The sequence below is a fragment of the Urocampus carinirostris genome, chromosome 7 (genome assembly GCF_059441175.1).
Source record: "Urocampus carinirostris isolate Australia breed hairy pipefish chromosome 7, RoL_Ucar_1.0, whole genome shotgun sequence".
Lineage (NCBI taxonomy): Eukaryota > Metazoa > Chordata > Actinopteri > Syngnathiformes > Syngnathidae > Urocampus > Urocampus carinirostris.
Window position 1 is genome coordinate 36,531,862 of NC_142355.1, and position 115,731 is coordinate 36,647,592.

The 115,731-nt window shown below is 41.5% G+C and overlaps 6 protein-coding genes, 1 long non-coding RNA gene and 1 pseudogene across 10 annotated transcripts in view; 4 read left to right on the forward strand and 4 right to left on the reverse strand.

Annotated features, from left to right (window-relative positions):
- The first annotated feature begins 1,078 nt into the window (after positions 1-1,078).
- LOC148363203 (5-hydroxyisourate hydrolase-like) lies at positions 1,079-7,912 on the forward strand. Its single transcript, XM_088340786.1, has 4 exons — positions 1,079-1,106; positions 3,352-3,494; positions 4,908-5,043; positions 5,962-7,912. Exons 2-4 carry the CDS (start codon positions 3,364-3,366, stop codon positions 6,049-6,051), a joined length of 357 nt encoding a protein of 118 aa, XP_088196912.1. The 5' UTR covers positions 1,079-1,106; positions 3,352-3,363; the 3' UTR covers positions 6,052-7,912.
- Positions 7,913-9,527: 1,615 nt separating this feature from the next.
- On the reverse strand, positions 9,528-23,704 carry LOC148363204 (mitochondrial inner membrane m-AAA protease component AFG3L1-like). Its single transcript, XM_088340785.1, has 15 exons — positions 23,439-23,704; positions 21,627-21,711; positions 19,210-19,313; positions 18,989-19,138; positions 18,856-18,927; positions 17,606-18,001; positions 17,395-17,532; positions 16,007-16,160; positions 13,477-13,584; positions 13,280-13,405; positions 13,105-13,215; positions 11,236-11,351; positions 10,960-11,160; positions 10,698-10,892; positions 9,528-9,882 (listed from the first exon to the last, which is right to left on the reverse strand). The coding sequence occupies exons 1-15, from the start codon at positions 23,568-23,570 to the stop codon at positions 9,670-9,672; spliced, it is 2,301 nt and encodes a 766-aa protein (XP_088196911.1). The 5' UTR covers positions 23,571-23,704; the 3' UTR covers positions 9,528-9,669.
- Positions 21,756-23,232, reverse strand: LOC148363205 (26S proteasome complex subunit SEM1 pseudogene; annotated as a pseudogene).
- A 223-nt stretch (positions 23,705-23,927) lies between the features above and the next one.
- LOC148363206 (uncharacterized) lies at positions 23,928-29,471 on the forward strand. Its single transcript, XR_015850966.1, has 2 exons — positions 23,928-24,011; positions 29,138-29,471. It is a non-coding gene; the product is annotated as an uncharacterized LOC148363206 (long non-coding RNA).
- Positions 29,472-29,962: 491 nt separating this feature from the next.
- LOC148363207 (voltage-dependent calcium channel subunit alpha-2/delta-4-like) lies at positions 29,963-76,667 on the reverse strand. Of its 4 annotated transcripts, XM_088340787.1 has the most exons (40): positions 76,320-76,667; positions 76,035-76,116; positions 74,532-74,648; positions 72,892-72,951; positions 72,664-72,826; positions 71,852-71,983; positions 69,253-69,313; positions 67,874-68,024; positions 67,727-67,801; positions 66,609-66,698; positions 66,417-66,530; positions 66,272-66,350; positions 63,631-63,764; positions 63,497-63,514; positions 63,317-63,394; positions 62,508-62,588; positions 62,273-62,347; positions 61,041-61,127; positions 60,890-60,961; positions 59,587-59,648; positions 59,231-59,298; positions 59,099-59,144; positions 55,588-55,685; positions 55,429-55,519; positions 55,270-55,362; positions 55,075-55,196; positions 50,896-50,964; positions 46,503-46,564; positions 45,234-45,248; positions 45,097-45,141; positions 44,131-44,193; positions 42,128-42,198; positions 39,258-39,336; positions 39,085-39,137; positions 37,069-37,124; positions 35,772-35,792; positions 35,586-35,703; positions 33,296-33,416; positions 31,935-32,012; positions 29,963-30,509 (listed from the first exon to the last, which is right to left on the reverse strand). In XM_088340787.1, the coding sequence occupies exons 1-40, from the start codon at positions 76,406-76,408 to the stop codon at positions 30,408-30,410; spliced, it is 3,291 nt and encodes a 1,096-aa protein (XP_088196913.1). In that variant the 5' UTR covers positions 76,409-76,667; the 3' UTR covers positions 29,963-30,407. The 4 variants fall into 4 exon arrangements, with proteins under 4 accessions (XP_088196913.1, XP_088196915.1, XP_088196916.1 ...); XM_088340789.1 differs by lacking the exon at positions 63,497-63,514; XM_088340790.1 differs by lacking the exon at positions 35,772-35,792.
- Positions 46,754-50,448, forward strand: LOC148363208 (leucine-rich repeat and transmembrane domain-containing protein 2-like). The gene is made up of 4 exons (XM_088340792.1): positions 46,754-46,977; positions 48,061-48,131; positions 48,250-48,885; positions 49,402-50,448. Exons 2-4 carry the CDS (start codon positions 48,089-48,091, stop codon positions 49,878-49,880), a joined length of 1,158 nt encoding a protein of 385 aa, XP_088196918.1. The 5' UTR covers positions 46,754-46,977; positions 48,061-48,088; the 3' UTR covers positions 49,881-50,448.
- Positions 76,668-85,856: 9,189 nt separating the features above from the next.
- Positions 85,857-90,657, reverse strand: LOC148363209 (snaclec alboaggregin-A subunit beta'-like). The gene is made up of 5 exons (XM_088340632.1): positions 90,564-90,657; positions 89,236-89,321; positions 89,027-89,155; positions 85,991-86,093; positions 85,857-85,933 (listed from the first exon to the last, which is right to left on the reverse strand). Exons 1-5 carry the CDS (start codon positions 90,655-90,657, stop codon positions 85,857-85,859), a joined length of 489 nt encoding a protein of 162 aa, XP_088196758.1.
- A 20,791-nt stretch (positions 90,658-111,448) lies between these two features.
- The window catches only part of myod1 (myogenic differentiation 1), a 7,531-nt gene continuing 3,248 nt past the window's right edge, over positions 111,449-115,731 (forward strand). The window contains exon 1 of the mRNA XM_088340821.1: positions 111,449-112,039. Coding sequence (XP_088196947.1) covers positions 111,497-112,039 — 543 coding nt within the window. The 5' untranslated portion in view covers positions 111,449-111,496. The remainder of the gene's footprint in view (positions 112,040-115,731) is intronic.

The following is a 115,731-nucleotide window of genomic DNA, read 5'->3' on the forward strand; positions in this document are numbered from 1 at the left end:
TGCTTTAGGAAGTCTTGACTTGAAAAGCGCTATTTAAATGCAGATCATTTCATTTCATTTTTCTCTCTCTCATCTACTACGAGAGTGTTTTCTTTACCAAGTGGCCCCTGATCTCAAATGAGTTTGACACTTCTAATCTAAGTTCTTTCCCAGTATTATGTGCATTTTCCTTTATTTTTTACCCTCTGTACAAGAATTGTTATACGGCGTACAAAATTTGGAATGATCAATTATTGTATAAAATACTGGAAAAACATGATTACCAATATGCATCACCTGTGCCAGCTCCTTTGGCGCCAACTGCCTCGGCCTCTGATTGGCTCTCTGTCCCTATTTAAACCCACTCCTGTCCGTCCGCTTTTATCAGTCCGTCTGCAAACCTCAGTTTACATTAGGCAAGCTTTTTTTTGACCCTGACTCCCACCTGTTTTTGCTCGTCTGTCCCCGGCTTCGACCCGTTTTTGATCCTGACCACGTCTACTCTCCCGTGCCGGCTTTCGACCTCTTTTTGTCCCCGACCACGTCTACACTCCTTTCCTGGCTTACGACTCGCTTACGACCCCGACCACGTCTCTGCTCTCCTGTCCCGCCACGGAAGATCCACTTCCGCGTTCAGAGCGACCCGCTTCCCGTATCCAGCAACCACCAGATCGTGGGCGCAACCCTTCCTCTTTCTTCCAATAAAACCTGTGAGAAACGCAACGCAAGTGGGTCCTGTCTCCGTTCTGGTCTTGTCAAAACATCAAAATTTACAAGTAATCCCAATCATTTATTTAGGTATCACAAAGGCAAGACAAGTAAATGAATAAAGAAATCAAGTAGAAATAGGCAAGAGGATCGATATATATATATATAAGATGAAATCATCCTTTATTTGTCACACAATGGGGAAATTTATTATGTTCCAATTTTTTTTTTCTTGGTAGAAGAGGGAAAAACATTTAAGGATGGCAAAAGTCCTGCTTATTTGATTGTCCTTAAAACGTAGGGCTGGCTTGTTTGCATAGTTGTTTTTTGTTTGTTTTGGTAATGATGAAAAGACGTCGACTTTTGACCTTGTTTGCCTTGTGGTCTGGCAGCCACAAAAGAGGAGCAGTCGGCAGCAGGTAAACACGCTCTATTTCTTACCTCTACGCTTTTATTCTTAATTTCAAATTCGTCCTACAGGCAAGAAAAAAAATAACCATGAGCCGATATTTGCAAACACAATGAAAAGTGTATTTTCTTTTAATTTTTAGCGTATTATACACTATAAATGATATGGAAACAAATATGGAAGCCCAATAGCTTTTTAGTAGTCTTCAGTGTTACTAGAATATAATATAAATATTTGGCACATAAGATAACACTTTTTCCCCAGTATCGAGTTCCTTCGCTCTTCAGTGCTAGATAGATAGACTTTATTCATCCCCGTAGGGAAATTCACACTTCCAGCAGTATCCTTGTGTTGAAAAATAAAACAATAAAATAAAAGATATAGAATACAAAAATACTCAATATAACATGTTGATATAGAGTATTTCAATAGTGCTACGGAAAATACACACTGTAATAAGAATAGGGTAATATACAAATGTGGGGGTGGGGTTTAATGTGGGCTTTTACTGCCCCGGTTGGAGTTAAAGAGCCTCATGGCATGAGGAAGAAATGATCTCCGTCCGTCTAATACTAATACTATTACCAGTAGTATTTTGATACATAAAATATCCTTCCCAAAAATGTAGTACATTGTGCGGAAAATGTGACTTTATAACATGCATCAAAACCTCAGCCAATTGCTCCCCTTAATTATTGCAATCACCCTTACTAGGCGATCGTAAACCTGAGAAACATAACACATATTCACTTAAAGCAAAACAAAACTTTTTTCAGCGTAATATATTTATATTTCTTTTTTAAATGATCAAAAAACGAAGGAAATACAGAGAGCACATAAATTGGCAGAGATGCTCTTCTGTAACAAATCTATTGGCAATGATATTTTTAATAAATAGGATTTCCTCCAAAACAAATATGGTATAGTTTTCTAAAATTATATATAGAAAGCACATCAAATGATGGAATTAAAAAATCTTTGTCTTTTTTTTGTTTTGAATCGGCAGTTTTTAAGATTCCTTCTTGGACTTAATCATTGTTGTCACCGATTTTTTTTTTCATTCCTCCTTAACACTAACTTTCTTGGGAACCATTATTATAGTCAAAAGGCAATAAAACCCTAAATCACAACAAAATGAAATGTCCCTCTCAAACATAATCGCACGAACAAGAAGAAATCAGCAGTATTAATGAGCCTGACTTGTTTGATGCCCTAACCCTCTAACGTAAGCATCTTATTTTATGTTTTTAAATTCAGTACAGTCATTTGTTACATATTTATCCTGGAGTGCCACCTCAAATCTCATTGTAAACAATGCCCCTTACGTTGTTATCCATGACATTAGAGATGGGCTGCGTCGTTTGAGGTGTTTTTACAAAATTGAAATGTAAATAATTTCGCTATTAACTATGTGTTAACAATGCACAACTGAGTTTAAAGGGACCTCATGCTTTATTTTACACTGCACCCATCTACTTTTGTCTTTTATCAAAGCTGTTCGGGGCGGAACACATTAAGTAGAAGGAATGGTGGCCCACCCTGGTCATCATGGAAGGGGGATTATCACTTGTGAGGCCCCCTCGCAAGGTTTCTTTTTTCCTCACGCTGAGGTTTTGAGTTTTTCCTTGCCCGCATGTTGGTTTAAGATCAGGTAATAGTGTAATTGTAATCCTCTGCAGTCCTTTGAGACATTTTTGTGATTAAGGGCTATATAAATAAATGTGACTTGACTTGGGTGATTAAAGTGCTGGGGAGTGATGTCATAATCATTCCCGCGTTTTTTGTTTTAGTTTCTATTTGTTAGTGTATTATTAAAAAACGCCTAACGCCAACCCGAACCCCCATAAAAGTTTATTCGACTGCATGTAAGAAATGCACGTACTTGCATGCGCATCGTGAACGATGCTGAGGCCGCATTGATGTGAGCCAGAAAATGGCGGCAGCGAGTTTCAAATTCCATACAGCAACCTGAAGATTTACTTCGACTTGATCGTTAATGTCATCGTTAACCACTTTTCCTTCCCCTTATCACAAACTTTCTTGGGACGCTTTACCTTAGACAAAAAAGGAAATAAAACACTTTAAGTGACGATAAAACGAGATATAGTCCCTCTCAAACATGTTTATCCTTGAGTTCCACATCAAATCTCTTTGTAAATAACGCTCATTACGTAATTATCGATGGCATTAAAGAAAAATGTATTCCAAAGGAAAAAATAAGTAAAACATTATGATTTCTTTGTTTTGCACTGCAGGAATTAATTGCGATGGCCTGGGACCGCAGCCCGCTTACCACTCACGTGATGAATACAACAGAAGGCGTCCCGGCGTCACGTGTTGCCCTCAGCCTGCATCGCTTGGATTCGCAGCTCAAGCTGTGGAACATGCTCAGTGTGGGGTAAGCCATAATAGCGCCAACTAGTGGCATGTAAAGGAAAGTTTTCCCTCACTGGCGGCTGTTTCACATTGTTGTGCCAAAATTTTGGGGAGTAGCTAAATTGTACAAACAATCATTTCCGTAAATTTTCTGATAATGTTTTATCAATTTTTTAACATTCGTCTCTGGTACCGTGAATAAAAATAGTTGCTGATGAGAGCACCCAAACTTTATTTTTTTTTTTTTGTAAATTTCAATGCATGGATTTAAGTATCAGCACACTCCAAACGGCCAAAAGCAAAAATCTTGATTATGGTAAAAAAAAATAATAATAATAATTTCTAACGAACAGTGTGTTTATAATGTATCACCACCTGAGGTCGCTGTAGCTCATGTTGGAGCTGGAGTATGTGTGAAAGCAACAAGGAGCGACCTTGAAAGCGAGCACTTAGAGCAGCTGAAAGGAACCAATAGCTGAAGTTAGTCAGACCTGGTGTATGTGGCTAATTTTAGAGCAGAGATCGCCAACCCTTTAGAAGTGGAGAGCTACTTTTTGTTTGTGATTAGAGTTTAGTGCAAAGGGCTACCAGTTAAATTTGCAATTTCGTGAATAAGTTTACCATCTTATTACAATGTTATTACCAGGTGGTAATTATTATAGGTTAAAATAGGCTACCACTAAACCATCATGTTAGTTAAAGATCACATTTCCTAGAAAATCACAATGGCTCAATTTATCTTCAGAACCCATCCACGCGCTACTCAGGTGGCTGGCACCTCCTTGGAGACCCCTGCTTTAGCAACTAGCAGGAGAAGCTAGTAAAAAGGCCAGTGAGAACTGGCTAGAGCAAAGAAAATAGGTCAAGCGTCGGACCCTAAATTATGGAACTAGATAGCTAGCATTATGAGAGACTAGAGAAGGAAACAGTGGGGAAAAGTGCCTAAATCACGGCATCAAGAGCCGTTGCTTGCATGAGCCGCTGTTGAGGGCAAGTGACTCTGTAGGATTAAGCAGGAGCAGCTCGCAAATATGAATAGCCGCGAGCAATAGTTGGCAGCCAAGTGGCTAATGGAAGTGGCTAGTGAAGAAAAATGTGAAAAAAAGCTGAGGAAGTTTAAATTAGGAGACTCCGGGGCCCATGACATTAGGAGCTCAGGTGTGTGCCGCAAGTGGCAGTTCAAATTACAACCGGGCCTGGCTACGTTAGCAAAACGGTCACTAACCACTAAGGGTGACTAAACATTACTGACTGGGACTTTAAAGAACTACATTAAGCAAAATTATTCAGCATCACAACAGCGACATTTTACTTGGGAAGAGAACTTTCTTTTTTGCAATGTGCTCACTAGATTTTTTGCAACGTGGCTTTGAGAGCAAGTGTGTCAGCTTAAAAAGAACGCCATTATTTAAAGAGTTCAAAATTGTCATGCTAGGACGACAGACGAGGACGGCCGGTGCCCGGGTCTCATCAGCCAGGAGGCCTTCTTGCCAGGAATGTACAAGTTGCGCTTCGAGACCGGCCCCTACTGGACCCGGCTGGGACGGGAGTCTTTCTATCCCTACGCTGAGGTACACTTCATTTTATATTATCATTACAGTTGACCCAGGGATATGTCATTAATCCCTTCTGACGTGAGGCTCGAAAAGAGAACTTGTCGTATAGCAGGGGAGTAGAAACCTATGCTCATCAGGTATTGCGTTCTGAACACAAGGTACTCATAATAAAACATGGACATAGTAAAATTGTATATAATAAATTCTATTTATGTGTAATGCAAGATGGGGAAAAATAAAATTGTATTTTAATTCTGGTGTGACGTGACTTGAGCTAATAAACCGGAGTAACGGGTGGATGCAAATGGTGGCGGAGAAAACGCCAGCAGATTAAAAACTGATTCTAAAATTTCTTCTGTCAAAGACTGCACAAACTGCGCAAGGTTTTTAATTTATCTGTTTTTGTGTACACAAAATAAAATTGGCGTTGATGTTGTACAGTGGGCAAAATGCTGTAAAGAGGGTCTTCCACACCGCAAAGATAAAACATCATAAGGTAGTGTCCCCGTATTCTCTACTGTATTATTCTCAACAAAGCTTTGGAGGATGTCTTCAAGGTCAAACATACTGTATTTTTCCTGTATATTGCCCAACTCTAACTTTTGATGAATAAAAGTACAAAAAAGTGCGCTTTCAACACAATAAATACGGTAAATATTAGTGCTGCGCGATTAACTGAAATCAAATCGAAAATGCGTTTTTTTAAATTGGTTCCATGTTTGAGAGCCTTGTGTGAGCAGACAGCAACCACAACAAAGCTCCCCAAAAGAGGGCGCTGTTGCTTAAGGTGTCAATATGATTAACCCTCGTGTTGTATTCATTCGAAGGACTGTTTTTGTACAGCTTACATGGAATAGTGGATACAAACATTTCATTTTCTACTGTTGAAGCCAATCTAGGAAAAGTCCTAAATTACCATTTTCTGTGCTGCAGGTGGTGTTCAACATCAGCGACGCTACGCAAAATATTCATCTGCCTCTACTCATGAGCCGATTCTCCTACAGTACATATGTGGAAGGCTAATATACCAGGGGTGGGAACCCTTTTGACTCAAATAGCCATGAAAATAAAATATTCATATTTATTTAGAGATCTACAATATATATTTTAAGAGAAAAATCTACAAAACCACAAAACCTGCTAAGTCTTTAGCACATTTTATTTAAGTGTTACGTTCTATGATAAAAATCTATGAGATAAACTAAAGAAAAATCCAGAAAACACTATGCATGATTTATAACGATTTATTTTTGTGATACAGCTGCAAATAAGTGTTTGAACGCCTCTGTATCATCTAGAATACTGACCCTAAAAAGACCTGTTAGTCCGCCCATTAGAAGTCCACATGCACTCCATGTATCATCATGAATCAGATGCACGTGTTTGAGATCCTTAGCTTCATAAAGACACCTGTCCACCCCATACGATCAATAAGACTTGAACTTGAAAGATGGCGAAGACCACAGAGCTGTCCAAATACACCAGAGACAAAATTGTACCAACTCCACAAGGCTGGAAAGGGCCATGGAGCAATTGCCGAGCAGTTTGGTGGAAAAAGGTCCACTGTTGGAACAATCATTAGAAAATGGAAAAAGCTAAAAATGATGGTTAATCTCAATCAGAGTGGAGCCCCATGCAAGATATCACCTCGAGGGGTCTCAATGATTCTAAGAAAGGTGAGGAATCAGCCCGGAACAACCCAACAGGAGTTGGTCAATGACCTAAAAAGAGCTGGGACCACCGTTTCCAAGGTTACTGTAGGAAATACACTAAGACATCATGATTTGAAATCATGCATGGCACGAAAGGGTCCCCTGCTTAAACCAGCACATGTCAAGGCCCGTCTTAAGTTTGCGTATCACCATTTGGATGATACAGAGGAGTCACAGGAGAAGGTTTTGTGGTCAGATGAGACCAAAATAGAACTTTTTGGTCATAATTCCACTAAGCGTGTTTGAAGGAAGAAGAATGAAGAGTACAGTCCAAAGAACACCATCCCTAGTGTGAAGCATGGGGGTGGTAGCATCATGCTTTGGGGGTGTTTTTCTGTCCATGGGACAGGACGAGTGCATTGCATTAAAGGGAGGATGACTGGGGCAGTGTATCATGACTGTTAGAGAAACAATCTCTTTCCCTCAGTCAGAGCATTAAAGATGGGTCGTGACAACCCGAAGCACACAGCCAGGAAAACCAAGGAGGTTCTAGCATGGCCCAGCCGGTCTCCAGACCTGAACCCAAATCGATAATCTTTGGAGGGAGCGCAAACTCCATGATTCTCAGCGACAGCCCAGAAACCTAACTGATCTAGAGAACATCTGTGTGGCGGAGTGGGCCAAAATCCCTCCTGCAGTGTGTGCAAACCTGGTGAAAAACTACAGGAAACAACTAATAGCAAACAAAGGCTACTGTACCAAACATACATTTTATCAGGTGTTCAAATACTTATTTGCACCTATATCACATAGTTAAAAAAAATCATGCATTGTGATTTCTGGATTTTTCTTTTTAGTTTATCTCTCACAGTGGACATACACCTTGTGGACTTTTTATCAGCTCAAATTAAGCATTGAAAGTGCCAAATGTTGTTAAATACATGTGACCATGACTTCAATAATTTACCGAAAACTATGAACACATTACAAAGATACAGATTTACAATGTATTTATTTCATGTCCCTTAAAGTCCGATTTATAATCAGATACACCCAAGAGTTGTTTACCTTGTCTTGCTTTTTTGTGTTTATATTCATCTTTCAAGACGACTGTTTTCTTCATTCGCTAACATTTTCTCTGGTACTGTGAATAATAACTGCGAGATTATGAGATAAAATCGAATGTGTGTTACACTTTAATAAATACAGTACTCCTGCACGTGTGAACTACACTGATTTTAAGTCAATTTCACTACCTAAAACGCCTGATTCACTCTGGGAAATCTCACAATACTCCCTGCCTGACCCCAAACTCAGATCGATACTATTTATATAAGTCAGCCTTTTTCATTTAAAATCTGTGAATTTCTCCTAAAAGTGAGAGATGTTCATGCCTGGCTATATGTGCATAGATCTGCCCGACCCTACCGCTCACCGAATCGCTCTGGGTCTTTGGCTGGCATTTTTTGGTGTTCACAGTTTGTTCTGTGGGTTTTCATCACAAAGTGTCTCAACAGTGAACATAGATTGTTTTTTGAACTCCTATATAAAGCAGTGTTTTCACTGGGTCACAGGCATAAATTACAGATTTAAATTCCCCCTATGTTCCTGTCCGGAGCCTTCGCTCTGAAAATGCTGGTCTACTGGTGATCCCAAGAGCCAAGAAGTGATCCGCAGGTTCAAGAGCGTTCTCCATTCGGGCCCTGGTGCTGTGGAATGCTCCTCCCCCTGAGATTCGATCTGCAACCTCAGTGGAAATGTTTAAATCTAGGCTTAAAACACACTTCTATTCTATAGCATATGAATAAACTGTATTTTATGTTGACAATAGCTGTGTATTATTTGTTATTGCAACATCCATTGCAAGGTGATTACCTCATGTGCGCCCTTCTCAAGGTTTCTTAATTCTCCTCATGTTGAGGTTTTTGAGTTTTTCCTTGCCCTCATGTAGGTTTTAGATCAGGGGATGCTGTCATAATGGTCTGTAGTTTGCAATAATCTGTGCAGCCCTCGGAGACTCCTTGTGATTAAGGGTGTCACAAATAAACATGACTTGACTTTACCATGGCAAAATATTGTCAAAGAGTGTCATTTAAACTCAACTGTAGATAGTGATAAATCCCTAAATAGGCGAGGAGACACCTGTCATTTTATACCACAGAATCAAGTTGAATTTCACAATGTCAAGCATGGATGAACGCAGATCAGTAGAGAATATTAGATATAAATTGTATCATCTTGAGGACAAAGCCACAAAAGGGAAGGGTTTTGGATTTCATTAAAAAACAGTAATAATATTAATGGAAGTCATTTTGGTTTTGCCAGACATTTTTATTGGAACATATTTCATTTTTTCTGGTTTTAAGTGCACAATCCTTTCAATTTGAGGAGTACATTTTTTTCCTCGATTTGGGTCGCAGCCTGTATTTAGGGTGGAACTGTGGTTCCTCAAATAAGACCAAGAATTCCTTGGAGATGTTTAGCCAAAACTGTTGGTAAAACACCGTGAGTGTAAACTGTAATTTAATATTTCCTCTATATATTTTGGACTAAACCATTGGTTAACCCTGTTGCTCTGGCTTTGCCTGGACTAAAATTGTACAATCCTAGTGAAGATCACTTTAACTTTGAGCCAGAAGTACTCATAAATAGATCGATAAGTTCCAGACCCCTGGTATATACACACCCTCCCACACACATTGAGCGCCTCACTCAATGTTCACTATTACGACGCTCCTGAGTGAAAAAGCCCTTCTAGCTGAATGGCATCAAAGCCGGAAGGTAGGGAGAGCTGCAACGTCCACCAAAATCTAGACCGGCCCTTTTCAATATAACCACAGCAACAACTCAATTTGCAGCATTCTTTTTATGAACAAAAAAAATCACTGAATAAATAAATGGATGGATGGATGTCACCTTCAAGTTTGGTAGCCTTGAAAAGCAGAATCCAACCGGCTTGTCGGTACATAAATACGAAAAACATGTCTGGCTAGGCAGCCTGCTGCTGGTCCCGCGCATCTTGGTCGGACCGAGGCTGGTTCCAGTCCCTGAGACCGTCAGGCAGGCTGGTGTCTTCGTCCAGGCTGCCGGTGCCCTCCACAAACTCCTCGTAGGTGGACTTCTCCTGGAATGGCCGCGGGCCCAGCAGCTCCAGCATGTCTGCCTTGACCAGGACTTCCTTCTCCAGGAGCCGCTTACCCACCTAAAGACACGAGTAGGGGATAAAGCAGGGATCGGCAACCTTTTTGAAGCTGAGAGCTACATTTTTGATTATGATTAGCTCGGAAGATTTACCCATTTCATATGTATTTCAGTAATAGCAACTCATCATGTTATCACTACGTTATTAAAAGCTGATTCTCAGTGGAAATTTTTAAATCTAGGCTTAAAACACACTTCTATTTTATAGCATATGAAAAAGCTGCACTCGCACATTTAAGAAAGAAACTCAACTTTTTTCTTTTACAAGCAGCACCTGATTTTAACCTGCAGGCTCAAATGGACAAAAAAATAAACTCATTCACAACCATTTCTTACCATTTGCCATGTGTGCAAGGGTTGGGAGAGCTTACTATTGGTTGCATTGTTCAGCAACAGGCTGTTGTGATTGTTATGGCTTCTGAATTTAACACATCGTATTGGAAGCCATCGTTTAAAATGTAGTAAAAAAGTAGCTTCTTGTAGATCGGAATTTAGGGTTTTATGTAAACACCAGGTAGCCATTATTGAAAGTAGAGATAAAACGGGCTCAGTCAAACAAAGCACCAGCCAGGAATAAGGGATTTATATTAATTATACGCTAGTTCAAGAAAAGAATCGATCATGATTCTAAAGGACGATGATTATGTTTTTGATTTCTCATGTTAGTTTCAGATTTCCTAGAAAATCAGAGCGTCCCATCCAATAGAGAGCCATTTTCAGAACTGGTCCGCAGGCTATTCAGGTGTTCTTGGGGAGACCACATTGGTGACCCCTAGCAAAGTTCCTTTCGACCCACGGAGCAGTCCGGAGACGTACCAAGTCCACTAGGTCCTTCTTTTCTTGGACTAGCTGGAGGGTGCGCTGGTAAGCCTGTTCCACCAGCGCCCGAACTTCGTCGTCGATGAGCTGGGCCGTGGCCTCGCTGTACGGTTTCTCCAGGAGCGTCTCACCCTGCCGTGGCAGCTCGAAGGACACTTGGCCCACTTTGTCGCTCATGCCGAACTGGACCACCTACCGGCCCCCGGAGACAGCTTGAGAACCCGGCTGCTAATTAGTGCCTGCTAGCTCGGCAGTTTACCTGCGCGTAGGCCGACTGCGTTACTTTCTTGAGGTCGTCCTGCGCGCCGGTGGTGATGCGGCCGAAGAAGACGCTCTCGGCCACACGTCCCCCCAGCATCATGCACATGCGGTCAAAGAGCTGCTCGCGGCTGTACAGGTACTGTTCGCGTGGGAGGTACTGCGCATAGCCCAGGCCCTTCCCGCGGGGGATAATGGACACCTGAGGGGGGCAGAGTCACAACCAGGCGTGTCAGTGAGTTAACAGAAACCCTCACCTCCATCTCAGCATCCCCACCTTGAGCAGTGGGTCAGCGTGCTGCAGGAACCAGCCAACGATAGCGTGGCCCGCCTCGTGGTAGGCCACAGTCTTCTTTTCGATGGGCTGCAGCACTTGTGTCTTCTTCTCCAGGCCTGGAACACCAAAAGGAACATCCCAGGTCAAACTTGTGGTATAAAAAACGCTCGACCAGCGTTTCTCATCTGGTGAGTTGTAACCCAAAAAGTGATATGGCAAAATAACACTAAAAAAATAAATAACTCAGGGTCGAGTACACAGTAAACGGCAATAATGCCCTCTCTGCCCGCCCACTTATGACAACAATCACACCCACCGACTAACAATAACTCTACTAATTTACATCATCACCATTTTCTCCACCTTTCTGCCTAGAGAGTAATGATGACCACCGGACACGACTGCACTTTAACATTAACTTAGGCTGCTGTTAAGTTTTTTATGGTAAACCATGTCCACACTTTTAATGTTTATCTAGCTATCTATCTACCATGGTCATATCCCTCGGGAGGGGTGACCGACAGCAAGACAAACACATACAAAAACACAGAAAATAAAAAAGGGAAAAAGTAGCAAAAACACACACAAAAATATTTGTACCATGGCCAACCCAAATGCCCAAACAAGTTAAGCAATAGATATCCTGTGGCGAGGGGCCCTCCCCTCTGGGAAGTGTGAGAATTCTCCCACCGTTGTCCGCTGCGTGTCGTAAGAGGCAACTAAAGTGGAGGGAGCAAGGGGACTGGGGGTCCTCTCCTCGCTATCTCTACTCCCTAAGAGACAGCAAGGCAAAGAAAGGGGGGGGGTACCGAAAGGTCTCGCAAACCCTAAGTTATAGGTCGCGGGGCACACAGGGACAGACAATTCATTTCGCATTCACACAATTAACCTAACATGCATGTCTTTGGAATGTGGGAAGACCCACGCAAGCACGGGGAGAACATGCAAACTCCACACAGGAGGTTCAATCTCAAGACCTCAGAAATGTGCCGCAAACACGCTAACCACTGCGCCGCCATATATATATATATATATATATATATATATTATACATATACATATATATAAAAAGCTCAGTATTATTAATCCACGCTTACATTTTTATGTTATCATCTCGGTGGCCTTGGGGGTAGGGCGCCCGCTCCGAGACTGGGAGGTTGCTGGTTCAAGCCTCGGCCGAGTCATACCCAAGACTTACAACATTGGTACTCATTGCCTCCCTGCTTGGCGCTCGGCATTAGGGGGTTTGGTCACCTAATGACTCCCAACACATAGGTTGGCTTGAGCGAGAGGGCTGGGAATCCCCTCCTCTGTATCAATCTCCCAGAAAGAGTCAGGAATGTGTTCTCGACTCTAGCCACCTCCCACTAGGGGGATATGGCTGCGTTATATATGTATATATACACACATATACATTTCATGTTTGTGACCATCAAGTCTGTCAAAATGGCTGAAGCTGAAGTATTTTAGATTTCATTAAAAATGCAACTAATACAGCATTAAAGGAAATGTTATTACTCGAAGTTGTTAGGGTTTTGCTGGTCTATTTAGAAGTAGAATTTTTTTTTCTTGATTTGGTCACGGCTTCAAATTAGATTTGGGTGGTGGGTCCTGAGTCAGACCAGTTGAGAATCACTGTGCTAGACCGTAAGACTTTGGGTGAAGGTTGGGCAGCTCTGGTCCAGGTTTTCTATTTCTCCCTTTCTCCCTCCCTCAACACAGCACACTCCCGAAAAATGTTAAAAATGAGAATAAAGGAAGGATGCAAGACAAATAGGGCAACAAAATACTGAAGAGGTAAAAAGAGGTAAAATTTAAAAAAACAAAAAAAATAAATAAATCAAGTGGCATTGTGCCGGCCAGCCTGACCTCCGATAACTCTGTCGATGGCATGCTCGAAGTCCTTGTGGCGGACGTGCGGGTGCAAGTGTCGGGCCGCGATCAGCGCCGCCTCATTGCAGACGTTGGCAATATCGGCCCCTGCAAAGCCACACGTTATCATCGGGATGAGGAGACGTGGTCACGCATGACTTCGGTGACGTGCCGGTAAATCCTGGCGTGGCGGCTGCCATTTTCCTAGCCAATGTGTCTTTGTCCACCTCGGGGTCTAACTTGATGGGGCGCAGGTGGACTCGAAAAATGGATGCCCGCCCCTTGATATCGGGAGGACCTGGGGGGATCAGAGTCATGATCAGCCAGAAACGAAGGAGAAAGAACAGAGAGCTAGAACTGATCAGTCACCAATGTAGATCTGCCTGTCGAAGCGCCCAGGCCTCATGAGGGCTGGGTCCAAGACGTCAGGTCGGTTGGTCCCGGCCAGGACAACTACATTAGTAGCGGTGTTGAAGCCTGAGAACAGAAGGAGAAGATGGAATTGTTAAGCTCCACACATACCAGGCACCACTTGCACGCGACACAACTCCCCATCAGCATTATGCTTCTGGCGTCAGCTGTGCGCAGGTACTTTTGGGAGGAAAACAGCACGGCGCAAATGGCGTCCAGTATCAAACATTTTGGCGCTGAGCTGCAAAATTCCTCAAGTGTGCGGAGGACAATGGAAAACGGCACTTTGAAGCATGCGCTCTGAATACAAAACACCACAGTGACGTCTTCAAACGTCGTTTCCTTTAATCGTCAAGGAACGATGACAAGCGAATGCAATTTGGTCCATTACCACGGAAACCACTAATCAAAACATCACTGGCGCTGTCATATATTTGGCTCACATTTTACAAGACGCAGCCCTATTCTTCACCCACCTATACTTTCTGCGCTTTACATACTTACTGTATGTGCTCATGTTTGTAAGTGTTATCTGACTACGTGTTAGTCACTATTTTGATCTTAAAATAAGTGATCTAGCAAACATGGAAAAAGGATTAACATGGCGTCAAGAGTGCGGGGTAACTTTTTGCAGAAAAACGGCACAGTTTCAATGCATAGAGTATAAAACATGCTTGACAAAATTCTTTAAGTGTGTGGGGAACAGTGGAAAATAGCAGATTGACGCACACACTCTAAATGCAAAACACCGCAGTAACATCTTCAAACGTAGTTTCCTTTATTCTTCGAGGAACAATGACAAGCAAATACAACTTGTTTCATTACTACGGAAACCAGGATTGGGTTTGCTTTCTTAAACTGAAAAGAAAAGCCCTCCAGTTTTGTTTTACTTTTGTATAATGACAATTGACCAATATAATATGAATAATGACCAAATATTTAACTGCAATTAGGTTTCGTATGTTTTAGGGATGGGCAGGGCACCCGTATGATGCGGCAGGGGTAAACCAGTGAAAGCTGTCGGGCCCTGCTGTTGAAAAGAAGAATGAGTTGTGCCACCCTGACCCGAGTGACACGGCCACTTTTTTGTGTCCCGTTTCATCTGGAGGGACGAAAGCATGACCGACTTGGCTATCGAGGTGCTTCACTTGTTTGGGCATTTGGGTTGGCTATGGTCCAAAAATGTTTGTGTGTATTTTTTGCTATTTTTTTCCCCTTTTTTTTTTCTTTGTTATTGTATTTGTTTGTCTTGCTGTCTGTCGCCCCTCTCAAGGGATATGACATGGGTAGATAGATAGATATGCATGTTATTATTTGTAGATCCACAAATGTTATTTTGTGACAGTCACGAACACTCAGTCGGTAATGATGTAATCTCGAAGTAAGTTTAACCCTTTGAGGGTTTTTTGAATGTGCGACGCTGCTTAGTGGATTTTCACTTTTTGCGGGTGAATCTGGGCCCCATTAACTCAAAAACAGCCGGTCCTCTGTCCTGTATTCATAATTGTTATCTAACTACAGTGGAACCTCGGTTTTCGAACGCCTCTCAGTTCGAACAAATCGGAGTCCGACCAAAAATTGAGAAATTCTTGCTTCGCTGTTCGGTCAAAAAAATCGGAGTTCGAACGCCGGTAATGCTTGAGTGCGTACGCTAGGGCGCGATGCTGAGCGGCGTACGGGTGTTTTAGCCCCTTATTATGCCTCCGAAGAAAGTTAGAGCAAGCAGCAAAGTTGCTACAGGTGAAAAAACAAAAGTAGTGCGTACAACTATTGCATTTAAGAAAGAAATAATAGCCAAATATGAAAGAGGTGTGCGAGCGCCTTCTGCAGACCACCACAAAGGTAAGAAATCCTATTCATAAGATTACGATAACGCGAACGTACGATTAGCCTGGGTTAGCTTTAAGTTTACGCTAAACATTCAGGGTGTTGGAACAGAGCCCAACATTGAGGGTGTTGGAACGGAGCTCCCTTTCCAATGAACCGCTCACCACTTGTTGTGGAGACCCGGGTGCTAAATGACTTGTAAACGACCTGATTTTTTTATTTTTACACGTTCATGTTATCGTAATCTTTCGTATGGGAGATTACGATAACGCGAACGTACGATTAGCCTGGGTTAGCTTTATGTTTACGTTAAACATTCAAGGTAAACATTCAGGGTGTTGGAACGGATTAAAACGATTGACATTATATCTAATGGGAAAAATGATTTCCGTTATCGAACAAATCGGTTTTCGAACAGGGTTCTGGAACGGATTATAGTCGAGAACAGAGGTTCCACTGTATATGGTAATCGCTAATTTGAACGGTAACATAATTGGAAAATACGTGAAGTAAAAAACTGCACCGCTGAAAACGGCTTCAAGTGTGCGGGGGCACGGCGCCTTGGCTTTCTGCAGCCAAAAGTTGTGAAGCCAAATTCCCCACGCAGTTGGCGTCAGGTTTCTGCCGGGCTTTAGATTCCTTGCTCCTTGCTACCACTGACCGTCCATCTCCACCAGGAGCTGGTTGAGCGTGTTCTCCTGCTCGCTCTGGCCACCAAAGTTGCCGCCGCCTCGTTTACGGCCCACGGCGTCAATCTCGTCGATGAAGAGGATGCAAGGGGCGTTCTTCCTCGCCATGGCGAACATGTCCCGTACCTGTCAGTAAACAAAGTTTGAACGTGCGCCTTGTGAACGCCAGAAATTGGAAACGCATACCGGTCGGTGCATTGTCAGTTAATATTTCTCGCTGACCACAATTGCATACAAACGGAGACAATCGGGATTGAATCCAGATAGGATAGAGAAGGAACCAATAGGGACATATAGATGAGGTCGATAAGGGAATAGGTTTTATCTGATTATCACATTATTTTTAATCACAGTACAAGAAACAAATGCGAGAAAAATGATGAAACGGAAATTGATGAAAAAAAAAAATCAGTGCAAAATTTTGTTTCACTTTTTCTGAGCTCAAACTAAGCATTGTAAGTGACGTTCGCTACGTGTGACCATCTTTTTATTTCTATCTTTCAAGAAGAAGTTACTTCCCACAATGCTTTTCACTTCATTCAATTCAGAATGTCGTGTGGCCCGTCAGCAACATAATACTATATTTCAGTGGTCCCCAACCTTTTCTGTACCATGGACTGGTTTAATGCCCCAATGATAACAATACTGTGTCTAAAAATACTGCAAATATGAAAATGCTTTTGTGTCCTCTGTACCCCTAGTGGTTTAGTGGATAAGATCCGGCGCTCTCCCTGCAGCGATCCTGGTCCGTTTCCCCATTGAATTCAATTTTTGCAATCGTGATCAGCGATATACTTTTACTGATCAATCAATAAGACAAATATCATACTTACTTAATTTAGTGCATCCTTACCCCTTACAGACTGAGATTATTTCTTCCGCACGCCATGATGCTCTTTAACTCCACCCGGGGGAGTTAAAGCCACATTAAACCCCACCCTCACTTCTGCATATTACCCATTTTTATTACAGTGTGTATTTTCTGTAGCGCTATTTAAAAACTCTATATGAACACGTTATATTGGGTATTTTTGTATTCTATATCTTTCATTTCATTTTGTTTTTCAACACAAGGGTACTGCTGCAAGTGTGAATTTCCCTACGGGGATGAATAAAGTATCTAGCTATCTAAATGTATGAGCAATACAGAATACTGCAAATTATACAGTATAAGAAAAAAAAAACATTTTTTGGGGGTGCGCATTATAGTGCAGAAAATACAGTATATTACCAAACGTGTGCAATGATTGGTAAATTGAAAATATCGCAGAATATGACCAAATAGCTCGATTACTGATTTCTAATCAAAAATTAGGGGTGCGTGTTGTACACGAAAAAATAAGCCTCCCCCTGCACTCACCCTGGCGGGGCCAACGCCAACAAACATCTCCAGGAACTCAGAACCGTTGACGGTGATGAAGGGGACGTCGGCCTCTCCGGCGGTAGCTTTAGCCAGCAGAGTCTTGCCGGTACCAGGTGGTCCAGACAGCACGGCGCCCTAGCCGAGCACACGGATCGGTTCAGCGTGCCGTTGTAGGCAATCGGCAGCGTCCCGGTATCGGGTGGGAAACCTTAGGGATCTTGGCGCCTAGGTCCTGGTACTGCTGTGGGTTCTTGAGGAAATTGACAAACTCCATGATCTCTAGCTTGGCCTCCTCGCAGCCCGCCACATCCTTGAACTGCACGTCGATGTGGTCCTTCATCATCTTGGCGGTGGACTCGCTCATGCTGAAGGGCCCGCCCCTGCCGCCGCCGGGCCCCATTCCCATGGGCCCCCGGCGCAGCCCGAAGAGCAGGAAGCCGATGAGCAACAATGTGGGGGTCATGCTCATCAGGAAGGAGCCGTCGCTCTCTGTGCTGTAGACCACGGCGGGCCGGCGCGACATCTCCGTGCCCAGCTCCAAGTGGGCCGTCTCCAGGTTCCGCTCCAGCGTGTCCACGCTGCCGATGTTGAACCAAACGTAGCTCTGTGCACATTTCCCATTGAATGTAAATATAAATCTGCATTTCTATAGAGCTTTTTAAGTCAATGAAGACCTCTCAAAGCGCTTTACAATGCGTTTCACACTTTTACCTTTTACACACTAACCGTTAGCAGCGTCAGCCATGCAAGGCAACCAACTACCTGCTATCAGAGGCTGTTCATTACCCACCAATAATGTACACAGTGAAGCCTTGTTTGTTGCGGTGGTTACGTTATAAAAACCCAATTTGGCATATATGTGTACATATTAAACCACACCGCTATTGACACTGTCACAATCCTGCACCCATGTTGTTTTTTGTGACTCTCTATTGTCCTCCTACCTAGTATTCCTTCCCCTTGGTTCCTTGCTAGTTCCTTCTAAAATGAGCTTAATGATCTTCCAATTGAACAATCTGTCCGCCGAATTTTCTGCAGTTGAGAGTTGCGTTGCCATTAGACTTAGACTCATCATGAATATTAATTAATTTAGGAACAATAATCCGTCATTCAGGTCCGTAGAGAGGCTGCAAAGATAAATACTTGTTATGGGGAGGAAAGGGAAAAAAGGAGCAAAATAGAAAATGAAAGGATAGTAAAGGTAGTTTAAGGACAGGAAAAGAAGAAAAAAGGAAAAGAGAAGAAATGAAAATAAAAGAGAAAGAAACAAAAAAGTGAAAAGAAACAGACTAGCAAAGAGAACAAGTAAAGATGGCAAAGATAAAAAGGAAAAACAAGAAGAGGATAACAAAAACGGGAAAAGATATTGTTTAACGATTATTCCATATTTTATTGTATTTGTTTCTAAAACAAGTCCATTATTCAAATTTTTGTGACCTGAAGAACGCGCAAACTTACCCCTTGAGCTTCGGCGCCCGGCACCAGAATGACGCGCACATACTGCTTGTTGACCACCTCCAGGCGATCCACCTAAACGCAAACCGGTCAAAGGTGGTACCCGGTTTAAAGCGCAGCAGCTGCGGCACCTTACCACGCCGCGGCCCAGGTAGCCATGCACAAATTCTTTCCAGCTGATCTCGCGGCCTCTGTCGCGGAAGTACAAGTAAAGCAACGTGGAGGTGGCGCCGGCCGCCGCGATAGCCAGGTAGCGGAAGTCCTTCTCGTCCCACGGGAAGTCGCCCTTTAACAAACAGGAAGTGTCGCAACGTGGACGGGAAGTCCAAATGTTGTGACGGATTTGATGAAGCCAACCTTCTGCATTCGAGTCCACCAATCTTTTTTCCCACCCGCTCCTCCTCTCTTGCCGCCTCCTGCCCGTCCTCCTCGTCCTCCTCCAGCTCCTTCTCCTTTTCCATCTGGAAAACACAAAAATTAATGTGAATCGGGGGAGTCCAACTCAATTAAACTCAGGGGCACATGGTAGAACAAACACTCTTAAGGTAGGCCGGACTTTTTTTAAAAAACAAAAGAAAAGAGTGAGAGAGAAAAGGAAATAACGAAACAAAGAGAAAGAGAGAGTACAATTAGAAAGAGATAGAAAAAGAGAATGTGAGACATCGAGAGAAAAACAGGAGAAGAGAGAGAGAGAAAGAAAAACTCGGAGGGGAGAGAAAGAAAGAGAGAAAGAGAAAAACTGGAGGAGAGAGAGAGAGAGAGAGAGAGAGAGAGAGAGAGAGAGAGATGGGGTGAGAGAGATAGAAGGCAAGACAAAGAGAAAGACAAACATGAGAGAAAAAAATAAAGAAAGTGACAGCGAGAAAGAAGAGAGGGAAGAGAGAAGAAAGGAGCAGGAGAGAAAGAGAGAAGAAAGAAGGAGGAGAGCCAGAGAGAGAGAGAGAGAGAGAGAGGAGATGTAAATGCATCCTTGCATCTAATGCTTTTACGTTATTATTAAGGATGCACCGAATCCGCGCCGAATTTTCGGCACCAATAATTTGCTGCAGAAAATGACCAAATGTGCATTTTCAGTTACGGTCAAATGGAAAAATAAACCCAAGAAAAATCTAGCGAACGAAGATCACGACTTAGGTGAGCCGAACTTATCAATGTTGTTTTTTTTACTCGAGGGTGGAATTATTTTTATTATTTTTCTGGGCGCTCTCCTGCCAAGCTTTGACCAAAAAGACATTTTCTCAAAAGTTGTATCCCTCTGCCTTCACATTTATGTTAGCTTCCAGCCAGACTTGGGCTAATGTTACTAACACTATGGAACCAGCTGACATCCACTACATAGCATCATCTCCAAACAGAAGAGCAGCTTCAGCGACAGACTGCTGTCACAGTCTTGTTTCAAGGACAGACTTAGGAGATCATTTCTTCCTCATGCCATGAGGCTCTTTAACTCCACCCGGGGAGTAAAAGCCCAGATTAAACCCCACCCCCACATTTGCATATTACCCTACTTTCATTACAGTGTGTATTTTCAGTAGCACTATTTAAATACTCTATATCGACACGTTATATTGGGTATTTTTGTATTCCATATGTTTTATTTTATTATTTTATTTTTCAACACAAGGATGCTGCTGGAAGTGTGAATTTCCCTACGGGGATGAATAAAGTATCCATCTATTTATCTATCTCCTCTTTAGCCGTTTTAATTCGTAAACACAAACTTTTTACTTTGTGTGTGACATTCAATTTATTCAACCCCAAAGATTTTGTAAGCTACTAGCCAGACTTTGGCTAATGTTTACGTACATGCCAACGCAACATAAAGATTGTGCAGCTACTAAACTATTTACTTTTCATTATAACCATTTTATACTGAATGTCGCGTGAGCTTACACGTGTCACTTGCAATTTGTATTCCTTTTACATTTAAAAGCACTTACATGCTTTTTGTTTAATAAGAATTAAATGAAAGTATTTAAAAAATGTATATTCCTCACCTTTTGAACAAAAGTTTTATCATATTTTTTTTTCAGCGTTCTTTTTTTAATTCGTTTACAGCACTTTGTGTTTAGGGCTTTATAAATAAAGTTGCATTAAAAATCAACAGCTTCATTACAAAGATGTGAGACAAAGAGAGGGTGGAAAACAGAGAAATAGAGAAAGAGAGAGAAAGGAAGTGGGAACAAATAGAGTAAACTGCAAAAGAGAGAAAACAAAAAAGAAACAGGAAGATATTGAGAAAAAGAGAAGAAAAATGAGAGGAAAAGGGAGAGAAACCGAAATAGAAAAAGACACAGAGCAAATGAGAGATTAAGAGTAGGAAAGAGAGAGAAGAGAAAAAAGGAGTGCGAGAAGAGAAGATAAAGAGGCAAATAGAGAAAGAAAAATAGAGAAAGGGTAAGAGGAAATGGAAAAGGGACCGAGAGGCAAAGAAAGGGGGAGGGGAAAAGAGAAAAAAGTGAAAAAGTAGTTTGCAATAATCTGTGCTATGTGCAGCCTTATGAGACTCCTTGTGATAAAGGGCTATACAAATAAACATGACTTGACTTGTTCTTTTTTAATTTGTGTACAGCACTTTCTTGTCTTTAGGGCTTTATAGATAAAGTTGCGTTGAAAATCCGCAGCTAATAAATAATATGCTAGTTATTTATTATTTTATACTATGCCGCTTTACCTAGCTAGAGCCAAAATATATGTTTGTTGATCATCATGCTGTCTAGGTAATCCTGTTCCTTTTTTGTACATCCATTGTTATATATTCAAGTGTGTTTTACCTTTAGGCTCACTGGAATAAAGACGGCGATGAGACAACCAGAAGGTGCGCGTGGACACAAAGTCATGGCCAGTCGGACGTGCAGACTGAAAAGAAAAGAGAATTCACTTTTGACCATGCAATACGTTAATAATAAAATGTTTTATGAGTTCTTCCAGTCCAGACATTAGTCACATTCTTGTTTTTGGTAGCATCCTTGATCACATTTTTGAGTGCCTGAGCCATGCAAACTTGGAACACGGTTTTCTTTTCTAGCCATTCTCTGGCTGCTATTGTTATGATTAGCTCTCCCGCTTCTGTCTCCAACTTCATCCTTCAGAGACACTTGCTTTTTGCAAATGTCACAAAGTCTCGAAAACACTTACACTTGTATCCACCGTTTCCCTATCTAGCCACTCATGTTAGCTACTTGGCGGCAGGCTGCGGCTTGCTGCTATTGTTAGCGCCACCACGTAAATAAAGCCTGGTTCATTCTTCAGAGTCGCTCGCAGTGAGTTGGGTTTGTGACGCTTGAAAATCTAAAAAACATTTACAGGCCTATTCAATACCTTCTAGCTGCTAAGGTCAGCCACTTATACCAGCTTTGACCAACTCCGTCTAGTCGCTCCTTATAGCCACTCTGGTTGATTCCAGCTAGCTTGGTCGTTTGTTGTTGCTGGTGTGGATTAAGAACAGCTTTCATGTCTTGTCACTGCCTGAGAGTAATCCTAAATTGCTGGTGGTGGTCTACTAGTGATCCCAAGAGCCAAGAAGAAATCCGCAGGTGCGAGAGCGCTATGAATTCAAGCCCCAGTGCTGTGGAATGCTCTGCCATCTAAGATTTGATCCGCAACCTTATTGGTTAGTGTTTAAATCGAGACATTTTCCTCATGCTGGAGTTTTTGAGTATTCCTTGCCCTCATGTATGTTTTAGATCAGGGTATGGTGTAATGGTAGTCTGTACAGTCCTTTGAGACTTCTTGTTATTAGGGGTTTAGAAATAAACATGACTTGACTTATTTACAACATATTAATGGCGTAGGCTTTCATGCTTCCGTACCGTTTCTTCTTCGAATACACTCGTTTCGGTTACTTTCTAAGCTACAGCGACTTCGAGAGGTGGGTACACGCTGTCATTTTAACAAAGTCGTTGAAAGGCGTTGTTGGCTTTACATAGTTGATTCGGCTTGATGCAAATTTTTTGTATTCTGAAAGCATTTTACTTCTGTCAAATATTATTACAAAATAAAACAAAACAAAATACAGAAACTTCTTCCTTCCCCTTTAAGGTCAGACTAATAGTCACACAGCAATGTCCATTTTATTCAAATTTCATCAGCCGCTACGACGTTTCCATCTTGTAGCCATGCTTTTCCAGCTCCGCTCTCAACTGATTGGAGAAATCATCCTCGACGTTGTCGTCGTCCCAGTTGTCTTCCCAAACATGAGTATCTTCATCCTCGTCCTGTCCCGTCCAATCTTCAGCGGGGAATTCTTCAAACTCATCGTCCTCTTCGAGCAGACCAAGATCGACTGTTTTTTGTCTGACATGTTGACGGTTTAGATTCTTCAGCGGCTTCACAATGATTGTTTTAAACTAATGCTATATGGACGTTTATTCTGCACATACAAGGAAATATATGATGAAAAATGTTCTGTTTTGTGACGTCAACACTTTGTAGCGTTGTTGAATTAGTTTTTAGTGAACTTCTAAAATCGAATGTAAACCGACCCTGTCTAGTCTCTTTTTATGGAGTTGGTGAAGTTGATTTTCGGAATTATTTTTTTCTTTATGGAATTTTAAAATGAAAAGAACAGAATAAATCAAAATTACCGGCACGGCGAAGCGCGCGTATCCGCCAAAGAAACGCAATCGTGCGGCAGCAGCGTCAAGGCGAGTGGCAAGCGGAGCCCAGCAGCGTTGAGGTCGAGCGGCCGCCGAAAGGAGCCTCCATAGCTGCCACATAGTCCCGGTTCCAACCGAACGAACCAGGGTACGAAAAATGACACTTATCTAAGAAAATTCGTCTTCGTTACCTCATCGTCGTCCAGGAGGAGAAACGTCAAATGTCAAACGAAAACATATAAAGACCCAAAAGACGACTTCCTGTAGCGCCTGACGCCAATAGGAAAATGAAAAAATAAAAATACATAAAATATTACATTTGAATGCCTGTTTACTCAAATACAATGAATATAAAATATATTTCGTTCTTTAATTGTACATTTATATTTTAGTTAGACTCTATCGTGTCTCAATTTACACTAGGCAACTAAATAGAAGCAAGAGGACCTAATTGCAGATCGTCTTTGTGATTGGTGGAAAGAAAGAATGTCACAACCAGAGGACGTGATAAATCATTATGCAATTGTTTTGTTGTTTGCACCCATGAAGTATAGTAAAAAGGTAACTTTAGACATTGTTTCCAGTCAGCGCCATTTAGGAGCACTGTTTTCAAAATGCTGCAAGTTGTGTTAATCACGTGTTTAAGATCAGGTGATCGATCATGATAGCGACATTGGTTACGTGCAACATTTTTGCGACTGTTAAGGCGAAAAAAAAAATCTGCGGATACATCAACTAACATCAAGAATGAAAACGACATGCGAAATAATACACGTTAAAAAAAAAAAAAGAATGTTGATGAAAAAGATACTCTAGAAAAGTAATTTTGCTATTGCGCGTTCACTGTTGTTGGTAAATGCCAAGGTAACAGACTTCATGTCCTGTTTCTGCTTGTCCTTATATTTTGGGACCAGGTGACAATTGGATGTAAAAATGGCAATTATTGACAAACTGATCCTCTAGAAGGGCTTCAGAAACGTCTGCAGAGCGTCGTTTTCCGCCATTTGCAGGGATCAGAATTTTCAGCGGATCCGCGGATTTCCGCTGTTTTTGAACCCCAAAGGTCATTCCCGTAAATCGTCTAAATTCGATGAGAAAATATTTTGGGGGGGTGAGGTATGATACGTGACTGTTTCGTCACCCCAAGTTAGCATTTAGAGTTTTAGACCATTGGTCGATAGGTTCGCTGATAACCAATCAGCGGAGCTTTTGTTCAGAGCATTGGCTTTCTCAAACATGGCGCTCCTTCCGGTCTTTTCAAACGGTGAAATGAGTGTTTGAAAAATTTAATATGAAAATACCAAGAAAAGAAGACGAGGCTTTTGTCTCCGAGATTGATAAAGGAATCGAGAATAAATTTAAGTGGTCATGGCTGGAGAAGACTGTCACAGTAAACGTTAAAATCGGCGCAAAGATCGAGGAAGTTACAGAAACTTTGAGCCAGTTCATCGCAAAGTGTGATGTTCCAGGGAAAGCAAAGTGTCTATACTGTGTCGATCTGATCAATTATGGTACGCGAGGTTGTGTGGCACGGATCGATCATGCTAAAATGAACAAGCACAAAGCAAAAATAGCTTGCCGGCGATCAAATTATGCACTCGGATCCGCATTTAAAATCGGCAGTGAAACTAACAGTAACACCACCGGTTCAACATTATTGGCCGTTCCAAATCCTTCCACTTCAAATACTAGCAGCAGTCAACCACTGGTTCCCCTGTGTGACAGAAAATCCCAATCTGAGGTATTTATAAATCTATTTATTTATGAAATGATTTTATCTTTTGTGTTTATACAATATTTAGAACAGGATAAACAAAATTTTAAATTTGTTATAAACATGATTAAAATAAATTATTTTGTATCATCATGATCATGTTCAATATTACAAATGCTTTTAATGTCAATATATTATTATTTTTTTAATTTATATATATATATACCGGTATATATATACATATATATATATATATATATATATATATATATATATATATATACTGGACTGTCTCAGAAAATTAGAATATTGTGATAAAGTTCTTTATTTTCTGTAATGGAATTAAAAAAACAAAAATGTCATACATTCTGGATTCATTACACATCAACTGAACTATTTCAAGCCTTTTATTATTTTAATATTGCTGAATTTGGCTTACAGCTTAAGAAAACTCAAAAATCCTATCTCAAAATATTAGAATATCATGAAAAAGTATACAAGTAGGCTATTCAACTAATCACCTGAATCATCTAATTAACTCGAAACACCTTGCGAGGGTTTCCTGAGCCTTAAAAACACTCAGCTTGGTTCAGTAAACTAAATCACAAATATGGGGAAGACTGCTGATCTGACTGCTGTCCAGAGGACCATCATTGATACCCTCCATCAGGAGGGTAAGACACAAAAAGAAATTTCTCAAAGAGCAGGCTGTTCACAGAGTGCAGTTTCAAAGCATATCCACAAAAAGTCTGTTGGAAGGGAAAAATGTGGCCGGAAACGCTGCACAACCAAGAGAGATGACCGCAGCCTTAACAAAATTGTGAAGAAGAGCCGCTTCCAGAATTTGAGGGAGCTTCAAAGACAGTGGGCTGAAGCTGGAGTCCAGGTATCAAAAGCCACAGTTCACAGACGTGTCCGGGAAATGGGCTACAATAGCCGTATTCCCATGGTCAAGCCACTTCTGAACTCAAGACAACGGAAGAAGCGTCTGACTTGGGCTATGGAGAAGAAGCACTGGACAGTTGCAGAGTGGTCCAAAGTCCTCTTTTCAGACGAAAGCAAGTTTTGCATTTCATTTGGAAGTCAAGGTGCCAGAGTCTGGAGAAAGGCTGGAGAGGAGCAAAATCCAAGTTGCTTGAAATCCAGTGTGAAGTTCCCACAGTCAGCAATGGTTTGGGGAGCCATGTCAGCTGCTGGTGTTGGTCCACTGTGTTTCATCAAGTCCAGAGTAAATGCAACTGTGTACCAAGAGATTTTAGAGCACTACATGCTTCCATCTGCTGAAAAGCTCTATGGAGATGAGTATTTCATTTTCCAGCATGATCTGGCACCTGCCCACAGTGCCAAAACCACCAGTAACTGGTGCACTGACCATGGCATCACTGTCCTTGATTGGCCTGCTAATTCCCCTGACCTGAACCCCATCGAGAATTTGTGGGGTATAGTTAAGAAGAAGATGAAAGACACCAGACCTACAAATGCAAATGAGCTGAAGGCCGCTATCGAAGCATCCTGGGCATCAATAACACCTCAGCAATGCCACAGGCTGATTGCCTCCATGCCACGCCGGATTGATGCAGTAATCCGTGCAAAAGGATTCCCAACCGAGTACTGAGTGCATCAATGGAGATTTTCAAATGTTTGATTTAGTTTTGCTGTTATAAAATTATTTTTTTTACTTGGTCTGAGGAAGTATTCTAATATTTTGAGATAGGATTTTTGAGTTTTTTTCAGCTGTAAGCCAAAATCAGCAATATTCAAATAATAAAAGGCTTGAAATAGTTCAGTTGATGTGTAATAAATCCAGAATGTATAACATTTTTGTTTTTTTAATTGCATTACAGAAAATAAAGAACTTTATCACAGTATTCTAATTTTCTGAGACAGTCCAGTATAAAATACATGGTTTCTGTTTTGTTGGATTTAATTCATTCTAGTGCAATTTTCACATAGCAAATAAGATAAATGCTGTTGGCTTAAGGGGGGCTTTGCCCCCCTGAGCCCCCCACCGGGCTCCGCCCTGGACCTGGCCGGGGCCTACGGCCCCTGGACCCTGGCTATTTCAGCTGAAAATGAAAATCTCCATTCTGATCCCTGCATTTGTTTGCAGTATCCCCTTATTAAGCGAAAATAAACCACACAAACAGAACGTTGCAACTGTTTCATCACAGCAAAACAGACTATGTAGAATCAAAACAACGATAATTTGAGTAAGACAACTTTAATTGATTTACCAAGTAAACAACACGAACCCTTAAAAAAGAATGCAGGAAATGGGAGAGAAAATGGCGCGCTACCAAGCTTGAGGTTTTCCATAAAACCTGGTGTGACAGCTTGTTAAAGTATAAAGCGGCCCTTGCCTCTGCAAAATCGGCCTACCTTTCGAAGGTGATTGCATCTCAAAAGAACAACCCCAAAGCCCTTTTTGACACTGTAGCATCCCTTACAAGGCAACAGACTATCGCAGATAGTTCGACACACTCTGCTCAGGACTTAATGGTCTTCTTCACTAAGAAGATTCAATGCATACAGGAAGAAATTGCAAAAGATATTGTTAGTACCACACGTATTAAAGGACTGAAATTTACAGATGCACGACAGGGTGGCTGCCCTGGGAAAATGGCCGGTTTTAGTGAACTGTCACTTGATGATCTCAAACAAGTGGTGAATGCGGCCAAACCGACAACTTGCCAGTTCGACCCGCTCCCAGGTTCACTTATTAAAAGTCTTTTTAGCGTCCTTGGGCCTTCAGTTCTAAATATTATAAATACATCACTCTCCTCAGGTGTAGTTCCAGCAGCTTTTAAGTCCGCCGTTATTAAACCCACACTGAAACAACCCAACCTTGATCCAGAAATATTAAGTAATTACAGACCTGTGTCAAACCTACCTTTCCTCTCTAAAGTACTCGAAAAAGTAGTGGCACAGCAGCTGAATGCGTTCATATCCGAGAATAACCTTTTTGAATCCATGCAATCAGGATTCAGGGCTAACCACTCTACTGAGACAGTTCTGATCAAGGTAACAAATGATCTCCTAATGTCAATGGATTCTGGCGCTTCATCACTTTTGCTGCTGCTGGATCTTAGTGCTGCTTTTGACACAGTGCGCCACAATATCCTACTAGAACGGTTGGAAAAATGGATTGGTCTCTCAGGAACCGTCCTCTCGTGGTTCAGATCCTACCTCTCAGATAGGACGCACTGTGTTAAATATGGTGAAACGACATCTGAGCCCTTTAATGTTACCTGCGGTGTTCCGCAGGGTTCAGTGCTCGGCCCCCTACTTTTCAACATTTACATGCTTCCATTAGGTGATATTATTCGCAAGTACAATATCAGCTTCCACTGCTACGCAGACGACACTCAACTATATCTTCCGTTGGAGGAATCTTCCACACTAAACTGTGGAAATTTGGAGGCCTGTCTCACTGAGATAAAAGAGTGGATGTCACTCAATTTCTTGCGTCTTAACTCTGAAAAGACCGAAATGTTAGTCATTGGTCCTTCTAAATGCCGTGACTTATTCTCAAAAACTGCTGTGAACATTGACAAATGTCACATCACACAGAGTGACTCAGTTAAAAATTTAGGTGTCATATTTGACCCTGATCTATCCTTTGAGATGCATGTAAAGCAAATTACTAGAACTGCCTTCTTCCATCTTCGCAACATTGCTAAAATCCGTTCAATACTGTCTCAGTCTGATGCGGAAACAATAATTCATGCATTTGTTACCTCCCGTCTCGATTACTGTAATGCACTACTCTCCGGTCTCCCGAAGTCCAGAATCAAGTCTCTTCAGCTAGTACAAAATGCCGCAGCGAGGCTTTTAACTAGGACAAAAAAGTACGATCACATAACACCGATTTTGGCTAACCTGCATTGGCTCCCAGTTAGCCAAAGATGTGACTTCAAAGTTCTCTTAGTATTGTACAAAATCATACATGGACTTGCTCCCTCTTATCTTTCAGATCTGATCTGCCACTATGTCCCGGTCCGAAGCCTACGATCTGAGAGTGCTGGTCTTCTGATGACCCCGAGAGCAAAGAAGTCTTCTGCTGGTTCGAGAGCGTTCTCCATCCGGGCACCGGTGCTGTGGAATGCTCTTCCCCCTGAGATCCGATCTGCAACCTCAGTGGAAATGTTTAAATCTAAACTTAAAACTCACTTCTACTCCATTGCATACGAAAAACCTACTCCTCTTGTCGGTTGAAAATAGTTTGTGTAATATAGTGTAACAATCTGTGAAGCCCTTTGAGACTCTTCGTGATTTAGGGCTATACAAATAAAAATGACTTGACTTGACTTGACTTACAATTCTTTCAGCATCTTTCTAAGTTCTTCCCCCACTTGCAGTAAATGTAGTGTTTCCTACTACAGTATATGTAGCAGGGTATTTAAAAAGAAAATGTGCATATAAAAATTGTTATACAATTTGAAAGGATCAAAAAACACATACAATACGGAGGAAACGTATATGTTGAACTTGACAGTGACTCAATAGTGATGCATGGCAAAAGTGGGTCGGAAGCCCTACAGAAGGAATTTGGACACAATGGTTGGAGATGAAGAAAGATTTCCTTGACTCAGGTCAAGTACTTTGGAAGGAGATTGTATCATTAGCCAAATGATGTCAACGTTATGTCAAAATGATGACACCGACATACCCACCCAACAGTGAACTCCAAGGGAGGGAAGGTTTGCTACCCAGTGGCCACATTACGCACCTTTTGGATTTATAGGTGTCACATATGAAAATACTCATTAGGAATGTAAATATGAAGTAAAAAACGTGATAACACACATTTATGTATTTATTCAAAGCATTTGGCTTAGATTCACGATTCAAGAAACATTGTTTGGCTCAAAAGAATATTTTACAAACTCCAAACTACTGTTTAGATTCAAGAAAATAAAACTGTTTGATAACTTATATTACAAAGAACTTTTCCCCCTAAATCTCTGTAAAAACAGTTCATACAAGAGTTGTATTTGTTTTATTTACAAATCCATCGTTTCCATTCAAAAAGTTCTGTAGGACGAAAAAGGGAATTCCCTTCGCCTTGTTCTCATCCAAATGTCACACTTATGGAAATGCAAGAGGAAAAAAGTTTCATTGTGAAAATCAACAGGAAGCTCCTCTTCTGATGTCCTAACACCAGTCCTTCCCTATTATGATCTTCCCATGAATCTGTTTCCGGCTTCAGGTCCGACCACCGCCTCCTGATTGGCTGGTTACTATTAGGTCACAAATAGCCGTTTCCCTGAAAGAAGCACGGAAGTGCAAAAAAGGTTGATGGACAGGGAGATGGCGCTGGCTCCTCCACAATCCTTGGCGTTTTCCTGAGGCAGAAAAAAGGAGAGGCCTTAAAGTACGTAATAATTCAACACTAAAGGTCGTTGTAGCTTAGAATGGATCTGAGTGTGTGCATTTAAAGAAGACACGTTACGGAATACAGAAAAACAACTGAGTGAGCATGAATACCAACCATGAAAAGTTGTTTTAATGCCCATGGACTACAACAAAAGACAGAGCAAGCTGGATACACCCGGAGCGGCTGAAAAGAGCGAGCAGCTGGAGTTGGTCAGGGCTGATCTAAGCGGTTAACTTTAGTGCCTAGCAGGAGAAACCACTAGAAGGCAATTATAAAATCTAATTTGTCAAGGGCTGCACAGAACACAGATTAATGCAAACTACAGACTATTATGACACCATCCCCTGATCTAAAACCTACATGAGGGCAAGGAAAAACTCACAAACCTCAGCATGAGGAAAATGATGAAACCTTGAAAAACCAGGAGCTTCTAACTATAACAATAGGGGGTGGTGAGCCAGAGCCTCCAGCCAAGTGGCAGACATAAGTGGCTAGAAAAGAAAACGGTGTAAAATAGAAAAAGGTGGCTGTATGACAGGACAATGATCACATGCATGAACAGCTGTAGAAGGCAAGTGACACAGAAGGACAAAGAAAGAGCAGCTTACAGAAACATCACAGGCAAGTCATAGCCTGCAGCCGAATTGCGAGCAAGTGTGGTTGGAGAAAGAAACAGTGGAAGAAAGTGAAAGACTGACCCTTGATTGCTACATTTGACAAACCAGTCTAAAATACCAATTTGAAAAATTGAGAAGCCTACTTCTATATCTTCTTGATATGCATGAATTTCTACCATAAAAACTTGTTTTAATACCCATGAGCGAGCGACAAAGCAGGAGCAGGGAACGCTAACGATAGCGGCAAGCCATAGCCTGCAGTCAAATTGCCAATATAAGTGGCTAGAGAAGATGATGGAAGAAAAACATAGGAGACACCTGTTTGACAAGACTCAGTGATCTTTGCTTGCAAGAGCAGCTGTGGAAGGCAAGAGACACTGAAGGACGAAGCGGGAGCAGCTCAATATAACATTTGCGGCGAAAAAAGCCAGTAGCCGTATGGCTAACATGAGAAGCTAGAGAAAGAAACAATGGAAAAACACAAAAGACGCCTGTATCACAGGACTCGGCAATGTTAGCATGCATGAGCAGCTGCAGAAGGCAAGTGACACAGAAGGACGAAGCAGGAGCAGCTAACAATAACAACAGCGGCAACTCATAACCTGCAGCCGAATGGGTAACATGAGTGGCTGGAGAAAGAAACAGTGGAAGAAAGTGAAAGACTGACCCATTGGTATCGAAATTAGACCAACCGAATGCTGGGCTAAACAGCTCAGGTTAAAACAGGAAAGAAAAGTGCAAAGTAAAAGAAAGCAACCGGCCAATCAGAGGCTGACCTTGGGGTGGTAGGCGTGGCACGATTCGGGACGCCGACGCACTTTTTGCGACTTCATCCGGTTGCATTTGACGGTGGCGTTATGTGGGCCGAGTCAAGGGAAATATTCCAGTTCAAAGTTTAGCATAGGGCCAATCCTGGAGACGTATCCATTTTTTCATCTATGAATTGGTTAGCCCCTTCTCATAACATGCGAAAGGTCCTGGCCTGGAGAGGGCGCCACCAGGCTGTACTTGCCCAAGACACACCACAAGTAATGGTGCTCCCACAACCTAGTGGTTAAGGGATCCACATGTTATATTTCTTAATATTTCTTAATTGATTTTGAAATGCTCACAATTAAACTTAAATAATATACTAGTTCCACGTTTAAAGTACTTAATTTGATACTCGGTTTTGTAGTATTACTGTGGTTGTATTTCTGCCGATAGATTTCTTCAGTATTTCCTTAGTATTTTGTAGTATTTTTGAATACTATTTTTGAAGTATTTGTAGCATTTCTGCAGAAGGGTTTTTAGAGTATTTCCATTGCAGTATTTTTTTATGTATTTCTGCAGTATTTTATATTTTATAAGTTTTTCAACTTTAGAATTTTGTAGTATATCTGAAGTATTTCTGTCGTAATATTTCTGTAGTAGTATTCTATCATAGTTGTTGTATTTTGTAGTATTTCTGTAGGATTTTTGTAGTACTTCTGTAGTATTTCTGTAGTAATTTTTGTAGATTATCTCTAGTATTTTCTTCCCTATCAACGTATTTGTATTTTATAGTCTTACTGTACTGGTATTTTTGTAGTATTTCTTCAGTTACATTTCTGCAGTATTTCCTTAGTATTTTGTAGTATTTCTGTAAATTTATATTTGTAGGATTTGTAGCATTTCTGCAGTAGGGTTTTTAGAGTATTTTCATTGTAGTATTTTTTTTGTATTTCTGCAGTATTTTTGAAGTATTTCAACTTAAGAATTTTCTAGTATATGTGCAGTATTTTTGGAGTATTACTGTAGTTGTATTTTTGTGGTATTTCGGTTGTAATATTTCTGTAGTCGTATTCTATCATAGTTGTTGTCTTTTGTAGCATTTCTGTAGGATTTTTGTAGTACCTCTGTAGTATTTCTGGATTTTGTAGTATTTCTGTAGCCGTATCTTTGTTGCAGACACCCAAAGCGACAACAGGGAAAAAGTTGGAACCCAGAAACATTGTTTTATTAGCAGTACTTTAATCACTCTTAGAAATATCGTCATCATAGATTGACCATTTTGGTTTGGCGGGCCGGATGAAAAGCCTGACGGGCCGCATGTGGCCCGCGGGCCGTAGTTTGCCCATCCCTGGTTAAGCACCAGAGAGCGTTTGCAATGGCAAAGGATATATTTGATTTCTTTGGGCTCGAGTGCGATGGGGCCGTACTGGCGCGAGCAGTCGCAGTTGGCTTCTGTCACCAACACCAGCAAGTTGCTGTCAGGAACCTGTTGCATTACAAACATCCTGCAAAAAAAAACACGAGAACTGAAAATAAGATTGGGCCTAAAAAAATCCGGCCCTGATCCGTCATGATTACTGATGTGACTCAGCTGTGCCCGCTCTTTTGGCGCCAACTGCCCCAGGTTCTGATTGGCTCCCGATCAGTATTTGAACCCGGTCCTGTCTGTCCCCTTTTGTCGGTCCATCTGCGAACCTCAGTGAATAGCCTTTTTTGACCCTGACTCCCACCTGTCCCGTTTTTGCTCCCGTCTGTCTCCGGCTACGACCCGTTTTGATCCTGACCACATCTGCTCTCCAGTCCAGACTTTCGACCCGATTTTGATCCCGACCACGTTTTGTTCTCCTGTCCCGGCTATCGACCTGTTTTTTTGTCCCTGACACCGCCATCGCTCGTTACGGAAAATCCACTTCCATGTTTGGATCACAATCCGAGTACGAGAGCTTACTTCCCGCGCCTAGCGAACTCCGGATCATGGGTGCAGCCCTTCCTCTTTCCTTTAATAAAACTTGTGAGAAACGTAACGCAATTGGGTCCTGTTTCCGTTCTGGTCCTGACAGGATCCGCGGATATTAAAGCCCGAGCCCGACAAATTAACTTGATTCGAGGGGCCGAGCCCAAGCAAACCGGAATTTTCATATTTTATTTATGATGAGAAGGGAGGAAGGAGGAGGGCTTTTCCGCTCGCTGACTTTTTTTTTTTTAATCATCCACCCGTCATTTTTTATTTGTTTCTTTTGTTGGTGGATCATTTTTAAAAAAGGCAGCGAGAGAAGCCCAACCTGAACCTGAGCGTAATGTTTAACGTTTTAGGCCCGACCAGACACCAATTTTGGTTTGGGCTCGGCTTGTGATCTTACCTCTGAAGATAAGTTAAAGTATCAGAGGACCGCCCGTGTTTTTATGAGCTTATTGAACAACTCAACCGCCTGCCTTCAGTTGAATATTCTCTACGCAACAATGTAGTAGAGCAGTTGTCACCAACCTTTTCTGTACTACAGGCTGGTTTAATGTCTGACAATATTCTCGTAGCCTGGCCCAATATTGACATTAGTAATGTTGGAATTAAATATCAAAATGTACCGTTTACCAAATTGTTTGAATTAGTTATCTGACTCCATTAATCAAACACAACCTACATTCACCCAACAATTAAAGCGCGCTCGTTTCTTGAGGGAAAAATAAACAGGAAAGCCGACATTTTCACACGGGGGCAGATTTATTATCCCTAACCATTTGACTAAGTGTACTCCATCGAAAACGGCTGAATTAGCGACGTTAAAGTCTTTGGGAAGCCTTTTTCTGAAGTCCTTCAGCTTTCTCCTATTGGCCATCTTCTCCCCGCATAATGGCGTGCTGACTCCTCCCATGGGCATGCCAAGGAAGCCCCCTGGGCTTCACCATCTCGTAGACGAGCGTCCCGATGTCTGGGGTTCTCAAAACAGCACCGAGCATTTCTACGTCATCAGGGCCTTTCTGCGTCAACAGCGTCTGGATGTGCTGATTATCTTATCAGCAGTACGTCCTGTTCCTGCCAACAACATCTTCTACCAGCCTGCCCTGACCTTGTAAATGAAATGAAATTATCTGCATTTATATAGCGCTTTTCAAGTCAATGACTTCCCAAAGCGCTTTGCAATGTGCTCCACATTTCCCAATAGCGGCCTTGTATTACAGCCATGTAAGACGCTAACCTGCTTATTGGGGGTATTAGGTTCAGTGTCTTACCCAAGGACACTTCGACATGTAACACGGACAAGCCGGAATTCGACCTGGGATCCCTTGATCCCAAGACGAGCGCACTACCTACTGAGCTACTGCCGCCCCTCCGTACTACAGCCCAGTCATTGAATATCTTTTGCATTAAATGTAATTTGTAGTCAATCATCAATCCGGTTCCACACCGCCTTCTCATTAGTGAGTTTTTTAAATAAACAGCCCCTGTTGGGTTTTGTCACGTCCCTGTTTTTTATCTCCTTGTGTCCTGCATTTGGGTCTGCCCGTCATAACGTGACACATGTGGGCGAACAAACCGCTACCTAGAGAAACAGCCTGGAGAGAGACGGGTGGCGCAAGCTCTACTTGCCCAAGACACACCACGGGAAGTGGTGACCCAGGCGGTTAAGGGATCCGGGAACGGTGAAGGGTAACCAAGAAAAAGAGCCATTACTGACTTTTGACAACGTCCACATTTGATGATGCTGTTGGCCTCTTTGACGGACGTGTCGTAGGTGAAGCCGGGGTAGGCCGTCTCGCACGGGACCAGGGCCTCCACCTTCTTCTGTTTGTGACCTGCACACCGAAACCCAAATGGCGTCAAATCTCCCCAAAATGGCGACATGATCCGATGTTCAACTCACTGGTGTGATAGCCAGCCTTGGCTGGAATGATGATGAAGATGAAGGTGATGAAGATGAGAATGCAAAAAAACCAAAAGATTGAAGACACGAAACACACAACGACATTTTTGGGTGTAATACAGCGCTGCCTTGATTTGAAGATACACCCCCGGGATAAGGCGTCCCCGCCTTATGACATTTGGACTTTACCTCTCTCTATGGCATTTTACCCCAATAAATTAATTCTAAGATTGCTGCTATTGGTCGACATCACATCATTGTCTGCTATTGGTTAAATGCCTAGATGCTATTGGCTGAATTACCTCCTACCATTCCTTTCTCTTCATTCAGTCAGAAATCCTGTGCGCTTTGTAAAAAAAGAATTGTGAGTTAGTGCAGTACGATACCGTATTTTTGGATTTCCACTTACAGTGATGCTAAAGGGAGAAGTAAATAACAGCATAACCATGGAAACAAAGTTTGTGATTAATTATTTGAAATAAGGAGGCAGTTAAAGAAAAAAAATGTTTGAGGGAATGACAATTCACAAGTGGACGTTTTAAAATCAGTGTTAATCTGAATCTGTCCTTTACTCCCCTTTGCATCCATCCACCACTCCACTTTTCCAGCTGACGTCAGCTGACACTAAAAGGGAAAAAAATGTACAATTTGCATTTATATGTATATTTATTTATAATGTAATTTCTTATTATATTTTATTTTGGCTATTTTAAATGTTGCTATGTGGGGTACCGGGAACCCATGACCTAATTGGCATAGATTGTTTTCCCCATTATACAGCAATCTCACTTTGCAATCCCCACCTAATTTGTGCCGTGTCAAACAGTAATTTAGGTCAAGCTCAAAAGCGTGTTTTTATGTAGTTTCTTCTAATTCTGGCAGTGATGCTAGAGGGAGAAGTAAATAACAGGATAACCATGGAAAAGAAACTTGTGATTAATTATTTGAAATAAGGAGGCAGTTAAAGAAAGGAAATATTTGAGGGAATGACAATATTCACAAGTGGACGTTTTAAAATCAGTGTTAATTTGAATCTGTCCTTTACTCCCCTTTGCATCCATCCACCACTCCACTTTACCAGCTGACGTCAGATCACACTAAAAAGGTGAATAAAATGTAGATTTTCATTTATATGTATATTTATTTGTAATGTTATATCTTACCATAGATTATTTTGGCTATGCTATTGTTTTCATGTGGGCTACCGGGAACCTATTACCTAATTGGCATAAATTGTTGAACTCGTATCTCAAGGCAGGGTTGTATAATCCCAATGTGACAATGGAGCTTCTATTACCGTCCACAAAATAATCCGAGTGCCACAACCCGCACAGGTTAAAGTCCAGCACGAACCTTGGGAGACAAACAAGCATAAATAGGGACATTTTCTTTTGAAATGAATGCATGTTTCCTATACTTGTAATTTCCCATGTCTGTTTCCTCCTTTCAAGTTTTGTACAGATAGTGTTCCGCAAATACTGTGTCGTCTTTTTCGACGTTTTACTTCAATTTTAACTACTTAGCGCGCCTGAAATTTATTTTGTGGTGTTGTTTTGTCAAGGTGTGGAACTGTTTCTTGTGACGTCTGACTTTCATGTTTCGTTCTGTTACAGCTGGTTTGTGTTAGAACATCGTGTAGTTGTTCTATCCACGTGTGGGTATGATCCCTGCGTCCTCTCACTTTTCGTGTTTTGTTCATTCAGAAGCAGTACAAATATATATCCTGTGTCATTTCCCTTTCATGTTTTTTTCAGTGTGAGTTACTTTGTGTTCCAACGCATATTGTATTGTTTGGATTTGATATTTGGTCCAGTTAGAACCACTTTCTTTATGTTTCACAACCCATTGTTTTGGCGCTTTCATCTTTGTTTCATCCAAACGTCCTGCGTCAATTTTTTCACGTTATGTTCAGCTACCAGCTTAAAAAGTGGTCGGCGGCGCCCTCTGTTGGCTGCGGCTGCATCGGCTCGCTACAACGGGTCAGGTGCATTCGACATTTTGTTCTGTGTACATTGTTACACAGAATGACAATACAAGGAAATTATTATTATTATTATTACTAGATATAGTTTGTGTTCCGTCATATCCTGCATCATCCTCTTTCATATTTTGTTCAGTTTGAGACAGTTAATGTTCTGACACTATGTTTCATGTGATTATTGTCTTGGCACTCCCAACATTGTTTATTCAATGTGTTAGAGACAGTATTACAGTATATTCTGAATTGCCTTTTATGTTTTGTTCAGTTAGAGCCAGTTAATGTTTCCACATTATGTTTTATGGTCTCATCTTGGCACCCTTGTTATTGTTCCATCCAATTGTAAGTTCATATCCTGTGTCATTTTGTTTTCATGTCTTGTTCAATTAGCGCTTTTTCGTATTCCAGCATTTCATTTTTTGGTCTTGTAGGCATGACGTTTTCATTGTTTTTTTTCCATGGGGGGGCGAATGTTTTTGTGTCAGTTTGTTTTTCATTAAAACTAGTTTGTATTCTGAGATATAATGCCTGCTCTTACTTTCATGTTTTGTTCAGCTAATGCCAGTTGGTTGCCAACATCATCATGTTTCATGGTCTTGTCATCTTGGTATACACATGATTGTTCTATCCCGTGTGAGTACATAACCTGAGTCATTTTGTTTCATGTTTTGTTCAGCTACAGTTAGTTGGTGACCCAACATAATTTTTTAGGTTTCATCGACTTGGCACGTGTAGAATTGTGTCTTGTGTCATCTTCCCATTATGGTTTGTTCATGGTTTCTTCATTTTCCTCATGTTGAGGTTTTTTGAGTTTTTCCTTGCCCTCATGTTGGTTCCAGATCAGGGGATGGTGTAATAATAGTCTGAAAAAATAATCCGTGCAATAACCTGTGAAGCCCTTTGAGACTCTTTGTGATTAAGGGCTATACAAATAAAAATGACTTGACTTGTTCAGTTAGAAGTAATTTGTGTTCCGACATCTGAATATAATATGTGTTCTACCTTTCATATTTTTCATTTAGCTTGAGTTAGTGTTTCAAAATTTTTTAGCAGGAATGTGTATTCGTGCCTGAGTTAGTGCACCTTCCATGTATTTGAATTCTTAGGATCCTTGTAAACTTCCTTGTTCTGTTCCTGTACACTATGCAATAATGATACCTGTGCCTACAGTTACTGGATTATTTCAAATTCTAAATGCATTGAAACGTTTACAAACATTTCCATCCGTTTTAGGACAAATCCCTTTCTTAAAACAGAAAAAGTAAGTCTTATACAAAGTCTTTGAATCGAAGTGAAAGTAAGACCAGGAAAAGAAAGTGAAAGGGGCATTCTTACATGAGCGCATTGGAAAAGAGCCATCGGATGATGGCCACCAGACTGTAGAAAGGCTGTGTACACACACACACACACACACACACACACACACACACACACAAACATTGTTTTTTTCTACAAAATTGTCGCAAACAAGTGCAACTTCCATGTTAATTGTTGTGTTATGTACTGACGCTAAGCAGACGCCTGGGGGCGCTGCTGGCGTGATGGTGGCTGTTCTTACACATTGCCTGGTAGTCAAACAGCGACACTCTGCAAACACACAAAGCATGGCTTCAATTATTGGTGCCCCAAGTGAGGCTTTTAAGATAAATACTATATATCAATTAATAAACTGAAATTGTAATATTGTAATTAATTTGTGAGTTACTTTTTTAATCAATCACAAATGTAATTAATCACTAAGTCTGCAAATTAAATTTTATAGTTAAGTCAATTAATTTATCGATCAATTAATTGCCATAGTTTCCCGACTATAAGGCGTATCAGATGATACCTTTGTGAAATATGTACAAGGCGCACTGTACTATAGGGTGCATTTAATTAAATTACAGTAAGAGCCAGGTTTGTATTTAAAAGAAAGGCAGAGAATTGTATTTCATGGAATATAGCAAATCTACTTTCACAACTGATGATTTGATTTGTCCATAAATGGTTACTGTCAGGACCACTTGCGTTGTGTTTTTCACAAGTTTGATTGGAAAAAAGAGAAAGGGTTGAGCCCACGATCCGGTGATTGCTGGACGCGGGAAGCGGGTCCCTCCGAACGCGGAAGTGGATCTTCCGTGGTGAGCGATCGCGGTGCCGGGAACGGAAATTGGGTCAGTTGCCGGGACAGGAGAGCAAAAACGTGGTTGGGGTTGGAAGCGAGTCATAAGCCAGTAAAGGAGAGTAGACGCGGTCGGGGACAAAAAGAGGTCGAAAGCGAGACGGGAGAGTAGATGTGGTCAGGAACAAAAACGGGTCGAAGCTGAGGGACAGACAGGAGCAATAAACGGGACAGGTGGTAGTCAGGGTTGAAAAAGGCTTGCCTAGTGTTGACTGAGGTTCGCAGACGGAATGACAAAAGGGGACAGACAGGAGCAGGTACAAGGACTGATCGGGAACCAATCAGATTCCGAGGCAGTTGGCTCCAAAGCAGCAAGCATAGGTGATTCACATCGGTAACCATGACAGGTTACTGTATGTAGAAGTATTTAGTTGATCATTTTGCGTTTCCGGTCTTATTGTCTGTATTTCCGATCTTTAAGGATCCCTGTATTATAAGGCACACTTTTGAATTTCTGGCACATTCTTTTTTATTTTTAGGTGCGCCTAATGGAAAATATGATAATTTAATCATTCAATTTCCACAACATTAGGGGACAGAATAATATAACCTCTCATCTCATTAGCTGCACGGCTTATCCTCAGTAGGGTCGCGGGGGTGCTGGAGCCTATCCCAGCAATCACCGGGCTCATCCGGCAGTGGGCAGGGGACACCCTGAACTGGTTGCCAGACAATCGCAGGGCACACAGGGACAGACAACTTGCTTGCTCATTCACACCTAGGGACAATTTGGACCGGCCAATCCACCTGAAATGCATGTCTTTGGAATGTGGGAGAAAACCGGAGTGCCCGGAAACCTATGCAAGCACGGGGATAACATACAAACTCCGCACAGGAAGTCCGGTAGCTGGATTTGAACCCACACAGGAGGTTCCCAAGACCTTAGAACTGTGCCGCACACGTGCTAACCACTGCGCCGCCATGCTGCCCAGAATAATAGTGATTATATAACATGCACTTATTAACTAGACAATTCTCGGGGCAATTGTGAGAGTTGTGATGGATCTGGAAGATGATACCGGTATGTATTTCCCGGTTGTTAGCATGTAACTGTTAGCGTGTATAACTTGGAGAGCTTCATTTGTAATTTTTAACTTGGTTCTGTGGGGGGACTCTGCTCCCCCACACCCCCAGTACTGACAAGTTCATTTCAAATGGGCCCATAATCGTTAGCATTAATCCGTTACCATCATTTTTTTTAACATGTAGCCGTTAGCATTTGGACATTCGCATCACTTGTTAGCATGTAGCCGCTATAATAACTCATTAGCACCTATACGTTGGCATAAGTTGTTAATATGTAGCCGTTAGCAAGTTAACATTCACATAACTTTTTTAGCATGAAGCAGTTAGCATTTAGCCGTTAGCATCACTTTTGCGCATGTAGCCATTAGCATAACTCATGAGCATGTAACCTCTTGCATAATTTGTAAACAAGTAGCCGTTTGCATAATTTTTAGCATGAAGCAGTTAGATTTTATCACTTACCATCACTTTTTAGTATTTAACCATTAGCATAACTCATTAACCAGCTCGGTAGCCTAGATAGTAGGGCGCCCGCTCCGAGACTGGGAGGTCGCTAGTTCGAGCCTCGGCCGAGTCATACCTAAGACATTGGTACTCATTGCCTCCCTGCTTGACGCTCGGCATTAAGGGTTGGAATTGGTCACCTAATGACTCCCAACACAGCAGTTGAGTCTAAAAACCTGGCGCCGATCGAAGGCGACGCGTCACGTCGAGAGTTTTGTGTGTCAAATGATTTCTGCTATATATCATGTTTATGGTATATACTGGCTGAATAAATAAATGCTATACAATACAATACAATTAGCCTGTACCCATTAGCATAATTTGTCACCACGATGTCATTAGCATGTAGTCATTAGCATAATTTGTTAGCATGTAGCCGTTAGCATGAAGTGTTAACATGTAGCTGTTAGCATAATTTGTCGGGATGTAGCTGTTAGCATAATTTGTTAATTTTTAACTGTTAACAAGTATGTATTACTGCACTAGTGGCAGTGGGTTGTGCTGCCAAAGCCATCACAACTAATAATCAAAAAGTTTCCAATTCAAATGTGAGTTTTATAAATACATTGGAAAAGGCTGTAGGCCTGTAAAAGTTTTGTCTTTTTCCATGAACTAATTTAATCATTTTGAGTGCAATTTAAACTAGGAATCAGAATGCGGTAGAAAGCGTAATTTTCCACTGACTTCTTGTACAGTCCCATTTTGATGAGCGTCGCCATGACGGCACCGTCCACCTCGCCCATGAAGCGACCCACCTGGATAACAGAACAAAACAATAAAGGCCAGGTGAGATAAAACTCTGCAAACATAAGTATTCGGGGTGACGGCGGTAAATTAAAATACAGTAGACCCCCGGGACACGGTGACCCTTCCTTACGATGTTTTTTTGCGTATGATAAGTTATATTTTTAAGATGCCTGACTGTTATTGGTCGACTTTATTAAAATGCTGGTCTACTATTGGTTAGCGTCGCGGCATCATGTAAATGCAAAAGTGTTATTGGCTGAACTCTTTCCCACAATGCCTTTCTCTGTATTCTCTCACACACTTGAATTGGTTCAGCTGTGTGTCCCAAAGTTTGCAGGGATGCTAAAGGGAGAAGCAAAATCCTGATAACCATGGAAACAAAGCTTGCGATTGTCAAAAAATACAAAGAATGCACGCAAATCTCTACCTTTGCTAAGTTGCATTAGTTCATGTTATAGCGTCATAAAAATGTCAATATGCTTTTGGCCGAAGTACCTCCCACAATGCATTTCTGTCTCTTCGTTTAGTTAAAACTCTAATGTGCTTTGTAAAGACATACTGGATTGTTTGTACTGAGGGCCCCGAAACATGAATTGATGCCAAAGGGAGAAGCAAAAAACATGATAACCATTGAAACAAAGGTTTTGATTGTCAAGAAATCAAAAAAAATGTCACACAAATGGCTACCCCTGCTAAGTTGCTAGCTCTAACTAATAGATGATCAGGGCTATTAATAAATATAATTTGATGATTAAAGTAAGAAAATCTTCTGAGGGCATGAAAAAAGGGGACTATTGAATGCGCTGTCACGATCTCCTCGCCTTTTTGCATCTACCCACTACTCAACTATACCAGCTCAAGTCAGGTCACACGAAAAGTCCATTACATTTTTCATTTCCATGTATATTTATTCACTATAACATATACACACATAGCATAAAAGCAGTACTTAGGTGCCTTTATAATATTGGTTGACGTGATATGAAACATCATTAAAAAGCCTATATGCTATTGGCTGAATAACCTCCTACCATTTATTTCTCTTCTTCCCGAATCTTGTGTGCTTTGTCAAAATATTGCAAATTATTTTAATACAATACTGTCCTATTTTGTACTGAATTTAATCACCGTGGGTCTAAATGCTTGCAGTGCACCTAAACGGAGAAGCAAAACAGGGTAACCATGAAGGTTGTGATTAATAAATAATAATAAAGAAGTGATTAAAGCAAGAAGATATTCTAAAGGCATGGCGGTCTTCACAAGGGGAAGTTTAATATCTGTTTTAGTTTACTTCTGCCTTCTCCTCCCCTTTGCATCCACCTGCTACTCCACTTTACACACTGAAGTCAGGTCACACCAAAAGGTAAATATAATTTATTTTTTCCTTTACATAATTTATATAAATATATATATTACACATAAGTAGTACTTACTATATACTATATAGTTATTTTAATGTTTTTATCAGAGGTACCAGGGATTTAGTTGATTACAAAAGGTTTGTCTCCTCTGCAATAAAGCAATTTCCTTAAGTGATCCTGACCTCAAAACATATTATTGCTGTATCCCGGCGTCCACTTTCACATGCTTTACATCAGTAAACACATTTGTGTAATGTACATCATGGGGGGTTAATATCCCCTGTTAATCTGACGTGAGATGTCCATCTGTCACCATAATGACCGAAAGTTAGCATTCTCATGTCTGATTGGTGGATACACCCGTATGTGTGTGTGTGTGTGTGTGTGTGTGTGTGTGTGTGTGTGTGTGTGTGTGTGTGTGTGTGTGTGTGTGTGTGTGTGTGTGTGAGTGTGTGTGGTCGGCAGTGAAGGTGAGTGTGAAGGTCATGAGCTTAATCCAGCAGTAAAAGATTAGCTAAGTAAATCCTGCAGATGTTGTTTTAACCCCCATAGAAATAATTTCCACCTTTGACTTCTCACCTCCTTCCTCTCTTTGGACAGCAGGATGAAGCCGTGATTGTCCACCAGCAAACACCTCAAATCCTGAATGGGCGGACCAAAGCGTGGGTTATATAGTGACCCCTAGTGGTTGAAAAATACTTCACTTATTTACCTCTGGGGCGTCAAACTCATTTGAGCTCGAGAGCCACATGATAGAAAAGGAAGAAAGAAAGAAAGAAAGAGAGAACGAAAGAAAGAGAGAAAAACAAAGAGAGAACGAAAGAATGAAAGAAAGAGAGGGGGAGTAAAAAGGAGAAAGAGAGCGAAAGAAAGAAAGAAAGAAAGAAAGAAAGAAAGAGAGAGAGAGAGAGAGAGAGAGAGAGAGAGAGAGGAGGTGAGAAAGAGAAAGAAAGAAAGAAAAAGAGGGGGAGTGAGAAAGAGAAAGAAAGAAAACGAGAGGGGTGAGAATGAAAAAGAAAGAAAAAGCCAGAAAAAAAGCAACAAAGAAAGCAAGAAAGAAAGAAAGAAAGCAAGGGGGAGTACAAATGAAAAAGAGAGAAAGAAAGAAAGAAAGAAAGAGAAAGAAAAGAAAAAAGAGAGAGAGAGAGAGAGAGAGAGAGAGAGAGAGAGAAAGAGAACGTTTTTTGAGGGGCGACGAGAGTGCCGAAACCTAACCACTAGATGATATACGAAAAGACATTATATCTCATCTCATCATCTCACTATTTTCACAGTACCAGAGACGAATGTTAGAGAATGGGAAAACAGAAAGTCATCTTGAAAGATATAAATAAACCCCAAAAAAGCATGAAGAGGGAATCATCTCTTTGGTGTATATGATTTTAAATATAATGTATGTATTTTATATGTATATGTATAACCAGTAGCGGACCGTGCAGTTTACACCTAAAACTTCACTCCAGTCTGAGGGTTTTTGTGTTATTGACTCTTTATTTGATGAGTATAATAAATGTTTACATTTTAAATTAAATACACTTTGCTTACCTCACTCTCACAGCTGAGCGGACACAATCCTTCCACGTTTGAACACTGAGAATATAAGTGCAGAGATATTGAGCTAGCTAGCGACACATGCAAGTTTAGCTAGCTCAGAATCCCAAAATTAAAACGGAAACACTCACGTCTGTGTCGGCCGCCTACAAAAAATAAAGAAGAGTGATCATTAAAAAGATATCGTCAGTTCATAAATTCAAACATCCTAGCACTAGTTGAAGACAAATTTTAGTTTCAGAGAATTTAGAAAACTACGGCCTGTGGGTTTCAAGCGGCCCGCCAGGTTTGTTTGAACATATGGTAGTAAAATAAAAAGAATGTAGTTTTTATGCAATTTTTTTCCCCAGTGTCCCTTTCACAGAGAGAAAGAGAGAGAGAAAAAGATTAATATATGTATGTGTGTATATATACATACATATATATATACATATATCCATATATATATACACATATATGTATATATATATATATATATATATATATATCTCATCTCATCTCATCAGCCGTACCGCTTATCCTCATTAGGGTCGCGGGGGGGCTGGAGCCCATCCCAGCAATCATCGGGCAGTGGGCGGGGGACACCCTGAAATGGTTGCCAGCCAATCGCAGGGCACACAGGCACAGACAACTCATTCGCTCATTCACACCTAGGGACAATTTGGACCGGCCAATTCACCTGAAATGCATGTTTTTGGAACGTGGGAGGAAACCGGAGTGCCCGGAGGAAACCCACGCAAGCACGGGGAGAACATACAAACTCCGCACAGGAAGTCTGGAGCTGGATTTGAACCCACGACAGGTTCCCATGACATGAACTGTGCCGCACAAGCGCTAACCACTGCGCCGCCGTGCTGCCTATATATATATATATATATATATATATATATATATGTATATAATATACATATATATATATAATATATATAATATATATAATATATATATAGGGACATGTAAAGGAAAAATTCACTCTTGCGACTTAAACTGGTCCAGTGGAGTTAGCGGGTGGTGAAGAGGTGGGACAACAACAGCGGATTAAAATGTCTTTAATATCTTAAAATGTCATAAGGTGAGTACATCGTATCCCGGGGTCTACTGCACTCCAATGACTTTTCAGTGTGTATTTAAATAAAAGATAGATAGATAGATAGATAGATAGATAGATAGATAGATAGATAGATAGATAGATAGATAGATAGATAGATAGATAGATAGATAGATAGATAGATAGATAGATAGATAGATAGATAGATAGATAGATAGATAGATAGATAGATAGATAGATAGATAGATAGATAGATAGATAGATAGATAGATACTTTATTCATTACCAAATGGGGAATTCACAAGTATGTGTGCATAAAAAATGTAAAGAGAATAATGTTGTGCTTAGTCACCTGTTTGGTAATGGCCCAGAAAGTCTTCTCCAGTAAATCCAAGGACATCTGCAGGCCCACGGCTAAAAATAGAACACACACAAACACACACTCACCGATGGGATCTCAACTTTTGCAAATAAAAAAAGAAAAACAGATACATTCATGCAATTATTCATTAACACACTCTCATTATGTGAGAGTCCCATCTTTATTGCTTATAGTGAGCAGGGACAATGACATCATAAGGAGGCGGAGCTTCAAGGATAAAGCCAGCTTGCGCTTGAGCATGCATCAGCAAGTGAAGTGGACTTCACTGAATAAGGACCACTTTCTGGTCCGTGCACCCGGGTCCTCTCGTGGACTCAAGATTGCTTCCTACTCTGAGCTGCCGGTTTTTCACTTGATTGGTTGGCAATCGTGTGCCAGTGGGAGTTCTTGCGATGCCACCTGGTCTCGCGTGATTCTCAGTTCCTGGAGGACTTTTCGGATTCAGGTAAGGGAGATACCAACTGAACCAGTATTTCCCCTTTACTTTTCGTCCGTGCCCACTTTGGGTTCATCTCGTGTGGCTGGCGGAGCCCGTGGGCAACCTTGATGGACCCTTTGTACGGACCAGACAATGCGAGGCGAAGGGCCCACAAAGCAAAGAGCTCGGGGCAGAGGCACCAAAGTGGATGCAAGAAGGCCGAGTGGACCATTTGATTTTTTTCTTCTCCATCCCATAATCCGATGATGCTTTTAATCTGTGGTGGCAGATTTTTGAGCGGTTGAAATCCTCAATCAGAGTCAAGCTTTGCAAGGATTATTTAATCCATTTCAGGTTTAATGCCGCCAATTTTTGACTCGGTCGGACTTTGGCGGAAAGGGGCAAGCTGCTAGCATTAGCATGTAAGACTACAATAAGATGAGTGTTGCATATGAAAAAGGGTTAGGATTAGAGAGTTAAGGGGTTAGGGGCAAGGGTTTGAGAGTTAGGGTTTTACGGTTAAAGGGTTAGGGATATAATGTTAGGGAAAGAGTTTAGGGGGTTAGGGTAAGGGTAAGACAAAGGGTAAGGATTTGGGTTACAAGCTTAGGGCAAGGGATTAGGGGGTTAGAGTTAGGATAATAGTAAAAATAAGGGTTGGGGCTATTGTTGGGGTAAGAAGGTTAAAGTAAAGCTTTAGACTAAGGGTTAGGGTAAGGGTTGGGGCTAGGGTTGGAAGGTTAGGGTAAGGGTTTAGCGGGTTACTGGGTCAAGGGGTTGGAGATAGAGATTGGGGTAAGGTTAGAGCGTTCGGGTTAGATGGTTAGTGGGTTACGTTTGGAATTTTAGGAGGTAAGGGAATTTGGTGAGAGAGTCAGGGTTAGATGTTTAAGGAGTTAGGGGGGTTAGGATTAGAGCATTGGAGTTAGAGTTCAAGGGTTGGCGGCAGGGTTACCTGAGATGCAATCAAGGATACAAGGTGACCCATAGCCTTTGCTTCCATTCTATCCTACAACCCCAAACAATTTTGCCCTATCCACTACCTTGTCAGGTTTCCCTATTTCAAGAACCCTCTTTTGCGTTATCTGTCTCCATTTGTGTACCCCGCAGGACCTAGCGAAAGATCCATGTATCTGAAATGAAGAGGCTGGGGTCCCGACAAAACCTTCACAATCTTTTAGGTGCTGCTCTTTTGTTTGTCAAAACAGAAAATGAAAATGATGATAACGATGTGATTTTTGTGAGAATTTCAGGGCTAACTCATAGCACTAGCACTGTCCTTTCGTGTTTGTTTCTCAGTTGGCACTGTCATGCTAACCCTGGTTCTGGCCATGATGCTGGGGTCTGGACGCTGCTGTCCCGGTATGTGCACCTGCAATGGGAACGTCAGCGACTGCTCGAGTCTGGAACTGCTCAACTTGACGTCTATCCTGCCGATGCTTGATCAGGGATGCGTGACGCTACGCCTTCTCAAGAACAACCTCTCCACCCTAACCTCTGTTGATTTGTCCAACCTCACCAGTCTCGAAGTTCTAGATATTTCCCAGAACCGATTCTTCAACTTGCCTTCTGGAGCCTTCTCAAGTCTGGGTGGCTTGCAATGGTTAAACCTGTCCTCTAACCTTCTGGGAACAGCCCTGACAACTGCAGAACATCTGGACCCTGGTCTCAACAGGGAGGCCTTTAGGGGTTTATGGTGGCTCCGTGGTTTAGACCTGTCTTTCAACAGTCTCCCGTGGCTACCCATTGGCCTGCTGGACGGATTACAGAGGCTGTCCTGGTTGTCCCTTGCTAGGAACCGTCTGGTGGTCCTAGACAGGGTCACCTTTCAACCTCTGATGGGACTCAAGCAACTCCTTCTGGCTGGGAATTCCTGGAAATGTGACTGCGAGATGAGGGGCTTCAAATACTGGCTGGAGTGGATGGTCTACCGAGGTAGGTCTGAGACCCACAAATTATGGGCTTTAAAGTGGGTTTAACTTTAACATCCAACATGTGTACTGTTAATTTCCGTGATTTGTACAATCTCTTAAGATCCAGCAGATAGTGGTTTCTCCACCAGTACACATGGACTTTAATGCAACTAGAGTTAGGTTTGGTCTTTTGGTGTGAGGGTTTTTAGAGATTCCGTGTGATGTGGGAAGGTATAGCTCAGGTGGTTGTCTTAAAAGCAGAGGTTAAGGTTTTGTCTCCAGGCTGACCTTGTCCAAACTGGACACCTAACCCAAAGTTTCTCCTCTTGCCCAAAAGCTTCTATTTAATCCTTGTTTTGTTATTAAACTTAGAGAAACCGGTTTATCCCCTAGTACAGATGGACTTCAAGACAGCTAGAGTTAGTTTTTTTCTTTTGGCGTTAGGTTTTTAGAGATTTCTAGAGGATATGGCCCTAAATCACTCCTGATGACTAAAAGCTTCTATGAAATCATTGTCTTTCTCTCTCCGTCTCCTCAGAAGGTCTGATAGATGCCATGACTTGCAGTCAACCGAGGAACTTGTTGGGACGAGACATCCGAGGAGTGCCAGCCGAGATGTTCTCCCACTGTTTGCAGAGCTTTGGCAAGAACTCCACAAGCAGGGAGTCTGGTCCAGGGGATACGAGCCGTCCCTTGTGCCCGCCCGGCCGCCTTATCAGCACAGACGATTGTGTCCGACAGCGCAACCGCCCGCTCAGTGTCCGGCGGGCTCAGGGCACGCAGATCGTCGCGGGGGTGGTATGCGGTACCGTGTGCGTTATGATGGCGGTGGCGGCCACTTACGGTTGCATCTACGCTTCGCTGATGGCGCGCTACCAAAAGCACCTGAAAAACCGCGGGCAGCCACTCATGGCCAAGCCTGGACCGGACGCTGACCCTGAAGATGGACTACCGGCAGAGGAGACGCCGGCCAAAGAAGACTATGTGGTGCATGGCTATCGCATCAGCAGCTTCTGACTTTCTCAGTGAGCATGACAAAGCTCAAGTGTATTGGATGCCGATCAGAAGTCCCTTTCATTAACGACTTACTCAATAAAACTGGAAATGTTGAACCAACAAGGCAATTTTCCATCAAATATGGTTCATGCAAAACCTTGGTTTTCTAAAAACTACTTTTTGGATACACCAGTGATTGTTTTCACCTCTTTGCAAGCACCACTCTACAGTAATTGTCAAACGTGAAATCAAGTAGTCCTCCAGGATACAACATTTGTCTGTTCTGAGGTGGGAATTGCAATGGGAAATTGATGTGTAGCGGAGAATAGGAACCTATCCTGATTAGTTCCAACCCTGGTTCCCCAGGTAAAAACATAATAACAATAACATAGAAGTATATAGTATGGTAAGTACTGGTTATGTGTACTAAACGTGCAAAATAATATATGTAAAAGGAAAACGACATTTTATTTACCCTTGGTGTTATGTGACTTGAGCTGGTCAAGCGGAGTAGTGGGTGGATGCAGAATGGTCAGGAGGAAATGTCAACGCCGGAATAAAAATAAAACTGACTATCCACTTGCAAAGATTACAGATTACTTAGAAGATTGTCATGCTTTGATCACCTCCTTTTGTTTGATAATAGTTGCGACCGTGGATTGGTTTAAGTCATGCAAGCAATTAGCGAGCTTTTTTCCCATTTCTTGATAATTGCAAGCTTCGTTTCCAGAGTTATTATGTCTTTGCTTCTCCCTTTAGCACCACTGAAATCTTGGGACTCATTGCTCCAAACAAATTCTAGTTTGTTGCACAAGATTTTAACTGAATTAAAAAAAGAAGAGCATTGTGGGAGGGAGTTCAATCAATAGTATTTCAGTATTTTCATGATGCTGTGATGTCAACCAATAGCAGACAGGCATCTTAGATACATAACTAAGTGTGAATTTTAAAATAAAGCGAAAATGTTAGTGGTCTATTGTATAGCAAGCAAACATGAGTTGTTCAGACAAACCACCAAAAAAAACACTGGACTGACCTCCAGCCATGGCTGTCTTGCCTTGGCCTGACACAGTGACTGACGTAGTGGCCACCACATACTTGACACCTGTAAGAAAAACAAAAAATAAACACACCAGGAATCAGGACTAAAAAAATGCTTCTTTCGTCTATATTTCTAACACTGCAGCTTACAATACAATTTGCTTTTTTTTCGCGAGGCAGAAGTTCAGGCTTCAAACTGGTGTTTATTTAAAATAAAGCATCGCGTGGGCACACGGCAGGTGATGACACGATGTGATTTCTGCTAAGTTCCCTGAATATCAAAGTGAATAAATTAGAATGAGTGTTGTTAAACGGCACGAGTCACTATGACTCCCTTTTGTAGACCAATGCTTTATCATCTAATTTTTGACACACATGAAAGAATGGTTGGTGTAAGAATGCAATATTGGCAGAATCAGGGGGTAATGTCTAGTACACAAAAGTAACACATTAAGACACATCCTTTGCGGATCGTGTCCGCAGCTGTCAATCAACTAGCACAACAATCAATATTATTTAAATTGGCGTAAACATATAAACCTTTTCAATTATGTCACAATTCAGCAGATCGACAACCATACAGTTGGATATCGATTACGAATATAGTATTTACTAAGCGCCGAAAGAAAAAGCGAATGAGGGCTGAGTTTTGACAGCACCCGACTTGGAAAGTGAATGAAGGGATCCAGCCCTCCACCAACTACCAGCTGGTTCCCTCCAAGACGCCTTTCTTCTTTTAGGAATGGTCAATATACTGTTCTTGACTTTAAATTTATTGAGCGTAAAAAGGTTAAATGTTTTTTTTTTTTTTTTTTTTTTTTTTGTCAATTGATAAATATTTACATTAAATTTCCCGTGTTTTTCTGTGCTCATATAAAAATGTAAAGTTTATTCTTTTTTTTTCTTTTCCCTCACTTTTTCTTTAGTCATTGTATTTTTTTCTTTTGGTTTCTTTCCTTTTTTTACATTTTTGTCTTTTTCTCTTGATTTCCCCCCTTTTTAATTTATTCCATGCATAATGTTACATCATATTTGGTAACAAAGGTAGCAAAGCAACAAAAACAACCTGAAGAGCTGTTTGAGACCCCAAAGAAAAAAAAGAAGGTTCTATAAAATAACCTACGGAATTCCTATCCCTACAAAATAAACGCAGGTTTCCGTATTTGCTCAGATAATCTCAAATTCTTTGATGTACAAAAGCTTATTTTAAAAATAACGGAAATTGTTTCATTCCCTGGTAACTTGTTACTTTTACAATAGAGTAGTTTAGTTACTAACCCAGTTACCTTTTGGAAGAAGTACTGGGTAACTTTGCCTTTTTACTTCTCACACACAATTCGGCAGAGGGTTGAGTCACCCACCATACAGCAACAGGAACAAAAAATATATACAATGGACATTCCCATAAATGACAAAAGAAACAACAACGAAAAACGATAATGAAAGAAATCAAACAAAAAGGTGAGGTGTTAAAAAATCATGTAAAAATTGTGCAATAGGCTTCCATCGTTCACTGGTTTCCCCTGCCGCATCATACAGGTGGCCTGCTCATCCCTTAGAACGCGTCCACACATCCCACTATCCTTTTACAACACCTCTCCACTCATTCCTATTACCAACAAAAGCTCTAGCTTCCACCAGATTTAGACCTCTTTCCTGCAATGCACTCAACACCATCCACCCACGTCAATCGCGGCATTCCTTTTGGTCTCCTTCCATTTACTCCTGCTCTGTAGATCCTCTTCAACATTCGCTCCTCATTCATCATCTCCATGTGTCCAAACCAACCGAGTACTCTCTTATCCACACGCTGGCTCAGTTCCAGTACTACTCCAGTTCTGGCTCTCTTTCATTTCTCAATCTATCCAATCTTGTTCACTCCTAACATACTCTTCAAACACTTCATCTCAAAAACATTGAATTTCTTTCTCAAATCTGCGTTCAGGCTCTAAGTCTCTGCACCATACAACACAGTCGGCACAATCACACTCTCATACGGTCCCCTCTTAACATCTATACTCATACTCTTGTTTCTCATCACTCTCCTCAGAGCACCCAAATCCTTGCTTCCCTGATTCACTCTCTGCAATACCTCGCACTCCATTCCACCAATTGCAGCCACATCACAACCCAAGTACCTAAAGCTTTCAACTTCTGAGTATGATATAAATAATTCTGTCATGATTACTGATCCGGGCCACCTGCGGCTGCCCCCGGTGGCGCCAACAGCCTGTTACCGGCGTCCGATCGTTGTGAACCTTCAGCTCCCGCTAAGGCAAGCCTTCCGAACCTGACTCCCTGTTTTGACTCACGTACGTTTCCCGGCTTCGACCTGTGTCCGTTTGATCACGTCTCTGCTCCTGCGCCCCGGTAACCCGACCTGCTTTTCCCTCTTCGACACCGCTATCGCTCGCCAGAGAAGCGCCACTTCTGCGACCTGCTCCCCGCAATCAACAATCACCGGATCGTGGGTGCCAGCTTACGTCTCTTTTCAAATAAAACTAAGAAATTAACGCAATTGGGTTCCCGTCACCGTTCCTGGTTCCTGACAAATTCTTCAACTTTAGTTGACTCTTTGCATATTTTCCCCCATTCATCGTGTTTCCGGAGGTAATGTTTTAGTTGCAAATATTGATTAAAAAAAACATTTTTAGACAGGTCAAATTCTTGTAGAAGTTGTTCAAAAGATTTCAATATATGTCCTTCAAGCACTTGGGTAGTCAACATCAATCCTTTTTGTGACCATTTTTCAAATCCTACATCCGTAACCCCAGGTTATTTTTGTACCCCTATTCACGGACCTTAATATTTTTTATTGATTTTGTATTGTCGACCATGTTTGAATAGTTCCCTTAATCCATTCATTCTGGAGTTTTAATTTCTTCCACATCGCTGCTGATGGTAAGGATTCCACTGTTACATTTGGACAGGATGGCTCCTCCATGTCCACCATATTGTATCTTTGTCTAATCCACAGAGTAAGAGCTCTAATTGGAGCCACCCAGTAATAATTTCTAATATTGGGTAGATCCAAGCCCCCTTTTTCTTTGGAAGCTAAGAGCGTTTTGTACATTATTCTAGGTTTCAAATTTTGCCAAAGGAATTTTAATATCAATTTATTTAGTACTTCAAATTTGGAGCCTGGAATCAGAATAGAAAGAGACTGGAACAGAAATAATAGTCTTGGTATTCTGTTTATTCTAATTATTCTCAGTAGTGGGTAACTATAACTAATTACTTTTTTAAAAGTAACGTGCCCAACAGTGTTTATATATAATGATGGTCAATGACAATCTAATTAATATTGACTGCTGCGCTAGTTTATAGGGATTGACATCCGCAGACAGTGTCACGGTGGCCATGGCGCCCAATTGGCCCTGCCCGTGTGGTGCCAGCTGCGGCTGGTTGACAGATTGCCTTCCCTTCCATTTAAGCTCAGTGCTCTCACTTACCCTTTGTCAGTCCGTCAACAAATCTCAGTACCCGCAAGACGTGGGTTTTGACTCTGTCCAGTTTCCTGCTTGTGTTTCCCGTCCGGTATTGTTCCCATCTATTTTGTCCTGTTTAAAATTGATCTATGTAATTTCGATCTCCAGTGTCTGGTATTGTTTCTATCTATCTCGTCCTGCTTGTTTTCGGACTCCAGTCTCCAGTGCCTGATATCAATCCTGTCTGTCCCGTCCTATCTGGTATCGACCACATCCGTCCGATATCTGCTTGTGCAATTGGTATCGATCTCGTCGGCCTCTGGCTTCCTTCCATTCCACACCAGACTGCTGCCTTACGTCTTCCGCCCAACGATTGCCGGATCACTGGCGTTTGGGTTAACGTGCATGACTGCCCCATTTCCCGTAAAATAAAGCTTATGTGAGAAACGTCACGCATCTGGGTTCTCCTCCTGTTCCAGTTCATGACACATAGTCTGCAAACAAGTGTCTTAATCCCAGCGCAATGAGTTACGTTTCTTTACTAGACATATTCCCGCTGATTTTTAAAATGTAAGAAATGGACGCTTATGAGGTAATTTCTATGGCTGGGAGCACCGTCGCGGCTTGTACAAAAACAAAGTTGAGTTTCCTATTTCAATTTTCACATGCTGTTTATGTGCTCTATAGTGCAGAATTTACGATACAGGAATTAGTAAATGCAGGAAAACAACTACGAGTTATATCACCTTTATCGTTAACGGGGTAGTAGAAAAAACTTCCCGGCGGGTTCTCCACCGCCAGTCGGTACCACAGTGGGAAGTGATCCACAGTAAAGAGATTTTCCTTGTCGGTGGGCGTCAGGAATTTCCTAAGAAGGTAAAAAAATTTTTAAAATGATGCATGATGGAGGCGGTGACATGGTGACAAAAAGCCCCTCCCACTTTGCCACTCTGGTCTCCACCCCAGCATATCTCATGATCCGCATTAGGCCGGCACGGGTGCCCAGGAAGGCCGTCTCCACGCCGGGCTCCAGCCTAAAAAACAAGCACACCCGTCAGTCAGCAGCGTGTGTCGGCGTACCGTGGCCGGTGCTTGAGCACCTGTCGTTCAGCATGATGGCGTTCCAGTAAGCTTCCATGGGTGCCGTTACCACTGCGTCGAACAAAGTTTGTTGGAGTAGCAGTTCGTCGCCTTGGCAACACATAAATATGAAAATTATTTTAGGGCAAAAACGGTGAGACGGTTTAGCCGATACTCACATTCCAGGTCAGGTTCCTTGCCTAAAAGGTACCGGATAGCCGCCTGCAGTTGCGAGTACTTGCGGTGGGCAGGATCGATGTCCGTTTCGCAGTACGTCCTCCGAGATAAAAACACAAGCTTGGGTATTAGCATCGCAGTATTATGTGTCTTAGCTATGAGGACTATGAAATGAAATGAAATGTTTATTGAAGGTATTGTTGGATACATTAATCAAAACATGACACAAAAAGAAAAACTAATGCTGAGAGTGAGCATGGCCAAATATGGTCACCTTACGCCCCCTCCCCTAAGGAAATTCGACAGATCTGTTTCTGCCAACCTTTGCTTAAAGGTTTGCACCGTATTTGCACTAATAACCCGGTCAGGCAAAAAATTCCAAATTTTTGGTATCCTGAAAGAAATAAAGTTTCCGTGCAAGTTGCTGGTAGGTCTAGGCACCCGTAACTTATATCTGTGACCACGTAAACCATCAACACGACAGAACTCAAAAAATTGATCAAAAGGCACATCGATCATTCCATGCAGTACTTTGAACACAAAAATTTATTCAAATCGAATTCTACGGAGCTCCAAAAAGTCCAAGTTCAGTCTTTGTAGTCTTTTCGGATATGACAAGCTGTGCATCCCAGGTATCCGCTTCGTATACCGTCGTTGAACTCCTTCCAGTAGGTTAATGTCCTTGAGTAAGTAAGGGTTCCACACAACGCTGTTATATTCTAACCCGGGTCTAACATAAACGCAAAACATTCGAACTAAGAATGCTGGGTTCTTGTTGTAAACGTTTCTGTAAATGTTTGATGCTATGTTATTGGCTTTGTTGGTAATTTTGGCGATATGCGTGATAAACTTTAAGTTTGAAGTAAGAGTGACACCCAGATCCTTATGTTCAGTAACAACATGCAAATCATGATCATTAATGTTATACAGCGGAACAGAACCATGTAAAAACCACTGTGCTAAGCATTTATGAGATGACAATTGCAGTTGCCACTTTTCGGACCAAAGAAAAACTGATTTAATGTCATTTTGGAGAGAATCAATTGTTCCTGTCACCTGGGTTTTTGGTAAGAAAGCCGACAGTTTAGCATCATTGGCAAAAATTGAGATGTCACTACTACTTTGTAATATTTACAGGTTGTTTAAAAGAATGATAATCGTAAATTCCAGACTACAGAGCTCATCTGATTAGACGCCGCAGACTTAAACAGCCATAAAAACGAACACATTCATAATTTGTTCACATCCATTTCTTACAATTATGAAGAAAATCAGCGGTGAAATGTCTAGTACAGAAAAGTAACACATCGCGCCCCGATTAAAACAATCAATTGCCGACTGTGTCTGCAGCGGTCAATGTTAATCAATGATGAGTAAATTAGCTTTATGTCATGATTTCCAATTCAGAGCACCTGCGACTGCTTATTTGGCGCCAACAGCCCGGACAGCTGATTGGCCGATGAACTCCTTTTAAACCCCTGACTTCCAAGAGATCCCTGTCAGATCGTTATGCGAACCGTTGCCTCCAGCTCGGCAAGCTCTTACGTCAGACTCTGTTCCTGCCCTGTTTATCTCTGCATGATCCTCGTTGCCAAACTGTTTCCGGACCTGACTCTGCCCTGTTCTGCCTGCCCGTTATTCGATCCGTTTTGCCCCGTTACCTGCCTGCCTCCTGTTGCCGAACCTCGTTTCCGAACTTGGCACCGCCCTTACTCTCCAGTCCTGGCTAACGATTTGCAATTCCCGCTTTTCTTCGACCCTCCTCGCTAGACATGGAAGTGCCACTTCCGCATCTCCTGCTCCCCTTGTCCGTCAACCATCGGATCGTGGAAGCAAGCCCTGCTCTCCCTCTTTATTAATAAACACTGAGAAAACGAGCGCTATTGGGTCCTGTGTCTGTTTATGGTCTGTGAAACTTTAAGATATACACAGGATTATGACAAAAACATTCTCAAAACAAAACTGTGTACTGACTAAAATTCAGAAGTTGGTACAATCATAACAGCCTGTACACATACAGAGCCATGCGACCGGACAAAGTGATTAAGAGGAGAACAAGGATTGCTCTTATTGCATGTATCAAGGGTCGTTAACAAAATAAGAATAACTAATAAGTGTTAATTGTGGAGGTGTTGTGCACTCACTCTTGTTCTTCTGACTAACTTTTGAAAGGTTTTGTTTGTAATTTTAAGTTCTGTTTAATTGATTTTTTTATCTTTTCCTGAGAATATATTTTTTTACTTTTAAGAATTTTTTTGGTCGTATTTCTGTCACGGTTGCCATGACGCCCAATTGGCCCCGCCCATATGTCACGGTTGCCACGGCGCCCAATTGCCCCGCCCCTGTCAGCCCCCCTTTTTTCGGTCCGTCTGCCAATCTGTTTTTACACGGCAAGCCATTTTCTCACCTGTCCTGTTTTTGCTCCTGTTTGTCTCCGACTACGACCTGTTTTATCTTGACCACGTCAGTTCTCTTCTCCTGGCTTTCGACCACGTTTTTTCTCTTCTATCCTGGCTACTGACCTGTTTTTTTCCGCTCCCGACACCGCCATTGCTCACCACGGAAATACCACTTCCGCGTCCGAGCGACCTGCTCCCCGCGACCAGCAATCACCGGATCGTGTGTGCAATTCTTTCCCTTCTTCTCAATAAAACTGTGAGAAAAGTTACTCGAGTGGGTCCTGTTTCCGTTATGGTCCTGAAAATTTCAGATATTTGGTTTTGTTTTGGTTTTTGGAACATTGTTATAGTACTTTAGGAAGGATTATTTTGTTTTAGTTTTTGGCAATTTTTTTTTGCTTTTTAGAATATTGTTTTTATAGTTTTTACAAATAAATTGTTTTTTCTTTTTTGGGAATATTTATGTTTGGGGAAATACCTTTTTTCTTGTTTGTCTGAATGTTTTTTGTTTTTTATGAATTAATTATTAATAGTGGTTAAAAATAGTTTATTTCAGTTTTAGAGAATTTTTTTTCATGTTTTTCCTGAATTCTTTTTTTTTTTTTTCAGGAGTAATTGTTCTTTATTTTGGGGGGCAATCTTTTTCTCTAGTTTTATGGAATTGTTTTTTCTGTTTTTCTCGAACAAAAGAATGTTTTTCTATTTATTTTTACTATTTGAGAGCTGTCCCCGTAGAGACTTTCAGGAACCAGAAAAGAATATTACCAAAAGTACAAAATAATAATGAGAAAGATAAATCTACAACAAACAATTACAAAAAATACTATAAAAAATCAGAAAAAAACAGAACATTAAAAAATGTAGGCAAAAATATTGCCCTCTAAAAATATGTGTCACAAAAACAGGAGTGTTTTCATAGACTACGTTAGATTTTTAATCAATTTTTTTCAGACATGTCATATAGAACGCATCATTTGGATTTTTCTTAAAAATGTTTTGCATTTTTTTCCGCAAACACATTTTTTCAGGTGACAGATTTACATAATGATTCAAAATGTTAAAAAATATTTAAATGTAAAAGCGGGTGAGCTCGCCGAAATAATTCTTCTCCTACCATTCTGACGCGATGCTGAGGTCGGGGGAAGTCAGGTCGTGGAGTCCTGCAGGTGAATAGGTCATAGTTCACCAGGAAAGACGTGTGAGTTCATCTCCGTGGCTGTAGTGCATCGTGGGTAATGTTGCTTACCTTCTTCCACAGATACGTTTCCCATGAACATCAGATTCCCGTGACCACGAGTCAACACCATGCCAAAGCTGCATGCACACACACACACACACACACACACACACACACACACACACACACACACACACACACACACACACACACACACACACACACACACAAACACACACACACACACACACACACAATAGTAAACGGTACCATGATGCTCTCTAGTGGATTAGCATCCGTAGATGCAACCTTTGGGAATGTCTATTATTTTTTTCAATCAGAAGATAAGATTTAATAAATAAATGTAAATATTTTGGGTTGTTTTGTTTTTTTCAAACAATTCATAAGAAAGAAAAGCTTTTTACCTAAAGGGAGTGTCGTCAATATTGGTGTAGAAATATTCGTTGTTTAGGAAGAAAGGCCTCCTCTGTAACGACAGATGATTGCATGAGTTACCCGTCATATTTTTCTTAATTCTAGCTTGAAGTAACAGTGTGTTTTAATTCGCCACTAGAGGTCATTGTAGGTTGGAATGGAAATGAAGCGTGCACATTCAAAGACACTATGAAAAGCCCGAAGGATACTACTACGGTACTTCCAAATCCTAAGCAAGCAACAGGACATGAAAGGCCCTGTTACTCACCTCGAACAAAATACCAAGCCAGATGGATACACAATTTACAGCCGGAGCGGCTGAAAAGAGCCAAGACATAGCTTTTGTCAGAGCCTATGTAAGTTGCTAACTCTTACTGGCTAGCGGAACAATGCCAGTAAAAGACGGCAAGTGACACAAACAATACAAACAGTAACAATAGCGGCTAGAAAAGAGCCAAAGCTTTCATCCAGGTGTTTAGAGAAGGAAACAGTGGAAAAAAATGGAAAGTGCCCGAATCACATAATTCAATAACAGTGGCTCTCTTGACCAGCTGTGGAAGGCAAGTAACACTAAAGTGTTAAAGCAGAGCACCTAACGATCGATAGAATTTCTGAATCACACAACTCTTGTTTGCATGAGAAGCTGTAGTAGGCGAGTGACACTGAAATGTGAATCAGGAGGAGCTAACAAAAGCGTCTCAGAGCGAGCCAAAGCCTTAAGCCAACATGAGTGGCTAGAGAAGGAAAACAGTGGAAAGTAAAAGTTAAGTATTCCTTAATCGCAAGACTAGGCCAAAGATAGCGAGTGAAACTGAGAGACCAAGTAGAAGCAGCTAACAATAACAATAGTGACTAGAAGAGGGCCAAAGCTTTCAGCCCAGTGGCTAACATGAGTGGCTAGATAAGGAAATGGTGGAAAAAAAAGTTGAAACTGCCTGAATCACAGGACTTGCCGAGATTGAATTATATGACCAGCCGTGGAAGGCCAATAACACTGAAGAAAGAAGCAGGAGCAGCTAAGATTTACAATCGCAGGTCGAGGTGAGCCATATCCTGCAGCCAAATGGCTAACATGAGTGGCTAGAGAAGGAAACCATGGATACAGTTTGAATCACTAGTCTTTTGTTTAACTCCCTAACTTTTTACACCACTAAGTGTTGCAATATAAGACACACTGGTACATTAACCGACAGTGGTATATAAATCATTGGGCTACTCTCAAAGCTCTGGGAGTAGAAGCGAGCCAAACTTTTTGTCAGAAGATGGATAGAGGGTCACTGTCAGAGATCTTACCCCGTTGTCAACTGAGGCCCGGATGTTAAGCTTGTAACTTCCCGTCTCGCCCTTCACCATGGCAGTCCGCAACTGTGGCCAATCAAAAAAGGAGGCGGTCCAACGGTCAATAGGCGTGGCATTCAGCAGGCGAGGGCGTGGCCAGGCTTACCGTCTCATCGTTGTCCTCCCACTCCACTTCTGAAAGGTCTACGCTGTTGTAGTTGGGCTTGGGTTTCAGTTTTTTTCCGTCCTTGTACTGAAAAAACACGTCGAAAGTTTTAAACAAAATATGCCAAAATTGGCCAGAAATCAGGGAGTGTGCTTTAAAACCAAAATCAAAAAAGAACCCGGGCCTCGGCGTTGACAGAACTTAACTACTAGACCACCTGTTAGAGTCTAGTACACCTCCTTCCACCGGGAGGCGCTAAGTTGAAACACCTCTGTCCAATTGCTACATCTGTCACTAATTAATATCCAACTATATAAGGACAATCAAGACAACTCACGGTGTCGGTTCATTTCCATTTTCCCTACCATGGCAGGTTTGTTTGTTACTGGTTTCTTTGATACTTTGCTCCTTGCATTTCCATTTCCAGTTTTGGTCTTTGTTTCTGATCTGGACTTCAAGTTGGTTTAGTTTGGAAATTTTGTTTTTCTGTGAACCCATGTGTGTTTAAAACTAAGTACCTCCTTTCGTTATCAAATGCACTCTCCTTCAAGCAACCGTGGTTCCAGTTCCTGCTTCCGTCACATGGGTTCTATCCTCCAAAAACAATAACAGGATGACCCGGCAACAAAAGGACCTAGGGGGGGTCTTTCACCTCCCTGTCCCAGCGGCGAGGAGAAAGCCCCTCGGCCGTGCCTGTTTTTCTGTCCTGGCACAGAGAAGGCCCCTCGGCCGTGCCTGTTTTCTTGTCCAGGCGGCGATGACAAGGCCCCTCAGCCATGCCTGGTTTCCTGTCCCGGCGGCGATGACCAGGCCCCTCGACCGCGGCTGGTTTCCTGTGCTGGCAGCGAGGAAAAGGCCCCTCGGCCAGTTTTTTGTGCAGGACCAGCATTATGTTTACATTATCAGTTGCAGGTCGTTGCTCTCTTCAGGGTTAGTTATTTTTTCATGTATTTATGTAAAAAGAAAGAGACTAAAGGCTGTGCTATATACATATAAAGGCGGCAATTTGAGGAAATTTGTGGAGGGGTGACGTATTGATCCAAGTACTTGCTTAGTATCGTTAATATTGATATTTGGATCGATCCGCCCACCCCTACCTTAGATAGCTGACGAAAGACTAATTTTTTAGGGGTGCGACTTATAATCCTCTGTGTTCTATAGCACGGAAAATAGGGAAATAATGCTAATTAAAATAAAAAATTCCGACTTTCATAATTGTCTGACAAGTTCACCAATGGTCGGAGGTCAGGGTGCGCCAGGATGTAGCCATTGTTGGTGATGAGGAAGGCGTAACCGTGAGCGCCCAGCTGAAAAATAGGCCAAAATAAAAAAGTCGTGTTGAACAAGGGAAGAAGAAGCTAACAATGACAATAGTGGCTAGCAGTGAGCCGTAGGCTGCCACCTAGGGGATAACACAAGTGGCTAGAGTAGGAAACAGTGGAAAAAAAGCTTAAGATACGGGCTCACCATGTAGCGGGGCGCTAGCTTCATGACCTCCATGAGGGGGACATCGGTGCCTACCACACCGAGGAGGATGCCGTGGGACAGCTAGCAAAAAAAAAAAATTGTTTCAACTTGGGACCATCGTATTTTCTGTACTGTAAGAGATACCTAAAAACCCACAATTGGCCAGATATTTGAAAGTGGGCCTTATAATGCATTGCCCCTTGCAGTACAGGTATATACCGGAAAATACAGAGGATACAATTGGTAATGCATTGTTACAATTAAATTATACCGCATACGGTAATAGTTCTGCCATTTAGAAACAAAAAGGGTGGTTTTTGAGTGCCCTCTTGTGGTAAACATGTGAATTGTTTTTTGCTCGACTTCGAACTTTTCTGTAGGATTTTTCCAAGAGAAAAATGTAAACATTAAAATCCTTATTTGTTCCAGGTTTAATGTTCTGTATTGTTGCTAGTGAATCAAAAGGCGAAGGATAGGAAAATAGAAAAGAACTCTGGAAAACTGGTCTTGTCGGGCCCTCATGGCAAGATAATTTTGTCTGAACACTTCCGATCCCAGACTGGATCATTTATAGTATAGTTTCATGGAGACACCAGGGACAAAAGTGGCACCAAAACATAAATATATTTTTGTTAGTAGTAATTCCATGACCGTTTTATATATAATTATAGTCATATTTTTTACATTTTCTTTGGATGGACCGGCTTATGAAAAAAAACATTTTTATGGGAACAGCGGGGACAGGAGTAGTGGTCCGAGAGCCGTATTTTGGCCACCCCTGTCATAAATTAAGCTAGGCCTTTACGTACCGTTTCTTTCTTTTTACTGAAAACGGGCATGGCCACCGACGTCATCAGCAGCAGACTTTGCGCCTTGGTGTTGAACAGCTGACGACACAACGGTAACATCGTGTTAAAAAAAAAAAAAAACATCGATTGCTCTGGTCTGATTTCCGAAAAGAGTATGATGACTTTTGAAAATGCGTTTACCTCCTTGGTTTTGGGGAGCTGACGATGGAGATGGAAAGACAAAAATAAACGATACGTTGCGATGAAGATGGAGAGGATGGAGGCGGGGCTGAGAGGTGGTGGGCTGGGATTGGAGGGAATGGGCGTGTTCTCACCACAGTGTCCATGTAGGCTTCGGTCCAGATGATGTCGTGATCGTGGTTGATGACCATTGGTCGGCTCAAGACGTGCAAATACTCCATCACGTTTTCTTGTACGTCCGCTAGCGTCGACACGTGCGTGTAATAACCTACGTGCGCACGGAATTACTTTTCTATTATTTCTATTATTACAAACAATTTGTAACTCAACCATCGTTACAACATAGTCGGTACTCGTCGCTCACAAATCTTCTGATAACCGACAGCTACACATCGCTACAACATCCAGGATAGCCGGTCTATTTATAGCCAGCGACAAAAGTGAACAGAATACAGTTACAGTGTTCCTCAAGAAAAGAGTATATAATTTCTCCCTACTTATACAGTATATATTCTGATATTCTCCCTACTTTACATGAATTATTGGAGAGAGGGGAATTTAGGTTTTACATGAAAAGAGCATGAATTCCAACAGACTTTTTGTGGATATGCTTTGAAACTGCACTCTGTGAACAGCCTGCTCTTTGAGAAATTTCTTTTTGTGTCTTACCCTCTTGATGGAGGGTATCAATGATGGTCCTCTGGACAGCAGTCAGATCAGCAGTCTTCCCCATACTTGTGATTTAGTTTACTGAACCAAGCTGAGTGTTTTTAAGGCTCAGGAAACCCTCGCAAGGTGTTTCGAGTTAATTAGATGATTCAGGTGATTAGTTGAATAGCCTACTTGTATACTTTTTCAAAATATTCTAATATTTTGAGATAGGATTTTTGAGTTTTCTTAAGCTGTAAGCCAAATTCAGCAATATTAAAATAATAAAAGGCTTGAAATAGTTCAGTTGATGTGTAATGAATCCAGAATGTATGACATTTTTGTTTTTTTAATTGCATTACAGAAAATAAAGAACTTTATCACAATATTCTAGTTTTCTGAGACAGTCCTGTATATGTCTCATAATATCGTCAGATACCATTTTTTGTCAAATTAATAAAGATAGTGCAAAGATCAGTGTTGGCAGTAAAGTGTTGCAAAGGAATTGGAAAATAATTACTTTTCTCAGTAACAAGTACTGTTACGTGTTATGGATAAAATGTAGTAACTCAACTGTCATTACAACATTACTTCGCTACTTTTCCAAACAGAGCATGGATCACAACGTGTATTATACGACGGTGGTATCTCCTTCACTCATGATGTAACAGCCAGTAACAGCTTAGATGTAACCACCTATAAAATACAACTGATATTCTCCCTACCATATACACTTACATCTAAGCTGTATTAAAAAATTCAAAATGTTATTTTAGGTATATTTTATTATGTAGAAAACATAGCATATTCTTGTCATTTGAAAAATGCTTAAAATTGTATAAAAGAAATTCACGTTTAGAAAGAAATATTTTTAAACACCAGTTCCCTTGTCAGACAATTTTGTTTATTTTTGTCATGATTACTGATGCAAGGCATCTGAGTCTGCTCCTTTTGCGCCAACTGCCTCAGAAACTGATTGGCTTCTTGTCTCTTTTTAAACCCCCGTCTTCCTGTCACCCGTATTCAGTCTGCCTGCAAACCTCAGCTCCCGCTAGGCAAGCCTTTTTGACCCTGACTTTCTCCTGTCCTTATTCCTGTTTGATTCCCGGCTCTGATCCCTTTTCTGAACTCGATTACGTTTTGCTCCCCCGTCCCGGCCATCGATCAGTTTTTCCCCGCTCTCAACACTGCCTTCGCTCGCCACGGAAATACCACTTCCGCGTCTCAGTATCTTGCTCCCCACGATCAAGCATCTACAGATCGTGTATGCTACCCTTTCCCTTCTTCCTAATAAAACTAAAAGAAACGCACGCAAGTCTTTGTTCCGGTCCTGACAATTTTAAAGTTTATGATTGAGATACTGTACTTGAATTAGAAAAACTAAATATTTCAAGTAACTCATACTACTTTATAAATAAATACTTGAAGTAAAAACAATCAACCAGTTTTTTAAGTACTGTTTTCAAATTTTAAAACATTTTTTTTTAAATGGGAAAGAAATACTTATCCAAAAAACAAAAAACAGCTAGATATTTTTCCTTATTTTGAAGTTTCTAATTTAGAAAAAAATATGTTTAAAAAAATTCAAGATATCTATCCATCCATCCATTATCTGTACCGCTTATCCTCTGTAGGGTCGCGGGGGTGCTGGAGCCCATCCCAGCTTTCTCCGAGGAGTGGGCAGGGGACACCCTGAACTGGTTGCCAGCCAGTCGCAGTGCACACAAAGACTGACAACTCACTCGCTCATTCACACCTAGGGACAATCTGGACCAACCAATTCACCTGAAATGCATGTTTCTGGAATGTTGGAGGAAACTGGAGTGCCCGGAGGAAACCCACGCAAGCACTGGGAGAACATACAAACTCCGCACAGGAAGTCCGGTAGCTGGATTTGAACCCATGACCTCAGAACTGTGACGCACACGCGCTAACTACTGTGCCGCCGTTCTGCCCAAATTCAAGATATATGAAGAAAAAATATGGATAAAAGTATAATACATAAAATTAATGTCCAATAGTAATCTTTATTTTCAAGTAAAAGACAAAACATATCCAAATAAGTTTTGAACAAACCATCTTTTCGTATTTTTCGCTGTATGCTAGCTAGCAAGCGTTATTGCTAACCTTTGTTGTTGCAGGCGATCCACTTTGTGTTCTGCGCGAAGGTCATCTCTCGACCAATCAAGTACGTGAAGACGCGCACCTGCCAATAGGAAGACGACGTCACTGCTATTGATTGGGGGGCGGAGCCGGGGGCGGGCCAACTCACCCTGCGCTCCGGCCAATTAAATTCCTCAAAGACAGACTCAAAGTCCTCCATGGCGCCGTCCGTGATTAACATGATAGCTTGGTTGCACATGCTACCTTGACCAAGAACGCGAGCCTTTACGCACACAAAAAAAAGTGTTTCAAAACGCACCAATCACAGCATGGCTCCTCCCACACTGGCCCCGCCCCTAACCTCATTGAGGATCTTGAAGGCTTCTTTCATGGCTTTCTTGATTTTAGCTTCGCCTTTGACGTGAAGCTCGTCCACAAGCATCTTGAAGTGCTGAGTCGACAAATCAATAAAAACAGTTAAAGGTGGCCCAAAATATGCCTGTTCAAAACGAAACACCATCAAATTGACCACCAGGGGGAGCTCTAACTAGAGAATTGGGCGTCTTTGATTTCTATTCTTGTGCAGTTGATTTGATAATTATTTTGTTATCTTACTGAAAAAAAGGGAAAATAATACATAATAATCAATACAATTATTGACAGTGAAAGAAGTTTCCCTTCCTCTAACTAATAGCATTCGGAATTGATTTCATAAAAAGAAATTTCCGCCTAATATATGATTTTCATTCTTATTTACAAAACCAAAATAGTAAACAAAATACCTGTTATCAACACAATTATTGACAGCGGAAGCGTATATAATTTTTACTACTTTTTTTTCAAAAGTCGTTGTTGAAAAGCGCCAGATACCTGGAGCAGCTAACAATAACACTAGCAACTCGCGGCAGGTCATAGCCTGCAGCCGAGTGGCTAATGTGAGAGGCTAAAGAAGGAAACTGTAGGAACAATATGGAAGTTAACCAATGCCAGTGGCCTGAAGCAGCTAGCAATAGCGGTTAGCAGCGAACGATAGCCTGCAGCCAAGTGGAGGGCGGTACTTCAGCTCCTATTATAAGTCAATTGCAGCCCATAGACTTGAATGTAAGGTTTCGGAAGGATACTACAGCTCTCATTATAAGTAATGGCAGCCCGTAGATTTTAATGTTATTTGTCTAAATTATACGCCCCTGGCAGGCCGCTGGCAGTACAGCTCCCATAGCAAATCAATGGTACCATTGGAATGAACTGGGATACAATTGACTTTGGTGTTATTTCTTCAAGTCATAAGCCCCCTGGCAGGCCGCAGAGGGTACTGCAGCTCCTGGAATAAGTCAATGGCAGTCCATAGACTTGAATATTATTTTCTCCTAACCTGGCAGGCCTCGGAAAGTTACTGAATCTCTCGGCAGCCAGTGGACTTCAATAATATTTCATTTTAGTCTGTGTACGTATCCATGGCAAAGAGAATGAGGCGCTAACCTCTCTGTTGTCCAAATCCGCTTGGACCAAAGTCCCCTTGAAGCAAGGCTCCACGTAGCGAACGTAGTCCGTGTACTGAACACAAAAAAAACACGTATGAGGGCGAGGCCACTGGGTGTGGCCTGGTACGAGTGGGCGGAGTCTCACTGTGATAACGTTGACAAAGTCGTTCTCTCCTAAAGTATCCAAGATGGTGTTGATGGTGTGTTTGGCGATGGTCATCTTCAAACCTTTCATGCTTCCGCTGATGTCCACCATGATCACGATGTCCTTGGGCGATGTGGCCGCTTGGATGTACCTGGCGGCAGAGGAGGGCACGACTTTGGTCCCAAACAAAACCGAATAGGTGCTGCAACCAGATGGAACTCCTCATCTCACTCGGATGTTGTCCCAAAAATAGATAGACAGCTCCAAATAAAACAACAGTAGACCCCGGCATAGCAGAGGGGGGCAAACGTTTTGTGCTGAGTGCCGCATTTTTGTAGTATTCATAGTATCCATCCATTATCTGCACCGCTTAATCTTCAGTAGGGTCGTGGGGGTGCTGGAGCTCATCCCAGCCATCTTCGGGCAGTGGGCAGGGGACACCCTGAACCGGTTGCCAGCCAATCGCAGGGCACACAGGGACAGACAACTCGATTGTCCATTCAGACCTCGTGACAATTTGGACCGGCCAATTACCTGGAAAGTGGGAAGAAACCGGAGTGCCCGGAAGAAACCCACGCAAGCACAGGGAGAACATGCAAACTCCACACAGGAGGTTCGATCTCATGACCTTAGAACTGTGTCGCACGCGCGCTATCCACTGCGCCGCCGTGCTGCCCTGTTTTGTCGTTTTCATGTAGTATTTTTGTAGTATTTCTGTCGTAATTTTTTTTGTAGCATTTCTGTAGTATTTTTGTTATACAGCACATCTGTAATATTAGTATTGTAGTAGATCTATAGTAGTATTTTGTATTACAGTATTACTGTATTAGTATTTTTCTAGGATTCCCATTTTAGTATTTTATAATATTTCTGTAGTGTCACTCTGGAGTATTTATCACTCTGTGTTTATGTGTACTGTATTAATTCAATGAGGACCAAAGACTTGCTTTGATGCTATAGGGAGAAGAAAAAAACATGATAACCATGGAAAGGAGGTTCATCAAGAAATACGAAGAGGGAACACAAATCAGTTTCTTCTCCAAGTTAAACGGCTGTAACCAATCGACGATCGTGACTACGATCGGCGACCCCGCCTTATGACGTTTTCACTTTACAGTGGGGAAAAAGGTTTTTCCCCCATTATACAACATCGACAACAAATTATTTCGCTCGCCTAAAAACTTTAAAATACATTGATATATGAATTTAAAATTCTGCAAGGCTCTAAAATCTAAGAAGTCTATTATTGGTCAACATCATATAAAATGCTGTTCTGCTATTGGTTCACCTTACAGCCTCATCAAAATCCAGAAATGCCATTGATTGAACTCCCTCCCACAATGCCTTAAGGAACAGGCGTGCATATTATGGCTACTCACCAGTTCCGGTTCCGGCAGTCGAAGGCGGCCACACCATTGCTGTCGGGTGTCCATTTGATGCCTGCAGAGAAATATCCAAATGCTTAGCTAACGTCTGCTAACCAAATCGATGTACAGTACATTATTCCCTTGCCATTTCGCGGTTTGACTTTTGCTTCCTTAGTGCATCGCAAATTTTTTTCTATTCATAGCTTGCCGAAAAAGTAGGATACAGTTTTTCGAGGTATGTTTTTTCAGCCCCTCGTTACAGCATTTTCCCCACTATACATCGTCAACTACGAGTGATTTTATGCACCCGTAAACTTGCCTCATATGACATATGACAAGATGACTGTCTGCTACTGGTTTGCGTCACAGCATCATTTAGATAGCGAGTCGCCATTGGCTGAACTAACTCCCACAATACCTTTCTCTCTTCAAGTAGTTCATAATCGTGAATTGTTTTAGCTATGAGTTTCAAGACTTCTAGTGATGCCAAAGAGAGAAGCAAAAAAGTGATAACCATGGTGGCAGCAGATTATATGTTTTTGCTTAATTATTATCCGCTCATGAAGTAGTACAGGGTAATTAATATCTTATTTTGTTTTGTTGGAGCTGTTTAAGATTGCACTGCAAATTTAATGAAATCTGTTGATTAAAGTAATCGTCTTTCTCCTAATTTTCCCCATTGGATTGCTGTTTGTGGCACGGTTGCCCATTGCCCTCACTTGGGCCTGCCCATTTGGCACCAGCTGCTGCTCGTTGCCTGCCTGGCTTCCCTCCTATTTAAACTCAGTGCTCCCGTTTACTTATTGTCAGTCCGTCAACGAACTGACAATGAGTACTTGCAAGACTTTGACTCTGTCCGGTATCCTGCTCGTGTATCCAGTATCCGGTATCAACCCCGTCTGTCTCGTCCTGTTTGGTATCTTGCTCCAGTCTCCGTTATCGATTCCGTTTGTCTCGTCCTGTCCGGGATCTCACTCCAGTCTCCAGTATCCGGTATCGATCCTGTCTGTCCCGTCCTGTCCGGTATTTTGTTTATGTATCCAGTATCCGGTATTGACGCCGTCTGTCCCGTCCTGTCCAGTTTCTTGCTCAAGTCTCCATATCCAGTATCGATTCCGTCTGTACTGCCCTCTACCAGGGGTCTGGGGGTTCGGTATCTTGCTCCAGTATCCGGTATCGGTCCTGTCCTGTCCAGTATCTTGCTGTTGTATCCGTTATCGATCCGGTCTGTCCCGTCCTGTTAGGTATCTTGCTCCAGTATCCGGTATCGGGTATCAATCCCGTCTGTTCCGTCCTGTCCGGTATCTGCTCGTGTATCCTGTATCTGGTATCGATCCCGTCTGTCCGGTCCGTTTTCGATCTTGTCTACCTCTGGCTTCCTGTTTTCCCGCGCCTGACTTCTCTGTCTGACTTCTTCCGCTCAGCGATCGCCGAAACCCTGGCGTTTGTGTTCACGCGCACGACTGCCCCATTCCCGTAAAATAAAGCTTGTGTGAAAAGCTTACGTGCCTGGGTCCTCCGTCTGTTCGGGTTCTGACAGTCAGTCATCCTCAGACCCAGGTCCTCTACCAGGGGTCTGGGGGTTTGAGGGTTCTGCACAGTATCTTAGCTGTTCCTAAGACTGCTTTCTCCTGGGCTTAGGTTTCAGATGTATATCCTGAGATTTGTTGGAGTTACTCCAACAGTTTGGAGGTTGCTGCCCCAAACGGCACAACTACCACAAGCACCACAAGCACCACGCTGGCTTTGACCTTCAACACCTGTTCCAGCTGCTCTTTTCAGCCTTGCTACTTGTCCAGATTTTCGTGTTTCTTCTTCCTTGGCATCAGTTGGGATGGCCACATCTATTATTATTCCGCTCATTGACTATCTCCACTTTCTCCGGTTGGTAAGCCAGGAGCTCTTAGTCTGGAATCTGAAGTCCTACAGAATCCTGGCCCTGCTGTTTTCAGTGACCTTCTGTGGTATGGCCCACTGGGATTTGAGTACTTATATGCCATAGTGTTTGCAGATTTTTCTGTATGCTATTGCAGCTAATGGTTGTGCATCTCCATGTTTGCTGAGCCATTTAGCATCTTGTACCCAGCCACCATGTTCTGGATTGTTTCAGGGGAATCTTTGCACATCCTGGAACTTCTCTACGCCGGTAGATCTGGTCACTATTGCTCTTGTATTTATGGCCTGTTCTTGTGCTGCCATGACCAGTTTAACCCTGCATTTTCCAGCCACTCGTAGGATTTCTTGATGTCAGCCACCTCTTCTATCTGACGGTGGCACATTCTATGTAGGGGATGTCTCCTCCTCTTCTACACCCTCATCAGGGCTATGCTTCCTTAGACAATTACTCAGCAGATGATCTTTATGGGCCATCTGTGATGTGCTCTTGGATATTCAATGCTACATCTTGGATTGTGGCATTGTTGCTCACTGGCCCTCGGACTCCATCTTTCTGCTGAGTGTATTGTCTCAGGGTGCTGGACGTCGGGTGGAACCCTCCGTGCATGGTGAGGAGCTTTTTTGTCTCGATTTGTATGTATACACATTTATTCAATTAATAATACTATTAATATTCTATTAATTTGTTATGGTTCCTACTTAGACGGACTCTCACCAGGGTATATCCTGAAAAATCCAGAGGAGCTACCAAAGTACTGCCAGGTGAGGGTTGGGTCCTTTAAGAAGTTTCCGATGAAGACATCGTTGAGGGCCTCCGAGTTGTAGACAGCGTTGAGGATGTTTGGGTCTGGCGGAGAAAGTGTTCGGATTTCATTGAGGAGAAAAACGGTCAATTTTTAGAAGAACATCCGAGTAGTATAAGAGAATGGGAGAAATAAAAAGAGTGAAGAAGAGAGAAAGAAAGAAAGAAACAGTTCTTTGTTGTTTGTTTTCTTTCTTTCTCTTTCACTATCTTTCTTTCTTTGTTGTCCGTTTAAGTCAAGTCATTTCTTTCTTTCTTTCTATCTCTCTCACTATCTTTCTTTCTTTGTTTTTTTTTTCTTTATTTATTTCTCTCTCACTATCTTTCTTTATCTGTTGTTTGTTTTCTTTCTTTCTTTCTTTCTCTCTCTCTCACTATCTATCTTTATCTCTTTCTTTCTTTCTTTCTTTTTTCTTTCTTTCTTTCTTTCTTTCTTTCTTTCTTTCTGTCTTTCTGTCTTTCTTTCTTTTTTCTTTCTCATTTTCTTTCTTTCTTTCTTTCTTTCTCACTCTCACATCACTTCTTTCTCTCTTTCTCTCTTTCTCTCTCTTTCTCTCACATCGCTTCTTTCTTTCTTTCTTTCTCACACATCGCTTCTCTCTCTCTCGCTCTCTCTCTCTCTTTTCCTCTCTCTCTCTCTCTCTCTCTCTCTCTCTCTCTCTCTCTCTCTTCCACTCTCTCTTTTCTGTCTTTCTTTTTCTCAGCAAAGTAGTCACGTGGCCCACCTTTGTTGTAGACATTGGTAGGCACTTGCACGGTGCTCTGCTGAGTGTTGACGGCCATTTTGTTGAAGTGCTCGTTCTCTTCCAGAGGGAACTCGCCTCCCAGTTCCACCCAGTTGCCGTCCTCGTCCAGCGTGTTGATCAGCATGGAGTTGTAGTAGTCGAACTGGGAAAAGGAGCAACGGTTTGATTGCCGATTTTGGAGCGTCGATTCTTCTGAGACGCTCGCACCTCCATGGAAGCGTTGAAATCGTGGTAGAGGTCGGCGTCTTCTGCCGACTCGGCCAATCGCTGTGGTGCAGAAAAAAACACAGAACACTCGAAAACTCGCGTTTTTTGCCCTTGAGATTTGCAAAAGGTCAATTAAAAGAAGTCAAGTCAATTTTATTTGATCATAAAAAGTCTTGAAGACCGCACAGACCACTAACATCCCCCAATCTGTATTTAAATGGTGCTGCATTTATACATTTACATTTTCATAATCAACATTTCAAGTGGTAAGAATTGAGCGTAAACACTGGGCTGTGAAGCTTATTTCTTGACACGAGAATCAAAACAACATCTTGTCAGGACCAGAACGGATACAGGATCCACTCGTGTAACATTTCTCACAAGTTATATTAGAAGAAAGGGATGGGGTTGCGGGACGCAGGAAGCAGGTCGCTTTGAACGCAGAAGTGGGACTTCCGTGGCGAGCGATGGGGGTGTCAGGGATAGAATAGCAAAACGTGGTCGGGATCAGAGACGAGTCGAAAGCCAGGAGACGAGAGTAGACGTGGTCGAGATCAAAAACGGATCGTTATTCGGGACGGGAGAACAGACGTGGTCAAGATCAAAACAGATCGTAGCGGGAGACAAACAGGAGGAAAAAACAGGACAGGCTACAAAGGGCTTGCAGTGTAAAAACAGAGATTCGCAGACAGACCGACAAAAGGGGACTGACAGGACAGAGTTTAAATACTCACAGGGAGCCAATATGTCAACAAGCTGCAGCTGACGCCGGGCAGGGCCAATAGGGCACCATGGCAACCGTGACACTTCTGAATCAATGTTGATGTGTCACGGAAAAAAAAGATTTAAAATAAATCACATTATTCTTTAAAATATTTTCCCTATTGTTGTCATGATTACCGATATGCATCACCTGTGCCTGCTCCTTTGGCGCCTTGGACTCTGATAGGCTCCCTGTCCCTATTTAAACCCACTCCTGTCTGTCCCCTGTTGTCAGTCCATCTGCGAAGCTCAGTTTACACTAGGTAAGCCTTTCTCGACCCTGACTCCTCCCTGTTTTTTGCTCCGGTCTGTCCCCCAACTTCAACCCGTTTTTGATCCTGACCATGTCTACTCTCCTCTCCTGGCTTACGACTCGTTTCTGACCCCGACCATGTTTTGCTCTCCTGTCCCGGCTATCGACCATTTTTTTCCGTCCCGACACCGCTATCGCTCGCCACGGAAGATCCACTTCCGTGTTTATATCACAAGCCAAGTACAAGAGCGACCCGCTTCCCGCGTCCAGGGAACTTCGGAGCGTGGGCGCACCCCTTCCTCAGTCCTTCAATAAAACGTGTGGTAAACGTTACGCAAGTGGGTCCTGTCTCCGTTCTGGTCTTGACACTATTATTCATTTACTCCCTGATATCTAACTAGTATTTTTGTCAAAGGACCTGCAAGAAATGAACTGTTACCCGAACTTCAAAAAGGACGAAAAAAATATATAATTTCACATTTTTTTTTAGAATTGTTTACCATATTATTCATTTTTTCCTGCTTTGATCAATAAAAAGGCGTTTTGAATGTAATGGATGAGAAATAAATACATAACATACTAATACACATATTTATTTTTTTATTTTTTTATTTTTTTTAAGTACCTTCACAGACTTCATCTTGCTGCCCAGCATGCGTTCGATCTGGTCGGCGTAATCTTTGACCAGCTGGCTTCCGTCCACCTCCACGATTTTGACGATGGACTCAACGTCCTTGAGTTTCTGAAGGTCATGCAAAAAAGATGTCATTACATGATTATCTGTGAAATACATACACCGTCACTCACTCCTTATCTTACTGAAGAGTAGACCCCCGGGATACAGCGTCCCCGCCTTATGACATTTTCACTTTACAGTGTGAAATGAGATGTTTTTTTAACCCCTTTTACAGTATTTTTTTCAACTCTATTACATCAACAAGTTATGTCAGTGTTGGTGTGTTTGACTGTTATTGGTCGACTTCATATAAGATGCTAGTCTGGTATTGGTTTGCTTCACAACATCATGAAAAAGATAATATGTTATTTGAACTCCTTCCCACAATGCCTTTCTTTTCATTCTGTACAGAATCTTGTGTTTTTCGAAAAGTCTTTACAAGTCAGCGATACAATACACTTTTTTTGAGAGTCATGAACACTTGCACGGATGCTAAAGGAGAAGCAAAAACATGATAACCATGGAAACGAAGCTTGTGACGATCAAGAAGGCTAAGGAATTTGGCTGTACCCAATCCTCGCAAGTGGAAGTTCCTAAGGACGTTTTAGTTATTGCAACGAATTAATTTTGTTTCTAATAAACTTAAGAAATATCTATTACATTTAAAAAAATGAAAAAATAATATTAAAATAATAATAAAATATTAATGAATAAAATAAAATAAAAAAACTGTGAACATAAACGAATAAATAAGATAAAAAAATTATAAAAACAAAAATCTGTTTTAATTTCCGCCGTTTTATGCATCCACCTGCTTCTCCACTGTACCAGAAAATCTTCTAATCGTCGCAAGTGGAAATTTTAAGATACGTTTTAAAAAATGAAAATATTTAAATTAAATTAAAACGAATTAAATTTGTAAGTAAAAAAAAATTAAAAAGGAAAAAAAAATCAAAATTAAATCATAATTGAAAAAAAAAATTATAATTCAAACAGAAAATTTAAAATTAAGTAAAAATAAAACAAACAAAAAAATTGAAAACAATTAATAAAACAGTTTGAATGAAAATCTGACATCTCTTTCCCCTTCTACATCCACCTGCTACTTTACGGTACCAGTTCAAGTTATGTCACATCAAGGGTGAATACAATTTCATTTTTCCTTTACATGTATATTTATTATTCCATTTAATCATATGCACATATATTACATATAAATCGTACTTCTTTTAATATTTTTATCTGGGATACCTGGGTTTGGCACACATTAGCGAACTAGCATAGTTTTTTGCAATCCCCCGCTTTACGGCATTTTAACTGTACCGTTTGTTAGCATTTAGCTAAAGTTACCGTTGTAATCTACTTGTGTGCAGTTATTTGCGGCACGGGGGATTGGTGTCACATACTCGGAGCGCCCGATCTGAACTCGGGTTATTGGGTGAAGGGCTTTACCTTCTGCAGAAGAAGCGACCCCGAATATTTGGTGGTCAAATCACGGAGTTTGGACGAGAAGGTCGACGCCCACTGCTGCACGCTTTCGTACGAAAACACAAAAATCATGATTTGGAATCATTCCGGAGAATATTTCGCACATTCAGGGTGAAACAAAACGTCCGGAGGGACACAGTACATATCATTTTTAAGCGCATGTTTAATAGATCTGGGTTTAATACTTGGCTGGGTACATTAGACTTAGTCATATTCCCAAAATCTCGTATTGAGAGGCGCAGTACTCACGTCTCAGGCGGTAACTTCATCTGAGCTTCAACGCTCACCCATAGGAAGAGGAGTCCCAGAACTGGGTATGCCGTGGACTTTCCGGCCATTTTACTTGCAGTTGCAGAAGAACCAGGATCACATCCGTCGCCCCCGCCCCCTTAAGTCCTCACCTGGGTGCCAACTTGTCCCTCTATTAATTTCTTGCTCTTTGGAAGTCCCGGTCCATGGTCATTGTACGATTTTGAGGTTTTGGGCCTAGGTGGCCATATCGTTGCTCCGTCCTACCGGTTTCTCCAGGTCCCTTCTTGGTATCACGCCGTTCTGCCCGGCATAGGACGGAGTCCTGTTGAGGCAGCTCACCTAATTTGCTACATAATCCACTTGGATTAAACCGAAGCGGCGGGCGGCAGGATGGAGCAGACGGAACGGCGACGCCTCATTGGGCGGACGCTCTCTTTTGGTTTAAGAGGATTAAACATACGCTAGCATGCACGCAGACACCTTGGCATGCAAAAACTGGTCATATTTTAGATGGCCTCCTGTAAAACCGTAATCGTTGTCAGTCCTTGTGCTACATTGAAAAAAACTGGTTGAAAGGACAGAAGAGTTCCGTCCGGACAGATGTTGGGCGGACGACCCCCTAACAGACACACTCCTCTACGTCTGCATCTGGGTTCTGTTCCACCGTTAGTGAATGCTGCTTGCACACGGGACTGTGTCTGTCTATGATTTGTCTGACCTGGTGTGTTTTGCGACTAAATAAACAAACGGTTCGGCTTGTTTGTGTCTCCTTATTAAAAACTGCCAACGCTATTTCTTTCAAGCACGAAGCAACTCTTAATTTTGCATGGATCTTGTTTGAGTCTTAGCAACATCGTTTCCACAACACTGGCTGCAGACTGAAGAATTTTGACTATAAAGGATTTTATACGATTGACTACAAATTACATTTAATGCAATAGATATTTACTGACTGTGCCTTTATTCAATGAGCAGTGAAAGATCATGACAGGCTGGTGGAGGATGTTGTTTACAGAACGGAACTTACTGCTGATAAGATAATCAGCACACCCAGACGTTGATGGGCTCGGTGTTGTTTTGAGAAACCACAGACAGACTGGTCTATGAGATTGTGAAGCCCACGTTGGGCTTCCTTGGCGCGCCCATGGGAGAAGCCGGCACACCATTATGCGGGGAGAAGATGGCCAATAGGAAAAAAGCTAAAGGACTTCAGAAGAAGGCTTCCCACAGACTCCAACGTCACTAATTCGGCTGTTTTCGATGGAGTACACTTAATGAAATTGTTAGGTAAAATAAATCTTCCCCAGTTTGAAAATGTCGGCTTTTTTCCCTCAAGAAACGAGCGTGCATAAATTGTTGGATGAATGTAGGTTGTGTTTGGTAGCCAGGACTGGGAGAGAAGGCGTGGTCGGGCTCGGAAACGAGTCGTAAGTCAGGACAGGAGAGTAGACGTACCCGGGGACAGAAAAAGTCGTAAGCAGACGTGGTCAGGATCATAACAAGACAGACGGGAGCAAAAACGGGACAGGTGGGAGTCAGGGTCGAAAAAGGCTTGTTTAGTATACACTGAGGTTCGCAGACTGACTGACCAAAAGGGGACAGACAGGACTGGGTTCAAATAGGGGCAGGGAGCCAATCAGAACCCGCTTCTAGAAGTTCGTTTTGTCTTAGCTTCCCACAAGGCGGTAGGAAAGAGCAATAACATTGTCTCTCCCCCTGCTCTGTCTCTCTTCCACGTCTTGAACAAGTCCTTGTCTAGAAGTTACTTGTGTCCTAGCTTGCCACAAACGTGGGTGCCGACCAATGTTGTTGGAAAAAGCAATTTCGACTTTCTCTGTTCTTTTGTCACGCAAAATAATTTGTTATGGATGTCCAATGGTGAGTGAAATGCTAACAAAGGGCCGAAAAGACATCGAATTCCAGATTGAAACGGGAAAAGCTTGAAATGCTGAAACCCAGGGTCTACTGTAAATGAATAAGGCGTCAGACCGCCTCGTCAAACGCTTTGTCTCCCAACCAGGACATTCTAGGGTCGTTGATAGACATAGGCCCAATTCATTCCTGTACCTCCCCGCCATTTATTTTTCGACTTGAGCTTGTGGGATGCCAAGTGAAAGCTGAAACAAAAACCTTTGGACCCTTCCTCTGTGGCTGTGACTTCAAGAAGGAGAGAAACTGGCTTTGTTTTGCTGTCATAATCATCTTTAAAGAACATGTGGCTCGGACGCTGATTGGCTACCTGTCACTTTTTATACCCCCGTCTTCCTGTCACCGGTGATCAGTCCGTCTGCAATCCTCAGCTCCTGCTACGCAAGCCTTTTTGTCCCTGACTTTCGCCTGTCCTGATTCCTGTTTGATTCCCGGCTCTGACTCCTTTTCTGAACTTGATTACGTTTTTGCTCCTCCGTCCCTTCCATCAATCTGTTTTTTCCCCACTCTCAACTCTGCCTTCGCTCACCACGAAAATACCACTTCCGCGTTCCGAGCGATTTGCTACCCTTGACCGACAATCACCGGATCGTGGGTACAAGCCTTTTCCTCCTACTCAATAAAACAGAGAGAAACGAACGCAAGTGGATCCTGTCTCTGTTTCTGGTCTCTGACACCACCTACCTTTTAATACTCATTCTTGGACCACCAAAAAAAAACGAAAAAGAAGAAGGTTGTTGATTGACTAAAAGCTTAACTGGAAATTTCGGTTTTGGGGATCCAGGCAAGAGTCCAGAAATCCCACAAAGGAGAAACAACCATCGTAAGGTGAACATCATCTGTGAAAGCAGCAAGCTGTAGACAAGCGGTCAGCAACCTTTTCGTTGTGGAGTGCCACTTTCAAATTTCCTTGTAAGTCAGTGTGCCAAACACACCAAGATCAATGACTTGCACAATATTTTTTTATATCCAACAGAGCTGTAATTTAACACCAGTCCAAATATACAACATGGATAGACATTTTAATCGTATAACTGACCAATTTTATCTTCCACTATTCTTGTTCATCAACAAACTAAAAAATGAATGTGAGCAACATGTGGAAAGGCCTGTAGACATCCATGACTTCAACCATTCTGTTCCTGGCACCATGAGAAAAGAAGAAATGATAACGAGTGGCAGTAGCTCAGGAGGTAGAGCGCTCATCTTGGGATCAAGGGATCCCAGTTCGAATCCCGGCTCGCCCATGTTACATGTCGAAGTGTCCTTAAGTGAGACACTGAACCCCTAATACCTCCAATAAGCAGGTTTGCGCCTTACATGGCTGCAAGGCCGCTATTGGGAAATGTGGAGCACATTGTAAAGCGCTTTGGGAAGTCATTGACTTGAAAAGCGCTAGATAAAATGCAGATCATTTCATTTCATTTCATTCATCAACAATGAACTACAATCAAAATCAAGTGATATGGACAGCTACCATACCATTCATCAATAAAATCTTGTTTCAGAAACTATCAAAACTTGAAACACACACAAATTAGGACTTTTTATTCAGGGAGTATATTGGCAGGCATTTTACCTGCCAAAATCTGACTCCCCGGTTTAAATGGACCCTGTTTGAGATACAGTCATATGACTTCTAGGGTAACCACCTTCTGTGACATAAATATGCAAGCACGGTGATTCTGAAGTGTTTCAGACGTTTCTCACAATACTACTGTCATTAATAATAATAGTAATAAAACAAACTAGATTTGTCGAACACCTATTCAGTAACACATCACAAAGTGGAGGTATTCCTCTGTCGTTGGATCCCAAAGCCCAAAAAAACCTAATAGGTTCAAAGTGTGTCTTACTTTGCAAACAGTATAGGCAGGGAAGTCCGACTTTACATGAAAAAAAAACGATTTGTTTACACCGCGGGATCCAATGCAACCAGAGTTTCGTTCACAGTTAAAATACATTACATATGGCTATTGTAGTACATCAAATAAAGGCTATTTGTGTACAATTAGTTGTGATCGTGGGTATCATAGCGTACATTCGTCTCCGCTGTTGGTGACGTTTTCCTCCGCTTTAAAATATGCATTTTTTAAAATACGATGGCGCCTTATTGTTTTAATAAACGCGTTATATAGACTACGATCGCTTAATTGTTTTAATTAGCTCGCTTTATTGCTTTAATAAACTTATTATATAGAATGTGATCGCTTTTGTCGGAAGCGCAGCAGAATGCGCGTTCATGCGTGGGGGGGGGGACACAGCGTGTTTAATGTTTGCGCCTTTTCAGACTCGTCCTTGAATTCATGTTCAATATTTTGACTACATTCTGACATGTAAACATTTGGACAAAGTCAAGAATGTAGTTAAGGAGCATCACACCCTGACATGTCAAAATTCAAAGCATCATACTTGTTCTGTTGATTCACGTCGAATCTTGCAATAAAGTCGTCGTAAATCAACTCTTGTTAAATTGTGGAAAAAAGCTGGTTGTGGAATACAGTGGTTGGAAAAAGCAATTCGATTGTCTTAGTTCTGCTCCGCCTCGCTTTGTCTTGTTCCATCTCTTGATCAAGTTTGTGTACAGAATTTCCTTGTGTCTTAGCTTTCCACAAGGCGGGGACCAGATTATAATGGTCATAAAAACTGACTTTTGTGCAGAAGTTCGTTGGCGGACGGACAAGGAGCGAATGGGAGCACTGAGTCGGGATCGATACAGGAAAACAGGAAGCAAGAGGACGTCAATATTGATTCCAGATACACGAGCAGATACCGGACAGGACAGGACAGACAGGATCGATACCGAATACTGGAGCAAGATATCAGACAGGACGAGCTAGACGGGATCGATACCGGATACTGGAGACTACAGTCAGATATCAGAGAGGATGAGACAGACCTGATGGATACCGGATACTGGAATCTGGCACAAGGTATCGGACAGGATGACACAGGCGGGATCGATACCAAATGCACGAGTCGATACCGAACAGGACGGGACAGACAGACAGGATTGATACCGGACATGATACACAGGCAGGAAACAGGACAGAGTCAAAACATGCATCTTGCGGGTGCAGAGGTTCATTGACGGACGGACAAGGAGTGAATGAGAGCACTGAGTTTAAATAGGGAAGCCAATCAGGCAACGAGCAGCAGCTGGCGCCAGATGGGTGAGCCCAAGTGAGGGCAATGGGCAACGTGACAATCAAAAGCGTTGTATTTTGCCATTTGATAATTTAATTAATAGGTTGATTCTAATGAGGATGATAGTGTCAAGAACCGGAACAGTATTAGGGCCCAAATGCGCAATGTTCTCACACAAGCCTTTTAGTGTACGGAAAATGGGGAATCATGGATGTGAGGCAGCAGTCTGACGTGAAATGATAGGAAGCCAGAGGCCGACGAGATCGATACCAATTGCCCGAGTTGATATGGCACAGATGGGGTCAAGACCGGAGAGGACAAGACAGACAGGATAGATAATAAAACAGGATATCGAAAATAAACAGGACGGGACAGACAGGATGGATAATGAAACAGGATATCGAAAACAAACAGGAAAAACTAGACGGGAACGAAAACTAAAGAATAATAAACAGGACGAAAATAGACGGGAACGACACTTGAAACCGATATCTAACAGGAAAAACATAAACGAGAACAATACTGGACATGAAATACAAACAGGAAAACAAGACCGAGTCAAAACCCACGTCTTGCGGGGTAGAGGTTTGTTGACGGACTGACAAAGGAAAAAATGAGAGCACTGAGCTTAAAAAGAAGGAAAGCCAATCTGTCAGTGAGCCGCAGCTGGCGCCACACGGGCGGGGCCAATTGGGCGCCATGGCAACCGTAACAGATAGTTGAGCAATTCAGTGACCGAAACAGTGCAATCAGGCCGATTTTATATTTACAGACCAGATAGACTGACAATTTTGAAGGAAAAATTGTTTGGACTGTACTTGATTTAGAATCTCGCGATCCAGTGGTTGTCAAGTGCACTGAGATGGAGGAATATGAAATGAAATGATCTGCATTTAGATAGCGCTTTTCAAGTCAAGACTTCCCAAAGCGCTTTACAGTGTGCTTCACATTTCCCAATAGCGGCCGTGCAGCCATGTCAGGCGCTAACCTGCTCATTGGGGGTATTAGGGGTTCAGTGTCTCACTCAAGCACACTTCGACATGTAACACGGGGGAGCCGGGATTCGAACTGCGATCTCTTGATCCCAAGACGAGCGTTCTACCTCCTGAGCCACAGCCGCCCCAATAGAATAGGATGATAAAGTCTGGGGTCTAGTGATGTGGACATTTGTGCAAGTCCCCATTAGACTTATCAAGGAAAGATTTAGTGACACATGTCATGTTTTAATCTTACTAACCAACTAACACTAAACTAGTTGGTGACCCTTTAGAACTTTGAACTTTCAGGAGGCCCTCGGAAGGAGGGAGACAAGGAACCTGACAAGAAGAATCTCTTTAAATATTCGAGATGGGAACAAAATATTTATTTTAGAATAAAACAGTTTTAGTTGAAAATTATGTTTAAAAAAAGTTAAAAACTACCAATTCAACCAATTAGAGAAGTTTGGAAATTTAATTGTTGGTTGGAATAGTCAAAATTTCAAATTGATAGCTTGTTTTTGTTGATAACAATAAAGGGGCTGTCATGATTACAGATGACTCTGATTGGCTCCCTGTCCCTATTTAAACCCACTCCTATCTGTCCCGGTTGTCAGTCCATCTGCGAACCTCAGTGAATACTAGGCAAGCCTTTTTTCGACCCTAACTCGCGGGAGTTAGGGTCGAAAAAAGGCCTGTCCCGTTTTTGCTCCAGTCTGTCTCTGGCCCAACCCTTTTTTATCCTGACCACTTCTGCTCTCCCGTCCCTACTTACGACCCGTTTTTGATCCCGACCACGTCTACTCTCCCGTCCAGGCTTAAGACCCGTTTCTGCCCCGACCACGTTTTTGCTCTCCTGTCCCGGCAATCGACCTGTTTTTCCGTCCTTGATACCGCCATCGCTCGCTACGGAAGATCCACTTCCGTGTTGGGATCACAATCCGAGTACAAGAGCGACTTGCTTCCCGCACCTAGCGAACTCTGGATCTTGGGTGCAGCCCTTCCTCTTTCCTTTAATAAAAGAAACGTAACACAACGGGGTCCTGTTGCCGTTCTGGTCCTGACAGGGGCATTGGTCCTAGCAATGTCTCAAAAGGAGGGTGGATGATGAATGATACAAGATTAAAAATATATTTAAAATGGACTTGGACTTTGTCAAACTCATCTCATCTCATCTCATTAGCTGCACCGCTTATCCTCAGTAGGGTCGCGGGGGTGCTGGAGCCCATACCAGCAATCATCGGGCAGTGGGCAGGGGACACCCTGAAATGGTTGCCAGCCAATCGCAGGGCACACAGGGACAGACAACTCGCTCGCTCATTTACACCTAGGGACAATTTGGACCGGCCAATTCACCTGAAATGCATGTCTTTGGAATGTGGGAGGAAACCGGAGTGCCCGGAGGAAACCCACGCAAGCACGGGGAGAACATGCAAACTCCGCACAGTAAGTCCATTAGCTGGATTTGAACCCACACAGGAGGTTCCCAAGACCTTAGAACTGTGCCACACACGCGCCGCTAACCACTGCGCCGCCGTGCTATACAATATATTAAGGGGGACTAGCCAATGAAGGTCAGATCCCCCGAATGCCCAAATTTGGTGATGGGTCCACCAATAAATGGCTTTCCCAGCCAAATTCTACAAGACCACAATTAACTCAAGCGTCTCTCTTCCACCAGCATTTAAGATCAATTATTCCCAAATAGAGTTGAGCACGGCGGTGCAGTGGTTAACGCGTGTGCGGCACAGTTCTGAGGTCATGAGATCGAACCTCCCGTGTGGAGTCTGCATGTTCTCCCCGTGCTTGTGTGGGTTTCCTCCGGGCACTCCGGTTTCCTCCCACATTCCAAAAACATGCATGTTAGCGTAATTGGCCGGTCTAATTTGTACCTAGGTGTGAATGAGCGAGTGAATTGTCTGTCCCTGTGTGCCTTGCAACTGACTGGCTGGCAACAAGTTCAGGGTGTCTCCTGCCCACTGCCCGAAGATAGCTGGGATGGGCTCCAGCACCCCCGCGACCCTACAGAGGATAAGCGGTGCAGATAATTGATGGTAAAGGATTTTATACATTTGACTATAAAGGATTTTAGATGATTGACTCAGTTTATTGCAATAAAGATATTCACTGACTGGGCTGTAGTTCAATGTCAGGGCAGGCTGTTCGAAAAGCATAATATTTTGTCTAGGAAATTTTGATGAAAAGGACTCGTGGATTTGCTGACGCTGAACGACAGGCGTTGTTTTGGGAAGCCAGATATCAAGGCTCTGTGTTGTGAGAACGTTTGGCACAAAACATTGGTGTGGCGCGCCCATGGGAGGAGCCTAGATGCCATCTTGCGGGAAGACGTGGGCCAATAAGAGAAAGCTAAATGACTTGAGAAGGAGGCTTCCCACAGAGTCCAACGTCTTTTCAGCCGTCTCTGATGGAGTACACTTTGTTCTTCTGTCAGGAAAAATAAACATCCGCTCCCGTGTGATCCTTCTGGTCATTTTTTTCTCTCATGAAACAAGCGCACATAATTGTTGGGTGAATGTAGGTTGTGTTTAGTTATTGGAGTCAGATAACTTATACAAACAATTTGGTAAACGGTACATTTTGATGATTATGTTGGAATTTAAATATCAAAATGTACCCTTGTTTGAATTAGTTATCTGACTCCATTAACAAAACACAACCTACATTCACCCAACAATTTATGCGCTCGTTTCTTGAGGGAAAAATGATCAGGAAAGCCGACATTTTCACACGGGGGCAAATTTAATTTCATTAACAATTTAACTAAGTGTACGCCAATTGCCGAATTAGTGACGTTTGAGTCTATGTAAAGCCTTATTCTGAAGTCCTTTAGCTCTCTCCAATTGGCCATCTTCTCCCGGCATAATGGCGTGCCGGCTCCTCCCATGGGTGTGCCAAGGAAGCCCCCCTGGGCTTCAACATCTTGTCAAAGAGCATCGCAATGTCTGGAATACTCAAAACTCACTTCTACTCTATAGCATATGAATAACCTAAACTGCTTATGTGTAATAACCTGTGAAGCCCTTTGAGACTCTTTGTGATTAAGGGCTATACAAATAAAAATGACTTGACTTAAAACAACACTGAGCGTTTCTGCGTCATCAGGGGCCTTTCTGCGTCTGGATGTGCTGATTATCTTATCAGCCTTACGTCCCGTTCCCGCCGTTCCTGTAAACAACATTTTCCACCAGGGTAGCCTGACATCGCACCAGCGCCCAGTCAATGAATATCTTTTGCACTAAATGTAATTTGTATTCAATCGTATAAAATCCTTTATAGTCCAATGGATAAAATCTTTCAATTCCCAACCATGGATGGATGGATATTCCCAGATACCACAAGCAGGAGACACAAGACAGACCAATTTTTTTATTGGTTCGAGACTCGCCAAGGACAACGAGAACAAAGACACCTTAAAGATTTAGTGATGTCCCTTAGCTGAACTTGCAAGCAACCGGCGAGGTCACCAGGGCTGATGCAGTTCCCTGATGCAAACGTAGGGGGTAAGGAATTTGCAATCCATATCCATCCAGTTTCCTGCTGCAAGAAAACATGTTGAGATTGGATGGAGTCTGGAACCCCGAGGTCGGCACTCACCCTCTGATTGGATCTCGACGCAGTCGCCACCCATGCCCATGGGTTGCTGAAAGTTTAGGAAATCTTCTGGGGTGCCGTCAGTCCAAATATAGTTGTCGTCTTGCTGGAGAATGAAAAGATCGAGAGGCGGGATCGGTAGTGGAAAAACTGGGTACTGTCTTACAGTTGCGTGGCCTCCAAATGTTTCGTAAACCTTTCATTCCCTACGGACTGAACATTCTCGGTCCCTCACCAGGTAACAAGACAGTCGTGCAGGGGTCTCAAACTCAATTTACCTGCGGCCCACATGGAACACATTCTGGGGTGCATCACAAGAATACCTCTGATAAAAACATTTCAACGTTCTGAAAAATTTTAACAAAAAAAGATAACATGCAAATTCCACATTGGGAGGTCGCGGTATCTGTACTCTAACCCTGAACCTGTCGGGTCTAAATGACCACTTACGTGTGGGAGAGCTTAAAAAATCTTGACTAATCGTAGAAAAAAATTCAGAAAAAGACTTTTTGGGTTTCTTTTCAATTGCAATTGGAGAAAGAAAGAAGGTCAGTGGAGAAGGCAATTTTACCTACTTTCAGCTCGCCAGCCCAGCTCTTTCTGACCCTCCCCCCTTCTGCCTGCATGTTTTATTGAAATCACAAGGGTGGAAGAGTACTGAGACAAAGAGAATTACACGCCACCCCCTCCCCCCTAGAACAGTAGACTACTAAACGAAGACAGGAAAACTAGGTAACGTAAAAAGGGCCACCACTGATTAGAAATACACACTTTCGAGCACATACATTTAAGCCTACTTTACAGAACGTTTGCACCATGGGGCTTCTCGCTGACCACCCAGCTGCCGTGCCACCAGAAATCGATTAATCAGGAACAAATTAACAAACAATCAATAATACACAAGATATAAACGACAAAAGAAACTAAATATTTGCTGACTAAAAAAAAGAATATTTTTCATTCAGATCAATTGCTCGTATTAACTTTTAACTAAACATGAATGGAGCAGTGAACATGATTTATTCTGAACATGGCTTCTCTAGCCTCCTCCTTACTGCTAGTAAAACCAAGAAAAAGATCAAAAATTGAACCTTGAAATGAAAATCTACCAAGAAAATGACCCAAAAATGCAGAAATACGGAAAAAATAATGCACTAAAAAGTTTGAAAAATAACTAAAGTACTGAAAAGTATGGAAAAAGTACAAACGCATTGAAAAGAGTGGAAAACTACTGAACAATTATCAAACAGTGTCATGACCAGAACGGGGACAGGACCCACTCGCGTAACGTTTCTCACAGTGTCATTGGGAAGAAGGGAAAGGATTGCACACGTGATTGGCAGCAGGTCGCTCTGGCGAGTGATGGCGGTGTCGGGAGCGAGAAAAAAAACAGGTCAGTAGCCGGGATAGGAGAGCAAAAACGTGGTCGGGATTGGAAACAAGTCGAAAGCCAGGAGAGGAGAGTAGACGTGGTCAAGATAAAAAACGGATCGTTATTCGGGATGGGAGAACAGACGTGGTCGAGATCAAAACAGATCGTGGCGGCTGACAAACACTAGCAAAAAACGGGACAGGCAAAAAAAGGTCTTGCCGTGTAAAAACAGAGATTCGCAGACGGACCGACAAAAGGGGACTGACAGGACTGGATTTAAATACTGACAGGGAGCCAATCTGTCAACAAGCTGCAGCTGGCGCCACACGGGCGTGGTCAATTGGGTGCCATGGCAACTGTGACAAATAATATAAAAATAAGTACTGAAAAGCATAAAAGGGTGTTAAAAAACCTGTATAAGTGCTGAAAAGTAGTAAAAAGTACATATTACTCAAAAGTGGAAAAATGACAGAAAAAAAGATAAAAAACGACAGGAAAGAGACCACAAAATAAACTTAAAAACGAAAAATGACCAAAAAACGACCAAAAAACAACCCCTAGAACAACCCCCCCAAACTATAAAAATCGACGTGAAAAAATGACAGAAACATCCCAAAAAAATAACTCAAAAAGCGACCAAAACAACAAAGCAAAATTAAATTTTTCACACGCTTTGTAAGACTGTAAAAACAGTCATCCGCACAGCCCAAGAAATCATGGAGAGCACTCTGCCTAGTATTAAGAAAGATCACCTGGAGTTTACCAGAGCGTTTGGGTTTTTAAGACACTAGGAAGTTGACGTCACCCTGGCCACCACCTCTTTTCCTTTCTGCCCTCTGGCAGACGCTACAAGTCCCTTTAAACAAGGACTTACCCAGGGCAAGTACCACCATAAACAAGGTCACAAAACTGAAAAGAAAATATCTGTCCCTATGTACAGTATAGGAAAGGTTCACCTTTGTATTTCACAAGTGTCCGTATGTTCAAAATGTTAAACTTGCAGACGCCATCTTCTGACAGAAATCATCATTGCAGATTCTGTCAAGCTGTTTCTGTGGCGCATGCACTAACTGGCATTTCTTAGAGCACAAACTCTTCTTTTATTATCTTTGGTTTGGCATTTGGACTGTATTTGAAACAGTTCTTGCTTTCGCCATTTTCAAATCACTCAGCTCCCCCTATTCCGCCGTGTCACGATTGCCATGGCGCCTAAATGGCAACAGATTGGCTTTCCGCATTTTTAAGCTCAGTGCGCAAGACGTGGGTTTCGACACGATCATGTACCTGTTGCTATTTCCTGTCCAGTATTGTTCTCGTTTGTCTTGTCCTGTTTGATTTCGGTTTAGTTTCCATCTATTTTTGTCCTGTTTATTATTTTCCTTCCCGTCTAGTTTCTCCTGTTAATTTTCAATATCCTGATTCGTTATCCATCCTGTCTGTCCCTTCCTGTCCCGTATCGACCCCATCTGTCCCACATCATCTCAGGCAATTGGAATCGGTCTCGTCGGTCTCTGGCTTCCTGTCTTTCCATGCCAGACCGGCTGCCTAATGTGCATGACTCCCCATTTCCCGTAAAATAAAAGGCTTGTGTGAGAACGCCAAGCGTTTGGGTCCTGATCCTGTTCCGGTTTTACCGGTGACAGCACTTTGTACCGACAGGGTCTCACATTAATAGCGTCGCTGAGTCCGATCCAGGCGTTACTGCCGTTGCGGGCTCTGAGCAGTTCAGTGACGAAATCGTTTTCCAGGGGACTGTGGATAGACACCAGATTGCCACCCAAAACGTTGCAGATGCTCTGTGGAACACAATAAAAACCCATTGGGGACCTGACGACTTTTCGGCGGACCTCCAAAAACCCTACGAGGTTTTCCTCACCTCTGCGTCAATGAAGGATCTCTTGTCGGCCTGGTAGATGTAGCAGGTGCAATCCAATTGAGTCCAGCCTTTGGGGCAGTTGTTGTCTGAAACCCGCCGCAAAAAAAAAAAAAAAAAAAAGGTTGTTTTTGGAACTATGTCGCGATAATTGATTTGCTACAAAGTGAAATATTAACCATTGTAGGGACCATAAAGAGTAAAGTGTTGTCTTTCCACGAGATGGCCAACCTTTGCCTGAAAGCAACAGCTGAACTTTCCTATCTAAATGATGCTGGTAAATTGTGGTATCATTTCAACAGGTTTTATCTTATATCCGCACATCTAAGTAAAAAGCTAAGAAGATGTTGTTGTCCTGGCGTGTTCTACCATTTATGAGGGTGTTCCCTTGAAATGTTAGAGACGTGGTTTTCCAGCTTTTTAACGGAATAAATACGTCTTTTGGACGAAACCGGGTTGTCTTTTTAGCGTTTTTTCAACAGGTTTTATCTTATTTCCGCGTGTCAAAGTAATAAGCTGAGAAGGTGTTGTTGTCCTGGCGTGTTATACAATTTATGAGTGTGTTCCTTTGAAATTTAAAAAACCCCAACCTTAAAAAATGTGTTTTAGCGTCTTGAAAAAAAAAAAGGTTTTCAACCAAATAAACACATTTGGACAGAAAATTTATTTTCAACCAATTTTATTCTTGACGTTTAACAAGCTAAGAAAGTTTTATTGTCCCTGTGTGTTCTCTTATTTATGAGTGTGTTCCTTTCAAACGTCAGACCTCCCTCCCCAAAAGATGTACTTTTAAACTCTTGAAGAGTCTTTTTTTCAACCAAATAAACACATTTTCGACTGGAATCACGTTTTCTTTTTAATAAGATAAGAAAGCATTGTTGTTATGTTTGAGTGTCTTTCAAAATGTTAGAAACTCCTTCCCAAAAAAGATATTTTTTTTAACCTCTTGAAAAAGATGTTTTTTAACTAAACAACAAGCACCAGGTCGTCTTTTTAACCTCTTTTTAACCAGTTTTATCTCCAAAATAATAAGCTAAGAAAGTGTTGTTGACCTCGTGTGGTTTTCTTATTTTTGAGTGTGCCCCTTTGAAATGTTGCATACTCCTAACCTGGATCAGCGTCCGAATTCCTTAGAATAAAAAGACGTTTTGAGAAACCGGGGCAAAATCTATTTTGGTTTCTGTCCCTTATATCCCATTGGTTGTTTGATTTTAGATTTTAGGTGATGGCCCTGAGAAACTACCAATATGTCTCTCACCTTTTTTCGCAATCTGCATCCTGGACAACTAAGAAAAAGAAGAAGAAAATTGTTGAAGAATGAAAAAACGTACCCTTGACCCTAAAACTGAAATTTGGACTTACTGCTCCGGTGAAGAGTCCAGAGATCCCAAAAAGTAGAAAACTCCAGCGCAGCGTTGACTCCATCTGCAAAAGTATTGACAAATTGTTGGGGGTGGTCCATCATTATTTCTACTTCTACTTCTCATTTTTGACATTTCTGACAAATGTACATTATTCTTTTCTACGTCCGTTTGAAGAACTTACCGTTGCAGGCTCGATGCAAAATTAGCTTTGGGCTATGACACCGGTGATGCTAAAGCAGCCCTTTTAAAGGCCCGTGGGGGAGCGGAAATGTTGGATTTTGTTAGTCTAACATAATGTCCATTTAAGTATACAGAGACATAAAATGAGAATTTTCAAAACATCTCGAGAATGTCGAAAGTTGACTATCACACCTTCCTAAGAACGTTTCAACGTTTCGTTGACAGAGAACATTTTGGTACTCAAGTCAACAATAGAGGAATTTTCAAGCTCTGACTCCATGTCCACTTTCTTAGCATCTCCAAATGATCTCCCATGCAGCCCATGATTCCTTAGACTGTGCTGAAAAATTCAGTTTACGTATTGCAAGAAGTCACATCCTGACAAAATTATATAGAAAAAGGTCGGGTATTCCTTCATGCAAACAAAGTTTTGAAGTACCGATACTCACAGTCAGAGTCTGGCCAACAGTAATTTGCTCAGAGGCATTGTCCTTCCTATTGGGCATGAGAAGCCCATGATATCCTAGGCTGTGTTGATAACTCTGTAAGGTTTTACAGAGTAAGCATGACCTCAAATATCGGCAAATTGATACAAGGCAATTATCGTTTCATGTAAAACAAGTTTCGAGTAAAAAGTACCAATACACAAGTTCAGAATCTGGCCAACAGTGATTAGTCCAAAGGCAGTGTCCTCCAGACTGGGCGGAGGCCAACCCATGATTTTCTGGGCTGTTTTTTAACTATGTGTGTATTACACAATGTCAGGGCAAAATGATGGAAAACTGTTAAAAATGTTTACTCAGTCGTAATAGAAGAGTAAAAAGTACTGATACTCAAAGTCTGAGTCTGGACAACAATGATCAATTATGAGGCATTGTCCTTCAGCCTTGGCAGAGACCAGACCTTGATTTCCTGGGCTGTGTTGATGACAGAGTATTTTCATGGGAATTTATGGAATCTGACCTGATTTCGGGTTTCCTTGTGTCAGGAAAACACTAGGTAATTTTCCTATAGACTTGGCAGAGAGCATCTCATGATTGTCTGGCGAGTGTTGATGACTTTGTCAGGTTTTACAGAACAAGTATTGCCAGAAATCATGTATAGGCCAAAAAAATGTCAAGTATTGTTTTTTGCTAACACAATTATAAATGTAGGACAGTAAAAGGTACAGATACAAAACGTCAGAGTGTGGCCAACAGTGATTGGTTCAGTGGCCTTGTCCTAAGACTAGGCAGCAGCCCATGATTCCCCGGGCTGTGCTGTTGAGATAGTAAGTATAATAATGGGAATTTGGGGGATTTCACCTGACAACGAATTTCCAAGTGTGTGAAAAACTAAAAGCTCTATTAAATTCCGAATAATCTTCCTTCAGACTAGGTAGAGAGCAGCCCATGATTTCCTGGGCTGTATTGATTACTTTTGAGAGGTATTGTGGTACCATGAGATGTCTTGTTCTGGCAATATTTCTAAAAAAGGTCAAGTATTGTGTTGTCTTAGCGAATAATTCTGCCATTTTTACTTGAAAAAACAGCTGCAAAATACCCTGACATGACTTGAATCTTGAATCCCCAAGGTAAAAAAAAATACTGATACCAGGTAACAATAGAATAGGGATCTACCGAATTTTTGGCACCGACATTTTTGTGCTGAAAAGTGTTTTATGTTTCGGTGAAAAGAAAAAAGAAAAAGAAAACATTTGGCAGAAAGTGCAAAGTTGTGTTGACGTCAAAGGTGAAGCGAGCAGTTCAAAGCTGGCATTCACTCGGGGGCTCGAGTGTGTGCACGATGCAGCAGCTTATTTGGCATTTTGCGTCCGAGAAGGAAGGACATGGAGGTAAAAATTTTGTTTTGAGCTGGACTTTAGCTAATACTAACACTACAACGCTAACTTGAGACATTTCGATTCGTAAACATGTACTTTGTGTATGACATTCAGTCCGTTCATCCCCAAAGATCTTCTTAGCCGTTAGCCCACTTGGGCAAATATTTAAATGTTTACGGCACAGAGCTAACTTACTACGAATGAGCCGTTTTAATTCGTAAAGACGTAATTTGTTAGATCCTGAAGTTTTTCTTAGCTGCTAGCTGGACTTTGGCTGATGGTTACATACTAACAGTACCAATTTTGCTTTACTTTCTGTGACATTATTTTGGACGATTTTGAGGTTTTTGTTGGCCACTACCTGGACTTGGGCTAATGTTTACATGCTAACACTACAGAGCTATCTTATTGGAGCTGGGCCATTTTAATTTGTAAACATCTCCTCTGTGTGGGATATTCAGTCCATTCATCCCCAAAGCTTATGTGAAGTGCTAGATTCGCTAATTTGTACATGCTAACAGTACAGAGATAACTTACCGCAGTTTAATTGTTTCAATTTGTAAACACGTATTTTGTGTGCAACATGAAGTCCATTCGATCTCGAAGATTTTATAATCTGCTGGATAGATCTTGGCTAATGTTTATATGCTAAAACGACGGAGCTAATTTACTGCAGTTGAGCTTTTTTAATCCGTAAACTCCTACTTTCTTTGTGACAAGAATTCATTTTGATCTTCAAGTTGCTTGCTGGACATTGGCTAATGTTTAAGTGCTAACAGGGCAGAGTTAACTTATTGAAGTTGAACCATTTTGATTCGTAAACACAAACCTTGTGTGACATTCCATTTGCTCGATCACAATATTTTTGTTTGGCGCTAGTTGGACCTTGGGTATTGTTTACATGCTAATACAACAAAGCTAACTTATTGCAGTTGAGCTGTTTTAATCCGTAAACTTGTACTTTGACATTTAGTCCAGTTTATATTAGCCGCTAGCTGGACCTTGGCTAATGTTGACATGCTAACACTACAGAGCTAACACACTACAGTTCCATTCATTGGAACCAGGTAGCTATCAGAATAAATTCATTAGAATCCAATTTTTATCGATAGCGATCTCTAAATCGGGAATCTGAGTCGGAATAATCGTAAAAATGGAAGTACAAAGAAACGTTTGAGATCAAATTCCGACAGGTGCGTCAATTGAGCCCAACCTTAAAAATTTTATTCCTTCATTTAGACATAATTACACACGCGAGTTTACATTGCGCCGTCAAACTTGACAATCGACAATTCTTACGAGCGTTTATTAGGGACAACCAGTTCGCGAGACAAAATCAGGTTGGGCCAGATGAGAAAGAAACATCTGAAAGCCAAATATTACACAATTTCCTTATTTTAAGTGCTGTTTACTTTTTATTAAGGCGCAGTAAATATTGTATAGCGACACCTAGTGGTTTAGAAATACAGTACTTGAATTCAACACAACCTGACTCATTCAAATGCTAAGCAAAAATGATTTTTTTTAAATACATTTGTAATTATAGTACACAACTGTCAAAATTTTTTGCATTGTGTCATTCTCGGACCAACCACGGTAGGGGATACAGTCAAAGCTGTTGTCGATGCCTTCTTCTATGTTTTCCCCCCAATTTTTTGCTTAGCGGTTAGCATTTCAAAGTTTCTGTTAGATTTGTAAGTGAGGCTTTGTAAGATTGGTCCCGAATTGTGAGTTCATCTCTTGTGCTGGTTTATTACACACTGTCACTTTAAACTTGACCAAACTTGATTTTCAGCGCCCCCTTTGGTGGTGTTCAGCAAGGGCAGAATTCAAACGTGAGGGAGAGGAAGCGATTGTGTGTCACGGATCGGCTCGAAGAATTCTGAAAATTTCCAAGCAGCTTTAGCTTGAAAAAAATAGCCGGCAAAGGTCACATAACGCTAGCCAGATAAAAATAGTGGCAAGCACTCATCCATCGGGCCACTCAAAAAATCTCTTTCTACTCCTGTTACTTCTTAAAGGAGAAGGAGAATACAACGAAGCAGACAAGGAAGAAGAAGAAGAAAAAAAGAAGAAGAAGATGAGGAGGACAACAAAGATGAACAAGATGAGGAAGATGACATAGAAGAAGAAGAGGAATAAGATGAATAAGTTGAGGAAGAAGACAAAGAAGAAGAAAAAGAAAAAGATGAATAAGTTGAGGAAGAAGACAAAGAAGATGAACAAGATGAAGAAAAAGACAAAGAAGAAGAACAAGAAGAGGACAGAGAGCAAGAAGATGAGAAAAAAGAAGAAGATGAACACGACAAGGACAAAGACAAAGAAGAAGAAGACAAAGAAAAAGAAGACGAGAAAGAAGACGAGGAAGAAGATGAGGAAGAAGACGAAGAAGATGAGGAAGAAGAAGAATATGAACAACATGAAGAAGAAGACAAAGAAGAAGAGGAAGAAGACAAAGAGGATGAACCAGACAAAGAAGACAAGAAGACAAAAAAGATGAAGAAGATGAATAAGACAGAGAAAAAAAGGAAGAAGAAAAAGAAGAAGATAAACGAGACAAAAAAGAAGATGAAGAAGCAAAGAAGAATAGGAAGAAGAGGAAGAAGACAAAGGAGAAGAAGATAAGGAAGAAAAAAAGAAGACAAAGAAGAAGACGAGGAAGAAGAAGAACAAGACAAAAAAGCTAAAGAAAAATAGGAAGAAGATGATCAAGACAATAAAGACAAGAAGATGAAATAGATGAAGAAGACTAATAAGATGAAGGAGAAAAGGAAAAAGAAGATGAAGATGAACAATACAGAAAAGAAGAAAAAGAAGCGAACAAGAAGAAGAAGAAGAAGAAGACGCACTGTTCATTTAAAGACAAAGCCCTCATATTATTTTGATGTAATTTTGAAAAGAAACAAATACTATAGAAGTACTAAAAATTACTATGACAATATAAGTACTACAAAAATATTACAACAGGAATACAACAGAAATTAAAAAAAATACTCCAAAAATACTGCAGAGATGCTATAATGGAAAGATTTTGGAAATACTTCTTAATAAATACTACAGAAACATCACTACATTAAAATATAAAACAAACTACTAATACTACATAAATATTACACCGAGCGTAGATGCATGACAAACATGGCGGTAACTACTAGTTTGTTGGGATTCCACTCTGTAAAAGAAATACAAATTGCTCAAATTGTAAACATTCACAAAATGGCTTTGGTGTGATAGTTTATGTATTTTTTCCCATCATTCAAATCAATGTTGTTTTGGTACCACTAGGAGGCACTAAATATTACACACTGTCACTTAAAGGTTAAACCTGACATTTGGAGGATGGTCAAAGTGGAGGTTGGCGCTCTCCCGTGTTATGCAAAAGAACTGCATCGACGACTCCAATTTGGACGGTTTGGATAACAAGGCGTTATTTACTTTTTCTTTTTGATTTAATATGTTTGCCTTTTTTATGTATTTTTGTGTCTATTTTATTTGTAATTTGATTTCTATTTTTTTCCGTCGCTTTTTTTGTTTCTTGTTTTCTCCGATTCAAGCTAGTTTGTGGCAGGAACGGGTCTTTGATCCCTCTTTGAAGACCCCGGGAAGCCCAACCGGCCATTTACCTGTAAACTACTTATTCTGAAAGCAGTTTTCGAATGTCTTTTCTTCCCTCCCACCGAAGCCCTCGCCATCACGGGCCCCCATTTTCATCACGGAGCTCCATCTGTCAAGGATCCCCCGGCAAATGAAAGCAAAACAAAAGAGGAAGCCCCTTCCCATGATCTTCGGCCCAATGGACAAGAACATCAATGTCCAACAATGGGCGGGTCCAGATGGCCGGATTAACGTCATTAACGCCGCATCCTCCCTTTAATTCCCAGCCGGGATCGTCTTCCCCCGCCCGGGCGGCCGGGAGTCCGTGAACGCCTCACGCCAGGGCCGGGGAACCCGAGAGCTCAGACGGGCTTAGCGCCACTTTTGCCGATCAATTAGACGGACGACATTTGAGACGGTCGACCAACATCTGCACGGGATCAGGACTTCTTTGGGGGGTGCGGTGCCGTTTGGATGACCCGGATTGAGGTCCGCCAGACTTTGGACTTGCAAGTTCAAAGCCGCCGTGAAACGACAACGACTGAAGCACCTTACCCAATTTTTTGTTAACTCCGCAATAAAGCGGGGTTCTCAAACTCAGTAGACTATATCTATCTATCTATCTATCTATCTATCTATCTATCTATCTATCTATCTATCTATCTATCTATCTATCTATCTATCTATCTATCTATCTATCTATCTATCTATCTATCTATCTATCTATCTATCTATCTATCTATCTATCTATCTATCTATCTATCTATCTATCTATCTATCTATCTATCTATCTATCTATCTATCTATCTATCTATCTATCTATCTATCTATCTATCTATCTATCTATCTATCCTTATATCTATCCTTATATCTATCTATCTATCTATCTATCTATCTATCTATCTATCTATCTATCTATCTATCTATCTATCTATCTATCTATCTATCTATCTATCTATCTATCTATCTATCTATCTATCTATCTATCTATCTATCTATCTATCTATCTATCTATCTATCTATCTATCTATCTATCTATCTATCTATCTATCTATCTATCTATCTATCTATCTATCTATCTATCTATCTATCTATCTATCTATCTAGTCGCGACCCAAATCAAGAACAATTTCACTTATAAAACGTATTCAGTGAAAGGATTGTGCTGTTTAAAGCACATATGCTACATTTCACCTTTCTTTTTTAAAAAAAACAAAAAACAAAATGACCAGCAAAACCAAAAGTACTTCAAGTACCTCATATATAAGCCTACTTCGAATGTAAGCCACCCCCTATAACTGCTTTGAAATATCCACAACCTAAAAGAAACAAGAAATAAAACCAACGAAATCACAATACAATGAGATCTGGTCCCTCTCAAACAGCAAAGTATTATTGACATCTAATGTTGATGAGTGGAATTGACCCTCTGTTTTTCCTTCTTTTTAACAATATTTTGATCCACTGAAAACAAGTCCGTGACAAGCTTTTGGGTCCCGAACCACTAGTTGAGAAACACTGCCTTAATAGTAAAATATAAAACATTAAGAATGAATATGAGAATGAATACATGAATCAGTAATTAGTGAATACACAACTAACGTGGGCTGCACATACAATAAAGGGACAGTGTGTGCTATTTGACCATTAGATGTCGCATTATTGTGTAACACAGGGGTGTCAATCTCAATTTAATTTTGGAGCCACATAGTAGGAGAAAACTCTCACTGGATAAAAGCGAGTAAAAGGAAGGGGGAGGAAGAAAAGTAAAGAAGGAAGGAAGGAAAGAAGGAAGGAAGGAAGGAATAAAAGAGAGAAAGAGAGAAAGAAAGAGAGACGAAGAAAGACAAAGCATGGAAGAAAGACAGAGAGATAGAAAGAGAGAAAGAAAGAAAGAGAGAATGATAGAAAGGGAGAAAGAAGTAAAGATAGAAGAAGGAAATATAGCAAGATAGAAAGACAGAAATATAGATAGAAAGAAAGAAAGAAACCAGGAAACAAATAAAGAAAGAATGGAAGAAAGGAAAGAGAGAATTAAAGCAAGGAAAGAAGCCAGAAAAGAGGGAAAAAAGAGAGAAAGAAAAAAGAAAGAGAGGAATAAAGAAAGAATTGAAGAAATGAAGAGAAAAAGAGAGAAACAAAGAAAACAAAAAAGAAAGAGAGAAAGAAAGAAAGAACAAAAGAAAGAAAGAAAGAAAGAAAGAAAGAAAGAAAGAAAAAGATTGAGAGAAAAACAAAGCAATAAATAAGGATGTAGAGAGCCACAAAGAGGGAGATTGAAAGAGGCAGTGTGAGAGAAAGGGACATCGATAGAAAGAGGAAAAAAGAGAGTGGGAAAAAAAGGGAGAGACAAAGAAAGAGAGTGAGTAAAAGTAAGAAAATGAGAGAGCGAGAGACAAAGAGGAGGAGAGACTAGAGAAAGAGAGACCCAGAGAAAGAGAAAGAGGGAAGAATAGAAAAGAATGAAAGAAAGAGAGAAGAATTAAAAAGAGAGGGACAAAGAGCAACAAAGAGAGTAAAAGGAAGAAAGGAAAGAAGAAAAGAAGGAAGGAAGGAAGCAAGGAAGGAAGCAAGCAAGGAAGGAACAAAAGAAAGAAGGAAAGAGGGAAGGAAGGAAGGAAGGAAAGGTTTACGTGATAAATGTTTATGGGAACATAAAAATTTCCAGCTCACGTGAAGCTGTTTTGTTCTTTTTTTTATCTTTAGCTTTCCATTTTTGTATTCTCTTCACTTCTCAAACCATTCCAAAAACCCGTAAAGGCGACAAAAAATTATGAAGTTTACAAAAATTAACATAAATAACATAAATAGGCTTGTCGGACTGTTTGTGTGTGTCCCAAGATCGAATGAGGCGGCAGCACCACCTTTCACCTAAAATACTGAATCCAACACTAACTTCTGAGTTGCGTCACTCTGAGTCAGAAAACGCTGTCGCCTTCTCCTTTACCCTCTGCATCCACCCGCTACTCCAATCAACCAGGCCAAGTCACATCACACTAAAGGTTAATGTCATTTTCCCCATGCATGTTTATTTTTAACATGTTTAAATCAAATGCACGTATATAACATGTATTTACCATACGTTATTTTGTTATTTTAGTGTTAGCGTTAGCACAAAGTTTTGAATGACCGGCCATGGTTAGGAGGCGCTATTTTGACTTTGTAGCCTCTGCATTTTTCACACGCGCATGGCCGCCTCGCAAACATGGCAGCTGCTCGATGATTGACAGGTGGGGCAGGTGGGCCAATCACGCACTTCGTGTGTGCAAGCGTGTGTCACCTGTTGCCTTGCACACACAAACGACACACTTCCTAAATGGGTGGGATTAAATCATTCACAGCTGACCATGTGTGCGATGGCCACTAAGTCCCGCTAGTCAGGTATCTTCCACTTTTTTCCACTGTTTCCTTCTCTAGACATTCATGATACCCACTTGGATGCATTTTATAGATCACTTCTAGCCACAATTGTTATAGCTGCTCCTTCTTTGTGGGCGTTCACAGGTGGTCATGCATGTGATGATCGCCAAGTTCGGTCATTCAGATTATTTCCCCACCGTTTCCTTCTCTAGCCACTCATGTTAGCCATTCGGCTGGAGGCTTTGGCTCACCACTTTTGTTATTGTTAGCTGCTTCTTCTTCGTCCTTCAGCGTATACAGCCGGTCATTCATGTGACGGTCGCCAGGTCCTGTCGTGCAGGCATCAGGTGATTTTTTTTTCACCCCCAATGGTTTCCTTCTCTTGCCACTCATGTTCAGCACTTGGCCGCAGGCTACAGTTTTTCACTTGCAGTTACTATAATTGTTATCTGCTCTTACTCTGTCCTTCAGTGTCCTAACCTAGTCATAAAGGTGATTGTCACCAAGTCCTGTCACTTAGGCATCAGGCACTTTTTAATCAGTGTTTCCTTCTCTAGCCACCCATGTTAGTGACTTGAATGCAGGCTATGGTATGCCTCTTGCTGCTTTTTATATGTAGCTCTTTTTCAGGCCGTTTTAGTAGCTTGTTTTGCTAGCTGTCAAAGTTAACTGCTTACACCAGCTCTGACAAACTCCAATTGATGGCTCTTTTCAACCGCTCCAAGTATATCCAGCTTTCTTGTTCTTTAGATGTAAGCTTTGGAATTTTGCCAACTGTGTCTTTTTCCAGTTATTTCTCCAGGCTACAGTGACCTCCTGTAGTGAAATATTACACTTAAATTACGAGCTCAGAGTCACCAACAAGAGGCGCGGTGCCTTACTACATCAACTGCAATACGTCCCTGTCATGATTACCGATGTGGATCACCTGTGCCCACCTGTTTGGAGCCAACCGCCGCGGGTTCTGATTGGCTCCCTATTTGAACCCAGTCCTGTCTGTCCCCTGTGGTCAGTCCGTCTGCGAACCTCAGTGACTCAATAGGCAAGCATTTTTTGACCCTGACTCCCACCTGTCCCGTTTTTTGCTCCCGTCTGCTTCGACCCGTTTTTGATCCTGACCACGTCTGCTCTCCCGTCCCGAAGTACGATCCGTTTTTTATTCCGACCACGTCTTCTCTCCTTTTGTGGTTTACGACTTGCTTCCGACCCCAGCCACGTTTTTGCTCTCCTGTCCCAGCTACTGACACCGCCATCGCTCACCACGGAAGATACACTTCCGCGTTTGGAGCACATTCCGAGTACCAGAGCGATTTGCTTTCCGCGTCCAGCAAACACCGGATCGTGGGCACAACCCTTTCTCTTCCTTCCAATAAAAACTTGTGAGAAACGCAACGCAAGTGGGTCCTCTCTCCATTCTGGTCTTGATAGTCCCAGCATGCTTTGCTGCAGGTCACACGGACATCCGTCCCCACATTTGTGCGTGTGCATTTTTCGCCTGCACGTTGGTGTTTGCACATTTGCCGTGTCAGTAGCAGCTGCAGATTTCGGAGCTTGTTGTGGAGACAGTTGCCGTTCAGTGGAAACAACACATGGGAAGTGCGGGTGCACAAAATGGCACGTACACGCACGCGCACTCACATCCGCAGAAAATCTCCTCACTTTGTAGGTTTAGTAGCTTAGCGAGAGCTCACCCTGCTTGACGTGCATGTATACCTTCATCCATTGGAACGAGTTCACAGTGACTACGTTTACATTCAGTAAATAGTCGGACTGGGATCGAAAGTCGGATTTTTGGAGCGATCCGATGAAATCGCTTTGTAATGGGAAAAAAAACCAATTGTGTATACCAGGTGTGTCAAACTCATTTTAACGCGGGGGCCACACCATAGAACAAACAGTCTCTTGGGGGCCAGACTAGTCGATGAGAGGGAAAAAAAAGAGAGAGAAAGAAATAAGAGAAAGAGAGGGAGAGAAATGGAGAGAGGGTGGGACAAAGAAAGAGAGAAAGGGAGAAGGAGAGAGAATGTGAGAAACAAAAGAGATGAAAAGAGAAATAGTAAGAGAGGGGGAAAGAAAGAGAGAGAAAGAAAGAAATCCAAAGAGAAAGAGAGAGAGAGAGAAAATAAAGGAGAGAAAGCAAAAAGGGGAGAAAGAGAGAAAAGGAAAAAAGGAAGAGAGAGCAAAAGATGGTTAAAAGACACAGAGAGAGAAAGAGAAAAAGAGGAACAAAGAAAGAGAAAAAGAGAGACAGAGAGAGTGAAAGAGAGAGAGATAGAGAGTGAGAGAAAAAGGGAGTGAGTGAGAGAGAGAGAAGAGAGAGAGAGAGAGAGAGAGAGAGAGAGAGAGAGAGAGAGAGAGAGAGAGAGAGAGAGAGAGAGAGAGAGAGAGAGAGAGAGAGAGAGAGAGAGAGAAAGAAATACAACTACAGTGTCATTGTGAGAGGCACCTGGCTTTGGCGACATTAAGTGGACTTATTTCAACCTGCAGCTCATTTTTCTCTTGTGCTTCCCTCAGCGTTGTCTCCCCCCAAGGTTGTGCACTGAGCCCCCTGCTTTTTACCCTCTACACCTTCGACTGCTCACTGACCCACCCCACAAACACAATCATTAAGTTCGCCGACCATACCACCTTGATTGGCCTCATCTCTGAAGGGGACGAGGCGGCGTACAGGGAAGAGGTGGAGTCCCTGTCAAAGTGGTGTTCAGAAAACCACCTCATACTGAACACCACGAAAACAAAAGAACTGATACTAGACTTCAGAAGGAATGGCAGGAATTCAATCCCTTAACGGGCCAGATCCGGCCCGCGGGCCGCCTGTTTGACTACCCTGGGGTATACAATAGTCGGTTGTTGTGAGTATTGTGATTACAAGGAGGATGCGGCATGGACATCGTGATAAAAAGGCCAAATGATCTGCATTAATATAGCGCTATTGAAGTCACTAAAGATCTCCCAAAGTGCTTTACAATGTGCTTCACACTCACACACTGATACCAGTGTCACCCGTTCAAGGCAACTACCAGCTTTTCGGGGGTATTAGGGGGTTCAGTGTCTTGCTCAAGGAGGAGCCGGGAATTGAACTTGTGTCCTCTCTGTCTCCTGAGCTACTGCCACCTTCAAATCGAAGTTGTTCCAGCATTTCATTTCTGACATTATTTAACGATGTTTTCATTGATGTCACCCATCAAAATCATAAAAATACTGTGCTTGTTTGCTTTAAAATACAACTGTGGACTTACTCTACATATGTATAGATACGATTGTGGACTTACACTACATATTGATAAATATGACTGCGGCTTGTCTGTTTACATGATGTGCTGAACAAAAGCATAGATAAGCACTTTATATAGACAGATACAACAGTGGCATCAAACTCATATGCATCAATACCTGTATATATTTGTATTTGTATATATATATATATTATATATATACGTAAATATATATATATATATATATATACGTAAATATATATATATATATATATATATATATATATATATATATATATATATATATATATATATATATATATATATATATATATATATATATATATATATATATATATATATATATTGAAACAAAGCTGGCATCCGCCGTATTCAAAAGGATAAAACTGACGACTTACACTCCAAATAGATGGATACAACAACAACTAATACAGCTGCGACTTCCATGAAAAATGGATGGATACAACTGTGGACTTACACTACATATTGATAAATATGACTGCAGCTTGTCTGTTTACATGTTGTGCTGACCAAAGGCATAGATAAACAATATATATAGACGAATACAACTGTGGTATCAAACTCATATGCATCAATGTTGTATTGTATGTGGACCTACTCTATACGTATATATGTATGGATAAATATATATATTGAAACAAAGCTGGCATCCGCCGTATTCAAAAGGATAAAACTGTCGACTTACACTCCACATAGATGGACACAACAACAACAACTAATACAACTGCGACTTCCGCGATAAATGGATGGATACAACTGTGGACTTAAACTACCTACAGTATATGGTGGGATACAACGATGGACTTGCATTATATTTGGATATATCCAAATGTAAACTTACATAGTGTATATATTGCTTGATATAGATTGTATTGATTGCATCCACCATATATGGAATACTACAAATGCGGACTTACAATATATATGGATTGATTTAACTGTGGAACCAACCTTATATGGATGTATTCAACTGCGGCTTCCACCATATGTGGAATAATACAAATGTAGACAGAAAATACATGTATGGATTTGTTTGACTGTATGGATGAATACAACTGTGGACTTACAATATATACGGATGGATACAACTGCGTCATGTCTTTAGTCCTATATGAAACGAGCGGGTCTGAAATATGTCTTCGGTTTCCGATCGGATCTTCGCCTGCGTGTAAACGCACTTGATGTCCTCACAATGGACCGAGTACAAGACTGAGCGCGGGCGGGCTGGTGTGTTAGCAAGCGCGTGCGCGTTAGCGCCCAGGGGGACTCTCGGGTTGCAGGCCTGCAGACTGGCTGGCACCCTCAAAGGAGCTTCTTCATCCTGAAGGCAACAGCTGTCGTCGCCGTGACGACAGCGCACAAGCATTTTGCGGCTGTACAGTCGCTCCGACACAGTACGACAAATTCCTTCGGTCCCGTTTGGAGGCAAACTTTTCACTGTGTTCCAGTAGGAGAAAACTCTCACTGGATAAAAGATAGATAGATAGAGATAGATAGATAGATAGATAGATAAATTCACATTTCCAGCAGCATCCCTGAGCTGAGAGGGAAGGAAGGGGGAGGAAGAAAAGAAAAGAAGGAAGGAAGAAATAAAAGAGAGAAAGGAAGAGAGACGAAGAAAGAGAAAGCATGGAAAGAGAAAGCATGTTTCATCTTGGCACTTTTGTTATTGTTCTAGCCATGATTGAGGAGCTTATATGTACATATGTCTTCTTTCCATCTATTTTTCAGTTACAGTTAAATAGTGTTGTACATATCTTGCATTATGTCACTTTCGTGTTTTGTACAGTTAGAGATAGCTGGTGTTCCAACATATCCTAAATTATTCTACTTTCATGTTTTGTTCATTTGGAGCTACTTATTGCTACAATTTCACGTTTGATGGTCTTTTTGATTAGTGCAAGCTCCTTACTTGTCCGTCGCTGTCTTACTTTTGTTTTTTTGTTCAATAAGAACGAGGTCGTGTTCCAAAATTAAGCATCATGATTTTGTTGCCGTGGCACTTTTGTTATTGTTCCGTCACCATGTGAGTACATATCCTGCCTTTTATCTTCATGTTTTAGTCAGTTACCTCCAGCTAGTGTTTCAAGACTGCCTTTTATAGTATTGTGTCTAAGCAACAATATTATTATTGCTTATTGTACTATCCACGTTCAAATGTCGTTCAGTGTCATCCTCATTTCATGTTTTGTTTAGTTAGAGCAAAGTAGTGTCCCAACATATACTGGGTTGCCCTTTTTCATGTTTTGTTCAGTTAGAGACAGTTATTGTGACAACATTATGTTTTGTAGTCTTGTCGTCATGTAACGCTCTTTATTGTTCTATCCGTGTGTGGGTGGGTGTACGTCTTTGTCTTTCATGTTTTGTTCAGTGAAAGCCTCCTAGTGTTACAAGATTCTGTTTTATCATCTCTTTGTCCAATTACTTTTGTTATTGTTCTAGCCACGTGTGAGTAGATATTCTATGTCATTCTCATTTCATGTTGTGTTCAGTTACAGCAAGGTAGTGTTCCAAGATATCCTGTGTTGTCTTACTTTCATGTTTTGTTCAACACGAGTTAGTGCTCCAACATTATGTTGCCTAGTCTCGTCCTCCTGGCACAGTTGTAAATGTTCTATCCACACATGAGTACATATCCTGTGCCATCTTCCTTTAGTGTTTTGTTCAATTAGAGCTAGTTAGTGTTCCATCATATCCTGCATTGTCTTCCTTTTATGTTATCGGTCATTCGCAGCTAGTACATGTGCTTACATTATATTTTATGGTGTCACCGTCATAGGGCTTCCATCGTTGTTCAGTTTACTGGTGGAAATGTTCCTTGTGTTGTCGCTCTGCCATGTTCATTTAGATCCAGTGTATGTTTCAAGATTATAAAGAAGGGACGTGTATTTTACCCCATGTTAGAGTACATAGCTTCTGTTCTTGAAGAGTCTCACAAACCTTAATGTTTTGTTCCTTAATGCGTTTTCTATGAATATATATATTTTTTCAAGATTCAATTTGAGTCTACATTTATGGGATGCCTTTTTTCAGCCACGTTGACGAATGGAGGGTGGGGGAGGGCTCTCGTCAAGTTTCGAAAACAAAAAGCGCAAACAGGAATTCAGAACATAGAGTACATAAGGAGCCAGGAATAACTTTGAGTCATTGAGTAAAGAGTTGTTGAGTATTCTGTTTGCCAGGTAGGGGGGCAGCGGAGGGGCCTAATCTTCTAGAACCTTCTTCAAGTTCAAACTCTGTGTAGAGTAGTATCTGAATGATGGAAGAAAAAAACTTTATTCGTACAAATGAAAACATTTCACAAACAACGCAGACATGTGAAGAGGTTTCTTGGCTGGATCCTCGCTCCATCGTGTCACAAACCGGGGGACCAATGGCGACGGGCGTCTGTCGCGGTCTCCGGGACACGAACCGACTAAAAATACTTTTAGGAACTGACGCACGCCGGCCTGAAGTCATACGATCAAGTGTTCCAGCGGGCATCTGCAAATTCCAGCCGAGAGACCCCGCAGGGCTCGGAAGAAGAACTGGGGGCCGCCAGAGGGGGTCTCCAACAGGAGTTCCGCTGAAAAACAAAAGTATAGAAAATCGGAATTCACGCAAATGAGCATTGTTATCCAGCATGGCCGAAGAAGTAGATCTAAATGGGAAAAAGAAACATGAAAGGAAGACAACGCTGGCTATGTTAGAATACCAACTCATTCTGACTGAACAAAACAAAAATGTGACAGGACTTAAGAAACATAGTCATTCTTGTTTCGACACCAAACAACAGAACAAAACAATAAAGACACATTACCACAAATGGACTGAGAAAAACAAGAGTGCCATGATGATGAGAACATTAAATAGAAGATTGGAACACTGACAAGCTCAACCTGGAAAATACAGGAAAGTAAACCCTGGAAATGTTGTAACTGATCATAACAAGAAAGCTAATAGACACCACAGTCATGCATTGAATAGAACAACAAAATATTCCAACACTGACAAGCTTCAACGGAACAAAACATGAAAATATGACTACGCAGAACTTTCTAACTGAAACAGACATGACAGCGAAAAGGCGCAGGGAACGCTTACACGTAGATAGCACGATTACATAATAATCAACACAATCCAAATCTAACAAAGCAAAAAAAGAAAGTAAGATGACACAAGAAGCATAACAAAGCAAGACTGCCATGATGACGATACCATGGAATATAAGGATGGAACACTCACAAGTTCAAACTTAACAGAACATGAAAAGAAAAGGAAACATAGGATGAGAGGAAACACAAACTAACTGAACAAAATATGAAATGTTCGGATACCAAAACAAGAAAGAGAGTGAAAAGACTCATGAAACATAGTCATGCGTGGATGGAACAATACACCAACCAAGCTTCAAGCAAACAATATATGAAATGAAGACAAGATGGGATGTTCTGTTTCTGTACACTTGCTGAGATCGAAACTTTCCTTTTTTTCATGTTTTATTCATCTCACTCTAACTAGTGTTTCAACATAATGTAGCAAGGTTGTATAGCTGAGCCTGAGTTAGTGTAGCTTGAATGTCCGTGAATTCTGAAAATCTTAGTACACGTCCCTGTTGTTTCTGGACACTCTCTGATACCGGTTCTTTTCTTCATTTCATGTTTTGTTCATTTAAATTTAGCTTGTGTTTCAACATGGTGTGGCTTGTGTTACCATAGCTTAAATGTCTACATTCCGAAGATCTTAGTACGCCTCCATGTTCTGTTTCTGTACACGATGCGATTGCTTTTCTTCGACAAGTTCAATGTCACGGCAGCTTCTTCTCATCCGTCAACGGACGCACGTGTGCTAGCCCTTGATTTGTTTGGGGTCCCTCTGTGGTTTGGGGACCCCCCAAGTGGAGAAGGTGGTCGGAGGGGCCATTTTTTTAAAGGGGCGGGGGGCATCAGAGACCCAGGCATGGAAAATGCAATTGGACAAAGCGCCTTGGAACAAATCCAGCGCAAAGGGAAACAAAATGACAGAACGCCACAAATATTTGCTGGCACGAGCGCAGCGGCGGCGCCGGCTAACGCTAGCGGCTAACGCTAGCGGCTAACGGCAGGTGTTCGGGGCCGTTTACGATCTGAAACCCGAAACTGAAAACTGGTTCGTGCCAAAGAGCCGACATGAGCGCTCGCTTCCACGCGCGTGAACCTCGTGTCAGCGCTGCTAACAGGCTAGCCGGATGGGCTAGCGCTAGAAGAATTGGTAGGACGCTAACTGGTGCTAGCTGAAAAACGAGAGCAAACAAAACCTTGATAATCTTCTAAATGTCAACTGAATAGTCATACTTGAACTAGGTTGGACCAGCCAACGCATCGCTCGGTTCGAAAACACTTGGGTCAAAAATATTCCAAAGTGGGATCGGAAACGGACTGATCCTTGACTTTGGATGAATTAAATCCTGTTTTGGGGTTTTTCTTTATTCATAAAATGGGTAAAAATAACCCCAAACAATGTAAAAAAATGAGCTGATCTGTCACTTGGCTCTAGTTCATCCAACTTTTTGGGTTGTTTTGTTAAGTAATGGGTCAAAAATACCCCTAAATTGAATCAAAAATAGATGGATGGGTGACTGAATAGATAGATGGCGTGATGATATAGCGACAGATGGACGGACGGACGGACAGAAGAACGGGCGGACGGGCGGACAAGCGGACGGGCGCAAAATAACCAAAAACAGGATCCGCAATGAAACGATCCATGACTTGGATCAACTACATCCAAGTTTCAAGGTTCATGTCAATGCAATTTTTTGAGTGGTTTTAGAAAATTATATAACCTTAAATGGGCTCATAAATGGACTGATATATAACCCAAAACAGGATTAGAAATGAAATGATCCATGACTTGGATCAACTACATCCAAGTTTCAAGGTTCATGTCAATGCAATTTTTTGAGTGGTGTTAGAAAATTATATAACCCAAAATGGGCTCATACATGGACTGATATATGACGTAGATCAGTTAAATCCAACTGTTTGGGTTGTTTTTTTTAAACAATGGGTGAATGATAACCCAGAACAGGGTCAAAATGACTTGGATCAACTTAATCCAAATTTTGGGGTTGTTTTGTAAAGTAATGGGTCAAAATACCCTAAAATTGAGTCGAAAATGGACTAATCCACAATTCATATGAATTTAAACCCATGTTTTTGGTCAAACAGTGGGTCTAAATGAACACAAAATGAGGTTAAAACTGGATGGATCTATGACTCTGATCACTTCATTCCTACTGTTTGGGTTGCTTTATAAACAATAACCTCATATTTAGAATTTTCTACACACAATAACCCAAGATTTGGGTTGTTTTCTTACAAAACCTTGGGAGATCCTTTACACAAATAGAATTTGGGGAGGGAAGTTGTGGAAAAAATAACATGAAATTTGTTCATTTACTTTGCTCAAAACGAACATTTTGGGATAGCTGAAAAATCAAATGACATTCTTTTAATAGGACCCAGCTTTTGGGTCGTTTTGTAAAATATTACCTTTTTTCAATTGATCTAAAATAACTGAAAATTGTCAATTTAAAGTATTAAAAAAGGATCCAACTTTGGAGTGTGTCATTTTTTCACAACAACCCAGTAAATTCGGTCAAATGAGCCCAAGGTCAGTGCACATTTGAGCCACATTGGGCTGTTTCTTTCCCCTTTAATGATCCAATCCCCAATTTTGTGAGGGAATTAATTTGAAAAAAAGAAGCAAAGTTGGGGTGAGTTCCTTTCTCCTAACAACCCAGAAAATTGGGTAAAATGAACCCAAGTATTTGGATCGGTGCACACTTGCCAGAGTGGGATATGTATCTTCTGACAGATCGACAATATTTTGGGTGGAATACGGGTAATATTTTAAAAAACGTTTAAATAAAACACAACTTTGAGATGAGTTATTTTCTTTAGAATAACCCAGGAAAATGGGTCAAATAAACCCAAATCATTGGATTGGAGCTTACTTAAGCAAAATAGTGCTGTTGTTTTTTTTTATAAAATCAAACCTAACTTGGGGTAAAGTCATTAAAAAAATGGATTTTTGTTTTCATTACAACCCAGGATATTGGGTCAAAAGAATCAAAGTGGTTGGTTTGTTTGTTGCACTATTGAGCCAATTTTTATTTTTTATTTTAAGAATACAACCTATATTTTTCTTAATAGAAAAGAAAAACAAGAATCAACTTAGGGGTGAGCAAGAAAATGGGTTAAATGAACCCAACACAAAAGTTGTTCACCTGGTCATGTGTATATTTTTGCGAAGTTGGGTGGTCCCATTTGGGGGCCTGCTGATGCATTTAGGGGTTCAGCTGTTGTGCGAAGAATCTTCAAGAAGCTCTTCGGGTCACAAGTGCTCACAAGAGGCCAACGCATGGAAACAAGCCCATGAACGCGCCGAGTATCGTGTCCTTATCCTCTTTAAGTATCGTGTCATTATCCTCGTCGCCGATACCCGTGCCATCTCGAGGTGTCGACACGTGACTTTAACGAGCTTTATCGAGGTTGTCTGAACCAAAACGAACTCGCGTTATCTCGGATATGTGTCTTAACTCTTTCATGTTTTGTTCAGTTGGAGGCGGTCAGTGTTCTTGCATTATACCTCATGGTCTCGTCATAATTGTGTTCTAGTTATTGTTTAATCCAAGTGCAAGTACTTTCATGTTTTGTTCTGTTAACGCTGATTGGTGTTGGAACTTTATGTAGTAGTTTTATCCAAACCGTAGCATGAGACCTGTGTCCTCTATGTTTTAATATTTCCGTCTGTTAGAGCCGTTTGGTATTCCAATGTTATTATATCCACGCTTGTTAACTGTGTCCGCTACTTTTCATGTTTTGTTCAGTCAGAACCAGTTTGGATTCCCATGTTGTCTCCTTTCATGTTTTGTACAGTGTGAGCTAGTTTCTGTTCCTACACATCTTGCGTCCTCTATCTTTCATGTTTTTTGATTCAGATCTAGTTAGTGTTTCAACATTATTTATCAGGGATGCGTAGTCGAGCCTGTGTTAGTAAATCTTAGTAAACTTCCTTGTCCTGTTTCTCTTCAATAGCCGACACTGATGTCCTTTTCTGTAAATAAATCACTGAAGAAAATCTTATTTTGTGTCTACAGTTATGGGATTTGATTCTCTGGCTAGGCTGGAACCCGAATGAACTATGTACGGTTGAGAACATCAGGTATGAGCGAGTACTAATACCATGTATCATATCGGTCCTGAAACTAGGTTTTTCCAAGGTAATGGTACTAAGACAAAGGCCAAATCAAGTGTTGGTGGGCCTCCAACAGCCAATCAGGGACCAGAAATTAGACAAACAATGAGTAGCTATGAATTCATTGTAGTATTAGGGATACACGTCGTTTTTGGACTTCATTGGTATCTAGGACTACTCGCATATCATACATATCAATCTGCGGTACCTAATATCTGTATCGAAAAGTTCTCCATAATATAAAAGCCTGTTGCGTTGCAAAAGGGGGCATCGGCCCCTGAAGCAAAGCCCTCGCTCTCGCCAATTGGTCGCTGGCAGCTGAGAGCACGCCCACGCGTGACCCCGTAGAGGGCCCCAGCATAAGAGGCCCCGGCCGGCTGTCGGGGTCCACACTGAGTGCAAGCTAGCAAAACGCGACGCCTTCATGCCCCCCCGGCTAAAAGAATGGAATTAAAGCGTTGAGGCCGATGGAGCTGGCGAACATGTCCTTCAACGACTTCTACGACGACTTTGACGCCAGTGACATGCGTTTCCTGGAGGACCTGGACCCCCATTTGGATCCCCACTTGGACCCCCACCTGGACTCCCATTTGGACCCCCGGTCGCCCTCAGACGACGAGCAGGAGCACGTGCGCGCCCCCAGCGGCCACCACGCCGCCGGCCGATGCCTGCTTTGGGCCTGCAAGGCCTGCAAGCGCAAGACCACCAGCGCCGACCGCCGCAAGGCCGCCACGCTTCGAGAGCGCCGCCGTCTGGGCAAAGTGAACGATGCATTCGAGACGCTCAAAAGATGCACGTCCTCCAACCCCAACCAGCGACTCCCCAAGGTGGAGATCCTCCGCAACGCCATTGGCTACATCGAAGCGCTGCAGGCGCTGCTGCGCGCCGGAGGAGCGGCGGGGGGGACCAAGGCCGGGGCTGCGGACGAAGCCACTTTTTACGCGCCTATCGAGCGCTACGGCCCGGACTCGGATGCGTCCAGTCCACGCTCCAACTGCTCTGACGGCATGGTGAGGAAATTAAACCGGAATATTCGTTCTTTTTGGACACTTGGGGTTTTGTAGTACAGTATTTTCTTCGTTCTTGTTGCGTCGTTGCATTTCATTTTGTAATTGTTTTGCGCCTATTAACAGACTTTTAATCTGTTTATTTTGTTTCTTGTATTAAAATAGTTTGTTTAAAACACACTTGGTTTCGTTCGTTTTGACCACATTTCGGTTCGTTTTTAACAGCTGTATAAAAGTTGGGAGTGAATTTGGTTCGTTTTTTGGTAAATCATTCAAGGTTTTGGGTGCATTTCTGCAAAACGTAGGTATTTGGATGCACATTTTTTTATTGTTTGGTGCATTTGTTGCGATCTGCCGCGTTTTTGCTCAAATGAAAGGTGTTTCGATGTACATTTTTGGTTTGGCTCATATTTGCAGACGTTTAGGGTTTTGAGCACATTTTAGTCTATTTTGGACCGACTTGTGGCCTTTTGACGCTCATTTTGGCGCATTGTCGTTTGTTTATCTCGCTTTTGTAAACTTATTCCTTGTTCAAGTGTGGTACATTATTGTTTGTTTTGGGTGCATTTTTTTCAGTTTTGATGTATTTCTTTCGGGGATATTTGGTCCAAATTTGCAGAAATTTGGTATTTAGAGAACACGTTCGTTTGTTTTAGGAGTTTTTTATCTTTCATTTTTAACATTCATGTATTTCTTTGTTGTTGTTTTGGGGCTCATAGTTGCAGACTTTGTATTTTGTGCAGATTTTTATTCGCTTTTGGACACAGTTTCATTAAGTCATGGTGTATTTTCATATGTTTTGGTGCATTTCTTTGTTCATGGGACATATTCGACAGGGTTTACTCATTTTTTAGGCGTATATTGTATTTGGTCAAGTATTTGTTATTTTTTTGTTTTTTCGATGTAAAATTTTGTACATTTTAAACATCCATCCATTATCTGCACCGCTTATCCTCAGTGGGGGGTGCTGGAGCCCATCCCAGCTATCTTCGGGCAGTGGGCAGGAGAGACCCAGAACTGGTTGCCAGCCAATCACAGGGCACACAGGGACAGACAGGTCGCCCGATTATTCACACCTAGGGACAATTTGTCCCGGTCAATTAACCTGACATGCATGTTTTTGGAATGTGGGAGGACACCGGAGTGCCCGGAGGAAACCCACGCAAGCATGGGGACAACATGCAAACTCCACACAGGAGGTTCGATCTCGTGACCTCAGAACACGCGCTAACCACTGCACCACCGTGCTTCCCACCATTTTAAACTATTTTCGTTAATGTATGGCACATATTTGCAAACGTTTGATGTATTCGATTTGTTTTTCGGCAAGTTTTTGCAGAATTAAATGGTAAATGGTTAATGACATTTATATGGCGCTTTTTTCAAGTCAAAGAAGACCTCCCAAAGCACTTTACAATGTGCTTCACACTTACCCATTCACACACACACTCACACACCAATAGCGGCCACGCAGCCAGGCAAGGCGCTAACCTGCTTATTGGGGGCATTAGTGATTCAGTGTCTTGACCAAAGACATATAACACAGAGGAGCCGGGAATTGAATTGCGACCTCTTGATCCCAAGACGAGCCCTCTTGAGCTAATGCCGCCCCATCATTAATTTTTTGCGCGCATTTTCCTTCATTTCTTGGCTACAATTACAAAGGTTTGATTTCTTTCTTTCTTTCGCTCAACTTATCAAATTCTTGGTATTTCAAGCCCATTTACGTTTCTTTTGGGAGACGTTTTCCGCCAATTCTTTTCAGATGGTTTGTGATACTTTGTTAGGAATTTGTTCTTTTTTGTTGACTTTTAGATTTTTGACGCACAATTTTTTGCAAACATTTAATATATTTCATTTGTTATGAGCGCTTTTGTGTTTCCTATTTGTGTTTTGAAGCACATTTTTCTTACTTTATGGCACATTTTTGTTCATTTTTGACACTTTTTTGGGTGTTTCAATGCACATTTTTATTCGTTTTAGGGGGGAGAGGGGCATTCCTGTTCATTACTGGCGCGTTTTTGTCGACATTCGTTGTTTCAATGCACATTTACGTTCACCTAAGGCACATTTTGTTCGTTTTTGAGTACAGTGTGTATGTTTTCATGACAGTTTTTTGTATTGTTGCATTTTCGTTGATTGACACGTTTTGCAGACTTTGTGTTTTGTATTCGTTCATTTTGGGGGCATTTTCGTTCCATATTGGCGCAGTTTTGCAGACTTTTGATGTAATTCGTTCTTGAGGCGGATTTTTAAAAATTGTTTTAGGCGACTTTTGACGACTTTGTGTTTGGAGGCACAATTTAATTTGTCTTTGGCGCATTTGTCTAGAGTTTCTATGTGCCTTTACATTTGCTTCTTTACAAAATTTCGCTGACTTTTGGTTTATTATGTTAGCTTTTGACAATTATCTTCTCAGACTTTGTGCCTCTTGAGTTGTGATTTTTTTTTTTTTGCTCTTTTTTGTTGGCAAAACGTTTCGACTCAAGTTTTCGTTTTCTTTTCACTAATTTTGCCGAATTTTTGGTATCGAGTACATAAACTTCCATTTTGGGCACATTTTAGTAGACTTTTGGTATTTCTACCCTCGTTTTCATTCGTTTTTAGCGAATTATCACCAGCTATGAGTGTTTTGTTCGTTTTTGGTGCTTTTAATTCACCTTAAAATGTTTTGAAGAACATTTCTATTTATATTGTCTGCGTTTTCGTCCCTTTTTGCTACATTCTTGTTCATTTTAGAGCATTTAAGTTTGTTTTCTGCCACAGTTTTGCAACATTTTGGTGTTATTAGTTTGTTTTGGTACATTGTGTAGATATTTGGTGCTTCGATGCACCATTCTAATTTTATGTTATTTTTTTCTTTCCGTTATAGGATATGATTTTGTATTATGACTTAATATTTGGATGGCATGATTTTATTTAATCCCAAAATGAAAAATACAATCTTCTCATGATCATTTAGACCCAGGGACAATTGTAATGCATTATTATTTTATGAAACCATTATTATTATCAAATTTTAACCAGCCAAATTCTTCTTCAATTATCCTTTCCAGTTATTATTATTATAATTATGGATTCAAAAGCTGTGTCTGAATTTGCGAAAGAAAATCAAGCTTTTAAGACTTTTATTTATTTTAATATTTTTATTGCATTTAGATCAAAAATAGACATAAATAAGTCAATTATGTTTTTAGGTTGCACCCTCGATGTAAAATATTTAAACGTTTGACTGCAAACCGCGGCGTCAGAGTTTAGTTAACAATGTTTTCCTTGAAAATTAAATTTAAAGAAGTAAATAAACAATAAATAAATTAAAAATGCTACTTTTTATTTCCACTTTCCTAAAACTTTATGAATACATTTCAATAATGAGTCTTTCACACTACGATATAAGCAGAGGGAAACTAGCTATAAAACGAAGGCCAGAAGGTCTCAACAAAGCGAAGCAAAAATAAACAAAACAAAAAAGCAATTGTCAAATATTTTCCTTCAATTAGTGCAATTGAATTTACTTCCAAATATCACATCATTATATTGCCCTCATTAAAAATTATGACAGTTTTTTAAAATTCGATTTTTTAAATTATAATTTGTCTTTCCATCGTGTTGCTTTCATAATTAAACACCGTTTTTATTTTGAAGGAGAAACCTTTGATCTCAAATAATAAGTCATAGTAAAACACGTTTTCCAG

What these genes read in the sequence shown, in the direction of transcription:
- LOC148363207 (XM_088340787.1), bottom strand. Translation starts at nt 76,408, where the DNA reads ATGGCCGGAAAGTCCACGGCATACCCAGTTCTGGGACTCCTCTTCCTA. An exon ending in GCAAGATGAAGTCTGTGAAG is followed by an intron (nt 72,952 to 74,531) that starts GTACTTAAAAAA and finishes TCTGCACCACAG; the next exon opens with CGATTGGCCGAGTCGGCAGA. An exon ending in TGTCCAAAGAGAGGAAGGAG is followed by an intron (nt 42,199 to 44,130) that starts GTGAGAAGTCAA and finishes TCTGTTATCCAG; the next exon opens with GTGGGTCGCTTCATGGGCGA.
- LOC148363209 (XM_088340632.1), bottom strand. Translation starts at nt 90,657, where the DNA reads ATGGAGTCAACGCTGCGCTGGAGTTTTCTACTTTTTGGGATCTCTGGA. An exon ending in GATCCTTCATTGACGCAGAG is followed by an intron (nt 89,156 to 89,235) that starts GTGAGGAAAACC and finishes TGTGTTCCACAG; the next exon opens with AGCATCTGCAACGTTTTGGG. An exon ending in CGTCGAGATCCAATCAGAGG is followed by an intron (nt 85,934 to 85,990) that starts GTGAGTGCCGAC and finishes GTTTTCTTGCAG; the next exon opens with CAGGAAACTGGATGGATATG.
- LOC148363208 (XM_088340792.1), top strand. Translation starts at nt 48,089, where the DNA reads ATGAAGAGGCTGGGGTCCCGACAAAACCTTCACAATCTTTTAG. An exon ending in AAACCTTCACAATCTTTTAG is followed by an intron (nt 48,132 to 48,249) that starts GTGCTGCTCTTT and finishes TTTGTTTCTCAG; the next exon opens with TTGGCACTGTCATGCTAACC. An exon ending in GGAGTGGATGGTCTACCGAG is followed by an intron (nt 48,886 to 49,401) that starts GTAGGTCTGAGA and finishes CCGTCTCCTCAG; the next exon opens with AAGGTCTGATAGATGCCATG.
- LOC148363204 (XM_088340785.1), bottom strand. Translation starts at nt 23,570, where the DNA reads ATGTGGCAGCTATGGAGGCTCCTTTCGGCGGCCGCTCGACCTCAACGC. An exon ending in TTATTCCAGTGAGCCTAAAG is followed by an intron (nt 19,314 to 21,626) that starts GTAAAACACACT and finishes TGTGTTTTCCAG; the next exon opens with ATGGAAAAGGAGAAGGAGCT. An exon ending in TTGGCGTTGGCCCCGCCAGG is followed by an intron (nt 16,161 to 17,394) that starts GTGAGTGCAGGG and finishes GTTTACTGACAG; the next exon opens with GTACGGGACATGTTCGCCAT.
- LOC148363203 (XM_088340786.1), top strand. Translation starts at nt 3,364, where the DNA reads ATGGCCTGGGACCGCAGCCCGCTTACCACTCACGTGATGAATACAACA. An exon ending in TGGAACATGCTCAGTGTGGG is followed by an intron (nt 3,495 to 4,907) that starts GTAAGCCATAAT and finishes TTGTCATGCTAG; the next exon opens with GACGACAGACGAGGACGGCC. An exon ending in CTTTCTATCCCTACGCTGAG is followed by an intron (nt 5,044 to 5,961) that starts GTACACTTCATT and finishes TCTGTGCTGCAG; the next exon opens with GTGGTGTTCAACATCAGCGA.